Genomic DNA, 121,896 nt, shown 5'->3' with positions numbered 1-121,896 from the left:
GGGGACAGGGAGATGGCATTTCCACCTCTCAACCTCTCTGGCCTGGGCAGGCTGCCAGGGAAGCACCGGGCAGGAGAGATCACTATCAAGAGGAAGGAAGCTCTGGCAGCTCCCACCAACCTGTTTGTGACAGGCAGGCTCTGGACCATGGAAGTCCCTTGAGGTCAAGGGAAATATGATCCTGGAGCAGGGAGATGAAGTAGGGACACTCCCCTGTACCTATCCCTTCAGGCCAAGGGAATCTAGCCAGAGCCAGGTCCAGGGTCCAAGTCAAAGAACAGTGGACTGGCGGGGGAGGCATCAGTTAAGTGGCAGAGAGAGAGAGAGAGGGAATTAAGATCCCTGGAGCAGCTTATAAACAAGGCCATGGCCGGAGTGTAATGACCTTTATTGCAGCCAGCACAGGCTCACTGACTCTGCAGAGGCTTGGGGTACATTTCTTCATGAGTGAACTCTTACCCACTTCTCCTGCCCCTTCAAAGCTCTCTCCTTTTCTGTGCCCAGTGGTAAAGGGGCACAGCTGTCTTCTGAGTACGGAGATCGGAGATCTAGGTTCAAGTTCAGGTTCTGTTACTAAACCTATTTGACCAAGCTTTGTGAAATCTCAGTTTCCTTATCTCTAAAGAAAGCTAATATTACTGTTGAGTTTGTTTCACAAGATGTTCTTCTATATGGCTCCACTAAGAAAAACAAGAATAAATCTAAAGTTATATAACTGTAAAATGGTATTTCTCTCCCTTCTCCTCTTCTTTGTGTTACCAGGGATAAAAACAGACAGACATACTGTGTGTGTGTGTGTGTGTGTGTGTCAGAGACACTACAACATGGAGCTTCCCCTAGTGCTATAGCGCTCCCACAGGGTATACTAGGGCTCGAATGTGGGCCAAATACATGGCAAGGGAGAGGCTGTGCCAGCTGAGCCATCTTGCTGGCTCCAGAGAGTTCTTGTCTTCATCCTTCCTTCCAGCCATCTCTCTCTGTCTACAGGCCATCTTCCCATCTCATCAGAGCTAGAGAAGGCTTCTAGTCACTTCCAGTTTAGGATAATAGTAGCTATATCCATAAACCCTGCATGCCCTTTCTCATTTTTCCCCCCTATTTTCCTGCCATGGTGAGATGGGGCAGAGGACAGGTGCCCAAAGGTACGAACTAGGGAACCCACACCCCTGAACTTGGCCAGACTCTCTCGTGGGATATGCAACAAAAAGGATGAGAGGCCATTTCTTTGTTGTTAAGCCCACCAAAATATCAATCCCATCTCCCCCTCAGTCTTTCAGAAGAGCCTGAGCTAGGAAGGGCTCCATGAAAGGAGATGAGGGGAATCTTTTGAGTGGGAGAGAGAGAGCTGTAGAGGGAATGAGAACTCAGCTTGACAGAATGGACCCAGGAGGAGTGTCATGGCTACAGTGCTTGAAGCACGAGGTCTTGAGTTCTATCCTTGGTACCACATACGGCAGGGTGATGCTCCTGTCCTCTCTCTCTCACACACATCCATAAGTCATTTTTTGAAGAAGAAGAAAGAAAACTGAAAACCTGAAAGACTTTGTCCAAGTGCACAGGAACCAGCTTGAACTTCCCAGAGTCCCCATGCTCCGGAGGGTCACAGGCCACGATGAAGTACGCATCCATTTGCTTCTCCTTGTACCTGCAGTCTGGGTACTTCCCTGAGGTGTGGCGGCAGTCAGTCAAGGGCACTCGCTTTGGGCTCTGGTGGCAGTTCTTGTGGCCATTCTTGCAGGCTACACTGGGGCTCTGACAGGCGGTGGCCACACTGGAGAAGGGCTCATGCAGGAAGGAGTTGCGGTCCTTGCAGTGTCTGGTGTACTTGTTGATGGCGCGCATGGCAGCGTTGCAGCTCTGGCGGCGCAGTTGGATGTGCTGAGTTTTGAACCACTGAGCAGAGGTCATGTTTCTGGGCTTGGCACTGACAGAGGCCACGGCCAGCCACAGTCCCAGCAGCAGGAGTGGCAGCAGGTGGAAGCCTACTCCGGCTGGTGCCATTTCTTTTAGGGGAGACAGTCAGAAGGGAGGAGTCTCAGGGGTTGAAAGCAAGAGGTCAGAAGTTGGGACTTGCTTGAGCACACTTGTTACGATGCCCAAGGTCCCAGATTTGAGCCCCCAGTCCCCACCTGTAGGGGGAAAGCTTTGTGAGTGGTGAAGCAGTGCTGCAGGTGTTTCTTTGTCTCTCTTGCCCTCTCTCTCTCCCTTCCCTCTCTATTTCTGACTGTCTCTATCAAATAAATAAAGATGATAAAATTTTTTTTAAATGCAAATAAATGAATAAGAGGTCAGAAGTCAGCTTTCCTATGTCTACTCCTTTTCGGTCATCACCCACCATCTTCCTCCCCACTGTGTGCCCACACAGTTTGACCTCACCTTCTAACCCACCCTATAGGCCCAGTCCCATCCTTAAAAAAAAAAAAAAAAGAATTGTCCTCCCATTCTTTGCTCTAACACCTTTCCCTCTCTCAACATCTGCTCCCTTTCATGTTTCTGAGCCCCTCTCCCCTTCTGCGTGTCTGACCCTCTCCCTATCCCCACCCCATCTCCTCCAGATCCCCATTTGGTGTTTCCCTCCCCCAGCGTCTCTCTCCCCTCCACACCCTGTGTGACTTCATCCTCTCCACATTAAGTCCCTACCTCTGTCTAGCAGAGGTATCTCTTCTGGTCAGACCCCACCTCTTCTCTGCCCCTCTCCTTAACCCCCCAGTGTCCCTCTGCAGGCCTCATCTCCTCACCAAATCCTTGTGCTCCAGCTCCGGTGGGCTGATGATGTTTCTACCCACCTCAGGACCTCAGCATGGCCTCTTTGAACCGCCCAGCTCCTTTGGTTGGACAGGGCTGTGTTGCTTCTGTTTGGGGGCGGGCTGGGCAGAGCCCTGGGTCAGGAAATGAATCAGGCTCATGGATGCCTATGGATGGAATGTACCTGCCCAATCATGTTCAGAAATGGGGAAGTTTAAATCCTTACATTTTCAGGATGTGGTCCCTGGTCACAGGGTTTAGATGACTTTAATAATGCACCTGACCCAGGTGTCAACCCCAATCTGAAGTTCATGGAGAGCTGTCATTCACCATTCCCCCTACCCCCAGCCCCAGTTATGCTTCTAGTTCATGATTCAGGGAGGAGCCAGTCTTTGGGATGACGAGGATTGCTTTGTTTCTGACTTGAAGTTCAGAAAGAATAGTTGCTTAGATTATTATTATTATTATTATTATTATTATTATTATTATTATTTTCCCAGTGCTATTGCTGGGGCTTGGTGCCAGCACTGCGAATCCACTGCTCCTGGTGGCCATCTTTTCTTTTTCTTTTTTCATTCTTTATTTTAATTGGCAGGACAGAGAAATTGAGAGAGGAGAGGGAGAGAGAGGGAGAGAGATAGACAGACAGCTATAGACCTGCCTCACTGCTTGTGAAGCAACCCCCTTGCAGGTGGGGGGCCTGGGCTCGAATCATTGTGCATGGTACTATGTGCACTTAACCAGGCGCACCACCATCCGGCCCCCGCTTTGTTTGCTTTATCTCTCAGAGGAAATAGGAGAGATGGGGAAGGAGATGAATCATCACAGCCAATATGTCCAGCTCCACCCAAACTCAGCTGCTCCACAGTGATTCACACCTGTGGGCACCTCCCCTCGGTAACAGTTGCTGACTAAGGCCATCTGGCTTACCTGGGAGGTGCACCCAATACCTCTTACCCTTCACCCATCCCTTCCCCATTTTGTTGATGTTTTCAAAACTTAAACATTGCTCAAGTGGCCCACGAAGTAGCAAGGTGTTGGAACACAAGCCTTGCGTGTGTGAAGTCCTGAGTTTGAACCAACACCACCTACCCTAGAGTGATGTTTTGGTTCTCTCTGATTAGTAAATAAATCTTTTAAAAAATACTTATTCCCTTTTGTTGCCCTTGTTGTTTTATTGTTGTAGTTATTATTGTTGTTGTTATTGATGTCATCATTGAATAGGACAGAGAGAAATGTAGAGAGGAAGGGGAAGACAGAGAAGGAGAGAGAAAGATAGACACCTGCAGACCTGCTTCACCGCCTGTGAAGCAACCCCCCTGCAGGTGGGGAGCCGGGGCCTTGAACCGGGATTCTTACTCCGGTCCTTGCGCTTTGCGCATGTGTGCTTAACCCACTGCACTACTGCCCGACTCCCTACTAAATAAATCTTAAAAAAAAAAAACTTAAATGTCATTCAATAATTTGAGGATTGTGTTGCTGTGGGTGATTGTGTGGCTGACAATCCTCCAGTCTCTCTTTTCTATGTCTACCCCAATGTTTGTGGTAGCTCCAGCTGTGTGGACAGTTCAGGTTAGCCTTCTCTGGGGATGGCAGAGAGCTTGGCATGGGGCACATGGAAGCACTGAGACACTGAGACAGAGAAACGTCATTGTCTGTAGTTGGGGAGGCTTTGAAACCAAGATGAATAGTACTTTTCTCCCCCATAAATATTTATCTTTGTTATTGTCACCAGGGTTATCACTGAGGTTCAGTGCATGCACAGTGAATCCACTGCTCGTGGCAGCCCTCCTCCTCCCCATTTAGTTTTCTTTTACTTTGATAGCACAGAGGGAAATTGAGAGGGCTGCGGAGATAGAGAGGGAGAAAGAGACACACCTGCAGGTCGGCTTCAGCAGTAATAATGCTTCCCCCTTACAGGTGGGGGACTGAGGGTTTGACCCCAAGTCCTTGCACGTGGTAATTGATGGGTGCACTCAACTGGATGTGACATCACTTGGCCCCATAAAAGACTTATCTTATTGGGAGTTGGGCGGTAGCGCAGCGGGATAAGTGCACATGGCGCAAAGTACAAGGACCCCCCTCCCCGCCCCCGCTGCAGGGGAGTTGCTTCACAGGTGGTGAAGCAGGTCTGCAGGTATCTATTTTTCTCTCCCCCTCTCTGTCTTCCCTTCCTCTCTCCATTTCTCTCTGTCCTATCCAACAACAATGACATCAATAATTACAACAATAAAACAACAAGGGCTACAAAAGGAATAAATAAATAAATAAAACACTTATTTGTTACATGTGAGAGAGTTTCACAGGTGACAGAGAAAAAGAGACAGACAATCCAGAGCACCACTCTGCTGTATGTGGTGCTGGGAACTCAACCATTCAAGCCTGAGGCTCTACCAGTATTTTTGCTTTCAGGATCTCACAGTGTCTTATGCTCAGGATTGCTCACGCACCAAAAAATATTTATGGGCCAAGATGCTTGAGATGCATCAGTGAAGAGGAGGGGCAGAAATGCTTACCTATATGGAATTTATATCCCATCGGGGAAGACAGTAAAAAAGAAATATATCAGAGAGCAGGGGAGATAACATAATGGTTATACAAAAACACTTTTATGCCTGAGGTTCCAAACTTTCAGGTTCAAGCCCCCACAGCACCATACACCAGAGCTGAGCAATGTTCTGATGAAAAACTAAACAAAACAGAACAAAACAAAACTCAAGGGCCAGGCGGTGGTGTACCTGGTTAGGTGTACATGCTACAGTGCGCGAGGTTCAAGGCCCTGGTCCCCTTCTGCAGGGGGAAATCTTCATGAGTGGTGAAGTAGGGCTGCAGGTGTGTCTCTGTCTCTTTCCTTCTCTATCTTGCCTTCCCCTCTCAATTTCTCTATCCAATAAGAAATAAAATCAATAATTAAAAACAATTAAAAATAACCAAAAATGATATATATTTATATATTCCTGACACCAGGGTTATCACCAGGGGAATAAGTCCACACCACTGCCACCACCAGAGTTCCGTGTCCCCATTCCCTCCATTGGAAAATGCAGTGGTTACAGATATAGGTTGACTATTATTTGTATAACAATATACCTATCTTTTTGCCCACTTCTTTTTTTATATGCTGCTTTCTCTTCCCAAGTCACACCTACACCTATTACTATTCCCTAATGTCTTTCCTTTTTTTCCTGATGGAATCGTATTTCAGAGCCCTCTGGTCAATGTTAGGGGAAGATGACCAGAGGGCTGTGAACTCCAATTCCATCAAGACTCCAAGACTCCAAGAGAGGAGAGGAAAAGAAAAAGAACATTCACAAGTAGCAATAGGTGTAGATGTGACTTAGGAAGGGGAGGCAGGACCACAGGAAAAAAAGGGCAAGTATATGTAAATATAGTTACAGAAATAAGAGTCAACCGATATCTGTGACCTTGGGAGAACTACTGCAGTTTCCAATAGAGGGAATGGGGACACAGAAATCTGGTGGTGGGAAAGGTGTGTCATAATTTTGTAAATCAATATTAAATCACTTCTTCTTCTAGCGTTTGCCATTAAATCACTCATTTAAAGCCAGTTCTTAGCAACATCGCCCCGCCAGATATTCGTCGGGATGCGGCATCATCTAAGTTCATTTCCCACGTCTACGCTCGACCGGACCTGCCAATATACGCGGATACCTTCGCCCACCCTGTCCAACGCTTGACGTCTCGTCACCCAATCTGGTCCCCTACGCCCACACTGAACTTCTCTGTTCCAGTCTCTTGGAAACAGAGTTGGCAGTCAGCTGAGGTAAAGAACAAACACCTCATCACAGACCCCTGCGAGCATCAACCCGGCTTTGACCTAGCACGTTATGACTGGGCCCTCCTCAATCGCTATGGAACAGGCCATGGCCGGTGCACCGCTATGTTCCATCGCTGGGGAGCCAGAGACGACCCGAACTGCCCCTGCGGCTCCAGACAGACTATGACCCACATAGTCAACGACTGCCACCTCTCCAGATTCAAAGGAGGTCTCGAAACTTGACATCAGGCTCAACCTGACGCTGTTGACTGGCTGTGGAAGAAGGGCAAACGCTAGAAGAAGAACTAATTTAAAAAAAATGAAAAAAAAAATAGTAGTGCTGGAGACAGGAAAGACCACTAGATGGCAACAGAGAGCCAAGCACAGGTCCACACAGATCTCTGTTTTTCCCTGGGCTATGGAAGCAGCCTTCCCTACTAGTTAAGGTACTTGAATCTTTGCAGCGTGAATTTATGGTGGAAAATGATGCCCCCACTGCTGTAGAAATGCAAACGAATGGCGATAAAATCCGTAGTTTAAAGCAGGCTGTGGTTAGAATGCAGATCATTGAACACCAGCCCAGCACTGACTTGGAGGCTGGGGTTGCGGAAGCCCACGGGAAGCCAAGAGCTCACTGGAATTCCCAGCTTAGGCTCTTCACTTCTCATTCTTCTGGAGTGAGATGTCTCCAGACCACAGCTTGCTCTGCTCTCTGTGCTTGTGTTTTGCTGTCACTATAATTATTCTACTTTGCTTGTCAACTATATTATGCTGAGTTCTCCAGAAGTCTGCCTTGGTGCTATGTGAATGTAAAATAAACATGGCTTGTGGTCTCGGGTCAAAGCGAAGAAAAAGCAGAGTTTGAAATCTGCACTAGATTTAGACTGAAGTGGAAAAGCTGACCCAACCACCTGAATAATTCAAGCCGAAATCCTTTTCTTTTGCCTCAATTATTTGAAGACAGGTGATTTATTCACTTGCCTACACCATCCATCTTCCAAAAATCTGCTCCACTTTACACTTGGTAGACTGTGCAATTTTTCTTTCACTGTCTTCATGGGGCAAAAAGGAGAGATGGATCAAGGTGGACAACATTAGGGACTAGGCACAGACACCAGAGAGTTGGGCAGAGGGAAACAGGGGAAAGATTAGAAAGAGGGGTTGGGTGGCAGGGAGGGCAGAAGACAAAATGGTGCAAAAACTGACAGGAAGAAAGCCCTTCACACAGACAAGACACTGTTTACGGAAGTGAGGTTGCTCCCCACTCCCTTCCTCAGTCACTGCCCAATCTCACCCCAGGCTCTCTCTCTCTCTCTCTCCCTCTCCCTCTCCCTCTCCCTCTCTCTCTCTCTCTCTCTCTCTCTCTCTCTGTGTGTGTTTAAAGTCAGTAGGGAGGGTGTTGCGAAAGTCCCAACGGTGCCAGGTGGACTTCTGCCGGTCTCCCCCCACTGGACAACAGCTGCTGCTTCCTCTAGCTGGTACCGGGAGGGGGTTCTGGATACTGATGGGAAGCCCATGAGACTTTTTTTTTTTCCAAGTAAGAATAGATGCAAGATCTGTTACCTTAATTATGTTTCTGTAAGACAAATAAAGGGAATGGGCTTAGTTTTGAAGCCAGGGCAAGTGAAACAGTCTGTCATTTGGGGTCAGATGCGGGACTCGCTTAGAGAGTGTCTACATTCTCATGACCTTTCCTGAAACAGCTGTGAGTCTGGAAGACTGAGCACTGACAGAAGGCTGGAATCTTCTGCTCTGAAATGAATGTCACTAGAGCAGCCAGGACAGAGGATAGGGGCCTGATGTGGGGTTACAAGGCTTCAGCAGGCTACTCTGTCTCCAATGCCATTGCTGACAGGATAAAATAGAATTTATTTTTTCCTTTTTTAACTATTTATATTTTCCAAGTCTGCCACAGCAGGGCATACCTGTCTGTTCAACTGTATTTCTGGATTTTTCTCCCACTCAGTGTTACTGCCCCAGCTAGGCTAATGTCCTTTTCTCAAACCTACCTTTCATAATCCTCTTTCCTCACTTTTTCTTCTTCTTTTTGGTGCTGGGGATTGAACCTGGAACATCATGCATATAAAACATGAGTTCTGGGAGTCGGGCTGTAGCGCAGCGGGTTAAGCGCAGGTGGCGCAAAGCACAAGGACCGGCATAAGGATCCCGGTTCGAACCCCGGCTCCCCACCTGCAGGGGAGTCGCTTCACAGGCGGTGAAGCAGGTCTGCAGGTGTCTATCTTTCTCTCCTCCTCTCTGTCTTCCCCTCCTCTCTCCATTTCTCTCTGTCCTATCCAACAATGACGACAACAATAATAACTACAACAATAAAACAACAAGGGCAACAAAAGGGAATAAATAAATATTAAAAAAAATTTAAAAAAACACATGAGTTCTGCACTTAAGTTCTTAGCAGTTCCTTGAGACCCATCTCAAGGTCCCAAAAAGACCCTAATGCCTTTTCCCCCAAGGGAAACTCTCTCTGACTCAATTAAAGGGAGTTAAAAAAGTTATTTACTGGGAGTCGGGCAGTAGCGCAGTGGGTTAAGCGCATATGGCGTGAAGTGCAAGGACCCCAGTAAGGATCCTGGTTTGAGCCCCTGACTCCTCACCTGCAGGGGGGTCGCTTCACAAGCGGTGAAGCAGGTCTGCAGGTGTCTATCTTTCTCTCCCCCCTCTGCCTCCTCCTCTCTCAATTTCTCTCTGTCCTATCCAATAACAATGACATCAATAATAACAATAATAATAACCACCACAACAATAAGACAACAAGGGCAACAAAAGGGGAAAAAAAAAGCCTCCAGGAGCAGTGGATTCGTGGTGCAGGCACCAAGCCCCAGCAATAACCCTGGAGGCAAAAAAAAAAAAGGTTATTTACTGGAGGCCGAGCTATGGCACACTCGATTGACAGCATACGTTTCCATTACAAGGACCCAGGTTCAAGCCCCTGGTCCCCACCTGCATGGGGAAGCTTCACAAATAGGCAGGGCAGCAGAGCAGGTATCTTTCTCTTCCTCTCTCTCCTCTCTCAATTCCTCTCTGTCCTATCAAGTAAAAAAAGAAAGTTATTATTAATGAGAGAGAGAGAGAGAGAGAACAAACAGAGCATCAGTCTGGCACATGTGATGCTGGGGATAAATGTTGGGACCTCATGCTTGAGAGTTCAATGCTTAGCCTGCTGTGCCACCTCTCTCCCACAAAGCAATTCAGGGGTTCCTTCTCACCTCTCAAGTCTACATTTACTGTCTTCAATGTATATAAATTGACTTTCTTGAGTCAATGGTTATTTCCTCGTATCTTTCCCCTTCTATTTAGATTGCTAATGCCCAGATGATAAGGGCCACCTATTACATTTCTCATGCCCCTCCCACAGGTGTAACATATTAATTAATGAATTTCTCACCAGAATACTGCTTAGCTCTAGCTTACGGTGGTGGGAACCTGGGGCCTGGGACTTCGGAGCCTCAAGCACAAAAGTTATTTGCATAACCATTATGCTATTTTCCCAGCCCCATAGTTTTTTTTTTTTTTAATAAATCATTTTTATTTTATTTTAAATCTTTTATTTATTTACTGGGTAGAGGCAGAAATTGAAGGGGAAGAAGAGAGGGAGACACACACACAGAGAGAGACAGACACACTCATACACACACACAGACACCCCCACACACACACACATACATCAGCAGCATGGATTCACCACTTATGAAGCATTCCCCCTGCAGGTAGAGACCCGGGGCTTGAACCCAGGTCCTTGAACATTGTAACATGTGAACTCAACCAGGTGTACCACGGCTTGACCCGCCACAGGTGTAACATATAGATGTCTTCCATATGTGTGACCCTAGCTGACTCAGTTTCGGAGTTAGGCCTTTTCTCTAACCCTGAATCCTGGTCCCAGGTGGGGTCACCATAGACTCTCACTGTTGGTTAAGCAACTGATTGAGAGACTGACAGTGTAGCTCCCGGACTTCAGCCCTGGGGTGGGGGTGAATCAGTGACAAGACAGTTGAAACGGCTGAAGCAATCCTTTGAGTTCAAGGACAATCCAGTAAACTGTCCATGGCTCAGTAATGCTATTTGAACAATTGGAGCTGGACAATGCCACCGAAATTGTGGTAAGTGTCCTTGACTCCAAATCTGGGGGTCCCTCTCTATAATAGGAAATCACCCCGGCACCTAGTCAGCGTTCCACAAATGCTAATAGTTTGAGGAGAGGAAGGGAGAGAATAGATGACTGTATGCAGTGGTCACCTGGACGGGAAAAGTAGCTCCAAGTTGTTTCAGTCATGAACTACCAGTCCCCATTTTGTTGGGACAACCATCACTATTACAAGTAAAATCTAATTTATTTATTTATGTGGCCCAGGAGGTGGCATGACGGATAAAGCACTGGGCTCTCAAACCTGAGGTTTGGAGTAACGTTCTGGCTTCCTAGCTCTCCCTCTGCCACTTTCATAGATGTTTTAAGGAAGATTTATTTATTTATGAAGGAGAGAGGGAACAGAGCATCACTTTGGAACATGCACTGCTGGTGATTGAACTTGGGACTTCATGCTTGAGTAGCCAACACTTTATCTACTACATGACCTCCAGAGCTACAAGTCTGGCCATATTCATTAAGTCCCAGATAATTTTTTAAAAAAAACTTTCAATATTTATGGTGCAAGTATAAGAATATTCTTATAAGGATTATAGTAATCCGATTCTCTCACTAGACCAGCGTTTCCCAACCTCAGCACTATTTGCATTCTGATCTGGATAACTCTTTGTTTGCCAGCTGTCTTTTGCAATGCCGGATGTTGGGGGGGGGTATCCTGGGCCTCTGCCCAAGAGATACCAGTAACACATCCTAGTGGGACAATCATAATGTCTTCACACATGGCCAAATTGCCAGATTAGTGTGGTATCTCTTCTGCTTCTGTCTCTCTTGGAACCTCAAGCATAAAAGTGTTTTGCATAACTATAATGCTGTCTTCCTTGCCTTGCTCTCTTTGTCTCTCTCTGTTTCTAGCCCTTTATGAGAGAGAGAGAGAGAGAGAGGGAGAGAGGATCAAGATTACTGAATGCTGTGGAGTCATGGAGGGACAGAGGCTTAGTGATAACCCTGGTAGCAAAAAATAAACAATAACAAGTTAATCAACACAGGACATGGGTAATAATAGACGGTTTCATTAAGATGAATTTTAAATCAAATTTAAGTATAAGGGCCCTAGTTGGTAGAACAGGAATGGGGGAGGTCACTTGGATTAGTTGGGAATAAAAATTTTGCCATAAGGTCACTCAAAATGGGGGGGGGGCAGATGGTGGTACACCAGGTCAAGTGCACATAGTGCTAGGTACAAGGGCCTGTGCAAGGATCTGAGTTCGAGCTCCCAGCACCCACCTGCAGGGGAGATGCTTCACAAGTGATGAAGCAGGTGTCTATCTTTCTCTCTTCTCTGTCTCCTTTCTCCTCTCAATTTCTTTCTTTTTTAATTTTTAAAAATTTATTTATTCCCTTTTGTTGCCCTCATTTTATTGTTGTAGTTATTATTGTTGTTATTGATGTCGTTGTTGGATAAGACAGAGAGAAATGGAGAGAGAAGGGGAAGACAGAGAGGGGGAGAGAAAGACAGACACCTGCAGACCTGCTTCACCACCTGTGAAGCGACTTCCCTGCAGGTGAGGAGCTGGGGGCTCGAACTGGGACCCTTACGCAGTCCTTGTGCTTTGTGCCACGTGCGCTTAACCCACTGTGCTACCGTCCAACTCCCCCCTCTCAATTTCTGTCCTGTCAAATAAAATGGAAAAAAATGGCCACCAGGAGCATTGGATTCATAGTGCTGGCACCAAGCCCCAACAATAAAATTTTTTTTATTCCTGGAGGAAAAAAAAATCCAACAGCAAACAAACAAAAAACCCAAATTCAAAATATCTGAGTTGGAAAAAACAAAAAACTTGATGCAGAACCTAGGCGATAACATCCAGCTATTCACCTAGACGTCGTTCAAAGGTAGGAAATTGCATGATGGCTTTATGAGGCTCTGAGAGCCCAGGTTCAATCCCCAGCACCACTGAAAGTCAGAGTTGAACAGAGTTCTGCTTAAATAAACACACAATCACAAAATAACACACAGCACTTTCCTTTTGGGTATCTCATTTTATTCTTGGCTCTTCATAAGATATAAAGTACTAGTAGTATGTTGAAAAAGAAACTGAGAGGCTGGGCAGTGGCACTTAACCTGGTTAAGGGCACATAGCACGAAGCACAAGGATCTGGCCTCACTCAAGGATCCCTGTTGGAGCCCCAGGCTCCCCACCTGCAGGGAAGTCGCTTCACAGGCGGTGAAGCAGGTCTGCAGGTGTCTATCTTTCTCTCCCCCTCTCTATCTTCCCCTCTCCTCTGAATTTCTCTGTCCTATCTAATAATAATAATAATAATAATAATAGATAAAAGAAAAGAAAAAGACACCAAAGCTCAACATGGTATTCAGAGGCAAGTGCTGAGCTCGTCCATGTACTGTGCACGGAGAGGTCAGTGGTGGTGAAAAGTGAGAGGAGGAGGAGGAAGAGGAGGAAGACCTAGAGGCAAGAAGTTTCCCTTCTCAGGAATGCTGCAGCAGAGAAGAGGTGGCAGGCTTTGGGGTGAGGACGATACTCAAGGCAGATTTGAATCAGCCAGGCTTGGGCACCGGCTCCCACACACTCCCACCCCATGTTGACTTCTGGCTCTGTGAGCCATCTGCCTGTGTGGGCTTCCCCTCACACGCTTGGCTGTGCACGTGCCCTTGGGAAGGACTTCCAAGCAGAGGCTTCGACACATGATCTCTGGCTGAACCTCTGTGTGAGACATCTCCGTGGAATTGATGTGGGAGAAAGGCAGAGGAGGAGAGTAGCAATCCAGGAAGAAGAGACAGTATGAACAAGGACATGAAGGTGGGTGGGGGCACTGAGGGATGGAGAAACAGTTGGAGGGGGGCCAGGCAGTGGTGCACATGGTTAAGTGCACATAGTACTAAGTGCAAGGATCTGCCCAAGGATCCAGGTTCCAGCCCCCAGCTCCCCACCTGCAAGGGGAATGCTTCACAAACATTCCTGGAAGCCATTTTCTTCTTTTTAATAAGGGGTGAGAAACAGAGATAAGACACCTGCAACATTGCTCTGCCGCTTGTGAGGGTTCCTACCATTACAGGTGAGGACCAGGGGCCTGAACATGGAAATGTGTGTGATCGAAAAGGTGTGCCACCACCTAGTCACTCGGTTTTTCTTTTCTTTTTTATTTTATTTGTAAAAAGGAAACACTGACAAAACCATAGGATTAGAGGGGTACAACTCCATAAAATTCCCACCACCACCTCTCCATCTCCCATCCCCTCCCCTGATAGCTTTCCTATTCTTTATCCCTCTGGGAGCATGGACCCAGGGTCATTGTGGGTTGCAGAAGGTGGAAGGTCTGGCTTCTGTAATTGCTTCCCCGCTGAACATGAGTGCTGACAGGTCGATCCATACTCCCAGCCTGCCTCTCTCTTTCCCTAGTGAGGTGGGGTTCTGGGGAATTGGAGCTCCAGGACACATTGGTGGGGTTGTCTGCCCAGGGAAGTGTGGTTGGCATCATGGTAGCATCTGGAAGCTGGTGGCTGAAAAGAGAGTTAACATACAAAGCCAAACAAATCGTTGATTAATCATGAACCTAAAGACTGGAATAGTGTAGATGAAGAGTTGGGGTGTCTCTGTTTTGTAGAGAGCTAATAAGTATATTTTAGTTATATTCAAAGGGCCTGTGGCTAGACTAGTTTTTTTCCCCCTGAGCCTGAAATCTGATATGCAGGTGGATCCTAGTTATTGTCTGGGGAGATGATGTCATGGCTGGAGAAAGGACCAGAAAGCTGGATCAGGGAAGAGAGTAGCTCCCAAATGTGGGAACGGTGTATAAATATTGTTGAATATTGTAAACCCCATCGATTTGATGTGATCTGGGGCCCATATTCAGCTTAGGAGCCTATGTGACCTCTGCATCCCTGTAGATCTGAGCTCACATTCTGTGGTCATGAGTAGGAACGTTCCAAGCTATCCCAATGTCAGGAGGCTTTTCTTTTTAAGATTTGCTTATTAATAAGGAGAGAAAGGGAGAGAGAGAGAGAGAGAGACAGAGAAAGAGACAACAGAAAGGGAGTGAGAGAACTAGAGCATAACTCTGACTTAGGAAGTATTGGGAATTAAACTCAGGACTTCTTGCTTCTGAGTCCAGTGATCTAACCACTGCACCACCTCCTGAGCTGCACTGCCCCCCCCCCCAACACACTGTTAAGCTCTGGTTTATGGTGGTGGCAGTGGGAGAAATAGAACATGGAGATTTGAAACTTCAGACATAAGTCTGTGCATAGCCATTATACTCTCTCCCACACCTAGCTCTTTGGTTCTTTCTTTTTAAAATTATTTTTATTTCCTTTTGTTGCCTTTGTTTCATTGTAGTTACTATTGTTGTTATTGATGTCGTCGTTGGATAGGACAGAGAGAAATGGAGAGAAGAGGGGAAGACAGAGGGGGAGAGAAAGAGAGACACCTGCAGACCTGCTTCACCGCCTGTGAAGCGACTCCCCTGCAGGTGGGGAGCCGGGGGCTCAAACTGGGATCCTTGCGCTGGTCCTTGCGCTTTGTGCCCTGTGCACTTAACCCATTGCGTTACCGTCTGACTCCCTGCTCTTTGGTTCTTACGAAGGAGCAGGTGTGGATGAAGCTCTGCCCTCCCGCAAACATGCCAAAGGGCAGTGAGAGATTGATCTGACTGACTTCCGGTAGCCCACAGCCCCCTCAAGTCTGGGCCACACTGTTTAATCCAACCTGGTAAGGTTGAGTCTTCTGGCTGTCTGTAGCTTTCAGGAGTCTTCTGACTTTGATAGGGTCTGAGGTCACAGGTGAGGGGTCAGCCTGACGGTGGCTGAAGTGGTGCTGGGGGGCAGTGAGGTTCCACAGAGGGTCCTTCTCAGTCAGTGCTCCCGTAGGAGGCCCTGGCATGTGTGGTGTCCTAGGCTGCTGTGCGTGGGATGAGGACAGACCCTCTGTATTCTCTGAAGGTCAGGAGACAAGCAGCACTTTGTTCCTCAGAGACAGGACAGTGCTTTCCTTCTCACCTGTTCATGAGAGCACAGCCTGCAGACCAGAAAAAACATCAAAGGAAACCCAGGAACTTCCGGCATGGGAGATGGGACTGAGTGTTCCAATGACACCAAAAAGCAGGAGAGCAGATGGCCCTGTCTTTCTTCCCTCCCACTCTGCCAGCACAGGGAACGCATCCTTCTTCCAGCCTTGTCTTTGTCCGGGAACTTCTAGCCTCTTAGACCACTGGGCCATCCTTAGCACAGGGAAGAAGCACCTCCAACTCAGCCTAACTTGTCTTCTAGCTCCTGTCCATCCTCCAGAGCAGACAGAGAATTGTGGCTTCCCTGGTTCCCTCCCCTCTGTACTGTTTGTTTGTTATACCAGAAGTGGCCAGAGGTTATTAGCATCTCACTTAAAGACTGGCTGGACATCTGTAAGTGTTATATGTAAGTTCATGGGTTGGGTGAAGCTGAGACCTCAGGGTGGGCCAAGGGAGGGAGGAATGACTGGCCACAGCTGGCCTGCTGGGAGTCCCAGGGTCAGTGGCTTCTCTTTCTAAGGCACAGACTTGGGCTGGATGATGCTGGAGGGACAGCCCGATGCTCAAGGGGATAGGGGAAGGAGGGCTGAGGAGATAGAGCAGACTTTTATGCCTGAGGCTGTGGAAGGCCCAGGTTCAGTATCTGACACTTCCATAAGCCAAAACTGAGCAAGGCTTCAGTGGAAACAGGGTTCAAAATGTGTTTTTATTATTTATTTTATTTAAAAAAGTTTTATTACCTTTATTTATTTATTGGCTAGAGACACCAGAAATTGAGAGGGAAGCGGGGGATAGAGAGGAAGAGAGACAGAGAGACACCTGCAGCACTGCTTCACCACTCACAAAGCTTTCCCCCTGCAGGTGGGGACTGGGGACTTGAACCTGGGTCCTTGCATATTGTAACATGTATGCTTAACCAGATGTGCCACCACCTGGCCCCAGAAACAGGGTTTTTTTAAATAGCAAAAACTGGGGCCAGGCAGTGATGCACCTGGTTAAGCACATACATTACAGTGCACAAGACCTTGGTCCCACCTGCAGAGGGAAGCTTCATGACTGGTGGGGCAGGGTTGCAGGCGTCTCTCTGCCTCTCTCCCGATCACTCCTTCCCCTCTCAATTTCTCTCTATATCTATCCAATAATAAATAAATAAATGAAATGAAAAAAACTCTTTAAAAAACTTTAAGAATTAGCAAAAATACACTAAGAAAGAAAATAGAGAGAGAGGGAGGGATAACAAGAGTATGGGAGCAGGACGGGGAGCACCGGGCACTCATAGAAATGACAGCCCCTCCTCTAGTCCATGTCGAACTCCAGTCATTTTAACTCTACCAGCAGGAAGGATGAAGTCTGCTGTGATCTGGCTCCCATTCCTTCAGCTAGTGCTGAAGCCAACTCTTGTCATGGACTATGGTATGAATGAAGCCACGAAGAAATTCCGCCTCATAAACGTCGACTACCCCAAGGTGAGATTCTCAGAGGGGTTTGGGGACTACTGTAATGGCCTGATGGCCCACGTGCGGGGCATCAAGAAAAGTTGGTTTTGCCCAAGAATCCACTATGTGGTCCACGCACCTTGGAATGCCCTCAGGGCAACCTGCAAGCATAGCGATAGCTTCTGTGAGAATTTTAATGAATATTGCTCCTTCACCAAGGACGCCTTTCCCATCACCATCTGTACCTTGAACAAAGAAGAGCCTCCCACCAGCTGCCAATACCAGTCCACCATAACCAACCAGAAGATCTATCTGCTCTGTTCCAGGAAGTATGATGCTGACCCAATAGGTATCATTGGCCTCTACTAGAATAAGGCTTTCCCACCTCCTGCATTTACAGACCCACCCGTCCCCACTGCTAGAACTACATCCCTGGTGATTTCCCCCAAGAGACCAGGGAGGCAGGAGAAACTTCCAGAGCTCTGGTTACCATGCAGGCAGGCTGTCTTCTAAGCTCTTTCCAACTTGTTTATAACTCCTTCCACCCTCCCTCTCCCACAGACAGTTTTACCCACCCAAGAAGTTGACTGTGTCCAGTTGGCAGTGACTGTCCTTTCACCGGGCCAGATCCTGAAGCCTGGATGGGAGCCCAGAGCCTCAGCTCATGCCATGGCAACAGGCACCCAGTTCTGTGTCTCAGCTTCCTCCCCTGCCCTCTCCCATTTTCTCGGCTCCATCTCTCCTATTTCCCTCATGCTTCCCTCTACTCACCCATCTGCATGGTGACATCTCTATCAAGAGGAACCTTCTGACACTGTGCAGCCTCTTCCCCACAATGTCCTCAGTTCCCAATCTGTTCCTTTCTACAAAACGATAGGTTTTCTCTTTGGGTGAGCTACCTTGGCCTCCCTCCTTCTCCCAAGGAGCCCACAGAAGTTTCTTCCCGATACTTTATTCTCCTTTAGTGACCTTGTCCTCCTCCCTACCTTCCCACTCATCTTGGCCCACCAGAATGCCAAGATATCTTCTCTGACCCAGTCCCCCAAAGGCGCCTGTGTTCCTTTCCTTCTCCGAGGCAATTCCTGGCATTCCTTAATTGCAGAATATGCTGCTACTGAGGCATACCTGAGGTGTGACTATAGTAACAGAAAGCCTAAAACCATTTCTGATTGGGCTGGAGATACGGCTCTGCTGTAGAATGTCTGCCTCAGGCCCTTGGTTTGATTGCCGACACCAGAAAAGTTCAATAAAAGCAAAGCTGATAGATTTCTGTGGGTGGTGGGACAGTGCTTTGTGTCCCCTACCAAGAAAAAAAAAAAAGTCAGGACATGGCTCAGCAGTGGTCCGGGAAGTGGCATACTGGATTCTCAAGCATGAGGTCCCCAGTTCAAAACCCCAGCAGCACATGTAACAGAGTGATGTCTGGTTCTTTCTTTCTCTCTGCCTGTCTTCTTTATGAACAAGCAAATAAAATATTTAAAAAAAAAAAAAGGAGATGGCTCAGCAGGTAAAGTGTTTACCATGTGTGAGGCCCTGGGTTTAATCTTTGGCACAACATGGGAGGAGCAGACAGGACCAAGGAAACTCCATGAATGGTGGGTGTTGCTTTGGTGTTTCTCCCTCTCTTGTCTTCCTGCCCTTCCTTTCTCCTCACTCTTTCTTTCTCCTTCTTAAAAAGAAAACAGATCAAACTAGGGTTGGGGATATGATATAGTTATGGTATTGCTACATGCCTGAGGTCCTGGGTTCATCCACTAGATTTTTTTTTGTCACTGCATGATGAATCCACTGCTCTTGGTGGCCATTTTTTACTATATATATATTTTTTTTTTACTTGACATTACAGAGAGAAGTTCAGAGGGCTGGGGAGATAGAGAGGGAGAACGAAAGACAGCTGTAGACCAGCTTCACCTCTTGTAAAGTGAACCTCCCGCAGATAGGGAGCTGGGGCCTGAACTTGGGTCTTTTTTTTTTTTAATATTTATTTATTTATTCCCTTTTGTTGCCCTTTTTTTTTTTTTTATTGTTGTCAGTATTGGATAGGACAGAGAGAAATGGAGAGAGGAAGGGAAGACAGAGAGGGGGAGAGAAAGATAGACAACTGCAGACCTGCTTCACCACTTGTGAAGCGGCTCCCCTGCAGGTGGGGAGCCGGGGGCTCAAACCAGGATCCTTATACTGGTCCTTGCACTTTGCACCACGTGCACTTCATCTGCTGCACTACCACCTGACTCCTAGAACTTCAGTTTTTATGGGTGTGATATGTGTGCTTAACTAGGTGCATCGCCACCTGCCCCCAATCCACTGGCTCTTCATATAAAGCCAAAACACACGGCTGGTGAGGTAGGTCACTTGGATAATACAGTGTTCTTCCATGTGCACAGCCTAGGTTTAAGGCTGGGCCCCACCATACTAAAGGAAGTTTGGGTGCTGTGGTATCTCTCTTTCACACACTTACACACACTCCCCATCTCCATCTAAAAATCCCCAAACATCCACATCTAAGTAACATAAGACATAATTATTGGATAAAATTAGGTGAAAGATACACAGGATCTTTTTGTACTATTTCTGACTCTCCCTGTGACTCTATAACCATTTCAAAAACAAAAGATCAAGAACACATCTGACTCCATCCTGGTTTCATTTCTTTCTCTTCACTGCACCAAAACTACTACTCTCAGAGTCCTGGAGGTCAGCACTTAGCTCATTTTCCTGGGATACACTTAACAATCAACAGAATCTTCTGTTCCTTGCATTCTACCATGGAGCTGGCAACCAGTCAGACACAGTTCTGGGCTGAGTATTGAATATGGATTCTTCCTTTCCACACAGCCTAGATATGTACTGAAAACAAGAGTCAGATTAAACAGATCCTGGGGGCCCAGCTTAGCTAGCTTCTGTCTCACCCCCCACAAAACATGAACTGCAGCAGATAAGAAAGGTGGAGCGCCAGGGAAGGCTCTAGTTCTGTGGTATCTGGGTTGCACTGTTGTCGTCAGGAATTGCTGCTCCCTTTTTGAGTTGGGGATGGGTGGATATCGGCAATGTGTAAAAGCAAATGCTTTTGCCTCCACAACGGGTTCATCTCTCATCTCCAGATACATTCTGTAGTCTAGTTTGTAGAAGCATTTGGGGTGTGTGTGTGTGTGTGTGTGTGTGTGTGTGGAGGGGGAAGGCACAGACTAGCTTACTTATGTCTCTGAGGCTAAGCAGTGTAAAGGATGAAAACCTGGGAACCTGCATCTTTGCAGGGAGTCTCTTCCTCTTCCTCTTCCTCTTCCTCTTCCTCTACCCCTTCATCTCCCTCCCTTGCTCTCCCCTTCCGCCATGGATGGACTCATCTCAGAGCTCAACGGCTGCTGCACACACAGATGTTTATTCCCCCCCAGGCTCCCAGGGTTGAAGACTCAGGGTCAAGGGCTGGAAGGCTAAGATGAGGCTTCTCTCTATTTGCTGACCTTCTTGTCATAGGTGCCAGCACCCTTGTAGCCACTCACGTAGCCTGAGTTTTCTGTCATCTCTTCCCGGCCTGCAATTCCTTTGCCTTTGCCACTCTCATCAAAGCGTTCCTTATGGCTGCCGGTGTACTTGCTGGTGTCCGTCAGCCGGTCCACCGCGCCCACGTTGGTAGCTTTCTGCAAGCCAGAAGACAAGGGGGCTGAGTCCTCTTCCTTCCCTAATGTTTGAGTTGACCTTTGACCCTGCTAGTGTTTGGAGCAGAGTCCTAGCTTGGGCCTGGTACTATTTCCTGAGGGCCCAGACACAGCTGAAGTGGGGAACTGTGGTCAAAGCTACAAGGAGGCTAGTATATGGAAATGAGTGTGTGTGTATGTGGATGTTTGCTTCCTGAGGTGGTGTTATTCGAATGGGGCTGCAATTGGAGAACTTCAACCCCAGACCCAATATTGCAGGGTCTATCCTGCCCGGAAGGTTCTATTTGAAAGCTAGAATAGAAAGAACTTTTACTAGTGGGACACACAAGAACCAGAGGGTGAGTGAAAGTCAAATATTAGACCTTCTATCAGGGGAAGGTGAGGAGTGGGGCTCAGTACCCTTATATGTCACCAGCCCCTAACTGATTCATGAGACAGAAATATGGGAAAGTCAATACTACTAACTTGGGTATGACTCTGAATTTGACTATGAAAGTATCTGAGGATCTCCTTCAGGTCACTTCTCCCTCTCTAGATCATGGCTTTTTTTTTTTCCCAGAGAGTGAGAGAGGAGATGAAAGGAGAAGAGGCTTGAGGAAAGAGCGTCAAGGGTTGGAGATGAAATAACCCCAACTCACAGTAACCCCACTGGTCGCTGGGTCCTTGCCCTCCATCAGCTTGTAAACATCCTCCAGTGCTTCCTCTGGTTTCTTCCCCTTGAAGCGTTTCTGGCCCAGCTCCTTCATGGCCTCTTGGAACTGCTGAAATGTGATTGTCCTGGCATTCTTGGCTCTGAGCCATGAGACAGAAATATGGGAACTCAGAAGCATGAACTCATCACCTTCTGAGGTCCAGCCTTCCCCTTATACTTGACCTTCTGACACTGAGTGTCTGGAGGACAAGCAGTGGCACAGTGCCCTGTACCCAGCGGATTCATTACAAATGTCCTGCCACAGGAGCCCTTCCATTCCTCATGACCTTATCCATGCTCCTTACCACACCTGTCCCCTCTTTCCGTTCCTTACTTGACTTTGCTGAAGACAATGTCCACATCAGTAGAGGTGACCGCCTTGCCGTCCATGATGCCACAGTCTTTGCACAGCTTGGAGAAGTTCTTGTTGTTAATTTCACTGTTGCTGCTGGATGAATCCCCAAAAACAGCAAACCGCTGGAAAGTTTTCTCTGCTTCTGATGCCATGGTCAACTGGAGGTGGGGGAGGGTAGTAGGGGGGGAGAGCCGGGGGGGAGGGAGGAGGGGAAGGGAGGACTGAGGGACAAGGATAGGGATGAGATAAGACCAGGATTAGTAACAGGTAAAAAACAACCCCCCTCCTCCCTATTATTCTCTTTCGTCTCACTCCCATCCCATCAATGTTCCCACACCAGAGAGGCTTGTGTGGATCCTACATAATGAATAATCACCACCAGCCTCTTCCCTACCACTGATGTCTACCTAAGAGAGCCCGGATGGTGTCTGACCCTTCCTGGCCTTTGTGTGTGCAGCTATGTGAGAGTCAGTTGGCTGGGAGACCCTGTGACAGCAGGGAGAGAGGGGGAAACTTCTATGACCTCAGCAGTGCTTATGTGACATCACTTCAACAGCCATAGACTTGGGGTGAGGGATGCTTTGAGCTTCTTTACCTTGCACACTACATAGAGAGAGCTACCAACCATCTGACTGCACTATCTGATCAGACTTCCCTCAGCAACCCAGCCCAGCTTGACAAAGTCCCCGAGGTCCTGGTCATCCTAGGCTTTGCCCCACAACAGAAGCCGAGGAAAGCCCAGGGAGGGAGGTATATTGAAACAGATTGACTCAGCCCAACACTACCTTCCTTTCTGGTCTCCAGACCCTGATGTGGTGACCCATTTGGAAAATCCCACTGGCTCTGGTAGACTAACTTCAGGAAAATTTTAAAGGGCTATCAATACTGGACTCAAAACAGAAGAGTATGGGTTCTGCAGTATGAACATCTGGTTGGGTCGAAGTGCAATAGGTCAGAATGAGGTGACGCCTTAGATTCTGACAATCTTCCAGATACATTTCTGTGCTGGTCAAGAATTTTCCTAGGGGATTTTTTCTTTGGCCAGAAGCCATATTCATACAATGAACTCCAGGGATCCTAAAACTAGTCAGTTGCTCCCTCTCCTTCCCACCAAATCCTATTCATGTTTTCCCCTTATAAGTCTTTTATTTCTGTTACTATTACTCCAATGCTTATTCAAGTCTTTGTCACACTGAGATGATAACCCCGAATGCTGAATGATCTAATTAGAATGCTTTATTCAAACTTACCCCACAATCATTTCTATTACCTCCCAATAAGATCACCATTTTCGGGAGTTGGTAGCACAGTGGGTTAAACACACGTGGCGCAAAGCACAAGGACCTCTGTAAGGATCCCAGTTTGAGCCCCCAGTTCCCCACCTGTAGGGGAGTCGCTTCACAGGTGGTGAAGCAGGTCTGCAGGTGTCTGTCTTCCCCTCCTCTCTACATTTCTCTGTCCTATCCAACGACGACAACATCAACAACAATAACTACAACAATAAAAAAACAAGGGCAACAAAAGGGAATAAATATTTTTTAAAAATCACCATTTTCCCTGTACCAGGTTTATCTTTGGGGCTTGGTGCCTGCTTATTTATGAACCCATTGCTCCTGGTGATCATATATATTTTTTATGTTTATTATAGAGAGAAAGAGAAAGAGAAAGAGAAAGGGAGAAGATAGATATCTGCAGCGCTGCTCTGCTGTTTATGAAGCCTCTCACATGTAGGTGGGAATCAGGGGCTTGAACCTAGGTCCTTATGCATGGTAATGTATATGCTCTACCAGGTGCACCACCACTGCTTCCCCCCCATAAAATTAATTTCCTTTTTAAAATTTTAAAAAAATATTTATTTATTCCCTTTTGTTGTCCTTGTTGCTTTTTATTGTTGTAGTTATTGTTGATGTTGTTGGATAGGACAGAGAGAAATGGAGAGAGGAGAGGAAAACAGAGAGAGGGAGAGAAAGACAGACACCTGCAGACCTGCTTCACTGCTTGTGAAGCGACTCCCCTACAGGTGGGGAGCCGGGGGCTCGAACTGGGATCCTTATGCCAGTCCCTATGCTTTGCACCACATGCGCTTAACCTGCTGTGCTACCGCCCGACTCCCTTTAAAAATCTTTTTAAGGAGGTAGGGAGACAGAGACAAAGTAGCACAGCTCAGCTTTGGTTTATAATGGTGCGGGGGATTGAATCTCGGACCTCAGGGCCTCAGGCATGAGAGTCTTTTGCATGACCATCATGCTGTCTCCCCAGCTCCTAAGATTCATTCTCCAGACTGGATGGTGACACACACATTACAATGTGCAAGAGTCCAGGTTCAAGCCCCTTGTCCCTACCTGTAGGGGGAACTGCAAGTGGTGAAGCAATGCTACAGGTCTGTCTCTCCCCATTCCTCTATCTCCCTTTCCTTCTCTCTGTCTCTATCCCAAATAAATAAATCAATAAATATTAATTTTCATGTGGCCCGACAGTGGCATAGTGAATAAAGAGCTGGACTCTTTAACACAGAGCCTTGAGTCTGATCACTTGTGTCACACATGCTAGAATGATGCTCTAGTTCTCCCTCAGGCTTTCCCATCAATAAATAAATACTTTAAAAATTAATTTTTTGAGAGTCGGGCGGTAGTGCAGTGTTAAACGCAGGTAGTGCCAAGCACAAGGACCGGCACTACCCCCCCCCCCGGCTCCCCACCTGCAGAGGAGTTGCTTCACAAGCAGTGAAGCAGGTCTGCAGGTGTCTGTCTTTCTCTCCTCCTCTGTCTCCCCCTCCTCTCTCCATTTCTCTCTGTCCTATCCAACAACGAAGACATCAATAACAACAACAATAATAACCACAACAATAAAACAACAAGGGCAACAAAAAGGGAAAATGAATAAATACTAAAAAATTTTTTTTAAAAAATTAATTTTTCACAAAGCAGTATTTTTTTTAATTCCTTTCTCCTGCTGAAGAAAACTCTGTGGATCTTCAGTGCCACCTTTTTGCCTGTCATGCACATTTGTTCAGACAAACATCACCCATTTCTCATCAACCCTGTTCTTCAGTGGGGGCCACAGTGACTTAGTCATGCTACACTTACGAGCCTACTTGCATGTCTAGGAGGTGACACAATGAATAGAGCCTTGAACTCTCCTCAGACATGAGGTCTTGAATTCAATCCCTGATATAACATATGCCAGAGTGATACCCTGGATCTCTCTCCCTCTCTCGTATAAACACATACAACTTAAAAACATCACCAATAGGGGGTCGAGTGGTAGTGCAGTGGGCTAGGTGCACATGGTGCAAAGTGCAAGGAACAGAGTAAGGATCCTGTAAGAGCCCCGGCTCCCCACCTGTAGGGCAGTTGCTTCACAAGCAGTGAAGCAGGTTTGCAGGTGTCTGTCTTTCTTTCCCCCTCTCTGTCTTCCCCTCCACTCTCCCTTTCTCTCTGTCCTATCCAACAACGATGACATCAACAACAACAATAATAACTACAACAACAATAAAACAACAAGGGCAACAAAAGGGAAAATAAATAATAAAAAAATAAATAAAAGATTTTTTAAAAATCACCAATAAATCTGAGAGGGGTTGGAATGAGCACAGACTTGAAGTGGAATTGTGGATATGATAGTCCTGGGGGATCCTGTGTGAGAAAACCTTGCACACAGTAGCTATGACTTAACTCCTCAAAACAACCTGTGCATTTTTTTTTGCCCCCAAACTTTCCCTCCTCCTTTGGTAGAATGTCCCTTTCTCTAATTGAACTACTCCATGTTTGCACTCCTCATGGGGTGTTTCACTCTAAAACAAAACCCTCTCTTCCTCTGACTTACACTAAAATTGTGGTTCCTATCTTGTGGGCTATACCTTCTTAGAATGAAAATTTCTGATTTATTTAAGCCCCCCCCCACCTATTTATATGAATAAAATTGCCAATGGAGAAAATATAACACACACACACATCATTTTTATTAGAATGCTATGTAAACTTTCCTGACCTGAGCACTGTTTAGCTCTGGCTGTTGGTGTTATCAGGAATTGAACTTGAGATCTCTCTCACAGGCATGTCCTATGGTAACCACTGAGTTTTCAGCCCAGCCTGGTATACTTTCTCTCAATTCTTACAAGCTTCTTACTAGATTTTTTTTTAAATTTATTTTCCCTTTTGTTGTCCTTGTTGTTTTATTGTTGTTGTAGTTATTATTGTTGTTGTTAATGTCGTGTTGGATAGGACAGAGAGAAATGGAGAGAGGAGAAGAAAGAGACGGAGAGAGAAAGATAGACACCTACAGTTGTAGTCCTTATGCAGGTCCTTGCGCTTCATGCCACGTGCGCTTAACCAGCTTAGCTATTGCCAGACTCCCACAGGCTTATAGATTCTTACAAGCTCCTAGAGAGGGTCTGCCTAGGCTTCACACTTCCCTGAACTCCAGCTATACAGTGGTCTGCACAAAGCAGGTACTTCAGACTCCTACAGAATTAAAGGCAGCATTGGAAATTGCTTCTTGCCAGAGAGAAGGAAGTCATAGGGATTATTCTTGTTGGACTACTTACTTACTCCAGGGTTTGGTGAAGACCTGCCCTGCCTGCGGGGAACTTAAGCTGAGGACAACAAGCTGCCATTTCTACCTGTGACAGGCCAAGACCCCTTTGCCTAAGAAGCAAGCAGCTCTCAGTGGAAATTTCCCCTCTGCTGCCTGGCCCAGGCCCCTGCGCAGGCCCCTTATCAGGTTCCCCCTGAGTCATCCTGACCCAGAGACGAATTTAGATGCTGGAACCTCCAGGCCCGTTCCTTCCCCCACTCCAAGTAAAACAACTTAGGCACATAAGGAAGGCTGCAGGAGACACTTTTCACTCAAGGTTCCCTTCACTCTGCCTTTCATACGCCTGATAAGATCACTCTCCTGTTTCTTTTTTTCTTTTTTTATCTCTCTCTCTCTGATCTTAATTTCTTCAGGCTTTTCCTTGTCCAAAAAAGGCGCTAAACTGGCATCCAGAGGGGAGAGGAGCCAAGGTGCCCAGCTTCTGCGCCTGGTTTCTAGGGAAATCTTTACAAAGAGGGTGGGAAAGGGAACAGTGGTAGACCTGTGCTCCAGATTGGGGGCTTTACGAGCTGGGCTCGACGCTGACCAGTGCTCCTCCCCTGGGCCACCTCCTCCCTCTTGGCCCCTCCTTCTTTCCAGTGGCCCTTGCCAAGTGGGGATGAAAGGGGCATTGATGGTCTTTGGATGGGAGGGGGTGCTGTGGGTGGTGAGGGTGGTGGTTCCCAGGGAAAAGGGGGAGGGCAATTTGGGGGTCTTGGGGAGGAGAGTCTGTCCTGGTGCAGCAAGTTGGCAGCTCCAGTTCCATTGGCCATTGTTCCCCACTGGCCTAGCGCCCAGCCCCGGACGGGGCAACTCAGGAATCATGCTGGGAGGAAGGTGGGGTGGAGACCCTGGGAGGAGGGGAGCTGGGAGGGGTGTAGGTGGGGAGAGATTCAGTCTGATTCCCCTGTGCCCAAGACAACTTCCACTGCCCTTAGCCACATTACTACCCCATTCCAGGTGGCCTCTTAAGGGGATGGGGGTGAGGGTGGTAAGTGGGGCGACTGAGGAGTCTGAACCAGGCCCCGAGAGAAAGCAGCAGTCGGCCCCTACCCCCCCCCCCCCCCGGCCACCCCCAGCTTCCCAGCCCCCAGCGACCATCCGCCTGGGCAACGCAATTCTGCCGGACGGAGCTGGTCTCCCCTTCTTTCTCCGAGCCGGACTAGGAGGGGTTAGCGGCGAAAACACAGGGTCTCTTGGGTCCCAGCCCGGGACACAGCGTCCTCCCCAAGCCCCCACTCCCCCTCCCGCTGAGCTAACTCCGCCCCCGCTCCTGTTTACCCAAATGTCACAGCCTGTGGGGGTCCCTGGCCCCTCCCTCCTTCCCCCCCTTGCCTGGGGCCTTGACCCGGGAGTCCCCCTGGCCGCCCTCTCCCCCCTCCCGCCATCTCTCTCTATTTATAGCGGCCCCCCGGCACTCCCCGGCCGCCCCCCCTCCCCGCCCCCCGCCTTGTTTTCCAACTTCTCTGGGAGCTGCCTGAGAGCCGGCGTCGGGCCGCAGCCCGCGGAGGAGGTACCGAGACCCGGGGACCCCCAGCTCTGCTGGCTCACCCAGCCGGCGCACAAGGGGGACCCGCGCCTCCTGGGGCGCCGCCCGCCCGCCTGGACCCTCCCGAGCTCCCCAGCCTCTTCTTTCCGGGCGGGCGGAGTCGAGATCGTGGAGTGCCACCACTCTGGACTCGGTCCCCTCTTTTCTCTTCCCACCATTGAGTGTGGGGGCTACGGGCAGATGCAGGTCGCGGGTGGGGGGGGCGGCGTTGCGAGCGGGCGTGGAGACCCCGCCTGCACCCCACGACCGCCAGGCGGCGGGGAGATGCACCCCCCGCCCAGCTCGCTCCCCCGAGTCCCCTCAGGCCCCCCGGGAGCCCTCCCGGGGTGCTGACAGCCCGGGGCGGGTGAGGGGCGTGCTTCTCGGGGGTCCGGGGCGGGTCCGCGGGGCGGGCGGGGGCGGGCAGGGGCGGGTCTCGGGAGTCGAGCTGGGAGGGCTGAGAGTCAAAGGCAAGTGAAGGTGGCGGCGGCCGCGGCGGCAGCAGGTAGGGGGAGGGGCGGCCAGGGGTCAGGGCCCTTGGGGGCTCGGGTCGGTGGGGGGGCGCCGGGGTTCCCGCCCCGCGAGCCGCCGCAGCCGGGAGGGCTTCCTAGGAGGGACGCGGGCGGCCTCGCGCAAAGGCGGAACTGGGGGTGCGGAGCGTGCGCGGGGCTGTGCCCGGGATCCCGGGCTCCCCTTGGAGGGGGCGTGAGGGTCAGTCCCTGTGCGGACCCCGCCGGGTTGGGCCGGAGCGCTGGGCCGCTCAGCCTCTGCCCCTCCCAGCTGGCACTCGGCCACTATGGGGAGGCTGGGGGCAGCTTGTGGCACCGCCCTGCTCTCCACAACACGCTCGGTCCCTACATGGAGGCCGGGTGGAGGAGAGAAGTTATTTATTTATTTTCTCAAATGGTGGAGGGAAATAGTCATGTTTCAGTCTGCTATGCTCATCTCACTCGGCTGTCAAAAAATCCCAGGAAGCCTTCTAGTCTCCACTTGTAGTCTGCAAATAGAAAACTGAAGCTGAGAGAATGGTAACTGATTGGGGGACAAGGTCACACTGGTAGCAGCAGAGCCCGGACTGGAATCCAGAGGTTCTGACCCCAGCGTCTCTTCCTTCACATCAGCGCTTTTCCTTCTCTCCTGCTCCCAGTCTGGACACACACCTGCTGTCTGTGTTGCTTCATAGGCTCTTAACATCTGTATTCTCCTCCAAGCCTGTAGAAGATGTGTTCACTGGACTTGGGTCCAGGTTGGGGAGGGTTAGCGACCTGGGGAGGGCTGGTGACACAGGCAGGCTCGGTCTTGGCTGATCTCTTTTGTCCCTCAGGGACCCCGGATCTGTGTCCCATGTCATTCACCTTTTCACCTTGTTTTCTCAGACCCCAGAGCCAGAAGGAGTGAGAACCCTGACCTCTAACCCCACTGCATCCAGCCAATAGGAGCCCAGTAAGTGACCCACCCCCTGAGCTGCAAGCTTTTGGGAGCACAGGTGTCTAGTACCTTTTGGCGCCCTGAACTCCTGAGTGTCTTCTGGTTCACCTGCACTTGGGAGAGAAAGTCATGGGAGGAAGGGCGGTATGGAGGCAGTGGGACACAGATGGCCCTAGTTCCTCTTTACTTGTCTCCTCCCTCCTCCTGTGGGTCATGCCCTTGGTCATTTTTAGCCCCTTTTCATTTTTGCTGCTGACCTTGGGGCGCTAGCTGAAGGTCGCAGTCAACCGAGAGCTCTCCTCGCACTGCCCCAGAGTCTTTGGAGCACCCAGTCCTCCTGCTACAATTTTTCACTCTACCTAAACGGAAGTATGGGGTGGCCCCTAAATATAGCTGGGAAACCCGAGATGCACTGCCATCCTGCCCTACCCTGGTATTTCCATCCTGGACTGGACAGGGCAGAGGTGTGGGTAAGGAGGGGCTACCATGGGGATGACCAGTCTCCAGAGAAAGAATGAGTGACCCGATTCCTCCCCTACTCCCCACTGGCCTGGACAGGGAGCAGGGGCCAGGAGAGGCTATTTCTGTGTCCTGGAGGGAGTCTCTTGCACCTGGGTTCCTCTGTACCCTGTGCTGGCCTGTGCCAAGAGAAGAGGCCAGGCATTTGAGGAGACATAGGGGTGTGGAGGCCACTTCCTCAGCCTTGTGTTTCCACCCCCTGCCAGGCTGCCATGGCGGAGCTGCAGGAGGTGCAGATCACAGAGGAGAAGCCGCTGCTGCCCGGACAGACCCCCGAGGTGGCCAAGGTTATTAAGAGACCCTCTGACTCCTGGACTGGATTCCAGACCTCCACACAGCCCCTCCACCTCTTGTCTCCCCAGATCCAGGAGTTCATTCTAACCCACACCCCTTCTCTCTCCACCTCTACCTGCGTCTTTTTTCCCAGACACCACAAGTGAGAGTCAGGGCTTTTGTCCTTCACTACACTAACCTCACCCTCTTCATGGTCTCTTGTCATCTCTCTCTGTCATTGGTCTCTGTTGGTCTCTCCTTACCTACCTCTGTGTCTGTCTCTCTGTCTTTGACTTTCTGTGAATGTGTGTCTCTGTGTGTGTATCTCTCTGTGTGTCTCTCTCCAGGAGGCTGAGTTAGCGGCCCGAATCCTCCTGGACCAGGGACAGGTAACCATTTGGGGGTAGTCCCAGGGTGGGTTGGAGGGGAGGAGGGGGAATCCCCTCTCTCCCCTGGTAAAAAGGTGCTTGGCTATTTCTCCTCTTCGCTCCCCGCCCTCCCCCGTCTTCCATTCCAGTCCTTTCTCCTCCCCTTCCCCCCACCTTCTCAGAGTTCCTTGCTGTTCTCTAATCTTTCCTCATCTTCTCCTACCCCCAACTCATCTTCTGCTGTTGTACTTTCCTACATTATAAATTTGTGACTTATCCTACTTCTTCTTTGTCCCCTTTCTGTCTCCACCCTTCTCTACCTGCCCATCAGCCCTCAACAACTTTTCTTCTCAGTCTAACTCCTATCTGACAGGGACCTGTTTTTCTACAGACTCATTCTGTGGAGACACCTTATGGATCTGTCACTTTCACCGTCTATGGCACACCCAAACCCAAACGCCCGGCCATTCTCACCTACCATGATGTGGGACTCAACTGTAAGGACCCTTGCTTGCACCCCTCATCCTTTCTGGGAAGATGCTAGAGGGGAGGGGGACACCCTAGGTTGTAGGGGGGGAGGAGGAGTCAGGGAGGAGGGGGAATGAGACATGCCAGGGAGAAGCCTGTGGTATGCAAAGCAGAGTCCGGGGGGGGGGGGGGGACCCTCTCCTGCCTGATTCTACTGTTGGGGTTGTGGGGGCTCTCCCTAGATAAGTCCTGCTTCCAGCCGCTGTTTCGATTTGGGGATATGCAGGAAATCATTCAGAACTTCGTGCGTGTTCATGTGGATGCCCCTGGAATGGAAGAGGGGGCGCCTGTGTTCCCTTTGGGGTGAGCATTCACTCCTTTCTGTTTGACCAGACCATGAGGCCCAGGACAGGTGTGGGAAAGACTTGGGCAGGGGAGGAGGAGGGAGTGTGGTGGTTATTCTGGGACATGCAGGGATGCCCTGAAGATGCACAGTGAGAACATAGGTGACGCTTTTCTTCATGTTCCTCCCCAGATATCAGTACCCGTCTCTGGACCAGCTTGCTGACATGATCCCTTGCATTCTGCAGTACTTAAAGTGAGAGGCCTGGGGATCCCTCCAAAACAGAGTTCTCTGTCCTGTACCAGGTGGCCCTTACAATGCCTGTGTGTGTCATGTTCCTGGGGCGAGTTTTGATCTCTTTTCTTTTTCTCTCTCTCTTTCTTTCTTCCTTTCTTTCTTTCTTTCTTTCTTTTTGCCTCCAGGATTATTGCTGGGGCTCAGTGCCTGCACTGTGAATCCACTGCTCCTGGAGGCTATTTTTTTCCCCTTTTGTTGCTCTTGTTGTTTTAGCCTTGTTGTGGTTATTATTGTTGTTGTTGATGCCGTTGTTGGATAGGACAGAGAGAAATGAATAGAGGAGGGGAAGACAGAGAGGGGGAGCGAAAGATAGACACCTGCAGACCTGCTTCAATGCTTATGAAGCGACTTGCCTGCAGGTGGGGAGCCGGGGAATTGAACTGGGATCCTTACGCCAGTCCTTGTACTTTGTGCCACGTGCGCTTAACCCGCTGTGCTACCGCCTGACTCCCTTGATCTCTTTTCTTTCACAGACTTCCTCTTCCACCCTAGAGGGTGGGTTTGGAATAGGGACTGGAATCCCTTGAGTAGCCCTATGGATGAAGGGTGGAGGAAAGGAAAGGGGGCCCCAAAGATGCCAGAACTTATAGGACAAGTAAAATAAAAATTCAGATTTTTTTTTAAAATTAAAAAGCACATGTATAAGTGCTTCAGGCTGAGGAGGATTTTCTCTGGTTTGGGGTGAGGAAGAGGAAAGGGTGACTGAATCCTAGAGGATCTAGACAGGCCTCTTTAGTCCTCTCCCACCTCCCTGTGAGGAGCCTGTGAAGAAGACAGAGCAAAGAGAGGCCATCTGGCCTTGAGCACAGACCCCCATGGGGCTCTGCCCTTGTTGTGGCTTTTCCAGGCCACCAGGCTGTTGGGAAGCGCTGTATCACTTTTTTGACTCATTCTCCTCCTTGTTTTTTTTAACCAGAGCACTGCTCAGCTCTGGTTTGTGGTGGTGCAGGGGATTGAACCTGGGACTTTGGAGCCTCAGGCATGACAGTCTCTTTGCATAACCATTATGCTATCTACCCTGCCATTCTCTTCCTTGTGCTTTTTCCCTGCGTTTTGCTTCAAGTTCCTTCTTCCTTGTTTCTCTAGAGGAACTGAGAAACAATAACTTGAACTGGCTCCTGAAACTTGAGAAAGTGTTGCCGTGGAGAGCAGTGGTTGGGGTGATTAGTTAGTTGTAGGTTGGGGGTTTCTTTGCAACATACCAGCTCTTCAAGTGGGAGCTGCACAGAGATATTTGGGAGTTGCAGTGACTAGATCAAACATCAGCTGTTAGCTCCTTGATCCCCCATTCTGTCCGTCATTTCCCAAAGGAAACTCTGTACATGAATGTGCCCCACGGTTTTGGGAAAGAGGCTGAGGAATTTGGCGAGCAAAGATTTGGGACCCCAGCACCCACTGAACATGTGTTCCCCTTTCAGTTTCTCCACAATCATTGGAGTTGGTGTTGGAGCTGGTGCCTATATCCTGTCAAGATATGCTGTAAGAAATAAAAACTTCCATGAGAGGGAAGGGTGGTGGTGATGGTAAGGCCCATAGCAGACTGAAATGGAGAGTATAGAGACTGTTTCCTGGGCTGGAGAGACAGCATAATGGTTATGCAAATGACTTTTAAGTCTGAAGTTTTGAGCTCTTGGGTTCAGTTCCCAGCACGACTAAAAGCCAGAGCTGAGCAGTGCTCTGGTAAATGAACAAACATTGTTTCCCAGTGTGCACTTGGGGGGAGGAAATGGTTATGAGTGCAGACCCCTGGGAGTCTTAACGTGGGATAACATCCTACTTTATCTCTGATTTTCTTTCCTTCTGTTGCTCTGTAGCTTAATCACCCAGATACAGTCGAGGGTCTTGTCCTGATCAACATTGACCCCAATGCCAAGGGTTGGATGGACTGGGCAGCCCACAAGGTTTGGCGTGGCATGTGTGCTGAAGGCTCTGTTCTCCTGCTTTCTTCACTTAATGGGGGTCGGGGTATGGTTGTGTGGAGCAGGAGAGAACTGTGTCACTTGGCCTGGGTCTCTTCAGAACGACCTGAGCTGTCTCACCTTTCCATTTCTCACAGCTAACGGGCCTCACCTCATCCATTTCTGAGATGATCCTTGGCCATCTTTTCAGCCAGGTAAATATGGGTGGAAGATAACTTGGAGGGCACTGGCTAGGAGGACTTTCTTCACTGGGGCAGCATCTGGGGAGAGGTCTCACCTTTTCTCATTCAGTAATTTCTTGGGCCAGCAGAATAGCATTTGGATGCTGTGCTGCTTTGTCTTGTATGTGACCCAGGTTCGAGCCTGGCATTCACTGTGTTGGAGGAAGTTTCTGTGCTATGATGTGGCTTTCTGTCTCCCTCTCTCTCTCTCTCTCTCTGCCTCTATTTGGAAAAATTAACCCAGAACAGTGAAGCCTAGAAGATGGGGGGAGGGGAGAAAAGAGGAGGGGGGGGTGAGAGGTTGTACCTGGTAGAGTGCACATGTTACCATGTACAAGGACCCAGGTTCAATCCCACAGTCCCCACCTGCAGGGATAAAGCTTCACAAATTAGGGAGCAGTGCTGCAGGTCTCTCTCTCTCTCTATCTATCTATCTCTCCCTCTCCCACTGTCTTCTTATTCTTTCTTGATTTCTCTGTCTCTGTCAAATTCATAAATAAATATTTTAAAAAATTCATGTAGTGATTGTATTCTAAAATCCCAAAACCCCACCTTTTTTTTTCCTTCCTCTCTCCTTCAGGAAGAGATGTCTGGCAATTCTGAGTTGATACAGAAATATAGAAATATCATCACACATGCACCCAACCTGGAGAACATTGAACTGTACTGGAACAGCTATAACAAGTGGGTGTGGTGTGTGTGTGTGTGGGGTGTGTGGCAGTGGGAGGGGCCAGGTGGTGATGCATCTGGCTAAGCACACACATAACAGTGTGCAAGGACTGGGGTTCAAGCCCCTGGTCCCCATCTGCAGGGGGAAAGCTTCATGTCTGGTGAAGCAGGGCTGCAGGTGTCTCTCTGTGCCTTTCCCTGTCTATCTCTCCCCCTCATTTCTCTCTATCTCTGTCCAATAATAGAATAAAAATATTAAAAGTTAATTAATTAACTAATTAATTAATTGAAAAGGGAAAGAGAGAGAGGGAAGAGAGAGATAGGCAGTAACTAGAGGTCTTGGAAAGGCTAGAGGAGATGGGAATTCTGACAAAAGGAGTGTAGGGTTTGCTGTGTGGTTGGCGCAGCTTCAGGACAGATTCTGTGGGAAGAATTGTAGGGAGCTATCTCTCCCCCTTCTTAATTAATGTCTACTACCCTTGGATTTTTTTTATTTGTTATTGGATAGAGAAAGAAAGAAATTGAGAGAGAAAGGGGAGATAGAGATGAAGAGAGATAGAGAGACGCCTGCAGACCTGCTTTACCACTTATGAAGTGATTCCCCTGCAGGTGGGGAGCCGGGGGCTCGAACTGGGATCCTTGTGCTTTGTGCCACGTGCACCCAACCCGCTGCACTATCGCCCGACTCCCTACCCTTGGATTTTAAGAAATATATCTTATGCATTTATTGGATAGAGATGGCAAGAAATCAGAGGGGCGGGGGAGAAAAAATAGAGAGAAAGAGAGAGAGATACCTGCAGCCCTGCTTCATGGCTTGAAGCTTTCCCCCTGCAAGTGGGGACTGAAGTTTTGAACCTGGGTCCTTGTGTAATGGTAACATGTGCACTCAACTGGGTGTGCCACCACCCAACCCCTGTATCTGTTGAATTTTTTTAACTCCCCAGAAGTCAAGATGATCTGCTACCCTCTTCCTATCACTGACCTCTGACCAGAGACCTGGGGGCCAAGTAGGAATTGAGTTGGTGGCCTGCCTGCCACCTTCTTCTTCAGTCCCCATTTGTGATCACTAATATGTGACTGTAATTGTGAGAAGGAAGATCGTTTTGTTTTCCATGGGGATCCAGCTGACATCTGGAAGGTTCCCATTCCCTGCCTAAAATTCCTACTCTTCTTTTAATCCCTCTCCAGCCGCCGAGACCTGAACTTTGAGCGTGGAGGTGATGTCACCCTCAAGTAAGACTCTGAAGAGATAAAGCTTTGCTTCCCTCCGTGGGTTTCCCTTATTGCTTTCATTGCTTCAGAAGGAGAGTTTGTCTTTTTGTGTGTGCATATTTTTATGTCCCCACCCATCCTACCCTGTGTGGCAAACCACTGCCTTCTAGGCCTTCCCCCTCCACCCATCCCATCACCCTCCCCTTCTACTTTCTGCCTACATGACTCCACGGAGCTGTTCCAGGTGACCACTCCCTGCTTCTCCCTACCACACTTTTTCCCTTTTAATTCCGGACAAAGAGAGACAGAGAGGAAGGAGGTAATAATGGGCAGAGGGAAGGAGAGAGACAGCTCAGCATTGCCCCACAATTCATAGACTGTCCCTTGGTGCTATACACGGTGCTGCCACGCCACGCTGATGGGGCTCACACCTGGGTCCTTGAGCATGCTACAGCGTGTGCTCCACCAGTGTAGCTATTTCCTGACCCTTGGGCCTTCCCCCTGTGAGTTCTCTTTGCTAGTGGGGCCCGCAAGGCTGTTTCCTCTTTGGGCCAGACAGACAGTTTCCCAGCTGTAGTTTGGAGGCTCACTGACTCTTCCATCTCACCTCTAGGTGCCCTGTGATGCTGGTAGTAGGAGACCAAGCACCCCATGAAGATGCAGTGGTCAGTAGGGGTAGGGAATTGGGCAGTGCAGGGGGAAGGGCTGGAGTCCTGGGGTGGTGTTCAGAGCACTTTCTTTGCCAAGAAGCAAGCTCCATGTAGGACCCGAAGGACACTTTGGGGCAGAAGCGCTTGAGTCCTAATGGGAAGGAAATGGTAGTGGGAGCTGATGGGAAAGGACCTGGGCCCCTGAGCCCCTTGATCAGGAGGGGCCACAGGGGGCGACCTCATTCACTGAGCCTCTTACTTGTACCAGGTGGAATGTAACTCAAAACTGGACCCCACCCAGACCTCTTTTCTCAAGGTCAGTAAAACTGTGCTCCACATCCAGCCTGACTCCTGGCCCTATGTCCAGAACCCTAGATCCAATGTGTAAGCTGCTCGGGGGTCTGCATAGGAGCAAAGAAGTAAATGAAGTATAACACAAAAAACAAGGACCAACAAGATAGCTCCGCTCACCTGGATGGGGCTCTTGCTTTGTCATATGCTTGTTCTGCATTGGAGGTGATAGATATTAATGAGGGAGAGAGAGACAGAGCAAAAGATACACACACACACACACACACACACACACACACACACACTGAGAGAGAGAGAGAGAGAGAGAGAGAGAATGAGCAGAGCACTGCTCAGCTCTGGCTTGTGGTGGTACAGGTGGTTGAACCTAGGGCCTCAGATCCTCCAACAAGAAAGCCTTCTGCATAACCGTTATGCTGTCTGCCCTGCCCACTATGGGTGTCTTTTCCTTTCTCCCTTTCTATCTCTGTCTATCTGGAAAAAGTCAGCTTGAAGTGGTGAAACTGCAAGTCACTACAAAAAGCAAACCAAATCAAGCAAACCTACAGCACATAAAAACTAACCCGGGAAGTTGGGCAGCAGCGCAGCGTGTTAAGCGCATGTGGCGCAAAGCACAAGGACCGGCGGAAGGATCCTGGTTCGAGCCCCCGGCTCCTCACCTGCAGGGGAGTCCCTTCACAGGTGGTGAAGCAGGTCTGCAGGTTTCTATCTTTCTCTCCCCCTCTCTGTCTTCCCCTCCTCTCTCCATTTCTCTCTGTCCTATCCAACAACGACGACATCAATAACAACAACAGTAATAACTGCAACAAGGGCAACAAAAAGGGGATAAATAAATAAATATTAAAAAAAAAGAAAACTAACCCTAATTGCTTAGAGTAAGGAAGCTGGGGAAGAGTCTCTGTAGGACTTGTTTGACTGATGTATTTGTTACTATTTTTTTCCCCCTGGGTGGTTCTTACCTAAACAGATGGCCGACTCTGGAGGTCAGCCCCAGCTGACTCAGGTGAGTACCGGTGTTGTCTGTGGGCTGGTGTGTTAGCAGTGGTTTTGAACTGCCCTGTACCACACAGCCATGACCTTGGGCTTTAGCTTAGCATTTAACCTTACGTCCTCATTGTCTGTGGGCTGGTGTGTTAGCAGTGGTTTTGAACTGCCCTGTACCACACAGCCATGACCTTGGGCTCTAGCTTAGCATTTAACCTTACGTCCTCTTTGTCTGTGGGCTGGTGTGTTAGCAGTGGTTTTGAACTGCCCTGTACCACACAGCCATGACCTTGGGCTCTAGCTTAGCATTTAACCTTATGTCCTCATTGTCTGTGGGCTGGTGTGTTAGCAGTGGTTTTGAACTGCCCTGTACCACACAGCCATGACCTTGGGCTCTAGCTTAGCATTTAACCTTACGTCCTCATTGTCTGTGGGCTGGTGTGTTAGCAGTGGTTTTGAACTGCCCTGTACCACACAGCCATGACCTTGGGCTCTAGCTTAGCATTTAACCTTACGTCCTCATTGTCTTCCACAGCCAGGCAAACTGACTGAGGCCTTCAAGTACTTTCTGCAAGGCATGGGCTACAGTGAGTATGGGATCTGAGGCCACCATGAGAACAGGCGGAGGGATGTGTGTGAGGGGTGGTGTTTTCGGCTAATTCCTGGACTTTTTGCCAGATCAAACTCATTGATCCCCTGCACTCATTTATAACTCACCCTCACCTAAGCACCCCACTCTGGGTCACCCCCTTCCTTTCCCTTCACCTCGCTGACCACCTGTGTGTTCTCCTGCTTCCCTAGTGGCCTCATCCTGCATGACTCGCCTGTCCCGGTCCCGCACCGCCTCCCTGACCAGCGCAGCGTCCATCGATGGCAACCGGTCCCGCTCTCGCACCCTGTCACAGAGCAGCGAGTCTGGGACTCTGCCTTCAGCGCCCCCGGGGCACACCATGGAGGTCTCTTGTTGAGTGGCCCTTGCTGCCCTGGTGTGGGACCTGGCCCTCACCTCCCCCAGCACTAACCTGGGAGGTGCACAGGGCATCAGGCCAGAGTGAGCAAGGGAGGACAGGAGGATCGCGTGGGAGATGACCTTGATCTTTGATTGCTACCCTAACCTTGACCTCTAACCTGTGATTCCCCTCAGCTCCTGGGAGAGATGTCCTAATATCTCTTAGGGACCCAGACCCCTAAATTACCCTTTCCTCTCATTTTGGTACTAAGGTGGTGAGGGCGTGTGTCCCTCTCTCTAATGTAGACATCCGTAGAGGAGGGAGAAGAGGTAGTTGTAGCTGTCCACATGCCTCCACCAGACTCATCCCTGGGGAGAGGGACTTGGGGCTGGGGCTCCATTCACCAAAGCGGATGTGATTGCTGATTAATCCTTCGGGTCTCTGAAGGGTGTGGGTCTAAATGAATGTGTGTGTTAGAGGAGGCTTGCTGGTGGGTCAGTGGCCCTCAAAAGGTACGTGAAATGGAAGTTGCAATGGGAGGTGGTGGACAGCATAGGAGGGGAGGATTGAAGTTGGGCCAATAGGAGGGGCCTGGGGCCATCGGCTGCACTAACTTTGGTAGCTGTCTAGACGGTGTGTGTCTAGAGTGGGAGGGGGGAGGGAGCCAAGCTGGGGCAGGGCTGCTTGGGGTTTGGCTTAGGGATGGGATGGGCTATCTTGGGCCTCTTACCACGGTGTGTTATATGTGGAGGGTGCCTCTCCCTCTCACAACTGCTGTAACAATAAACTGTAGCAGAATCTGAGCTATTCTTTTTTTAGATTTGTTTGTTTATGAGAGAGAGGAACCAGTGCGTCACTCTGGTCCATGTGGTGCCAGGGATTAAACTCTGAACTTCATGCATGCACTCCACCCGCTGTGCCACCTCCCATGTAAATGTGCCTACATCATGGCCCTCTTCCTGCCTTCTCCCTCATCTTCTTCTCCAAGCGACATAAACCACAGGGGAGGGCTGACACACCACAGATCTGGAAGTAATCCCAGATCTCTACCCCAACAGAGTGTTTTGTTCTTGATATTAATAGTATTTCCAAGTTTGGGAGAGAGGGACTACTTAGTTCACATGCTTGCTGAGCAGTTATGGGTAATTGAGAGATGCCAGAGGATTTCAGAGAGATCACCAGCACAGGGAAGGAAGTTGATTGAAGTGTCCAAGGACATCTTGTGATGAATCCACCTTTCTATAGGATCCACTCCAGGGGCCATGCAGACTCCTGTTAGAGGGTTCGGTACCATCTGTAGAGTGCTGCAGGTATATACAGAAGTTGGGGTCCTCATAGTTGATTGCAACCTGAAGACTCCTTCAGGAGGGTTACAGTGAAATGGAGGGTTTTCGCAGGAATTTCTCCTTAATTCCAAACCCAAGAATTCAGGGAGTTGATTAGACCATGTTCATGGCTCACCAAGATTTTCAAATATGAACAATAACCAAACTATTGAAAGTTGCCTTTTTAGCTCACAAAGCACAGGAACTAAAAACAAGGTGGTGTAGCATTAATGGTTAAGATTTCTGTATAGGGGCTGGGTGGTGGCACACCTGGTTGTGTGTTAAGTGCACCTATTACAATGCACAAGGTCCTGGGCTCAAGCCCCCCCCCCCAGCTCCCCACCTGCAGGGGTGTCACTTCACAAGCGGTGAAGCAGGTCTGCATGTGCCTATCTTTCTTGTCTCCCTCTCTGTCTTCCCCTCCTCTCTCTCGATTTCTTTCTGCCCTATGCAACAACAACGGTCCTTGCGTTTTGCAGCATGTGCGCTCAACCCACTGCGCTACTGCCCGGGCTCCCCCTCCCCTCCCTCTCCATTTCTTTCTGTTCTGTTAAATAAAATAAATAAAGTTAAAAGAGATTTCTTAAAAAAAAAACATGACTGAGCCATTCAGCAAGTTTCATCGGAGCCCACTGTTCCGCACTTTTCTCAAAGGAGCAAAGCTGGGGACTAGTGCCACCTAATGCCTCGTGCAGACACACCAACCTGGAAGAATAGACCTTCTGGGACATTTTCTCTCTCATGAACATGTCTGTTTGAAATGTAGTAGAGCAGAAGGGAAGTGGGATTATTTGGTGGTAAGCAGAGCATGACAGTCACTGGGGAGGTTTGCTGATTCTGTCTGAAGCAGACACGAATACCTTGCCGCACTGGAAACCGTGGGGACATTGGCACAGCTGGTCAACAGGAAAAGGTAGAGTGCATCAATCAGTGTCCAACTGACTGGCGGTAGCTGCTACTATACATTGTAAGAGGGAGAAGCAGGTTGGTAGCACACTTGCCCACACAGATACCTTTATCATCAGGGCAGTTTTCAATTGTGGGAGAAAAACGAAATTGATGTATATGCAAGTCTATGTGTGTGTGTGTAGCACCCTCTGTGGGATGGGTGTGGGAAATGGGTGGTAAGAGTATGTGTATCTCTCCTGTGGTTGTCTCTGCATAAGAAGCCCAGGGTTGAGGGCTGGGCAGTGGCACACCCAGATAAGGGCACATACTACTATGCTCAAGGACCCAGGTTCAAGCCCCTGCTCCTCAAATGCAGCAGGAATGCTTCACAAACAGTGAAGGAGGTCTGCAGGTGTCTATCTTTCTCTAGCCCTCTCTCCCCAACCCCTCTCAATTTCTCTCTATCCTATCAAATAAAGTGGAAAAAAAGGGGAAATGGCCGCTGGTAGTAGTGTTGTAGTGTTGGCACTGAGCTCCAGTGATAACCCTGGAGAGAAGGAGGAGGAGAGGGGGAAGGAAGAGAGGAGAGGAGGAGAAGGAGAAGAGGGGGAGGAGGAGAAGGAGAAGCAGCAGCAGCAGTAGTGGCAATCCAGGGGCTAGGTAGAGAGATACCTTCTCTTGGCAGCAGGCAGAGGGGCTTGCTGTCCTTGACTGACTTCTCTGTTGGTGCTGACATTCCAGTCTAGTCCACAGGGACACAGTGCCCCCTGTGGTTGGCATGGTGCGTCCTAATTTGGATCACTCCCCCCTGCCCTACCTGAGTCTCTCATTGTACTTTGTGGTTCCTTCCAGAGTTACAGGAGTATTTGATCCCATGGGCACTGCCTCTTGCTCCCTGTCAGGACCGGAGCTCAAGGCTCAGAGGAGAGGTGGGTGACAGCATCAAGCTTCTTTGGGTCTGAGACTCCTGTTTCTCTCTTGCCCTCACTCTCAGGGTTGTGTTTGTTTGCCTGACTTTTTGGCTCAGATTTAAGTCCAAGACCCCGAAGGGAGGCTCTCACTAGGAAGGAGAATGAAGCTAGGAGAGTGCAGTGACCAGAGCCTCGTAGTTTCAGTTTGAAAATTCTGGAACTCATGAAGAGCTTTTAAAGGGCGATTCTGTGAACGATCCCCTCTGAAACAGTGAAGTTGCTACAGCAGAGACAGATATTAGACTTCAGTGAGCTCTGCTTTAGCAGTTAGAAAAAAGTATCAGAGCAGTAGACTCACTCTTCTTGCTTCCATCCAGTCCTGCCATATTCATTTACGATAGATAGATAGATAGATAGATAGATAGATGGATAAATAGATTGGGGAAGAGACCATAGCACCGAAACATCCTTCAATGCGGTGGGGACCGGGCTTCAACCCGAGTCTTGTACATGGCAAAGCAACACACTATTCAAGTAAACTAGTTGGCCTGCCCCCACCTTTCTTGAGAGGTTTTCAGACTAACTGGAAATCAAGAGTCAGCTGTGGCTAGAGGCCAGGGGTGTAGTCAGGGGGAATAGTGTCCAGAGCAGTTGAAGTTGTTTGTAACCTTTTTCCACCAGTATCAAAATTTCCTCCAAACTGAATAAGTATGTGATTAAAGTAGAATGGATTATGTATTTGACATTCAACAAATCTAAGATAGTGACTCAGAATAAGACTGAAATTTAAAAAAAGGACCTAATTCATAACTGATGTCTTTAAGCACCTCATAATATTTTTTATTTATGAGAGAGAGAGAGAGAGAGAGCGAGAGAGAGAGAGAGAGACTGACTTCAAAGCAGACCACTACCCTGGCACACCAGGGATCAAATTCAGAATCCCGTGTTTCAAACACTTTACCCATGAAGTCACCTCCCGGGCTGCTCTTTAAGCACCCCTCATACTAAAATGAAGGGCCAGAAAGCCAGTCTGTAAACTCAGGTCACTGGAGCAGGAGGGGGTGTGAGGGCTTCTGCTGGTTGGTACACTCAAAGAAGTAGGGGTTATTATACAAACTATTGTATTTCCTGTTGAATATAAAACACTAACCCCCCATAAAGGAAATAAATAAATAAATACTTTAAAATGTAAAAATCCTACTAAAAGGGAATCTTTTAAAATTATTTATTTCCCTTTTGTTGCCCTTGTTTTTTTATTGTTATTGTAGTTATTGTTGTTATTGATGTTGTCGTTGTCAGATAGGACAGAGAGAAATGGAGAGAGGAGGGGAAGACAGAGAAGGGGAGAGAAAGACACCTGCAGACCTGCTTCACCACTTGTGAATTGACTCCCTTGCAGGTGGGGAGCCGGGGGCTCGAACCGGTATCCTTATGCCTGTCCTTGCTTAACCCGCTGCGCTACCACCCGACTCCCAAAGGGAATCTTAATAGGGGAATAATATTGATAAAAAAAAAAAGTAGGGATTGTCTCACAAGAGTCATCTGAACTCTTTGTCATTTGTTCCTGGGTGTGTCTTAGGTACATTTCTTGGTGTCTCATAGACTACCCAGTTGCTTAGGAACACTCCCCAAACTCTAATTACTGTTTGATGCAGTTTCTCTTGACCCTCTGCAAACCTGGACTTCACTGTTAGCAAAGGAGAGGTGGGGAAGTTGTGAAGGGTTGCTCCAGAGAACCACCAAGGGGTGCAGAATTGTAAGCTGGCTCTAGGTGGGAAGGCAGTTGGAGGTCTCACCCTCCTGTTTAACTTTTGTTAGAAATGTATTTTTAAAAAGTGTGTGCTGAAGTGGAGAATGATGAGCTTGAAGGGACACAGGGACTGAGGAGACTTGACCGCTGTCCCTTATGCATGTTGCTCTTAAGACTATCCCAACCAGTTTCCCCACTTATCTCTCCCTCCCCACGCCCGTAGTCATGCATGTCTCCCAACCTGTTTCCAATTTTTGGCTCTTACAATTCTAGTTTTCCTCAGCAATAACCACCCCCTCTTAAATCCTCCTTTCTTTTTCTTTCTTTCTCTCTCTCTCTCTTTTTCTTTCTTTATTTTGGACAGTCAGAGAGAAACTAAGAGGGGTGGGGGAGAATAAGAGGGAGAGAGAGAGAGACGGAGTTGGGTGGTAGTGCAGCTGGTTAAGCGCAAGGACTGGCAAATCCTGGTTCGAGCCCCGGGCTCCCCACCTGCAGGGGGTTTGCTTCACAAGCCATTTCTCTTTGTCCTATCCAATAACAATGACATCAGTAACAATAACAGTATAACCATAAAACAAGGGCAACAAAAGGTGATAAATAAATAAATATTATTTAAAAAAAGAGAGAGTGACAGATAGATACCTGTAGCCCTGCTTCACCACTTGTGAAGCTTTCCCCCTGCAGGTGGGGACCAGGGACTTGACCTCCAGTCCTTGGGCACTGTAACGTGTGTTTGACCTGGTAGGCCACCACCTGGCCCCCCAAACCCATTTCTTTCTTTTATTTATTTATTTCTCTTTATTGCCCTTGTTTTATTGTTGTACTTATTATTGTTGTTATTGATGTCGTTGTTGTTGAATAAGACAGAGAGAAATGGAGAGAGGAGGGGAAGACAGAGAGGGACAGAGAAAGATAGACACCTGCAGACCTGCTTCACCGCTTGTGAAGAGACTCCCCTGCAGGTGGGGAGCCGAGGGCTCGAACCAGGAGCCTTACGCAGGTCCTTGCACTTTGTGCCACCAGCACTTAGCCAGCTGAGCTACCACCTGACTCACTCCGCCCCCCCTTTTTTTTGCCTTCAGGGTTATTGCTGGGGCTCAGTGATGCAGGAATCAATCCACTGCTCCTGGAGGCTATTTCCCCCCTTTTGTTGCCCTTGTTTTACTGTTGTTGTGATTGTTATTATTGTCACTGCTGTCGTTGACAGGACAGAGAGAAACTGAGAGAGGAAGGGAAGACAGAGGGGAAAGAAAGTTGCTTTTGAAGCGACTCCTCTGCAGGTGGGGAGCCGGGGGCTTGAACCAGGATGCTTACACTGGTCCTTGCGTTTTACATCATATGCGCTTAACTGCTGCGTTACTGCTCGACCCCCAGAAATATTTTATTTATTTATTTACTTATTTATTTCCCTTTTGTTACCCTTGTCGTTTATCGTTGTTATTGTTGTTGTTATTGCTGTCGTTGTTATTGGATAACAAAGAGAAATCGAAGGAGGGGAGGACAGAGGGAAAAGAAAGATAGACACCTGCAGACCTGCTTCACTGCTTGTGAAGAGACCCCCCCTGCAGGTGGGGAGCTGGGGGCTCCAGTCAGGATCATTAAGCTGGTCCTTGTGCTTTGTGCCATGTGCACTTAACCCACTGCGCGACCGCCCAACCCCCAGCAACCCATTTCTTAAGGCCAAGTGAGTTAAGGATCTCCTCTCAATCCGGCTTTCAGTCCCAGCCGCCCGCTGTCTCACCTGGCACTCCTGTCCCGTGGTTGTCTTGGCCTTTCTCTCTCCAACCTCCTTTTAAAAGATCTCACTCCTTTTTCTCCACCCTCTATCCTGTCCTCTAGCCTCCTTGTGAGGATTCATCTTTTGCTGGTGGTGGAGATTATTTCTTTTCTTCATATTCCTGATGTTCATTCCCTCTTTCTCATCTTTTTTTTTTAATATTCATTTTTTTTTTTTTTTTTGGATATAGAGAGAAGCTGAGAGGTAAAGGAGAGGGGAGGGACCTGCAGCACTGCTGCTCAGCTTGTGAAGCTTTCTCCCTGCAGTTGGGGGACCAGGAGCTTGAACCTGGGTCCTTGTGCACTGTCATGTGTGCGCTTAACCAGGTGCGCCACCGCCTGGCCTCCTAATGTTCGGTCTGTGGAACTGTTCTCTAGCTTCACTCCAGCTCTTGATGCTATGTGGTTCAAGGTACAGGTCGTTCTGGTCCTGGTTGACAGGAATCATGAGACAGGGAAAGGAAATGTGTGAAGGAGAACAAGCATAAGTGGCTGAAAGCAGGGAAGGTTAAAAGGGAATCTAAAGACTCCTTGGAGCAGAGGAAGCAAAGTGGACATGACTCACTTGTACTTGAAGTTTCCCAACCTCTGCTCCCTTGCCTCAGACGCTGAAAACAGCAGTGACCCAGAAGCATAGTGAAGAGCCCAGCACCAATAGCACTTGCTCAAGCCTCTTCTAGTTATACACATCCCTCTACTCAAAGTATTGCTAACTCTCTAAAGCGACTGTGGGGCTTATTGTTGTGAGGGTAAGGGCACAGAACTTTGGTGGTGGGCGTCATATGTAACTATACCCGTTATCATCTTGATAATCACTATGAAACTGCTAATTAAAGTAAAAAAAAATGAGGCAGGGGACCATAATGGCGATGCAAAAGACTTTTATATCTGGGTTCAGTCTCCTGCACCACCACAGGGCAGAGCCGAGCAGTTCTCTGTTAAGAAACAAAAGGAGTGGGCGGTAGTGCAGCAGGTTAAGCGTAGGTGGCGCAAAGTGCAAGGACCGCATAAGGATCCCGGTTCGAGTCCCCCCCCCCCCCACCGGCTCCTCCCCTCCGGGCGGGGGTGGGTGTCACTTCACAAGTGGTGAAACAGGTCTGCAGGTGTCTTTCTCTCCCCCTCTCTGTCTTTCCCTCCTCTCTCCATTTCTCTCTGTCCTATCCAGTAACGATGACATCAGTAACAACAAAAACAGTAACTACACCAACAAAACAAGGACAACAAAAGGGAATAAATATTAAAAAAAAAACAAAACCAAAAAACCTCTGAAGTCTGTACAGCAATGTTCCTCCTCACTCAGCCTTCTGAAGTCCTGGTAACACCACACAAGCGGAAAGGCCCAGTGAATTGGTGGTATGCCGGAAATTCCTGTTTGCCTCCTGAGATTTCGTCTTGATCTGTGCATCAGAAGGCTCACATACCTGCAGTGCCTCCTTAAGGACGCTTTTTGTATTTCAGCTTCCACTTGGGTTTAGCCAATAAGAAATATATGCAGTAGGTCAAAGACTAGAAGGAAGATCCTTAAACTCACGGTTTTGTAAACTATTTTTGAATCACTAATCGTAAAAAAAAATATTAAATTGTTTTTAAATTAGAAAAAAATTTTATTGCCACCAGGGTTATTGCTGGTGCTTGGGTGCCTGCCTGATGAACTCACCACTCCCAGAGGTCATTTTATCTTTTTTCTTTTTTTATTTGATAGGACAGATAGAATTTGAGAAAGGAAGGGGGAGATAGAGAGGGAGAGAGATGGAGAGAGAGAAATGCCAGCAACACGGCTTCATTACTTGTGCTGTTTCCCCTCTGCAGGTGGGGACTGGGTAATAGTAAATATTTTTTAAAAGTGAAATATCAGGGGCTTCTCAACTAAAAAAAAAAAAAAGACTAACAGGAGAATCAGGTATCCTCTCATCTCCTTGTTGTCCCTATAGGCTATTTCTGTCCCACTCTTAACGGCCTTGCTCTTAATGGGTGGCCTTCTATAGTTCCTGGCACAGCTCCCTTCTCATCGGATTAGTAATACCCATTAGTCAGGCCCAACATAAGATATCATTTGTTGCTCAGCCCAAACACAGTCACACCTTCCTGTCCACTTCCTTTATTAAGCAATTATCCAGCATGCTGCTTACATCATAGACCCTGACATGTAAGATAGGGAGACAAAGGGCCAGGAAGTGGTGCACTTGGTACTGCACACATATTACCACGTGTCAAGACCTAGGTTCAAGCCTCTAGTCCCCACCTGCAGGGAGGAAGCTTCATGAGGAGTGAAATAGTGTTTCATGTGTCTATCTCCCTCCCTATTTCTATAAGGAAGAGAAAGACAGGAAGAGGTGGGGGGGGAAGAGTCACAGGGAAGTGTGGAATCATAGAGATAATGAGACCCAGCAAGAACCTTGGTGGAAAAGAAAAGAAAGGCAAAAGAAGTAAAGGAAAGGAAGTACAAAAGAGGCTAGGTGTTGGCACACCTGTTTAAGTGCATATATTACCATGCATAAGGATCTAGGTTCAAACCTCTGGTCCCCACCTGCAGGGCGAAAGCTTCACGAGTGTTGTTGCCCTTGTTGTTTTATTGTTGTAGTTATTATTGTTGTTACTGATGTTGTTGTTGTTCGATAGGAACACAGAGAGAAGGAGAGAGGAGGGGAAGACAGAGAGGGGGAGAGAAAGACAGACACCTGCAGACCTGCTTCACTGCCTGTGAAGCAATTCCCCTGCAGGTGGGGAGCTGGGGGCTCGAACCGGGATCCTTACTCCGGTCCTTGCACTTGGTGCCACCTGCACTGTTTTTTTTTTTTTTTTTTTTAAAGGAACTAGGAAAGAAACAACATATTGAGCTCTTCTTAAAGTCACAGGAAAAATAGGCTTGAAGCCAGCCAGCTATGCAACAAAATTGTTTAACAGTTCTCAGTGTGTCCTTCTGGACTTATCACAGGGACAAAAATTTAACTGGCAGACTGGGTGAAATTTGTGTATGTTAAAACAGTAGCACAGTGTCCAGCACATAGTAGGTTCTCATTACAGAGATCCTGCTATATTCTGAGCATTGTCTAAATAAATGCATTCCATGCGAGTACATTTCCTATATAAGGGAAAATTGAATAAGTTGATGCTTCAGGGGAATTATTCTTGGTGTCAGACATCTAGATGTGTTTTGCCGGAAGCTTATCTTTTTGTTGATCCATGGTATGTAGGCTAAGTTCGTGTGGTGGCTTGCACTTCTTAGCTTGTAAGGAGAGGACTGGGATTAATGAAAGACAAGGAGGAGACTTGTCCATGTTTAGGACAGTTGGACTTCCACAGCAAATGCTCAAGGTGGGCAAAGTGGTGTGAGCTCACAGGCTCACAGGGCGCACCTCTACTTTCATGATGTTTCATTAGGTCCAAAATATCCTTTCTTCCTTTGGCTCAGCCGCTCCAGATAATCAGTGACTGTACTAGCGCCGTTTTGAAGAGAAGCAACACACTGTACAAATTATGTAAGCTGAAGACAACTGGTCTAGTGGGGAGGAGTCAGAGGCATGGGGGAAAGTGGGGCCGAAGGAAGTAATCACCCTTAAGAGATTAGCTGGCGCCTTTCTCCCCTCCTTCATTTCCAAACTCACTGCTTCTTAACCCTCCGCGCGAGGCAGCAGGAAGGATTCAGGACTCAGAGAAAAGCAATAAAGGGAAACCAGAAATCAGATGGAGCCCAGAGTGCTAGATAGGTTTTAAGGAAGCTGATGAAAAGCTATTGGTAGTGCAGTGGGAGTGTGTGTCTAATACATACACACACACTCACACACTTGTTACCTGTGGTTTCTGTTTGAAAGACCCCTCCTCTAAATGCCAGAAAACCTGGTTCAAAAGTTTTGTTTTAGTTTTGTTCCCCCCAAATGTATGACTAAATTATTACAGGGTTATTGAAATTTTAGCAGTTTTATGCTGGGGTCATGATTTATAACTGACAGAATGTTTAGAGGCCCCAGTTTCAGAAGATATTCTGAAGAAATTCTCCATCTAACACTTACACTCTCTATTCCCCCACTGTCCACATCAGGAAGCTTCTAGGCAACCAGAGAAATAAGATAGAATGTGGCTGAGTGGGAGAGGTAGAAGGGGCATTTTATTACAAACAGGATCATAAAATGAGACAAGGGTCAAATCTGGAGTGATGGAATCCATTTCAGTCCACCAGTTGATAGGCACTCGACCTGAACATCCTTTTCTTAGTCCTGGATGGGAAACGGGAGCTCATGTAGATCCCAGTTCAGTTCATGGGGATGAAGCCTACTGAAAGTCACTTAATTCTCAGTGAAGAAATGTCCGAGTGATTTGGGATGTACTTCCTGGGGGTAGGAAGATGCCCTAGGGAAGCCCATCAGGGCCAGGAAGATAGCACAATGGTTATGTTTGAGGCCTCAAGGTCCCAAGTTCAATCCCTGGCACCACCACAGCCAGAGATGAGCAGCACTTTGGTAGGAAAAACAAACAAACAAACAAAAAAAGAGAGAAAAGACAAAACAACAACACACTGGAAATGTCAGGGACCGCTAGCTTAGGCCCACAAAGCAATAAAGGCCATGAAAGCAAAGCCAGTAGCTACACAGCTCCACTTGGCCAGCGGGGGCTCACAGCTAGCTAGCTCCCGAGGCAGAATTTCTAGAAAGGTGACATATAAGAAGGTACCAGCTGCCACACCCTCCAAAATGGCATGGGCTAAGCCTCTGCCCCCTTCAGCATTGCCTTGAACCACTGCTATCCCCAGAGTGAGACCCAGAGGGGACATGAGAGCTAATGACAGTATAGAGAGAACAGCCCACCGTGATCTGGTTCCTAACTGCATCAACCGCATGCCTACACCAAACACCACAAGGCCCTTGTGAGCCAGGACAGCGAGACAGAGCTGCACAGTGGCCACTACTGTGGGCTGCAGCCCTACAGCCAGCCCTTCAAACACGGAGTGAAAGGAGAGTGAGAGCAAGAGGACCAGGGCTCGAAGGGGACTCTTGTGGGTTGCGGGCAGAGGCCCGTGGCTCTGAAGCTGGAAGGCATGAGCTGCCCCACACTCCTCCTCCTGCAGCGTGGCTCCTTCAGCGGCTCCAGGACAGCACTGCAATGCCAGGGACTCCAGAAAGAAGACTAAGAAGAAGCCCAGGGAGATGATGAGCTCTCCATAAGGATATTCCACCTATGGGCAGAAAGAGAGGTGGTGAGATGGGGAAAGGTGGGAAGACAGGGAGTGGGTTGAGGTGGCATTGGGAGGTGGGACAGAATGGGAAAATGTGATGCTGGAACATGAAAAAGGGGAGGGAAAAGGACCGATAGAGCTCATCTGGGAGGACCTTGCAATGCACACTGCCCGTGTTCGAGCCCCCAGTAATCCACATGGGAGTAACAGAGCACCGGGGAAAGCTCCAGAGCTGTGGCCCCTCTCTCTCTCCCCTCCTCCCCCCTCTCTCTGTCTCTCTTTGAAAAAGTTGGGTCTAGTAAAAAAGAAAAAAGCGGGGGGAGGGGAATGCAGCTCAGAGTAGATAAGGACATGCCTTAGGAGGGGCTGGAGAGGGACTAATGTTGGCAGGGCTAGATTATGGGAAACTGGGGAGTAGGGTGGTAGCGCAGCGGGTTAAGGGCAGGTGGCGCAAAGCGCAAGGACCGGCGGAAGGATCCCGGTTCAAGTCCCCAGCTTCCCACCTGCAGGGGAGTCGCTTCACAGGCTGTGAAGCAGGTCTGCAGGTGTTTATCTTTCTCTCCCCCTCTCTGTCTTCCCCTCCTCTCTCCATTTCTCTCTGTCCTATCCAACAATGACAACAATAATAACTACAATAAAACAACAAGGGCAACAAAAGGAAATAAGTAAATATTTAAAAAAAAAGAATATGGGCAACTGGCCTGGGAAATGGCACAGTGGACAGTGTTGGGTTCTCTATTAATAGTTTCTAGTATTTTTAAAAGATGTATTTGTGAATGAGAGAGAGAGAAAGATAGAGAGATGAGAGAGGGAGGGAGGGAGAGAGAATTAGAGCATCTCTGGAATGAATTTAGGACCTCACGCTTTTGGGTGTCATACCTTACCCACTGCATCATCCCCTGGCATGTAGCTTCCCATGTTCTTTTGTTTACTTGCTTGTTTGTTTGTGTTAATATTTATATATTTATTAATGAGAGAAACAACGACAACAACAATATCCTGGAACATGTGATGATGTGGTGCTAGGAATCAAACTTGGGACATTCTTGAGAATCCAACACTCCTGGTCTAGGAGGTGGCTCAGTAGATAAAGTACAGGACTCTCAAGCATGAGGTCCTGAGTTCAGTCTCTGGCAGCACATGTACCAGAGTGATATCTGGTTCTTTCTTTCTCTGCCTATCTTCTTCATGAATAAATAAACAAAATATTAAAAAGAAAAAAGGATAAAGATGGGAAACCATCTGAGGAATCTTTTTTTTGTTGTTGTTTTTTTGCCTCCAGGGTTATCACTGGGGCTCGGTGCCAGCACTATGAATCCACTGCCCCTGGAGGCTATTTTTCCCATTTTGTTGCCCATGTTGTGGTCCATCTGAAGAATCTTAAGAGTTGAGAGAAAGGGGCCAGGTGGTGGTACACTGGGTTAAGCACACACATTACAGTGCACAAGGACCCAGGTTCAAGCCCCTGGCTTCCATCTTCAGGGGGAGAGTTTCACAAGTGGTGAAGCAGGGCTACAGGTGTCTCTCTCCCTCTCCTCTCAATTTCTCTCTGTCTCTATCCAATAATAAATAAGTAAACAAAGATTTAAAAAAAGAGTTGAGAAAAAGAATAAAAGAACAGAGTGAGAATCTTTTCTCAGCTTCCAGAAACACAAAGGTCTGGGTTGGCTCCACCTTCCCTTTATAATGGTCCCACTGAGGAGAGGAAGGGTTCCTTGTACTCTACACAGAAGGGCTTGAAGGAAGTTTTTGGTTTCCTTTATGCTCCAGATAGGGCTAGTGGGAGATACTCACATACTGAGAGCTGGCATCGTCTGAATCCCCCTCACTTGTAGTCTGGTTCTACAGAGGGAAAAAAAAAAAGATAAGAAGATAGCTGGTGGATAAGCACATTTTAGCTTCCTGTCCTGTCCCTCAGCTCCACGGCTTTCCTGAAAGCCCAGCCTGCTCTGTTTTCATCACCCCACACAGGAGCTGTCATCTACCTGGTCCTCATCCTTGCTCTATCACTTTCCTCCTTCCTGCCTTTCCTTCTGTTGACTGTGGCCTCACAGCACTGTAGCTCGGCATTTCCTTTTTTGCTCACCTGACTCACGAGCCTGATCTCTGCTTCAATGTTTTCCAGGGCTTCCGCGGTCATGTGCATAAGCGCCGCTCCCAAGAAGACCCCGGCAGAGGTGCAGCCCAGGAGGCTGAGGATCCGACGGTGGCGACCTGGAGTTACAATCCAGTTGGCAACGAGGAGACAGATAAAGGAGAGAGAGAGAGAGAGAGATAACCAGGCAGTTCCCAACACACCAAGTTTGGGGATGTCGAGAGACTCAGAGCAAGGCATCAGTGTGTGTGTGTGTGTGTGTGTGTGTGTGTGTGTGTGTGTGTGTCTATTGGGGAAGGGGAGGGTGAAGTGAGAATTAACAAGAACAAAGATGCTGTAGAGTGTACCTGTGGCTGCATCGATCTTGAACCATTTGATGCAGATGGGAATCAGACCACAGACCAGAGTGAGGATCAGCAGGGCAAACAGGCAGCCAAGCTTTGCTCCCAGCACTGGATCCATCCTTGGAGTGGCAGGATGAAGAGGCTTAGGAATGACAAATGGAGCTCCAGTTTTGGAGCAGGCGTAGTGTCTCAGGTGGTCCAAGCTGGCGTATCCACTTGTGTATCTCGTGAGACTGTTGGGATTCTCTTTCTAGTCCTGTGGCCTCCACTGGCTTGTACAGCCTTGCATAGCTGACTGGGGCCCTGCCCCTTAGCTGAGGCCCCTCCCCTGGCACCCGCCCCCTTGATCTTGAAAACCAGAAACTCCAGCCTCTCTGCCATGCACAGGTGGTGCTCTGTCTTCTCCTCCTCTTCAGCACCATGACTAATCCAAGGGCTGTGGACCATTTTAGTTCATGCCTTGAACTGGTCTAATCCAACATGGGGCTGCTGATGGTAGATTCATGACAATTCTGTACAGAACTGCCTCATTTAGGACATTTGATCTAAGCCTTCCATACCCTCTCCACCCCCCCACCCCCCTCCCCAAGCCTTATAGGTTGCTATCTGATACCTGAACCAGCATCCTTTCAGAGGGGATTTGAGGCCACCTGGGGGAAGGGAGGAGGCGGGGCTGAGAGGGAGTGTTGTCCTTCCCTGTAAGCCCCAGAAAAATAGCCTCAGGCATGGAAATGTCTAGTGGTAAACTGTGACTTATAGTGTTAGAACACTGATACTGTTACAGCCTCTGACTGGACCTGTTTCTTATATATGCTTATAGAAGTGGAACTGGATTTTTTAAAAGACAGATTAAGTAATTAGCTCTGGAACAGTCATGCCTGGGGGAAAATTGAGCCCAGTAAACTGAAGGGTCCTGCCTCTCTATATATGGGTGGAGCAGGAAGATTCTGTCCTGATGGGGATCACTTTTGAAGTAAACGTTTAAATGAGGCAAACCCGGCTGGAGCTGATTAAGATGGCCTACATAACAATCCCAAGACCAGTTGAGCCAGTTCTCAGAGAGCTGGGGGCGGCTTTCCCACCACCCCAGGTCACCGTGAAAGTGGTTGAGAACAGGCCGCTGCTTTGGTATGTAGATTATTTGAACTGAAGACATTTAAGACCCTGCAGGCTTGGGCTGGTAAGGTGTGATAACTCACCTAGAAAGGTGTCTGCTTTGTCCTCTTTACGACCCAGTGGGTGAAGTGTTGGTGCTATGGGGTCTTTCCCTCAGTCAGTCTGTCTCTCTAGCTGAAACAAGTTAGCCAGGGGCAGTAAGAAGACCCTGTAAGCTCAAGAAAAACTTGCTTAACCACCTAGAAAAAAATCAGATAGGGGCCCTTTCCCACGAAAGTTGTTTCCTGAAATAAAATTTTATGACCCCTCTGTATGGCAGGGCAGACATCTAATTATAAAACACCTTCAAAAAAACACCTTCCACCTTTGCATCAGCCTTTGAATTATCCTCCTCTTTGAAGCCCTAAACCCCTATGCCAATACAGACTTGTTTTTGCCTTGACTAGATGTGAACCTCTTTATAGGGGGTTCCTATCAATACAAAAATTAAGATTTCCCTCCGCTAACCATTGTTTACTTATTTATTATTGAATGAGTTGACCTGCTGACAGAGAAGCTTTAAGGGCAGAAGAAGATTTACCTTTCCCAATATCTCCTTGGGAAATGCTGGTCTCTTATGGAAGCAGCAATATTTTCCCAGGAAAGACTGAGTTTGAGATTTGTATGGGAAGAAAGGCAATAAAAATATAAAGATTCTCCTCATTACAAGATAGGCCAGGAGAAATATATATATTTCCCCTCCAGGGTTATTGCTGGGGCATCCATCATGCCTGCACTATGAATCCACTGCTCCTGGTGGCCATATTTTCCTTTACTCCCCCCCAATTTTATTTGATAGGACAGAGAAAAGCGGAGAGGGGTGGGAGAGAAAAATGTCTGCAGACCTGCTTCACAGCTTGTGAAATGTTCCCATTGCAGGTGGGGAGTAGGGGCTCAAACCCAGGTCCTTTGCACTGTACTATGTGCGCTTAAGCAGGTGTGCCACTGTTAAGGTCAGAAATGACAGGAAGTAATACAAAGCAGAAATTGGGCTAAAAAAGAAAAACAAACAAAGAAACAAAAAACTCTGAGGTGGAGACGTCCCCGAAGTGTTCAGGTCCTGGAACATGATGGCAGAGGAGGAGCTAGAGTCTGAATTATGAGATGGAAAACCGAGAAATGTTACACATGTGCAAACTACTGTATTTTACTGTTGACTGCACACCATTAGTCCCATAAAGAAAAAAAAACGGGGTTGGGGGGTTGGGCGTTGGTGCATTGGGCTAAGTGCACATAGCACCCAGCCCAAGGATCCCCGGTTTGAGCCCATGGCTCCCCACCTGCGGGGGGGGGGGTCACTTCACAAGCGGTGAAGCAGGTGTCTCTTTTTCTTTTTTTAAAGATTAAAATTTTTAAATATATATTTATTTTCCCTTTTGTTGCCTTTTATTGTTCTTGTAAGATAGGACAGAGAGAAATGGAGAGGGGAGGGGAAGACAGGGGGGAAAAGACACCTGCAGACCTGATTCCCCTGCAGGTGGGGAGCCCGGGGGCTCGAACCGGGGTCCTTACGCTGGTCCTTGCGCTTCATGCCACATGAGTGTAACCCGCTGCGCTACCTCCGGACCCCCTTTCTATCTTCCCCTTCTCTTTCAATTTCTCTGTCCTATCTGAAAAATTGAAAAAAAAAAAATGTTCGCAGGAAAAGTGGATCTGTAGTGAAGACACCGAGCCCCAGGATAGCCCTGGAGGCAAAAAAAAGAAAAAAAAAAGACAAGTACCTGGGGAACACAGACACTGCTGCACCGTGCCAGAAACTGTTTCACAGGAAATGGGAGTGGTAATAGGTGTGGGTGTGACTTAGGAGGGGGAAGGCGGGGCTTGAATGCTAATAAGCTAGATTTGTGGGCGTGGCTTGCTCTCTGCACAGGTGGGCCTGCCATCCATTGTGTGAATAAAGGGCTCTCAGGCTCTTTTTAAAACATATTTATTTATTACTGGACAGAGACAGGAAATTGAGAGGGGAGAGGGAGAGAGACAGCGAAACACCTGCTTCACCACTTGTGAAGCTTTCCTCCTGCAGGTGGGGGCTAGGGGATTGAACCTGCATACTTGCGCACTGTAATATGAGTACTTAACCAGGTACACCACTGCCTGGCTCCCCCCTTTTTTTAATTTTAAAAATATCTTTATTTATTTATTGGATAGAGACTGCCAGAATTTGAGAGGGAAGGGGATAATAGTGAGACAACTGCAGACCTGCTTCATCATTCACAAAGCTTTCCTCCTGGCAGGTGTGACTGGGAATTTTAGGTCCTTGTGCATTGTAACCTGTGCTCAGCCAGGTGTGCCACCACCTAGCCCCACCCCAGGCACTTGCGCTCTTCCCCCCCCCCCCCCCCCCCCCCCCCCCCGCCTCTCTCACCCAATATGCTTTCTCTTCAATTCTTTGTTGGGATTTTGTGACAAACCTTTAAACATGGTGCTCAAACTCGTAATTCCCCCCAGTACATCTGGCAAACCAGATGAATTCAGGATTCAGGATGAATTCAGGATTTTAAAACTTTTTTTAGGGAAAATTGAGAACACCCACATTGGAGTACACTTGGGCTGAGAAAAAGATTACTCACATGATTGCAGGCTCCCTAAGCAGAGAAAGCAAGCCATGCCTACAGGTCTAGCTTATAAACATCCAAGCCCTGCCTTCACCTCCTTTCTAAGCCACACCCACACCTGTTACTACTCCCATTTCTTGTGAAACAACCTCTTTTCCCATGTATTCTGGTGTGGTGTAGCAATGTTTGTGTTCCTCCAGAAACTTCCTGTCATCTCTGACCTCAGTATCACAACCCAGCCCCCTGTATGATTCTATGTAGTGAGAGCCAGAACATCATTCTTGCACACAGGATGCCGAGGACTGAATTTGGGACTTCACACTTTTAAGAATTGCATGAGCTGAAGTCAGGGAAGTTACAGTGGCTACAGTGCTAGATTTATAAGCATGAGGCCTTAGCTTCAATCCCTGGCATTACATGCACCACAGTAACACTCTGGTTCTCTATCATTGATAAATACATATTAAGAAACATACACACACAAAATCCATTTTATTACTTGAAAACTTTTTATTACTATTATTAAAACCTCAAATAAACAGACGTGTAAGGGTCCCAGCACCCCTTGTCCTGGATACCAGGTAAATTGGACCTTGGCAGGCACGACTGAAGAAAATCCTCATTATACATTCCTTGTCAGCTCTCAGGCACGTCTTCAGCAGGAAGCTCAGATGAAGTGGTCACAGGTAAAAGGTCCCCCCAGGAACTGACACGAGCACAGCGGTACAGATCCCTATGGAAAGAGAGGTCAGTGCGGGCTGCAGGTTCTTGCCACCTCCCACCAATTCTGGTCACACCCTCTGTACCTGCCATGCCGTCGGGCTGTGACGATGGCATGCTGCTTATGCCCATCTGGACAGCACAGGTGACAATGCACGTGGCGAGGCCGCTTAAGGACAGGCTGAGTGATCCGGGGCCAGCGGTTGGCCTCTTCCGGAGACCCCCGAGCAAGAATGACCATTGAGAACTTTTCTTCCTTTGGCTGCTTGCTCTAAGATAAAGACAGGACACTGACGAAAAGCAGGTACAGGAAAAAGATTTTAAGCTGCCATACCTGCAACCCTTTTTAATGTTCTCTAAGGCATGCTTTTTCTGACCCTAGAATTCTCTAGCTCCTCTCATGCTTGATTCCACCAACCCTCTTCCGGTTTCCCCTGGTTACTTTATCCCTGCTCCAACATCTGCATACATACCCAGCTGAAAGGGATGGGGTGGTAAGCCTGGGAAAAACTACAGGCCAACTGGGGACAAGGAAGCTCATGAGGGCACTGCAAACACAGAAATGACATGATGTGAGGCAAAAACCCATACACTATAAGCTGAGAAACCCATAGTGAGAGTTAAGAAGGTCTAGGGAAGGGCAGGGGGAGACAGCATAATGGTTGTGCAAAAAGACTTTCATGCCTGAGGCTCGAAAGTCCCAGACTCCCCCCTCCGCCCCCACAAACACCATCATAAACCAGAGCTGAGCAGGGCTCTGCATCTCTCTCTCTCTCTCTCACTAAAAATAATAATGTTAAGGTGGTCTAGGGAATAGGAAGCATAGGAGCATCAAGTGAGGACAATCAATAAGAGAATGGTGGGCACAAGGAGTGAAGGGCCGGCTTGGCTTTACCGCCTTACTTTTTCTGACCACAGCTGAGTTCAAATCTCTGAATGGTGGGGTAGGCAGAAGTAATACTTACTGGGGCAAAGACAAAAGCTGGTTGAGGGTTTAAAGGTGAATTCTCTTTTCCCTGGGGAAAGAACAAACAAACAAACCAACCTGGGTTTGGGGGGTTCTATTCTCCTAATTCAATCTCTGAATTTTCCTGAAGATTCCTGTACTTTTTCAGTTTTGACAATCATTGCCTGTGTTCTGAGTTAAGCTGGCTGCTCTCTAATATTCCTAACAAAAGGCAGGACTTGGCACACAGTATGATGTGCTCCTTTGTCAGCACCCTCTACTCTCCAATCCCGATTCAGAACAATTAAATTTATGATTATGCACTGGCCTTTACTGTCCAAAAGAGACTGGATTCTCTGCTACTCTAGCTAAGAGGTAGGAAAATCCTTTTTTTTTTTTTTTAAACGTTCAAAGTGTAAGTTAAAAATCTCTCCTAACTGGGAGTCGGGTGGTAGCGCAGTGGGTTAAGCGCAGGTGGCACAAAGCACAATGACTGGTGTAAGGACCCCGGTTTGAGCCCCTGGCTCCCCACCTGCAAGGGGGTTGGCTCACAAGTAGTGAAGCAGGTCTGCAGGTGTCTGTTTTCTCTCCCCCTCTCTGTCTTCCCCTCCTCTCTCCATTTCTCTCTGTCCTAACAACAACATCAATAACAACAATAATTACAACAATAAAACAACAAGAGCAACAAAAGGGAATAAATAAATATTTATAAAAAAAATCTCTCCTAACTCTTCAACCCTGCTATGTGTAGTGTTAAAGGCAGTCACAGACAGCCCAGGAGGTAGCACAGAGGCGCCCTTAAGGCAGCTTCTTCAGTTTTCAAGGGAGTAGGAGTGACTGGGGCTATTTGGGGTGATATGGATAGAATAAAAAGAGCACAAAGAAATTTACCTTCAGGATCAGGTCCCTGACATCCATGAGAAGGTGGTGACCAGCTTTTGTTCCATTCTCCACCAATACCTGTCCCCAAGTGGGGAAAATAAACAGAAGCCTTGGGTTACAGGGAAGTAGAGGTGTCAGGAGCTCTGTAAGAGCACTCGCAGGTGGAGCAGACTTTTTATATGGGATGAGGATGGAGCCCTAATAGGATCTACGCAGGAGAAATCACTACCGCAAAGAAAAAACTTTATGTGTCAACACATCAAACGGCGGTCTGATAATTCAAAATTCAAAACGAACTCACCTGTTGTATGCTTTACATTGGTTTGTTCTAGCTCTCCCCCGCCAAGAGAATTGGATCAGTCCAGTTAGTTTCACGGGCCCGCTTGGCCCCGCCCCAAGGAACCCCGAGAGGGTTCCAGAGTTACAGAGTTAGAGAGAGTTCTTGGCGCCGCCGCGGGGAAAAAGGCAGCAGAGTTCTGTTTGGTGATTAGTTTGTCTTAGTTTATAAATCGTTGTTCCTGAATAAAGAAATACAGCTTTTCTGCCCAGCTGTACATCTCTGGTCATCTCTGTTACTCGCCCGTGAAGCTAGCCCGGCCAGCTGGAGCCACCGAATTTTAACAACACTCACCCAACTCAACAGTCAAAAGACAAACAACTGCATTGAAAACTGAGGGGGAAGATATGGGGCTATATCTTCCCCACAGAAGAGATCCAAAGGGCCAACAGACATGAAAAGAAAAAAAAAAAAAAGCTCAGTCACTGATATTAGGGAAGTGTAAATAAACATAATGAGATACCACTTTATACCTGTGAGAATGTCACACATTAGAAAAGGCAGAGGGTGAGGGTAGATAGCACAATGGTTATGCAAAGAGACTCTCATGCCTAAGGATCCCTAAACCAAAGCTGAGTAGAGCTCTGGTACAAAAAAAAAAAAAAAAAGACAGGAACACCAATTGTTGGTCAGTGGAGAGGGTGTTAGGGGGAGGGGGTCATGGAGAGGGACTCTGTGGTTGGAATATAAGTTGGCCCCACCCTATGGAAAACAGTCTGGAGATTCATCAGAATGTTAGCAATCCCTCTCCTATGGGTTTACCCATGGAAAACAAAAATGCCTATCTGAAAAGACTCATGCACACAATGGTTCACAGCAGTACCACTTGCAATAGCCCAAACTTAGAAAACAACCCAGATGCCCACTGACAGATCTCATTTATAAGTGGAACTTAAGAACAAAGAACAGTAAAGGAGGGGGCTGGGTGGTAGCGTAGCAGGTTAAGTGCATATGGTGCCAAGTGCAAGGACAGGCGCCAAGATCCCGGTTGGAGCCCCTGGATCCCCTCCTGTGTGTGTGTGGGGGTTCGCTTCACAAGCGGTGAAGCAGGTCTGCAGGTGTCTATCTTTCTGTCCTCCTCTGTCTTCCCCCTCCTCTCTCAATTTCTTTCTGTCCTATTCAATAACAACAATAAATACAACAACAAGGGCAACAAAAATGGAAAAAAATGGTCTCCAGGAACAGTGGATTCACAGTGTAGGCACTGAGCCTCAGTAATAATCCTGGAGGCAAAACCAAAAACAAAATAAAAAACAAAACAAAACACACACACACACAAACCAGTAAAGGAAAACATAAGGTGAAACTTGCATTGGGTGTGGGGTATTGCACTAAAGCAAAGGACTCTGAGGAAGACGGGAGATGAGAGGTTGTGTCTACATGTTAAAAGACTAAAGTGTAAACCGTTACCTGCCCCCGCCCCCCCCCCCCCAATAAAATAAGAAGAATGGAGAGAAATAAGGAAAAGCACAAAACCTATGAATCTGTTTTAATATTTGAAGGACAAAAGGAATTGGAACTCACCAGAAAACGACCTGTCTTGCGCCATAAGGTTTGAACTGTTTCATGGCGGTCAGTCTTGCTGGGCAGCTCACTTAGGGAAAAGGCTGATACCACCACATCAAACTGTACCTGTGGGCCAGAACAAGGAAAACGTCTCTGCTTCAAGAGCACAACAAGATTCTATCCCCTACAGTTTCTTACCCGCCCATCCCTTCTTTCCTCCCTTTTAGCCAGAGCACTATTCAAATCTAGCTTATGATGGTGCCAGGAATTGAACCTGGAATCTCCAAGCCTCAGGCATAAATTTGTTATGTGAACCACTGTTATCTCCCCAGTCTCCTTCTGCTTTCTTTAATCTTCTTTTCTTTAAATTGTATTTATTTATTGGATAGAGATAGCCAGAAATTGAGAGGGAAGGGGGCTATAGTGATGGAGACAGACACCTGCAAAACTGCTTCACCACTTGCAAAGCTTTCCCTTTGCAGGTGGGGACCAGGGTCTTGAACCTGGTTCCTTGTGCATTGTTAACATGTGCACTCAACCAAGTCTGCCATTACCAGGCCCCCCTTCTTTAAGTTTTAACATTCACCATTGGATTGAAAAAAACTCAAGTTACAGCTTTCCATCTGCCAAAAACTACACTCAGTGTACTCTAAACATTGTCACTTACCTTGGGTGACACAGGCAGAAACTGTCTAAAAAAAACACCTGGAATACAAGGATCCCCAGATTCTGAGCCACCTGCAGAGGGAAATAAAGATATGGTAATTATGACTGTTTAGGTATAAACTGTGACAATCTGATAATATGGATCTGAGAATAAAGAAAAACACTGGGTGGGGGTAGACAGCACAATGGTTTTGCAAACAGACTTTCATGCCTGAGGCTCTGAAGTCCCAGGTTCAATCCCCCACGCCACCATAAGCTAGAGCTGAGCAGTGCTCTGGTGTCTCTCTGTATAAAATCTCTCAAAAATAAAATACTTAAAAATAAGCAAATTCTAAAAAGAACAGGGAGAGTATCAGATTTCCTGTCTTGTTAATTTTATCTAAACCAGAAACAATTCAGCAAAGGTCTCTACCTCACCTTTAACTTTTAACCTTACCCTCTACTCCCCAATAAAAACACCTGAAAAAATATTCCTATGCTTTCTTAACAATGTCAACTTTGGAAAAGCCTTTCATCTTTAAAAAAAAATATATTTACTTTATTAGTGATTTAATAATGATTAACAAGATTGTAGGATAAGGGGGTACAATTCCAGACAGTTCTCACCACCGGAGTTCTGTATCCCATCTCCTCCACTGGAAAGTCCCCTATTCATTTTTTTGCATCCATTGCTGGTCTTGGTGCTGGCACTACGAATCACCACTTTTAGTGGCCTTTTTTAAATTCAATAATAAGAGAAATTGAGAGGGGAAGATAGAAGAGAGAGGGAGAGAAAGACAGACACCTGCAGACCTGCTTCATGGCTTGTGAAGTGACCCCCCTGCAGGTGGGGAGCCGGGGGCTTGAACTGGGCTCCTTGCATGGGTCCTTGTGCTTTGTACTATTTGTGCTCTTAACCTACAGTGTCACCACCAATGCACAGTTCCCTATTTTTTATCCCTCTGGGACTATGGACCAAAGATCCTTATGCGGTGCAGAAGGTGGACTGTCTGGCTTCTGAAGTTGTCCTCACCTTTCAGTAGCTTTTCTGCCAAATTCAGCATGGCGGCTGATTTGTCCACACACAAATATTCTTGTAAGCTCTGGCCCCAAATATTATGAGCAGCCCTAAAATGGCAAAATATGAGTCACTTGTTCTCATGACAAAGATTCATCCCTACAAGAGATCCTCTATCCCCAATAACAAGTGATCTCTTAAAACCACTGAAAAAACCAACAATGATTCAAACAGAGGAAGGAGAAGAGAGGAGGGAAGGAGCTGACTTACAGGGCTGGTGAGATAGCTCAATGAATGACACAGGGTTCACAAGCCTAATACCCGAAGCGCCAGGTTCAATCCCAAGCACCACCATAATCCAGAGCTGAGTAGTGAGTGCTCAGGTCTGTTTTCTGTCTGGCTCTCTCATAAATAAGTAAATATGAAGAGTTATTATTTATGCGTTGGGGTGAGAGAGGGCAGGAGAGAACCAGAGCATCACTGTGACATATGTGGTGCCCAGAAATGAACTTGGGACCTCATACCTGCAAGCCCTGTGCTTCATCATTTAGCTACCTTCCGGGTCCACTATTTCTTTCCGTTCTTCCTCCCACACCTCCCTCCCTCCCGTTATTTATTTATGAATAAGAGAGAACCAGAGAATCACTCTGGCATATGCAATGCCAGGGACTGAGTTCCGAGAGTCTAATGCTTCATCTACTGTTCTACCTCCTCGGTTGCCACAACACTTTTCTTATTTCATCTACAACTCATAACACAAACAAAAAACGACTTGTAGGCAAAAATAGATTATATGTAACCTGTGTGCTAGACTTAATTTATATATACATATGCTTTTGCCTCTGTGAAATCTTACTGCTATCAGTAGATTTGTTTAAAAAGAGAGAGAGCACAGCATGTACTTAAGTATGGTGTTTCCCTGTGGTGACAGAAGTTTGAACCTGGGGAGTCGGGCGGTAGCACAGCAGGTTAAGCGCATGTGGCACAAAGCACAAGGACCGGCAGCGTAAGGATCCCGGTTCGAGCCCCCAGCTCCCCACCTGCAGGGGAGTCGCTTCACAGGTGGTGAAGCAGGTCTGCAGGTGTCTGTCTTTCTCTCCCCCTCTCTGTCTTCCCCTCCTCTCTCCATTTCTCTCTGTCCTATCCAACAACGACCAATGACAATAGTAGTAACTATAACAATAAAACCACAAGGGCAACAAAAGGGAATAAGTAAATAAATAAATATTTAAAAAAAAGTTTGAACCTGGGTCCTCATGCACAGCAAAGTGCTGTGCTTCCAAATGAACTAATCTCCCTACTCTTCTTTTAATTTTTTTTAATTTTATTTTTATGTATAGGCCTTGCAACCCAATAGGTGGCACAATGGGTAGTACTGGGACTTTCAAGATGAGGGTGAGTTCAGTCCCTGGCAATATATTGCTTGAGTGATGTTCTGGGGCTCTCATAATCCCCCCCCCATCTCCCTTTGTCCCTTAAATAAATGGGAATGATCATGGTTGTCTAGAGCAAGAATTGATAAGAGACAGAACAGAAGGAAGACGCTTACCAGGTAACAGAGCCAGTACCACAGCCAAAGTCCATTAAAGTTTGTGGTTGGAAGTCTGGAACTCGAGCCTGGATCTGAAGAAATATGAACTCACAGTAGATAAGCAGGTAGTCACATAGGCCCTAGTACACATGAATCAGGGAAGCAGGACACTGAAGACAGGTTATGAATTTTTTTTTTGAGACTAAATGTAAACACTTTATAAAGTAAAATAGGAAACTTGTAAGAAACTGATTCTAAGTGTGCAAGGACTTGGGTTCCAGCCCCTAGCCACATGGTGGGAATTGTCAAATTGGTGAAGCAGTGCTGCAAGTTGGCTGGTAGGTCTCTCTCTTTCTCTCTACCCAAAAATAAATACTACTACTCAGAACACTACTTTGAAAAAAATAATTCAGGGACCAGAGATAGCATAATGGTTATCCAAAGAGACTCACATGCCTGAGGCGTCAAAGCCCCAAGTTCAATATCCCGCACCAGAATAAACCAGAGCTGAATAGTGCTTTGGTAAAAACAAAGTAAAATAATAAAAAATAAAATTAGGGGGAGTCAGGCGGTAGCGCAATGGGTTAAGTGTAGGCGGCGCAAAGGACCAGGGTAAGGATCCTGGTTTAAGCCCCTAGCTTCCCACCTGCAGGGGAGTCGTTTCACAAGCAGTGAAGCAAGTCTGCAGGTGTCTATCTTTCTCTTCCCTGTTTTCCCTTCCTCTCTTCATTTCTCTCTGTCTTATCCAACGACGACAACAATAACTACAACAATAAAATAAAAAAAAAAACAAGGGCAACAAAAGGGAATAAATAAATATTTAAATAAATAAATAAAAGTAGGATTGGGGGATAGCATAATGGTTATGCAAATAGATTTTTCATTTCTGAAGCTACAAGGTTCCAGGTTTAATTCCCCAGCACCACCATAAGTCTGACCTGAGCAGTGGTTTAGGGGGAAGACAAAAATATGTATTTCATAACCTAAAGAGTAAGAGAGGGGCTGGGTGGTGGCACACCTGGTTGAGCGCACGTATTACAATGCGCAAAGATCTGGGCTTGAGCCCCTGGTCCCCACCTGCAGGGAGAAAGCTTTGCGAGTGGTGAAGCAGTGCTGCAGGTATCTCTCTGTCTCTCTTCTCTATCACTCTCTTGATATCTGGCTGTCTCTATCCAATAAGTAAAGATAATAATAAAAAATAAATAAATAAAAGTGAGAGAGATCTGATACTGTAATCAGGACCAGTGTTTGCAGGCCCAAAGTTCTACCAACATGCCACTCCCCAGACCACAAGAAGACTACTCCATGAGTAAGGGAACCAATGGTAAAAGGGATCATGTTGGGAGTTGAGAGATTTTTCACCTCATGGAAAGCTCTGGAGACTGCTGCAAAGCCACCATCTAGTCTTGCGGCCATGTACAACAGGCTCAGTCCCTCATTGTAGCTGCCAGAAAAAGTAAAGTCATTGGGGATGGTGAGTGTTTTGTAGAAAACTGAGAAACTTTATACATGCACCAACAACAGTATTTACTGTAAACCATTAATCCCAATTCAAAAAAAAAAAAAGGAAAGGAGACAGAGAGAGAGGCAGCTGCATCCCCTAATGTGGTGGGAACTGGGTTCAAATCTGGTCACGTATAGAAGAGCAGGCGTTCTCCCAGGTGAGGTATCTTGCAGGTTCCATATTATATTTATTTATAAATTGACTTTTTTTTTAGTGGTAGCACCACATTTTATTTCAAACCTAAATACTGAAACTCAATACTGCAAGTATTGTCACAACCCATAAATTAGTCACAACCCATTCCGGTGGCTTAATACGCATTGGGTTTGACTGACTCCCAAGGTTGTTTTCTCTAATTAAACAGTTTGGTGGGGCACGGGGATAGCATAGTGGCTATGCAAACTCTTATGCCTGAGGCTCCCATGTCCTAGGTTCACTCCCTCTACCACCAGTACTACTGAGCAGTGCACTGGTAACAAAAAAAAAAAAAAAATGTCAAGTCATAGTCACTGGAAAATAATCTTTATGTTTCCATAGCTACCTTTTAAAATTTTGGAAACTTAATCTTTGGAATGCTGGGAATTAAACCTGGAATGTATTCTTCCAGTGCGGTGCTTTCACGTGAAACGTCAGCAGTGTTCTGAGATCACTCCACACTAGTTAACTTTCTCAAATCCTAAACTGTATTACTATACTTCTCCAACTCTCCTCCTAAAGTTAAGTTTTTCCTTCTTTTGCAGCCCTTCTCATCCCCCTTACCTCACTTCTTGCCAATGGTAGGTAGTTTTGCGCAGAGTACGCAGCACCGTCCCACGAAGTTTCTCCTCAGTCAGAGATAAGTCTGAATGAGAATAAGGACTGGAAGTGAGAAGCTAGAAGGGCAGGGCTCAGATGCAATATTTGAACACACTGTGCACCCATTTCTACTCAACACCCACCCAGAGATGCCAAAGCTAGAGAAATTTCAAGGAAGACTGGCCACTACCATCACTAGTGTGTACCAGATGGTAGTTTGCTCCTAACAGTATCACGCTGCTAACATTCAGTGCAACCAGCACTATTCCACAGGCTTTGCTCTACATTAAATGGAGATGATATTGAGATTTCAAGGATAGAATGAGTATAATATTTTGTAGATTTTCTCACATCCTCAAATTTAAGGCTGCTACATCTCCAATGTTCCTGTATGGAGGAAAAGGGTTTGAAAATCTTAAAAGTCTCATGATTTCAACGAATTACTATTTTATCTACTGTAGGGATTACAAGATGGGTAAATGGTGAGCCTTTAAATTGAAGGAGGCCATATTCATGAAAACAACTTGATGAATTAAACGCACCTTTCTATGCCTCTAAAAGAGGGTTTTAGTACTGGAGAGGGAGCCATGTAGGGATTTTATTTTCATCTGAATAAAAACTGACGTGGGGGGTGGGGGGGAAAACAACAACAAAGATCTAGATTTTTATGATACTGAAGCTAAGTTGACCCTACCCAAATCTCTGAAGTAACCTATCTTCTCTTAGTAAGAAATTACTGTTAGTATATGCTCAGTCCCCAAAAATCAAGTAAGATAATTAAGGATGTAAAATTATTATCTGGGGAGTCCGGCGATAGCGCAGCGCGTTAAGTGCACGTGGCTGCAAAGCACAAGGACCAGCGAAAGGGTCCGGGTTCGAGCCCCCGGCTCCCCACCTGCAGGGGAGTCGCTTCACAGGTGGTGAAGCAGGTCTGCAGGTGTCTGTCTTTCTCTCCTCCTCTCTGTCTTCCCCTCCTCTTTCCATTTCTCTCTGTCCTATCCAACAACGACAACAACAATAACTACAACAATAAAACAACAGGGACAACACAAGGGAATAAATAAATAAATACTAAAAATTATTTTCTGTTCTTTTCCCACTGATCTGTCGATGTGGCCCATGCGTTCCTTAAATCTTACCTGGAGTTTCCAGTATTTTATTCTCAAGTTCTACGGCCCGTCGCTGTAACTCTTCTGGCTCTACAGGTAAATGCCGGCTCCAGAGATAATTGGTCAGTGCTTGTACCTGCGTCTCCACACTGGGCACCAAGCTCTCTACGCACCAAAGATGAAAAGCGGCGGAGAGGGGGTAGCATAATGGTTACGCAAACATCTCGGATGTCTGTGGCTCCGAGGTTCCAGGTTCAATCCCCCGCACCACCACATCCCAGTGTTAAACGGTGCTCTAGTTAAAAATAAATAATAAAAAGACGGAAAGCGGCATTGCACACATGCAAGTCCCGTCCCCGCTCTTCTCACCCTGCAGCAGCGACCGTGCGGCGTCCGTCAGTGCTTTCGGCAGCTGCACGCACCGCAGCTTCAGGATTCCGGGGTGTCGGCGATGCGGCTTCTTCCCCAGAAAATCGGATGTGTTATCCACCTGCGATACACCGGGCACGAGGGCGCTGAGAGCCTGCAAGTGGGGAAAGAAAGGCTGGGGTCCGTCATTACAGGCAGGTGAGCTGATCCGAGACCCAGAGTCTCCCCCAAGAGATTGGAAAACCGACACTTACTCGGGATCGAGGAGCCAGACCAAGACCGCGGCGGCACCTGCATAATGCTGGTAAATATTTCCATCCCCAGACGGTCGCCATGGCGCCGGAGGGAAACCGGAAGCGGAAATAGAGGGGTTTTGTACCTCGATCTCCGTAGCGTACAGCCCCCGGAGCAAAGTCAGCCAATGAAAGGAGCGAGTGTTTGCTAAGTAGCCAATAAAAGAACCGATATGTAAATCACTTTGGAGGACAATGGGACGTGGGCGGGACTCTAGGGCCGACTTAACCTGCCGGAAGTGAGGGGGATTCTAGACTGTGGGACCAGTTTCCGCGACCAGAGGTTCTTGGACGTGGTGTATTGGACGGAAGCAAAGGACACCGGGGAGTTAGAGAATAGGAAGAAAACTTTGGGGGCCTGTTCCATAATGAAATAGTATGCATATGTCAATGATGGCACTGTAAAGCATTAACCCCCTCAATTAAAAAACAAAAGATTTTGGAGATTTTTCTGGGGTTCCTAGACACGTGTCACTGACAGACTATTTCTGAGTGTCGCCACTACCTGCGATGCTTGTTTTACTTCTCTTGGGTCCTTTTACCCCTATGTGCGAAAAGGGGGCGACCACAGTAACGGCAAGGTAGAAAAAAAAAACAGATGTAGGCGGCCAAGGTTGAGTTTAATTAGTAGCTAATACATTAAAATATTTTTATCTTTAATTTATCCAGTTCTTAGAAAACTGAACAGCATGTGCCATATAGGATGGCAAGCACCTTCACAGAGCATTATCACTTACCTGCAGCCTTGTGGTGTAAATTCTGTTGACCGCACTTGCAGCTGAGGAAAGTGGGTCTATAGGCGGCTAAATATAGACACGACTACAAAGCTTGTAAAATGTCTACCAAATAGTTTTAAGCCTGAGCTTCACCTGTAACCATCTATTGTAGTATTCTAACTGTTATGGGGGTGTTAAATTAACACGTGGCACTAGTTAACAAATAGCTCATTGTAATCTCTTGATTACCATAGTAAACAACAATTAACTATAGTATTCCGTTAGGGATAGAATTTCAGTGACTGGAGGGGTAGAATACTTATTGCCTTTGCTATATGATGAACACGAGAGTTCAAATATAGTTATCAGATAAAATATGGGTAACCATCAACAGAGAGTTAAACATTTTCTATGCGTTTAGGTTTGTTAAAGCTTTGATTCTAATAAAGGATGCCTTTCCTTTATAATATGAATACCCTGTGAGAGTTGCTTAGGACAGCTATTGTCCATTCACTGCCCCCCCCTTATTTATATTTTCTTTTATTTGGGAGTTTTGTGGATTTAAAAAAATATTCTTTTGAGAGAGATAAATATAGATAAATAGATAAGGGTATCCCAGACCACTGCTTAACTCTGGCTAATGGTGGTGCAGGATACTGAGCCCCAAGACCCAAGAGCCTCAGCTATGAAAGTCTTTTGCATAACTATTATGCTGTCTCCCTAGTCCCCCCTCCCTTTTATTATGGGTTTACCTTATTGCCACATTAGGGGCCTGATGATGTTGCACCTGACAGAGTGTATGCATTACCATACTCAAGAACCTGGATTCAACCTCCTGGTCCCCACCTTCAGAAGGTAAGTTTCATGAGAAGTGGAGCAGTGATGCAGGAGTCCCTTTCTCCTTTCTTCCCTATTTCTTTCTATCTCTATCAGAAAAATAAGAACAAGAAAGGTGTGTGTGTGTGTGGAAGGATATTGGGAATGGTGGAGACACTGAACCCAAGAAATAAGTCTAGTGGGGGAAAAAAGAAAGAAAGAAAGCAGAAAAAAAAAAGTATGTATGAGAAAAATGCTGGCTCAAATGTTGCCAAAATTAAACTTACCTTTCACTTTAAGTTAGCTGCAGTATAAGTTTTGTTTTATTATTTTCTGGCATAGGGAGTAGCAGAACATAGGAAGTGCTTGGCATTTTGAGTCAGACAATCTGACTATGAACGTTAAAGCACCATGGCAGTTTGGCCAATGTAAATGCTTAATGTGTTTGTGATAGTCTCATGTGTTGTGCACACACACATGTGCATATATATTGGGAGGTTGAAGGAAAATATTTATGTTTTAATTTTGTATCATCTTTATTTATTGGATAGAGACAGCCAGAAATTGAGAGGATGGGGAGACAGAAAGACATAGCAGCCCTGCTTCACCACTCGTGAAGCTTTCCCCCTGCAGGTGGGGACCAGGGGCTTGAACCCAAGTCCTCGCACACTGTAATGTGCAACGTGGCTCCTAGTTATACGTTTTTTATTATGAATTCATGCATTCTCTCAAAACAGACTTGAAAGTGAGACCATTTGGGACAAAGCAAGATTTGCACTTAAAGCAGGAGAGGAACTTGGTTGTGTCTCTGAATTTCCTTCCTGTTTTTCCTATTTTGAACTGCCAATGTACTTATGACTTCCTTTATCCTGACACTCAGGATTCTTCCTTGTCTTTAATAATATAACATTCCAAAGACTGACTTAAACCTAAATGTGTGTACACTTGATCTTCATCTGGCATACTGATCGCAAAACCAAAAGGAAATCTGGCACATTGCCTCCCTTGTGGATCAAAGCTATCTTTAACATATTTAGGACAGTGGACACATTTTTTTGTACATTGAAAATACAACAGTTTTGTTGGTGATGGTTAGAAAATGACCATTTTTGTTTCCATGCTTGGAAAAATTTCAGGCTATAGGAGATCAAGGGTCTGAGTCAATTTTTTTTTACCAGACCACAATCTCACAAAACTTAGGTCAGTTCATTTCACACCTGATCCATGAATTCTGGTTGTACCTTGATCTAAGCAGTATTTCCGTCATTTTTTTATTTGTGATAAATAGTGAGTTCTATACCACACCCACCTCTACGTAGTATTTATATTAGTACCTTTATACTAAAAAAAAAAAAGGGTATAGATGCAGAGAAAGGATACAGTATTAAAGTGAAATATTCCCAATGCTAAAAGCATTAAAATAAACAAAAAAGATTATTTAAGGATGTTTTATTTGGAGATGGATAATTGCTAACTAGTACTCTTCATTGAGTTTATGTAAAGGGCAAATATCTAATAATTAGGTTTAGAGAAACTAAATAATGAAGGTGTGAAGTAACTGGAATAAGTTCCTTGGGAAGCCAGAGAATTTATGTCACTCACTAGGGAAAGTTAGAAACAGGCTAAGGGGGAGGTTCATGATTAGTCAACAATACGTAAGACAAGAACCTGGAGGAGACTGTTGCTGGCTCTGAATGTACAAGAGGTGGGAAATTTCAGGGCATCTCTTTTGAGTATAGAAAAGGAGGAGGCTTTCAGGGCAGCAGCAGTTTAGAAATGTTGACCATGCAAAAACTAAACAACAAAGCAAACAAGCAAAGATCCCACCGCCACCAACAAAAACCCTAGTTTAGAAATGTTCTTGGAACAAAACACAAACTGTCAAGTTGCCTTTGTAGGGCGGTAAGGAGGATAGCTTTTACTTGAGTCATGAGACTGACCCAGAGTTCAAACTGAGAGAAACCTGCTTCTTCAAAGACCAAAGGATAAATAGCTCTGGCTGAAAGTGGGGACTGGCTGTACATATATGCTTTGAAATGGACTGGGACAGATTTCAACACCCGAAACTGCCAAGCAGAATCTTGGGGCATGAGATAATATCTATAAATTTTTCCTAATGTTGATAAGCACTGTGAAAAGTTACTGTTACTACCTAAGCAGTACATATTCTTTTTTAAAAATATCTATTTATTCCCTTTTATTGACCTTATTGTTTTATTGTTGTAGTTATTATTGATGTCATCATTGTTAGATAGGACAGAGAGAAATGGAGAGATGAGTGGAAGACAGAGAGGGGGAGAGAAAGACAGACACCTGAAGACCTGCTTCATCACCTGTGAAGCGACTCCCCTGCAGCTGGGGAGCTGGGGGCTCGAACCAGGATCCTCACGTTGGTCCTTGCGCTTTGCGCCACGTGCGCTTAACTCGCTGTGCTACTGTCTGACTCCCATTTATTTATTTTTTAATAAATACTTTAAAATTATTTCTTTTTAAAATTTACTTATTTATTTATTGGATAGCGACAGCCAGAAATCGAGAGGGGAGGGGGTGATAGAGAGAGGGTGAGAGACAGAGACACCTGCAGCACTGCTTCACCACTCACAAAGCTTTCCCCTTGCAGATGGGGACTGGGGCCTCGAACCCTGGTCCTTGAAAGTTGCAACATGTGCACTCAACTAGATGTGCCATCACTTGGCCCCTAAACTTAAGATTTATGCTACAGCCACAACTTCAACATTCCACTTCAAAGCTGATGAGGACATCCCCTGTGTGGGCTGACCTTGAGTTATGCCAGTAGTGTTCCTCTCCTGCCCTGCAGTTCTGGAAGTTCAAGGGGAGAAGTTCTGGAGAACAGGCCTGGTAAATTTGAAAGAAGAGGGAGGGATCCTTTTTATAAACTTGCACTTTTCTCGAAATTCTATGCATCTGCAGAAACTTATCAGAAGAATGTATATTCAACTTTGTATATATATATGTAACTTTGTATATGTATATGTAACTTTGTATATGTATATGTATATGTATATGTATATGTATATGTATATGTATATGTAACTTCTTTTATGCCTATGTCTGTCTATGTCTATGTCTATGTCTATGTCTATATAACTTCTTTCAAGCAAATAAAAGTCTGAGAGTCTGTGTCATGGGGAATCTTAGCTGTCTCAGGTATCACAGCACACTTGGACTGCAAGCTACCCTTTCGGTTCCCCTTGCTCTAGACGCTACAGCTCATGGGAAAAAGTCCTTTATTCAGCTGTAAGTTTGGCCTGTGGCTCTTAGAATTTTTTTTATACTCTAGCTCATGTATAAAAGATTTAAAAAAAAATCTGGGGGTCAGGTGGTGTACATCTGGCAAAACACATGCGCTGCCAAGTGCAAGGACCCAGGTTCAAGCCCCAGGTCTCCACCGGCATGAAGGAAACTTCAGGAGTGCTTTTTTTTGTTTGTTTGTGGTGGCACAGTGCTGCAGATATCTTTACTCCTCCTCCTCCTTCTCCTGTTTTCTTTATTGGGGGGATTAGTGGTTTACACTCTACAGTAAAATACAGTAGTTGGTAGTGTATAACATTGGGAGAAAGAAATTTGGCTGAAGCCTTGGAAAGCTAAGAGAAAGTGATCATTGAACTGTAAAGGAACAGTTAACAATAGAGGACTATAGTTAGTGACATGACCATGGGGGAAGTGATTAAGCCTCACTAGTAGAGAAATACATGTTAAAAGGGGCCAGGCAGTGCCTACCCTCTAGAGCACACGTTACAGTGTGCAAGGGCACAGATTCAAGCCCCAATCCCCATCTCCAGGGGGGAAGCTTCACAAGTGGTGAAGCAGTGTTGGAGGTCTCTCTCTTTCCCTTTCTCTCTCCCTCTGTCACCCCTTCTTTCTTCTTCTTTTTTTTAATGGTTATTTAAAACTTTTAAAATTATATTTATTTATTTATTGGATAAAGACAGCTAGAAATCAAAACGGAAGGGGGTGATAGAGGAGGAGAGAGATAAAGAGATACCTGCAATACTGTTTTACCACTCCCAAAGCTTTTCCCCTGCGGGAGGGACCAGGTGCGAATCCCGCCCTGTGCATTGTAACATGTGCACTCAGCCAGGTGTGCCACCACCCAGCTCCCTCCCTCCTTTTCAGAAAGTTTCTCTCTGCCTCCATCCAAAAGTAAGTGAATAAAGGAATAAATAAAAGAAATGTAAGGTAAAACACCAAGACACAATTTCTCATGAAGAAGCAAGTTTGCTGTGAAACTTAGAACCTTTGCATGCGAGGTGGTGGTGTACAATAGGTGTAAAGTTTTTGGACGGCAGTTTGCAATATGTCATGAGCCAAAAGGATGTTTGTGTCCTCTGAGCGGTGGATTTTAATTTTGTTATAGACATTTATAGATCCCCTTTCACCTAACAGAGAGTGTTCTAGGCAGAGACATCAGAGGCTGATGTAGACCGAGCCCTTCAGGATCTGACGTTCTGTTGGAGATCATATCTTTAAGTGGATAATACCAAGATGAGCAGAGAAGATGGGGCGTAACTATAGACCTGGGGGGGGGAGCTAATGGTTTCTTGAGTCATTTATCTTCCTTCTTTCTATTTAAACTTTTAAAAATATTTCATTGATTTATTGATGAGAGGGATTGAGAACCAGATATCCTTCTGGTACATGGGCTGCTGGGGAGCAAACTCAGGACCTCATGCTTGAGAGCACATCCCTTTACCCACTGCACTGCCTCCCAGACCACTCTTGACTTGTTTCTTGACTAGCAGTATGTGTGTGTGTGGGGGGAGGCACTATCTCAGGCAAGGACTGACCTTCAATTTGTATCTCTCACAGAAAAAGTGGTTCTGAAGTGAACCCTCCTCCTGCTTCTACACCTAGACTGGACTGTTTTCTTCCAGAATGAGGTTTTTTTTTTTTGCTTCCAGGATTATTGCTGAAGCTCGGCGCCTGCACCACAAATCCACTGCTTCCAGAGGCCATTTTTTTCCCTTTTGTTGCCCTTGTTGTTTTATTGCTGTTGTGGTTATTATTATTGCTGTCGTTGTTGTTGGACAGGGCAGAGTGTAATCGAGGGAAGACGGGAAGACAGACAGGGAGAGAGAAAGATAGACACCTACAGACCTACTTCACCCTACAGGTGAGGAGCTCGTGGGCTCGAACCGGAACCCTTGTGCAGTCCTTGTGCTTTGCATCATGTGCACTTAACCAGTTGCACTACCGCCCGACACCCCCCAGAATGAGAATTTCTATAGGTGTTATCGTGATTCCCCAGATCCTGGATCCTGGGCAGGTCAAGTCAGTACTGCCACCAGATGCCACACAGGGAAATGTTCTCCAGCACCTACAAGTCTGTCATGTTTGTTCACCAAAGCTCGAAAAGGGGAAATGACACAGTGGTACCACATCTACCATGCATCAGGATCCTGCAGTGGGCGACAGCTTGTGGACAAGCCTTAGAGACTCCATCTTGCTCTCTACATGTATGCTTCTCCCAGTGCTAGACAACGTTCGCACCTGAAGCTTATCCGTGTGTGCTCATGGTGAGGGGAGAGAGGAGGAAGTAGGGTGAGGGTATAAATTTAAAGATCTTTGATTATTGTTATTTATTTATTTTACAGAACACTGGTCAGCTCTGGCTTATCTGTCTTATCATTGGTGTGGGGAATTGAACCTGGGGACTTTGGAGCCTCAGGCATGAGAATCTTTTTCTCTCTCTCTTTAATATTTTATTTATTAATGAGAGGGATAAGAAGAGAGGGAGAAAGAACCAGACATCATCACTCTGGTACATGTACTGCTGGGGATTGAACTCTGGACCTCATAGCTTGAGAATTCAACACTTTATCCACTGTGCCACCTCCCAGACCACTTGAGAGTCTTTTTGAATAACCATTATGCTATCTATCCCCCTATGCAGATCTTTGATTCTTTTCTGGGTTCTATCCACCTTTCACCAACAGGTCATGGAAACTCTACACAATATAGTATTTTTTTTTTTGCCTCCAGGGTTATTGCTGGGGCTCAGTGCCTGCACCACGAATCCACTGCTCCTGGAGACTATTTTTTTTCCCTTTTTGTTGCCCTTGTTGTGGTTATTATTATTGTTGTTATTGATGTCGTTGTTGTTAGGACAGAGAGAAATGGAGAAAGGAGGGGAAGACACGGGGAGAGCAAGACAGACACCTGCAGACCTGTGAAGTGACCCGCCCCTGCAGGTGGGGAGCCGGGGGCTCAAACTGGGATCCTTACTCCGGTCCTTACGCTTCTTGACATGTGCGCTTAACCCGCTGCGCTACCGCCCGACACCCACAGTATGGTACTTTTATGATATATAATTTCAGAGGAATTCACTTAATTTGAGGAGACACAGAATTTCACACGATGCAGAGAGAAAGAGAAGCTGGAGCATTACTGCGGCAGCTGGAGCTTGAGGAGGTCAGGTATAGATAGGAAACCTCAGACAACCAAGCACTATGCTTCACCAGCGAGCTATTTCACCAGTGCGCTGCTTCACCTGGCTCTGGAGTGATGGACAATTCCCGCAAGAATGTCAGAGTCAACAGGTTCCTTAGATCATGGTAAAATGAACAAGGCAGGAAGACAGAGAGGGCCCAATCAGTGGAAAGACTTGCAAACCACATGTATCGCGCTGTTATGTCGCCACCTTGTGGGCACAGGGTAGAATGCACATTAGGAGGGGCTATTTCGTCGTTTCAATGAGCTCCTTAGAGATGCCTTAAGTAGATATGTACATTCGCTGAATAGAAACACAGTTGCCCAGCAGGGGAGGTGGCTTTGTGGTGGAGAGCAAGGCTGGCATGTGTGAGGTTCTCAGATTGATCCCAGTCCCGTCTGTGTAGGGCCTTTTGGAAAGAAAACCTTTTTGAGAAAAAAACAACATATGCTCAAATAAGGTAAGCCACTCAGAAATACAGACCCACTTAAAAAATTTAAAAAAATTTATTTTTATTATCATTTTTATTATTACCAGAGTACACCTCAGTTCTGGTTTATGCTGGTATGGGTAATTGAACCTGAGACCTCAGAGCCTCAGGCCTTAGAGTCTGTTTCTCTAACCATTATAAATATCTCCCCCAGCCTCTTTTATTTACTTATTTTTATTATAATCAGAGAGAGAAAGAGAGAGAGGTGCACAGAGAGGAGACACTGCTCAGCTCTGGCTTTTGGTGGTGCTGGGGATTGAACCTGACACCTCGATGCCTCGGGCATAGTAATCTTCTTGCACAACCCTGATGCTGTCTCCCCAACTCTCAAGTATACAAATCTCCACTCGGATTTTTGTTTGCTTGTTTGTTTGTTTTTACCCTTGCGCACTGTAATGTGTGCGCTTAGCTGGGTGCATCACTGTCTGGCTCCGAACTTTAAACCTATTTTATCCATGTTCTGTCAAAGCTTGGCCATTATTATTATTAACATTTATTTATTTATTTATTCATTCATTCACCAAAGCATGGCTCATCTCTGGCTTATGGTGGTACAGGGAATTGAACCTGGGGCTCTGGAGCCTCAGGCATGAAAGTCTCTTTGCATAACCATTATGCTATCTAGCCCTGTCCAGATTTGCCATTAACTCTCTCCTGTAAGACTTAAAAAAAAACAAAAATAAACAGGCAGTAAGTCTTTCCACCCAATGTCATGTTATCCTTTTTGTGTCTAAAGATTTGCTCATTTTAATCAAACATAAAGTCAAATTCTCTCTCTCTCTCTCTCTCAAGCACTGCTCAGACTGAACCTGGGAGTCCTGAGCCTCAGGCATTAAAGTCTGTTGTACAATCTTTGTGTCTCCCTAACACTTTGTTATTCTTTTTTTCTTTCTTTTCTTTTCTTTTTTTTTTTTTTAAAGTGAACTAAGTAGCAGTTGTGACTTGTTAGTTTTAAGTATTTTCATTACAGGAAAGCAGTGGTGGTTGGGCTTTTTGTCCCCCAGTGTTCCTGCTGGTGCTCGGGTGCCTGCAGTAAGAACCCACTGCTCCCGGAGGCACTTTTCCATTGTTGTTGGACAGGACAGAGGGAATTGGAGAGAGGACAAGAAGACGGAGACGGGGAGAGAAAGGTAGACACCTGCAGACCTGCTTCACGGCTTGTGAAGTGATCCCCCTGCGAGTGTGTGGGGGGGTTCGAACTGGGATCCTTGAGCCAGTCCTGGTGCTTTGCACCATGTGCGCCTAACCCGATGTATTACTTGCTTGGCCCTGGTGGTTGGGTTTTTAAAAGTTGGCCACATTACTTTTCTGGTTGCAGACATGGATGTCCTCCCACCTTTCTCTACCTTCAGAGAGTGCAGAGGACTGAAGCTCCCACACTAATTTCTTGGGAAACTCTTGAGCACTCAATAGGTCTGACTGCCAGGGGATGGGGTGGTTTTTCTGCTGCTGCAAAGATGTGATGTTGAGTTCTGCATGTTTGGAAGCCTGGTTTGGTCAGGTCTCTCTAGACTGATTGAGCTTCGGGAGACTCTTTCAATCCCCGAGAGAATGACTTGTAAACTGATGTGCTGATTTACAGAGGAAATTCTCATTCCCATGACTGAAATGGTGCAACCATTATCTATGGCAAGTTACTAATATCAAGGTGTCTGGGGTCAAATATTAACCATGCATATGTATGGATTTTAAATCAGAACCAAGGGAACTTGATGGAACACAGTTCTGTCAGTAATAGGTCTCACTAAATGGCACCTGCTAAGTCACTTGGTTCCTTGATCTAATTCACTCTTTCTTTCAGATACAATATCTTTTTTTTCTTTTAAATTTAAAAAATATATTTATTTTCCCTTTTGTTGCCCTTGTTTTTTAACATTGTTGTGGTTATTGATGTTGTTATCGGTGGATAGGACAGAGAGAAATAGAGAGAGGAGGGGAAGACAGAGAGGGGGAGAGAAAGATAGACACCTGCAGACCTGCTTCACCGCTTGTGAAGTGACTCCCCTGCAGGTGGGGAGCCGGGGGCTTGAACCAGGATCCTTATGCTGGCCCTTGCACTGTTGTGCCACGTGCACTTAACCTGCTGCGCCACTGCCTGGCTCCCTCAATATCTTTTATTTTCCTCTGGAAAGTAGTGGATGTATTGATTGAGTTTTACTCTTTTCCTTCTTAAGTTTCTCTTTGAGACTGCTTCTGTTATTTCCATGACTCTTCTTTTTTTTTTTTTTTCTTTTTTTTTCCTCCTCCAGGGTTATTGCTGGGCTCGGTGCCTGCACCATGAATCCACCGCTCCTGGAGGCCATTTGTTCTCCCTTTTTGTTGCCCTAGTTGTTGCAGCCTCGTTGCGGTTATTAGTTGCTTTGTTGTTGGATAGAACAGAGAGAAATGGAGAGAGGAGGGGAAGAGAGGAAATGGAGAGAGGAGGGGAAGACAGAGAGAGGGGGAGAGAAAGATAGACACCTGCAGACCTGCTTCACCGCCCGTGAAGCGACTCCCCTGCAGGTGGGGAGCCGGGGGCTCGAACCGGGATCCTTACGCTGGTCCCTGCGCTTTGCGCCACGTGCGCTTAACCCACTGCGCCACCGCCCGACCCCCGACTCTTCTTTTTTAACGTATTTCCCTAACGTGCATGAGTTTCCTAGTAATTCTTTTTTTAAATTTATTTTTATTATCTCAATTTATTTATTGGATAGAGAGAACCAGAATTTAAGAGGCAAGAAGATGACAGAGAAACACCTACAGCACTGCTTCACCACTCGCAAAGCTTTCCCCCCTCAGGTGGGTACCCAGGGCTCGAACCCAGGTCCTTGTGCATTGTAACATGTGTGCTCAACCAGGTGTGTCACCACCCAGGCCCCTAACAATTCTTTTCTCATTGTTATAATACTATTTCTATGTTTGTATTAGGGAACCATCTTTGTTCTCAGAATTACTCTCTGGGAACTGTTAGCTCTTTGGGGAATTTTCCTGCCGATAGGGAATTCTCCTTGCCGAGTATGTTGATTCTTGGTTTTTGTCCCCAGAGCTGTGGGGTCCAGGGGCTTGAGTGCATAGCAAAATTCTGCCTAGGTGGACTCTCTTGTCTGCTCACAGAATGTTACTTTAAGAAAATGTAGACCATTGCATGAGGGCTTAGCAATATTTTCAATTTACAGAGGCTGAGACTGTGAAGGTATTGACCCTTTTTAAAATTATGACTCAGTGCTGAATATTAAACATGTCTGCAAAAGCCGTGAGAATCATTAGGGATCATACACTGACTACGATCTTATAATGTTGAGCACTGCAAAAAGCTGGCAGTGGCTGATGTTCCTAGGCAATTAGGCACCATCTTTAATATAATACCATTCACTTTATAAAATGAAATTCAAGGAGCTGGGTGGTGGCGCACCTGGTTAAGCGCACATATTACCAAGCACAAGAACCCAGGTCTGAAGCCCCCCCCACCACAGGGGAAATGCTTCATGAGTGGTGAAGCAGGTCTGCAGATGTCTATCTCACTTTCACCCCATCTTCCCTTTTCTCTCAGTTTCTTTCTGTCCTGTCAAAAATAGGAAGGAAGGAAAAAGGAAAAAATGGCTGTCAGGAGTGCTGGACTCAGTGCGCGAACCGAGCCACAACGATAACCCTGGTGGCAAAAACAAACAAAAAAACAAACAAACAAAAAAAGAATTTTGCTTCATTCTGGTCCCAAATTGCATACCTAATTCATTAAGTCTCAAATGGACATAAAGAAAGCTTAAAGTCTGTATTTTTTGAAAATCCACTAAAGCGCACATTTTTTTGTATTTTTAGAATATATCTCAAATACTTAGAAAACATGTAATCTAGTGCTATCTTCCAAATTATGTGGTAAGGCATATAAAATAGCCTAAAAACAAACAAACAAACAAACAAAAAACAAGAGAGCCTGAAGAGATAATGGTCAAATGAATATCTATGTAAACACACTCAGCGAGAAGAAAATCTGAGCTGCTTAGCTTGAAAAATTAGACCGAAAGTTCCCCTTAACGTATGTGACAGATACATGGATCAGTTCTTATGAGGACGATACAAAAAAGCTGCTTATTTGAACAACATATGTCACGAATCCTTACAAATTGCAGAAAACTCTTGCTGGTTCATCTTTCGTTATCACTCTTCATTCAAGAGTTCCCAAGAAAGCATGGTGTACAGCAACATCAGGGTAATAAGTAGGTGCAGGAAGGGAGTCAGGCGGTAGTGCTGTGGGTTAAGGTGGTGCAAAGCGCAAGGATTGGCAAGGATCCCGGTTCGAGCCCCCGGCTCCCCACCTGCAGGGGAGTCGCTTCACAGGTCGTGAAGCAGGTCAGCAGGTGTCTCTCTTTCTCTCCCCCTCTCTGTTTTCCCCTCCCCTCTTCATTTCTCTCTGTTCTATCCAACAATGACGACATCAGTAACAACAACATAATAACTACAACAACAATGAAAAACAACAAGGGCAACAAAAAGGAAAATAAATAAATAATAAAAAAAAAAGGTGCAGGAGCCTTGGCAGTCCAGGAGAGAGGCTCCAAGGGCGGACTGAGTGTGCAGCAGTGAGAGCCCAAGTCAGGGGGAGAGAGCCCAAGTAAAGGAGGAGGCCCCTTGACAGTGTCAGAAAGGAAACCTTGGCATGGACCTTGTGCTGGCTTCCCCTGTGATGGGAAACCCTTTGATGGGAGCCCTTTGTAGGTTATCACTCTTTTGTTTGGCTAAAAACAACCACCAGAGGGGGGAGATAGCATAATGGTTATGCAAAGAGACTCTCATACCTGAAGCTCCAAACTCCCAGGTTCAGTCCCCCACACCACCATAAGCCAGAGCTGAGCAGTGCTCTGGTAAATCAATCAATCAATCAATCAAACAAACAAAAAAACCATCAGATTCCAGCATTTTGACCTCTCTCTGGCATGTCTACACTGAGATGGGATTTGTATAGCGCACCTTTGAACCGGGGCTTTCTTTTTTTTTTTTTTAACCTTATTGGAGACTTTTTAATGAATGACAGATGAGATTGGGCGTGTTCAGGGTGTTATGGCTGCAGATGTCACAAATCACAGCACATCTGCCTGTACATGCGGATGGTCTCCAGGCATCTGCTACATACTCTTGTCCCTCCCCATCAAGGAACCCAGGCGCTTGTTCCCCTAAACCCCTATTCCATTCTCTCCCCAGCAAATACATTTCAGAGAGAGAGAGAGGGAGAGGGAGAGGGAGAGGGAGAGGGAGAGGGAGAGGGAGAGGGAGAGGGAGAGGAAGTGCAAGAGCGTGACAAGAGACAGGGTGGCATTTTGCATTTATATTCTCTTTCAGACTCTCTGATGTAATGATCAAAGAAGTTGACTCATTCTTGGACAAACACTGGGCGACCTCCCTTCTTGGTGGGATATAGAGAAACAAAGTCAAAGGGAACAAGTTTGTGGATCCCACCTGCAGAACCGAGGTCGCCAAAGCAGAGTTGTAAGGTTGCAGGGATGCAGTTGACTGTAGAGGAAGGTGCTGGTACCGAGATGGTGGGGATGAGGTGGTCACGCAGCTGGGGAGAGGCGTGAGAGTGTACCCATGGAACAGATACAGCCTTGTAGACCAGTATTCCCTGAGAACAAACTTAATAGTGTGAACAAAGAAGTGGGTGCATTCCCCTCCTACTCCACCTTTGATAAAGCCTTTTAAAAATTTTATTTTATTTTTTTATAAATATATTTTTAATATTTATTTATTTATTTATTTATTTTCCCTTTTGTTGCCCTTGTAGCTTTTTTTTTTTAATTGTTGTTGTGGTTATTATTGTTGTTGTTATTGCTGTCATTGTTGTTGGATAGGACAGTGAGAAATGGAGAGAGGAGGGAAGACAGAGAGGGGGAGAGAAAGATAGACACCTACAGACATGCTTCACTGCTTGTTACGTGACGCCCCTGCAGGTGGGGAGATGGGGGCTCGAACCAGGATCCTTATGCCGGTCCTTGAGCTTTGCGCCATGTGCGCTTGACCTGCTGCGCTACTGCCTGACTCTTTGATAAGGCCTTTTATTACCTCACAACGTAGTCTGACTACGTTGTGGAAGCAATGTATCCATTTATTTCCAAACAAGTGGTGCAAGACAACTTTAGCCAATTTAATGAGATGGAAAGATTATGGAATCAAAGAAATTTCTTCCAAATTGAGGCCAATTTAGTTTAGTTTAATTGCTAACACTTTATTGTATCTTTGCCACATGTACCAACAACAGAAAAGAATGATAGCAATGGTGAGGGAGACAGCCCGTGAGCCTTTAGTCACTTGTGGCTCCTCTCCCCATGGTTATTCTCTTCAGGGCTGACTTCACATCCTGATTCCTCAGAGTGTAGATGATGGGGTTCAGCAGTGGAGTGACAACAGTGTAAAACACAGCCACGGCCCCATCCAGGGGACTCTTGGAGCCAGCACGAAGGTAGATGAAGATGCAGGGGACATAGTAGACTGTGACCACAGTCAGGTGGGAGCCACAGGTGGAGAAGGCCCGGCGCCTGCCATCAGCCGTGCTCATCTTCAGGACGGCGTGCACAATGTTGGCATAGGAGAGCAGAATTAACATGAAGCAGCTGGCAGCCACCACCCCAATGTCCACAAAGGTCACCAGCTCGTTGACAGTCGTGTCAGCACAGGCCAGTCTAAGTACAGCAGGGATGTCACAGATAAAGTAGTCCACCTCATTGGGTCCACAGTAGGGCAGGCGGAAGGTCAGGATGACCTGGATAGACCCGTGGATGGAGCCGGCCACCCAAGCTCCAGTTACAAGGATGGTGCATAACCTCCCATTCATGAGCACTGGGTAGTGCAGGGGCCGGCAGATGGCCAGGTACCTGTCATAGGCCATCAAGGTGTACAGGAAGCACTGCGTGCTGCCCAGGAAGTGAAAGAAATACAGCTGAGCCACACAGCCACCAAATGGCATTGCCTTGCTGGCGGGAGTGAAGCTTAGAATAATTTTAGGGACAATGACGGAGGAGAGCCACATGTCCAGGAAGGAGAGCACGGCCAGGAGAATGTACATGGGGCGGGCGTGGAGCTTGGGGTCGGCCCACACAGTGAGCAGGATGAGCAGGTTCCCCAGCTGAGTCAGGATGTAGATGGTGAAGAAGACCAGGGAGAGGAGGACCCTCAGATTCCGGGGGTGAGCTAAGCCCAGGAGGATGAACTCTGTCACCACGGTGTCCAGGGATACATTTCTGGTCTTTCCCATGTCTGTCTGTCTCCTGTTAGGATGACGGGTAATTAGACAAAGGAATACCACACAGGGAGGTGGGAAGAAAAAGCTTTTATCTGGGGCCCGGCGGTGGTGCACTGAGTTAAGAGCATAGTGCGAAGTTCGAGGACTAGTGCAAGGACCAGCGCAAGGATATCGGTTTGAGACCCGGGCTCCTCACATACAGGGGGGCTGCCTCACAAGTGGTGAAGCAGGTCTGCAGGTGTCTATCTATCTCTCTCTCTCCCTCTCTATCTTCCCCACCTCTCTCAATTTATCCCTGTTCTATCCAAAAAAGTAGAAAAAATAATGCCCTGCAGAAGCAGTGGATTAATAGCGTAGGCACTGAGCTCCAGCGATTAATGCCTGGGCATTGAGAGGTCAACAGTGCTATTACTGGGAGTCAGGCGGTGGCACAGCGGGTTAAGTGCAGGTGGCGCAAAGTGCAAGAGCCGGCATAAGGATCCTGGTTTGAGCCCCGGGTCCCCACCTGCAGGGGGGTCACTTCATCCGTGGTGAAGCAGGTCTACAGGTGTCTATTTTTCTCTCCCCCTCTCTGTCTTCCCCTCTTCTCTCCATTTCTCTCTGTCCTATCCAACAATGATTACATCATCAACAACAACAATAACTACAACAATAAAACAACAAAGGCAACAAAAGGGAAAATTAATAATAATAATAATAAAAGAACTCACTATAAAAAACAATGCTATGACTGTCTTTCTTCAAGAAGAGTTCACATTGTCATTGATTTGGCTTATTTGTCAAAGCAATTGTCACTAGCTGGTATGTTTCTTAGATGGAAATGGTTACATACTGGGAGGTACTGAGAAGCAGAATTTGGCTCAGCTAGAACATGTGAGTAATAGGGGAGGATCAGTAATTTTAAGTAAAAAGCCTGCTTTTTACTTCAAGAGGGGTGGAGATGGAGGTAAAGCAACATGGGGTATATATCTTCCAATTAATCACATCTAGGGGCCGGGTGGTGGTGCACTCGGTTGAGCGCACAGGTCACAATGGGCAAGAGCCTGGGTTTGAGCCCCTGGTTCCACCGGCAGGGGGAAAGCTTTGCAACTAGTGAAGCAGGGCTGCAGGTGTCTCTTGCCCTCTCTATAATCCCCTTTCCCTCTCAATTTATGGCTCTCTATTTTAATAACTTGATTACAAAATTAATAAAATTAAATCTTTATTAATAAATTAATGAAGATTGTACAAAGAAAAGTTTAAAAAACCCCACATCTATTTTTCCCTCCACTTACCATCATTGGGATGTCTCTCTGTCGCTCTCAGCTATAGTCCTGTCTCCTCTACTGTAGCATGTTAGAATATTCCCTGGCCTTCATATTCTGACCCAGCCCACCCCCTGGTGATTCCATTTTAATGTGCCAGGGGCTGCCGAAGGCTCCCACGAGTGGCTGCTTTAGCTTGAGACTCATGAACTCACCACCTTCTTTACTTCTTGAACTTGGGAAACACCTACTTTTTCTATAGGACTCAGTCTGGAGGTCAGCTTCATGTTCCTTGTTTTACACTAACTATGAGGTTGCTAAAATCATCATGTAGGGGTAGTGGCTCCCTTGGTTGAGTGCACATGTTACAGTGCACAAGGAACTGGGTTTGAGCCCCCAGTCCCCACCTGCAGGGGGAAAGCTGTCTCTCTCCCTCTCTACCACCCCCATCCCTCTTGATTTCTGACTGTCCCTATTCAATAAATAAATAAAGATAATAAAAAATTAAAGAAATCATCATGCAAAGTGGCTGGAATTTAAATAATGAAAGCACATAAAATAGCAAAAGGTTAAATGTCAATATAAGAAAAAACTGAAAACAAGGTCCCAGTGACATCAGAGGCTAATGAGACTAAGTTAACAGCAGCTACCCCAGGGGCTGGGTGGTACCTCAGCAGGTAAAGTGTATGCCTTACCTTGCACGAGGCATGCTTGATCCCTGGCATCACATGGCACTAGGGGCACATCATGGATGTTCTAAGGGATCTCTTTCTCTCTCTCTCTCTCTCTCTCTCTCCCCCTAGAAGGCAGTTGTCCTGGAAAGTCTAGGGAGAGACAAGGGAATGGGGTGAATAGGTGGCACTGAAAAGATAAGGGCAGAGTGGTCAAGAACAGGTTCTCTGACCTGGAGTTGGCATATTGCACCAAAGTAAAAGACTCTGGGGTGGGTGGGTGGGGGGAGAGTCCAGGTCCTGGAAAAGGATGACAGAGGACCTAGTGGGGGTTGTATTGCTATGTGGAAAAATGAGAAATGTTATGCATGTGCAAACGAGTGTATTTACTGTCGAATGTAAAACATTAATCCCCCAATAAAGAAATTAAAAAAAAAAGAGCAGATTCTGAAGGATTGTCTTTGAGTCTTGTGACATGGGTTAGGTGACCGAGCCCTTGGCTTCCTGTGTGATTTGAGCATGTCTCCTGCAGAGCTCTTCTTCCTAGAGAGACTCAGATGAGGGGAGCGTCTCTCCTGTCATTGAAACTTTGGAGTTTGACAGTGAGCTTTGGGGTTGAGCTGTTACGGAGCGATTATGAAACCTTGAAGGTGAGAAGTAAAGACTGCTCCAGTGTTGGGTTAGACATCACTGGATCAAAGGATTCTGCTTAGCACTGAGCTGAGACTCAGTCCCAGAATGTTTCTGGAAAGAAAACCTCCTTTGCTCACATTGCTCCACAGTTAGTCATTTTGGTAGAGGAAGGGTAGGAAGTGCATTGTTTGGGGGTGATTCAGAGCAGAAAATTTCCTTTATACCAAAATGAAATGAACTTACTTCTGGATCTGTACTTTGTGTCTTCTTTACTGGAGAAAGGAAAGGTTATGAATGTGGCCTCTGTGATTGTGCAAGTAGAAAATAATCTTCGTGACCTCTTATGACCTGCCCTTTATCAGCATCCTAATTGAGAGAGAGAAAACAATTAAAAGAGAATAGTGTTAACATTCATTTAAATTTCTTTCAACACACACAAAATATTCCATGTTTGGAAAGAAACTTAATTTTAGAGTTAAGAAGATGGAGTAAAGGGATTGATTAAGGGAAAATTGGGACAATATAAAACCACAATTGTTAAAGTTTCCTTTATTTGAAAGGACAGAAAAATTGAGAGGGGAGGGAAGGTAGAGAAAGTGAGAGGAAGAGCGATACCTGCAGCCCTAGTTCACTGCTCTTAAAGCTTATCTCCTGCAGGTGGGGACTGGGGGCTTGAACTCTGGTCCTAGTGTATGGTAACCTGTGTGCTAAACCCAGTGTACTACCACCTGGGCATATCTATATCTACACACACACACACACACACACACACACACACACACACACACACACACACACACACACACCCCATCACATCAGATACTGCTCTTCCCTGGTTTATGGTTGTGCAAGTGTTTGAACATGGAATCTTGGAGTCTCAGGCATGAAAATCTCTGTACATAACCATACTTTTAGCTTCCTGACCCTCTAACAGAAAATCTGCTGCAAAAGGAGCTTGTGTGTGGCCTTCCTCCAGGTGGACCTTGTTTTAGGATGGCTCCCCAGGCTCTTAGACTCACACAGGTGGAGCTGCAAAATGTAGAGGAGACTGGCTGCCCTTGGTGGAAAGGTCCGGCCGAGAGAAGCCATCTGTGCTCCAGAGATTCCGCTCATGTGAATATCAAAGCTTCCCACCTCTGCTTTGCAAAGGCTGGAGAATTATTTCAGGAGTTTCACGTGGCAAATGAAAGTTCAGAATCTCTGAGAGCTTTCAGAGCTCTGGAACAAGCGTGGCTGTGGTATCTCCCGAGTCACATTCCACACTGGGTTTCATCAGCTGTTGCCTCTGTAGCTCTGATTAAGGAAGAGAAAAACACTGTCAAGAGATTTGAAGACAAATTCTAACCTTAGGGACACGATCCAACTCTAAAGTAGTTCCCTAATGAGCTTGTTTTTTTATCCCTCTGTAGATTCTCATTATTTTGTTTTGAGAGTGGGGAATGTTTCTAGATTGGTGGGAAAGGGGGAGCTCTGGGGAATAACCTTATCAGTGTAGTTTTGGATGACCCGTTGCTGAGAGGTGCTTTGAGGGCTCAGTCTCGTCTCTCTCCAAAGTTCCACCAGGGATACTGTCACCTGACTGGTTTCTGTGCAGATGCAGCCTAGTCAGGTCTTTTTCAGCTTTCCAATCCCCTCATTCTCTTTAATGTTTTATTTGTTATTAGTGATTTAATATTTATTTACAAGATTGTAAGGGGCATACTTGTAATATAGAATGTAATTCCATACAGTTCCCACTACCAGAGTTCTGTGTCCCATCCCCTCCACTGGAAACTTTCCTATTGTTTATGCCTCTGGCAGTATGAATCAAAATTCTTTTTGAGGTGCAGAAGGTGGAGTTATGACTCCTGTAATATGACGCCTCTCCATTGGACATATTAATGTTTCAGGTTGATCTTTATCCCCAGACTGTTTCTGTCTTTCCCTAGTAGGGTAGGGCTCTGGAGAGATGAGGTTCCAGGAAGAATTGGTGAGGTCCAGGGAAGTCAGGCTGTAATCATAGTAGCATCTGGAACATGGTGGCTGAAAGACAGTTTGATGGAAAATAGGGCAAAATGTTTAATAAACAGGAACCACACAGTAGGAAAAGAGTAGATGGAAGTAGGAACCTTAGAGTCAAAGGAAGCTAGGAAGTCTACTTTAGGAATATTCCTGGGAGTCTATGTCTCCCCCCCCTCACTTTTTAATTTGTTACTAATAGTTTGTTACAAGATTGTAAAATCACAATTTATAGCTCCACACCACACCCACCACCATGGTGCTGTCTCTCCACCCTTCTACCTCCCGAAGATAAACCACCATGGTTCTCATAAGTCTTAAAAACAGTTTGCTTGTTTCTATTTTGTTTGGATTTTTTTTTTTGGCAAGTTCATGTAAATAAGATCTCTAGATTCTCCATATGAGTGAAACCATATGTTAGTCATCTTTTATCTCTTTACTTATTTCACTAAGCATAAACATTACCAGTGTCCCAAAGGACATAATATCATATATTTTTTTATTGCAAAGTAGTACTCCATGGGGTCTTGCTTTTTTAATCCATTCAGTCACTCTGAGTGTTTTGATTGGTAAATTTAAGGTATTCCCACTTAGAGTGATTATTGATCAATGAAGTTCGCTGTTCTGTGTTTTTGGTTTGAGGTTGCTTTATGTTCTTGACTCTTTTCCTGTTTGTTGTTTTATGTGTATGGTTTTCTATAATGGCCTTGTCTACTGTATATATGTTTCCTATTTGTCTTTGTGCTATATTTTGTTCTGTGATTCTCTTGAATATTGTGTCTAACTTACAATATCTATAAAATTCTTTCTCAAGTTGGCCTTGCTTCATCAGTATTGGACTGTATCATTCTGTTTTGCTCTTCTCTTTCCTGTGTCTGGTTTTTCCTGTTGTGTTCCTGGTTCTATTCTAATACTGATCATCATATTAAAAGTTGTGATTACTTATACCTAAAATAGACTTCCTAGCTTTTTCTCATATGAAGATCCCTAGTTCCATCTGCTCTGTTCTTACCTTTAGGTTCCTGACTACTAAACAATCTTGCTTTATATTTTACCACTTTTTAGCCACCAAATTGCAGATGCTACTATGATACCATCCTGAACTCCCTGGGGAAATGATCATCAATGTGTCCTGAAAGTCCATCTTCCCAGAGCCCTATCCCACAAGAGAGAGATAGTAACAGACTGGGGGTATCAATCAACCTGCCAATGTCTATGCTCAGCAGAGAAACAATTATAAAAGTTAGACTTTTCACCTTCTGCACCCCATAAAGACTTTTGGTCCATATTCCCAGAGGGATAAAGAATAGGGAAATTCTCAGTGGAGGGGATGGGATGTGGAATTGGTGGTGGGAATTATATGGAATTGTACACCTCTTATCCTACATTCTTGTTAGTCATTATAAAATCACTAATAAAAATAAAAAAGAAAAACAAGCTGGGATAACCTTTGCTTCTTTTCAAGTTGGGCTCCTTATAGCAATTCTTGCAAGGCAAGGTTGGTAGTAGCAAATTCCTTCTGTTTCTGAATGTTTGAAAAGATCTTTATTTCTCCCCCATATCTGAAGGATATTTTAGGAGGACATAGAATTTGTGGCTGGAAATTCTTATCTGTTAGTACTTTGAATATGCCACTCCACTTCCTCCTGCCTCTAGGGTTTGTGATGAGAAATCTGATGAAAGCCTGATGGTCGACCTTTGTATGATTCTCTTCCTTTCTCTGGGAGCTTGCATTATTTTATCCTTGTCTCTGGCTTTGGATAGTTTTAAAATAATGAGTCTTGGTGTGTGTCATTTTGGATTCAAGAATTTAGGTGTGTGTTCACATTCTTGGATTTCTATATTTTGAGCATTGTTTAGGTATGGAAGATTCTCTGTTAAATTTTCTTTGAATATGTTCTCTACTCCTCTCTAGCTCTCTTTACTCAGGGATCCTAATAACTCTTATGTTTGTCTTTCTGATGGTGTCTGCTATTTCACTGAGAAGTGCTTCATTTTTCCTAAACCTTTCCTTTCCAAGAGTTTTAAGAGTATGGTGGTTGTGTCTTCTAGTGTTGATATTCTTGCCTCCACCTGGTTAAGTCTACTTCCAAGGCCTCTTACCTCATCTTGAACTGCATTCAAAGTGTTCTTTAGGCCCTGCAGTTCTGTTGGGAGTTTTTTCTTCTTCTGTACTTTGTAATTCTTTTGTAAAATGATTGCTTAGTTGTTAAGTTTTAACATGTTTGCTCAATGAGGTGCACCACCACCCGGCCCCTAGTTGTTAAAATTTTAACTTTAATTTCCTGAATTGATTTCATAATTTCATCATTTTTCTAGATCTTAGTTTCTATGGTCATTTGGGAATTCTGTCTGTATATTTCTCATCTTCCACATTTAGTGTTCTTTTGTTGTGCCAGCAAGAGGCACTGTGTCCAAGGTGTTGGATTCCCCTGTTTGTCTATCTTGGTGGTGGTGGTGGTGATGGTAGGGGGGGAGACTTTATCTTGAGTCACCAGGCTGGCTCTCTGACCTTGATGTCAATACAGGGCTTCCCTACTGCTGTTCCTGTCTCTGAGGGGTATGGATACGATGCCTGTCTTGCCATGTTCCCATTACCTTGGAGAAAACTTCAGTGCCAAGAAATCTTTCATTCTCAAGAAGTCACAATTGTAAAATGGTGACTTTTAAGGTGATTTTCTTTCTTTTTAACAGTCATTTTGTTGCTTAAACTGAGACCCAGAAGTGGTGTGTCTCAGCCACAGATCTAGTTTGGTGCCTGCCATCTTCGAGCACTGGTTTTAAGTACTGTGAATTGCTCACTCACACCTTTCCAACCAACAGCCACATGTGTCTGTACTCACCTGTGCTTAGGTGGTCTCCTTCTTCTCCTTCTTCTTCTTCTTCTTCTTCTTCTTCTTCTTCTTCTTCTTCTTCTTCTCCTTCTCCTTCTTCTTCTTCTCCTCCTCCTCCTTTGTTTTTTGTGTTATTTATTTATTTATTTTCCCTTTTGTTGGATAGGACTGAGAAAAGTGGAGAGAGGAGGGGAAGACAGAGGGGGGAGAGAAAGACAGACACCTGCAGACCTGCTTCACTGCCTGTGAATTGATGCTCCTGCAGGTGGGGAGCTGGGGGCTCGAACTGGGATCCTTACTCGGGTCCTTGCACTTAGCGCCACCTGCGCCTAACCCGATGTGCTACCGCCCAACTCCCCTTCTTCTTCTTCTTCTTCTTCTTTTTTTTTTTATAGCCATTTCTTAACTCAGACCTGTGAGTGGTGATCCTCAGCTGCCAAACTCCCAGTCTGGTGCCAGCTCTCCATGTGTGTGGTCTTTTAGTCCCAGGACTCTCTCCTTCATTCATTTTTCTGCCATAAGTCACTCATTTCTGTACTCACCTGTGGTTTGGTGAGTTTTTGAAGAGATCCTGGTCATATTTCATTGAGTTTTCAGATGACTTTTGCTGCTTCTTCTAGTTCATTTGGGAGAGCAAAAAGCAGCTGCAGCTACTCTGTAGCCACTGCTCTGGAAGCCCCTGCAATGTCTTAATAATCTTTGCTGGAGCTTGATAACTAACATGGGAGTAGAGCAGAAATATTGTCTGGGAAAATGGTGTCAGAGTTGAGGGAGAACTAGGGAGCAAGATTAGGGCAGAGTTGCTTGCAAATTTGAAGAAGATATATAAATGCAATTAACTGTTTACCACAATGATCTAGCTGAAGACCCATATCCATTCATATTGAGCAAAGGAGCTTGTACAACCTCTGAGTCCCTGTCGGACTATCTCACAGTCCATAATCACAGCTAGGAACATCCTAGGCTGCTCTCATTTCAGAGCTAGTCTTCCTCAAGTGGCAGTGTAAGATGACCCAGCCTCTCTTTGGAGAGAGGGAAGTCCCTTTTGCTGCAGTTTATAGTGAGGGTACAGTCCTGAAGAAGCCTTCAAAAGGGGCTTATAATGGGGTTCCCAATGGGTGTGACCAGTGACAGTAGAGAGAGAGAGAGATCTATCAGAGGTCTAGGCTCATAGCCAGTCCCTTCTCTGGCCAAGTTTTCTCAGGAGCACCTGACATACTGTTGGCTCCTGTCCTGTCTCCCTCCATGAACTGAAAATTCTAGGAGACAAGGGAGTGCTGCTGCCAGGCACCTACCAGGCCATCACAATCCACACACATTGAATGCCATGTGCTGAACAAAAATCATGCTTTCCAGTATGAGCCTCAGATGTAAAGTTATCAGTAATGGCTGACAGGAGATAGCACCCCTGGTAGCGCACACACTTCACCTCACAGGAGGACCCAGATTTGAGCCTCCCAGTCACCACACTTGCATGGGGAAAGCATCATGAGCTGTGGAGCAGTGCTGTGGTATCTCTCCTGCCTCTCTTCTGTATCTCTCAGTTCCTCTCTCTCACACTCTGTCATGAACAAACAAGCAAGCAAACAAAGCTTGCCTGATGCAAGGGAACAGCACAGGTGTGGAGCCTACTCTACGACATTGCTCATATCAGAATACTTTCTTAAAAAATTTTTTTTATTTACAAAAAGGAAACATTGACAAAACCATAGGATCAGAGGGGTACAGCTTCGCACATTTCCTACCACCAGACCTTCATATCTCATCCCCTCCACTGATAGCTTTCCTATTCTTTAACCCTCTGGGAGTATGGACCCAAGATCATTGTGGGATGTAGAAGGTTGAAGGTCTGGCTTCTGTAATTGCTTCCCCGCTGAACATGGGCATTGACAGGTTGATCCATACTCCCAGCCTGTCTCTCTCTTTCCCTAGTGGAGAAGGGCTGTGGGGAAGAGGAGCTCCAATTCACATTGGTGGGGTTGTCTGTCCAGGGGATGTAGAGTTCACACAGGCTCCTAAGCTAATTTTGGCCCCCAGATAACATCAAATCAATGGGGTTTACAGTAATATTTATACTCCTTTCCCATATTAGGGAGCTGCTCTCTTCCCTGATTTAGCTTTCTGGTCCTTTTTCCAGCCATGACATCATCTCCCCAGACAATAATTAGGATCCACCTGCATATCAGATTTCAGGCTCAGGCAAAAAAAAAAAAATCCAAACAAACAAAAAACAGTAGTATAGCTACAGGCCCTTTGGAATATAACTAAAATATGCCTACTAGCTATCTGCAAAATGGAGGACCCCCCCCCCCCCAACACTTTGTCTGCACTATTCCAGCCTTTAGGTTCATGATTGTTCAATAATTTGCTTGGCTTTGTATATTAACTCTCTATTAAGCCACCGGGTTCCAGATGCCATCAGGATGCGACCAGAATATTCTCTTTACACACATATGCAGGGCAGGTTGTCTTGGCTACTCATTTATAATAGTTAATCTGAATGATAATAGGGAACTGGCTGGGAATGACATGAAATCAGCAGTGTGGTAGAAGTTTCAAGAATGTGCACTGTGAAATGATGGAGCTGGACAAGGACTGGATCATTACAATACTTTTTTTCTTTTCTTTTTCTTTCTTTCTTTCTTTCTTTCTTTCTTTCTTTCTTTCTCCTCCTCCTCCTTCTCCTTCTCCTCCTCCTCCTCCTCCTCCTCCTCCTCCTCCTCCTCCTCCTCCTCCTCCTCCTTCTTCTTCATCTTCTTTTACCTCCAGGGTTACTGCTGGGGTTTGATGCCAGCACTATGAATCCACTGCTTCTGGTGTCCATTACCCTCCCCCCATTTTATTGGATAGGACAGAGAGAAATTGAAAGGGGGGGAAGATAGAGAGAGATAGAGAGAAAGATAGAAAGAGAGACTCCTGAAGACCTGCTTCACTGCTTGTGAAGCCACCTCCCATGCAGGTGGGGAACTGGGGGCTTGAACCTGGATTTTTATATGGGTCCTTGTGCTGGATAGTATGTGTGCTTAACCCAGTGCACCACTGCCTGGCCATCTCAACATTATTTTTTTAAAGATTGAAACAAACAAACAAAATATTTATGTGTTGGGACATGAATATAGTGAGCATATGGCTGATGTCAGCCTGATGAGCATAGAAGGTACTTAACACAAACCCACAAGGGATGGTGGGTGTGTTGAAAGTTATTTAAGTGAGTGTCTGCCAGACTGTCCACTCAGTTCCAGCTAGTGGTTCCTGCTGCTCCTTCCTGGGACCTGCCATTCCACTTTCCCTGACACCTGAACACCTGTAGCCAAGTGCTGGTAAGTGGCTTAAAGATTCATGGCTCCCAGCACCATGACTAGCTGATCTTTGCCCCTTTGCTATTGCTGTGCCTAAATAACTGTGATGTAACAAACCTCCTGTCTGTTTAAAACCCCCAGACAAAACCCGCCTAGAGTCTTTATTTTTGTAATTACTATATTTATGTATTTAGAGAAAACAGAGCACTGCTTCAACATATGGAGTGTCGGGGGTCATACTCAGGGCCTCATGCAAACAGGTTTTGAGCTTTACTTCTGGGCCATGTCCAAGGTGACACATTTTCTTTTTCTTTTCTTTTCTTTTCTTTTCTTTTCTTTTCTTTTCTTTCTTTCTTTCTTTTTTTTTAAACCCTTCTTTTAAAAATATTTTATTTATTTATTCCCTTTTGTTGCCCTTGTTGTTTTATTGTTGTAGTTATTATTGATGTTGTTGTTGGATAGGACAGAGAGAAATGGAGAGAGGAGGGGAAGACAGAAAGGGGGAGAGAAAGACACCTGCAGACCTGCTTCACCTCCTGTGAAGTGACTCCCGGGCAGGTGGGGAGCCAGGGGCCCGAACCAGGATCTTTACACCTGTCCTTGTGCCTCGTGCCACGTGCACTTAACTCACTGTGCTACCGCCCAACTCCCAAAATTTCTTTAAATTTTAAATTGCTAAGAAGGAAGAAAATAGTGTAATGGCAAGAGAGGAGAGAAAAGGTGCAATTCTATATATAGCCACAAGATGGAAGTATTATCCTTGATAAAACGAAGTACTTTGGTCGGTTGGAGGGATAATTAGAAATTAAGTCTTGGGAGTCGGGCTGTAGCACAACGGGTTAAACGCAGGTGGCCCTAAGCTCAAGGAACGGCGTCAGGATCCCAGTTCGAGCCCCCGGCTCCCCACCTGCAGGCAGGTCCCTTCACAGGCGGTGAAGCAGGTCTGCAGGTGTCTGTCTTTCTCTCCTCCTCTCTGTCTTCCCCTCCTCTCTCCATTTCTCTCTGTCCTATCCAACAACAACGACATCAATAATAACTACAACAATAAAACAACAAGGGCAACAAAAGGGAATAAATAAAATAAAATATAAAAAAAATTAAATCTTTTGGGTTCACTAGGGATCTGAATTGCATTAACAAAGACACTGTTTGTGAGGAGACTAATAGCTTAGGAAAACTGTCTTAAAAAGAGATAATTTCCTTTTGTAATAATTGGAACATGGTTTGATGATGATGATATGTACTTTTAACCAGGTGTGCCACTGCCCAGCCACTGGGACATAGTTTGGAATATGACTCCCTCTTTCCCTCATCTTAGCCCTATTCTTTTTTCTCATTTCCTTTTTCAAGTTCTCACTTTATGTCTTTTTTTACTTACCCTTTATTTATTTATTCAGGAGAGAGAGAGGGAGAGAGAGAGAGAGAGAAAGACAAAGACAGAGAGAGAGAGAGAGGCTGGAGCACCACTCTGCCATTATATATGATCCTGGGAGTCCTGGGAAAGGAAACCAGGGCCTCATGCATGTAAGGCATGCAGTTTACTGCTAAGACACCTTTTTGGATCCCTGAGCTCTTATTCTGTTACATTAAAATGGCAAGTCATGGGGGTTGGGCGGTAGCACAGTGGGTTAAGCGCAGGTGGTGCAAAGCGCAAGGACCAGAGTAAGGATCCTGGTTCGAGCCACAGGCTCCCCACCTGCAGGGGAGTCGCTTCACAGGCAGTGAAGCAGGTCTGCAGGTGTCTGTCTTTCTCTCCTGCTCTCTGTCTTCCCCTCCTCTCTTCATTTTTCTCTGTCCTATCCAACAACGATGCCATCAACAACAATAATAACTACTACAACAACAAAAAAGTACAACAAAGGCAGTAAAGGGAATATATATATATATATATATATATATATATATATATATATTGCAAGTCACAGGAAACAGAACTATATGAGAAGGTGAATATTCCCAATATTCCTTTAATTCCAGCATTCTAAAGAAGCTTTAAGTTTCCTTTTCTTTTTTTCTCCATTTCTTCTTCTGATTCATACATATATACTAGAGTGATGCGTTACAGGTCTTTAGGTCTCGTAATAATATCTGCTTGTCTGTCAGAAGAGAAATACAAGTGGTAGAAAGCCTCCCATCTCTTTTGTACCCACCACCCCTTCACACACTCTGTGGAAACCTTCCCCAACCCTGTTTCCCTTTTACCTATTTGAGAAAGAGAAACTACTAGTAGAAATTAGGGACTTCTGCCTTTGCCTTGTGTTATGCTCCTGTTGCTCTTCTTGGTCCTCACACACAAGTCTGCTGTTCATTGTTCGCAGACTTACTGTGGAATTTTAAAAGATATTTATTTAATTTGATAGGACAGAGAGAAATTTAAAGGGGAAGAGGAGTCAGAGAGGGTGAGATACAGAGAGACAGTAGTAGAAAGCTTCACTGTTCATGAAGCTTCCCCCCCACCCATACAGGTGGAGATTGAGATTTGAACCTGGGTCCTAGTGCATGGTACCCTGTGTGCTTAACCGGTTGTACCACGACCCAGCCCCTATACAGAGATTCATTGTGACTAACCCCCGTGGAGGCATCACTTTGTTCCCAGGAAGACTCCGCCTTAAAGGACTCCTTCTGTGAAGCTTCCGGTCACTCCTCCCAGAAAGGAGCTCCTCCCCTTGGGTTTCCTCATGGCTTTGCGTTCAGACTGGCTTCCTCCCTCACCATCAGGGCAGTCAACCTGCAGGCTCCAGGGGCTGAGGAACTGGGGATGTGGTGCCTGGTTGGGGTGTGGTCGTTGTTCCTCCTTTTTGTGTCCTTGACATTGGGAGGTAAATCTCAGCGAATAACAAACACCTTGTAGGTTCTTAAAATGAACTTCTAGCTAAATGCTGTCAGCTTCTGACATTTGTAATGAAAGGGTCTTTCCTGGCACATCAGTCTTTATCTGGTGCTGAATTCCTTCCTATTATTCCAGCTGCTGCTGTTGCTCCTTTCACCACCTTCTATTTCTTTTTATTTTTAATTTTTTATTTCTTTACCACCTTCTATTTCTACCCTAGAGAGTCCCCATGATTAACAGTTTTTTTTTTAATATTTATTTTCTCTTTTGTTGCCCTTTTGTTTTATTGTTGTAGTTATTATTGTTGTTGTTATTGATGTCGTTGTTGTTGGATAGGACAGAGAGAAATGGAAAGAGGAGGGGAAGACAGAGGTGGAGAGAAAGACACCTGCAGACCTGCTTCACCGCCTGTGAAGTGACTCCCCTGCAGGTGGGAAGCCGGGAGCTCAAACCCGGATCCTTATGCCGGTCCCTGCCCTTTGTGCCACGGGCGTTTAACCCGCTGAGCAACCACCCGGCTCCCTGTGGTTATCTTTTAAAATAATGTTTTGACTTTCTGGAGTGTTGCTCTGGTCATGGTCATTTGTCTCCTCACAGGTGCAGATGGACAAAGTGTTGAGCAACCCTCCGAGCTGATGGCCCTGGAAGGAAGTTTTGTCCAGGTCAACTGCACCTACCAGACCTCTGGGTTCAACGGGCTGGCGTGGTACCGGCAACATAAGGGCGGAGCACCTGTATTTCTCACTTTCAATGTTCTGGATGGTTTGGATACAAGAGGTCATTTTCCCTCATTTCTCAGTCGCTCTGATGCATATAGTTACCTCCTTCTGCAGGGGCTCCAGATGAAAGACTCAGCCTCTTACTTCTGTGCTGTGAGAGACACAGTGGCTGTGATGCTTCCTCAGCTGCACTGAAACTCACCCCTCTCCCCACAATGGCACTGAGAAGTTTCATTTCCTGAGTGTGTATCTATTGTGTTAAAGGATGAGGAACATCAGAATCAGACTGCCTGCATTTGTCCCTTTTTAGTTGGGTGTTCTTGACTGGTCCTTGTTGAGATATGGAGAGAGAGATAGAGAGACAGAGACAGAGACCACCCAGAGCACTGCTCAGCTCTGGTTTATGGTGTTGGGAATTGGACAAGGGGGTCTCAGAGCCTCAGGCATAGATTCTTTTGCATAACCATTATGCTATCTCTCCAGCCCTGTAGGATGATCTTGAACTGAATTAGATAAGTTATTGTAGATTCAGTTGCTTTATCTAGAAAACAAGAACAATAATAGTAACTGTCTCAGGGGGCTGCTATGACAGACATATACATATATATGTAGAAATGTATATATATTAAATTTTTATTGATTTATTTTCCCTTTTGTTGCCCTTGTTGTTTTTTATTGTTGTTGTCATTGATATCATTGTTGTTAAATAGAACAGAGAGAAATGGAGAGAGGAGGGGAAGGTAGAAAGGGGGAAAGAAAGACAGACACCTGCAGACCTGCTTCACCACCTGAGAAGTGACTCCCTTGCAGGTGAGGAGCCGGGAGCTCGAACCAGGCTCCTTACACCGGTCCTTGTGCTTTGTACCACCTGTGCTTAACCAGCTGCGCTACCGCCTGACTCCCAGAAATATTTTGGAAAGACAAAGAGGGTGGGAAGGAGAGACACCAAAACACTGCTCCACCATCCACAGAGTTACACCATTTCTCTCTCTTTTTAAAAATTTCTTTATTGGGGGATTGATGGTTTACAGTTGACAGTAAAATACAATAGTTTGTACATGCACAACATTTCCCAATTTTCCACATAACAATTCAACCCCCACTGGGTCCTCCTCTGCCATCATGTTCCAGGACCTGAACCCTCCCCCAACCCCACTTCCACCCCAGAGTCTTTTACTTTGGTGCAGTACACCAGCTCCAGTCCAAGTTCTGCTTAGTGTTTTCCCTTCTGATTGTTTTTCAACTTCTGTCTATGAGTGAGATCATCCCATATTCATCCTTTTGTTTCTGACTTATCTCACTTAACATGATTTCTTCAAGCTCCATCCAAGATGGGGTGAATGGATGGAGGGTAGATAGCATGATGGTTATGCAAACAGACTGTCATGCTTGAGGCTTCAAAGTCCCAGGTTCAGTCCCTTGTACTACCATAAGCCAGAGCTGAATAGTACTCTTGTAACAACAACAACAACAACAAAAAGCAAACAAACAAAAAACCCAAGATGAGGTGAATAAGGTAAATTCACCATTTTTAATAGCTGAGTAGTATGCCACTGTGTATTTATACCACAACTTGCTCAGTCACTCATCCGTTGTTGGACACCTGGGTTGCTTCCAAGTTTTGGCTATTACAAATTGTGCTGCTATAAACATAGGTATACACAGACATTTTTGGACGGGAGTGTTGGGTTCCTTAGGATATATCCCCAGGAGAGCAATTGCATAGGGCTATAGGGTCATAGGGTAGGCCCACTTTTAGCCTTCTGAGAGTTCTCCAGACTGCTCTCCACAGAGGTTGGACCAATTGACATTCCCACCAGCAGTGCAGGAGGGTTCTTTTGTCCCCACAACCTCTCCAACATTTGTTGCTCCTATCTTTTCTGATGTTTGACATTCTCACAGGAGTGAAGTTGTATGTCATCGTTGTCTTTATTTGCATTTCTCTGACCATCAGTGACTTGGAGCATTTTTTTCATGTATGTTGGCCTTTTGGATCTCTTCTGTGAGTTACACTCTTTTTCATCATCAGTGCTGTCCATGGTGCTCTCATGCAGTGCTCGGGGTGGAAACCAGGATCCACACATGGGAGCCATGTGCTCTAGCCTGGAGCCACCACTTGGCTTGATACCTTCCTTTTTAATTTGATTTTTAAAACATTTTACTTTAAGAAGAGAGATACAGGAGGGGGGCGGAGATAGATAGATAGATAGATAGATAGAATATGACTAGAGCATAGTTTACCATAGTGGTGGTGACTGAATCTGGGAGAGATCCAAAAGGCCAACACACATGAAAAAAGCAGGCCTCAAGGTCACCTCGCTCATGTAGTAAAAGGCACATTTCTTTCACTATGTAGGAGATTGTATGAGCTTCAGGAACTCTCTACGAGAGAAGGCGTGGAAGGGCACACACATATTTCTCAATATAGATTGCTATCTTCCAAATTGACTTTAAAAGAAATCCAATGAAAAGCTTTTAGTCATAAATTAAGTTTTGTTTATTTTCATTTTTTAAGTTTTATTGAGAGAGAGAAAGAGAGAGAGAGAGAGGGAGACTCTCAGTTTATGGTGGTGTAGAGGATTGAACCCAGGGCTTTGGAGCCTCAGGCTTGAAGTTTTTCACATAACCACTATGCTATCTTCCCAGACCCTAATCATAAGTTACAAATGAAGCACTTAATGGTAGAGGAGGACCTAGGTGGGTTAGAGTGTTATGTAGAAAACTGAGAAATATTACACATGTACCAACTACTATGTTTTACTGTCGACTGTAAACCATTAATTCCCCCAATAAAGAAAAAAAACAACTATAAAGGAAATTGTATAAGGCTATGAACTATTTCTCAATATGAAGTTAGAGATAACTGACAGAATTTGGTTCTGAATGAAAAGGTCTACAAAAGGTCTACATCCAGAAATACTTTATCCTGCTAAGCTATCAATCAGTTCTGAAGGATTCATGAAGTGCTTCTCTGATAGGCAACAGTTGAAGGAATTCATCACCACTAAGTCAGACCTACAGGAGATACTAAAAGGACTCACAGTAACTGAAAACAGACAAACAAACAAACAACAAATGGGCTTATCCACAGAAGGAAAAATAATAAAAAGCAAGGTGAATGAGCACAACCCAGTGAAGACCATCCATGGACTTAACAGCAGAAGTGAGATTAGCAAAGAATTGGGGGTGGCAAATGGACTGCAGGGAGAGAGGTAATCCAGTGGACTTTGTTGAGGGAATATTGGTGCTTTGGGAGGAGATGATGGTGGGGTGACATATCTCCTACCTCAAAAACAGAGACTTGTAAACCAAGAATAACTCAAAACAAACAAAACAAGACAGAAAAAAAAAGGAAAAAAAAGCACTTAAAAATTCAAATCGACCCTTTGTGGAACAATTAAAACAAATTCTAGAGGTTGATGGGGCGGGGGGAATAAGGCTTAGAAATAAACCATAGGCTGGCGAGAACTTTCACCTGGATAGGGTGCCTGTCTTGCCATATTCCCATTACCTTGGAGGAAACTTCAGTGCTGAGAAATCTTTCATTCTCAAAATGTCTGTTTTGCTCTATCTGAAAGAACAAACAAATGTCAGACTGGAGTGGTGAAATCTTAGTAATGAGAGAAACAAACCTACCTTTGTCATTACCCAAAGAAGGTGTCTTTAGATAAAAATATTACACCTCAACCCAGCTGCATAGATATTGCAGGTACTTCTAGTTTAACAAGCAAAAATCAAGCATAAAGAGAGAATCTCTTGCTCCAATATTTTATTCTTTCACCAAAGGAAGAAGCTTCTTCTTTTTGATTTTTAATATTTATTTATTGATTCCCTTTTGTTGCCCTTGCTGTTTTATTGTTGTTGTTATTGATGTGGTTGTTGGAAAGAACAGAGAGAAATGGAGAGAGGAGGGGAAGACAGAGAGGGAGAGAGAAAGATAGACACCTGCAGACCTGCTTCACTGCTTGTGAAGCGACTCCCCTGCAGGTGTGGGGGTGTGGGGGGTGGGGGGGTTTGAACCGGGATCCTTGAGCTGGTCCTTGTGATTTGCGCCACCTATGCTCAACCCGCTGCGCTACTGCCCGACTCCCAGGAAGAAGCTTCTATGCTATGGTCTTTTTCATTCTATTGGCATCTTTATCTCTATCTTAAAAAATGTAGGATGAATATTAGATGATTTAATTTGTAGGCAGAACTCAAGAAATGAGCAGAAAGGGGAAACGGAAAGTAAATCTCTTTTCTTTTAAAAAATATATTATGAATTTAAGGTGATTACTGATTATTAACCCGCAGTTTTGCTTTGTGTTTTATAACCTCGTTTTTTCTCTGTGTTCTCTTTCTTTTATCATTTGGATTGAGGGTGAAATTTTTTATTTCGGGAGTCCGGAGGTAGCGCAGCGGGTTAAGCGCACGTGGAGCAAAGTGCAAGACTGGACATAAGGATCCCGGTTCGAGCCCCCGGCTCCCCACCTGCAAGGAGCGTCGCTTCACAGGCGTTGAAGCAGGTCTGCAGGTGTCTATCTTTCTCTCCCCCTCTCTGTCTTCCCCTCCTTTCTCCATTTCTCTCTGTTCTATTCAACAGCGATGACATCAACAATAACTACAACAATAAAACAAGGGCAACAAAAGGGAATAAACAAATATTTAAAAAATATTAAAAAAAAGAAAGAAATTTTTTATTTCCTTTCACTGCTGCTTTGTTAGCTATACACTTTATTTAGTACTTGTACATTTAATTTGGCAATTAGCATATATACTTTAAACACAGCATGTCTTCAAATAATATTACATCACTGACTTCTTACTATAGGAATTACATTTTTCCATTTTCCAAGTCTTTTTTTTATTAATTTCATATATCTTATGATTGCATGTTATAATTTTTATAATACTTTATTATTTAAAAAATATTTATAAAATGGAAATATTGACAAGACCATAGGATAAGAAGGACACAATTCCACATGGTTCCCACCACCAGAATTCCATATCCCATCCCCTCCCTTGAAAGCTTTCTTATTCTTTATATCTCTGGGAGTATGGACCCAGGATCATTATGGGGTGCAGAAGGTGGGAGGCCTGGCTTTATTATTTTATTATAATACTTTATTATTTTTTATTTAAGTAGTTAAACTCTTTAAAAACAATTTTATTGTGAGACTAATGGTCTACAATACAGCTTTGGACACATGGCTACAATGTCCCATCTTTCCATGACAGGTATCTGCAAAACACTCTTAACCCCCAACTTTGGTCCTTTTCCACCTCCATGGACTCCAGTGCCTTCTTCACCCCTTTATCTCCCCTCCTTACTCTTTACTTTGGTCCATTACTCCATATCCAGTCCAAGTTTTCTGTTCTTGTTTCTTTCTTTTAAAAAAAAATTTTATATTCATTTATTTATTTTCTCTTTTGTTGCCCTTGTTGTTAACATTATTGTGGCTATTGATGTCGTTGTTGTTGGATAGGACAGAGAGAAATGGAAAGAGGAGGGGAAGACAGAGAGGGGGAGAGAAAGAAAGACACCTGCAGACCTGCTTCACGGCTTGTGAAGCCACTCCCCTACAGGTGGGGAGCCAGGGGGCTGGAACCCGGATCCTCATGCTGGTCCTTGCGTTTTGCGCCACGTGTGCTTAACCCACCATGCCACCGCCTGACTCCCCTTTTCTTGTTTCTTAAGTTCTACCTGTAAATGAAATCACATGACCCTTCTCTTTTTGGCTTATCTCACTTAACATGGTTCCGTCAAGTTCCATGTAAAACGAGGCAAAGGAGATGACTTTAATTTTTAATAGCTGAGTAATATTTCATTGTGTATGCATACCACAACTTCTTAGTCATATGCCCTTGGATATCTGGGTTGCTTTCATTAAAACTCTTTTAAAGAAGATTTATAAACTATCTGGTTGGACTGTGGAGACAGCATAGCGTCTATACATTGGATATGCCTGCCTGACACGCTAGAGGTCCTAGGCTCAATCCCCTGCACCTCTCAGCTGGGACATGGTGTGGGGACTGAGCCTGGGACTTTAGGGCCTCAGGCATGAGAGTATCTTTGCATAACCATTAAGCAATCTCCTGCCCACTTTTGTGTAGTACTCTTGTGCCTATCTTTTTCTCTCTCAAATAAATACACAAATCTGAAAAAAGTAATTAAAAGAAGAAAAAAAATCTAATTGGCTAAAGTAAATTTTCTTTTTTTTTTTTCCTTTCAACTTTAATCAAGCAGCAGGAGAGACAAATGAGTTGTTGAATCATATTTCTGGAAACCAAAGTATTTCTAGCCTTCATATTAAGCATTTGGGAAGTCTATGGATTGATACCAATTTCTTTACCATTCACAGGTGAACTCCAAATCCCTGGTGTGTGCTGCTGTGGTTAGAACAGTGGCTAAACCAATCTATGCCATGCTAATTGCAAAAGGTTTGGACCGCTTCCATATTTGGAGGCTGTAGGTTTTATTGTCCACTTGTTTATTTGCTAAATGAATGAGACTAGTGATAGGAAATTTATGGCAGGGAAGAGATTTTAATAATACCCCTGAGTGTTCATGGATGGGAAGCTTAGTTGCAATCATGCAATGACCAAAATCCTATGCCAGATAAAAACCCCGAAGCTTTCAAGCTTGGCGTTTGCTCTCTGCAAAGTCTGGGCTCTCTGATGTAATATCCTAGGCTTTTGTTACAGTGTATAAAATTAGAAGAGAGTTGAATCATTAAAGGAGGAGCAAGAGTCAATGGTAAGTGTTTGATAAGAAGGGAAAACTCTTTCAAGTAAGTGGGATAAGTTGGTCCTACCTATTAACAAATGTTACCTACTACAGATGGAAAAGTATTGTTGGTTTAAAAAAGTGAGTCAGAGTTTAAAGAGTTACTGCATTCACTGATTTGATGACAAAGTTTTCTATTTTCTTTTTTGCCTAGACTTTATGAAGTGATAATGAGATCCATTGTTATTTATTTAAAGTCAATGTGGAGGGAGTCAGGGAGGTCCTAATCTTCAAGAGAAATTTATCTCTTATAAAACCTGTAGGTCTTCTTACATACTTAAACTTTCTTTATTTCTTAAAGATTTTATTTATTTATTCATGAGAAATGATAGGAGAGAGAGAAAGAACTACATATCACTCTGGTACATGTGCTGCCGGGGATTGAACTCTGGACCTCATGCTTGAGAGTCCAAAGACTTATCCACTGTGCCACCTCCTGGACCACCATACTTAAACTTTCTTAAGCTTAAGATAAGCTTAAGACACGTCCCCTCCTTTAGGATCATGGTGAGAAGGTGTCTATATTAGGGTTCTTCAGAGATAATAGGATCTCTGTCTGTCATCTGATCTGTCAGTCATGCATCTGTTCATCTATTATCTATCTCATATACTCCATCATCATTTATCTATATAAAAATTTAAAAAAAAACTACACAGAACTTTGGTGGTGGGTGTGATGTAGAACAATACCCTGTAATCTTACAATCCTGTAAGCTATTATTAATCACAAATAAAAAAATGGAAAATATTTATACATGGGAGGGAGGGAGGTAGATTCAGAGAGATTAAAGCATTTTTATTACTGATTTAATAATGATTAACAAGAGTGTAAGGTAACAGGGGTACAATTCCACACAGTTCCTACCACCAGAGTTCTGTGTCTTCTCCCTTCCATTGGAAGCATCCCTATTCTTTATCCCTCTGGGAGTGAGAGAGAGAACGAGAACATCACTCTAGCAATGTGATGTGCAGATGAAACTCCAGGCCTCAAGCTTGAGAATTCAACACTCTCCAACCATGCCACTTCCCAGGTTAATTATATATTTTTAAATATTTAAATATTTAATTTAAAATTATCTAGGTAAGATGAGGGGTGGGGAAGTTGAGAGAAAGATTGTGACCAGAACACTGCTCAGTTCTGACTTTCGGTGATACTGTGGATTGCACCGGGGAATTCAAAGCTTCAAGCATGAAAGTCTTGCTGAACCATTATGCTGTCTCCCTTGCCCCTCAACACAAATTATTTTTATCTACTGAAATGAAAAAACTTTATGTGCACAACTCTAAGAAAGGTCTGAAGGATCCAGTCATCATAAGAAATCAGACCTTAGGGGTCAGGGGGTAGTGCAAAGGATTAAGCACACATAGTGAGAAGTGCTAGGACTCATGCAAGGAGCTGGGTTCGAGCCCCCAGCTCCCTACCTGTGTGTGGGGGGAGGGTTTGCTTCACAAGTTGTGAAGCAAGTCTGTAGGTTATCTGTCTTTCTCCCCTGCTCTGTCTTCCCCTCCTCTGTCAATTTCTCTCTGTCCTATTGAGCAACAATAACAATGGAAAAATAAAAAAAGAAATTAAACCTTTCCGAAATTCCATTTTGGGTGGCAAAGTTCCTAACAAAGTTACAGAACCTAGATATAGAACAGGGCCTGTGAGAGAGGGCACATATATACATATATCCGTAAGTTAGGGGGAAATAGATACCTTAAAGTAAAAATGCACAATAGTTAAAAACATTTTTCTGTCTTTGTTTTATTTCAGAAAGAATTATGAAAACAGTGGCTGAAAGAACATTGTACCAATTAGCTAGAGCACTTGTGCATAATTAGAATAAATTGGTAAGTTTAGCTACATGTTAAAAGGATTTCTTTATTAATTTTTTATGAGTGCTAGAGAAGAAGAGGAAAAAAGATTGGAACAGCCCTGATAGATGCAGTGCCGGGGTCACACATGGGGTCTTAGGCATACAATCCTTATTCTCTGATTCTAAATTATCTTCTCTGCTCTTGCTACGTTTTTTTTTTTTTTTTAATTTGGACTTGTGGGTAAGCACATTTTACATATAAACACATGACAACATGCAAAATCCCTGTACCAATCTCTTGTATAATATGTTTCACCAGTGTTAAAAAATATTACATGAAACTTATAGGATTATTTTTCCTTTTTCTCTGAGAACTCTGTATATATTTTCAGTAGATTGGTTTCTTTTTCTTTTTCTTTTTTTGTTTCCAGGGTTATTTTTGGAGCTTGGTGCCTGCACCACGAATCCACTGCTCCTGGAGGCTATTTTTTTCCTTTTTGTTTTATCATTGTTGTGGTTATTATTGTTGTTGTTATTGATGTCATTGTTGTTGGATAGGACAGAGAGAAATGGAGAGAGGAGGGGAAGACAGAGAGGTGGAAAGACAGACACCTGCAGACCTGCTTCACCATCTGTGAACCAACTCCCCTGCAGGTGGGAAGCCGGATACTCGAACAGGGATCCTTACACCGGTCCTTGAAACACACACACACACACACACACACACACACACACACACACACACACACACAGACATACACACACGGTGATTGATTAAGCACTCAAATATTTAAAGACTGAAAGTTGAACCTGATACAACCTTACAGAAAAGGAATGACTTTCTTCTATTGGTGGATAGTTGTTCAGTCTTTATTTGTCTAAGTAAAGGAATCATTATTTTAAAAAAGATTTTATTTCATAAGAGATAGAGTCTCATCCATTCTGAGCATTTTGTCGGCTGTTCTCCACGAAGTTGCAGTGTTGTTTGGTAAGATTATATGCTTAACGGTACAATGCCACAACTCTTCTTGGTGTGTGTTACCACACCACACCACACCCACCACTAAAGTACTAATATCTTTTTTTTTTTTTTTTTTGCCTCCAAGGTTATAGCTTGGGGTTGGTGCTGGTACTATGAATCCACTGCTTCTGGTGGCCATTTCCCCCTTCCCATTTTATTGGCTAGGACAGAGAAATTGAGAGAGGAGGAGGAGACAGGCAAAGGAGAGAGAAAGACAGCTGCAGACCTGCTTTGCAGCTTATGAAGCATTCCTCTTTCAAGTCCTTGCACGTAATACTCTGTGCGTTGCCACCCCACCCACCAATCTCCTTTCACTAAAGTCTAATGGGTTCCTTCACCTTTATAGCCCCAAGAGCTTTGACAACCTTGGTTCTGAGACCAAAACGTAAAGGCTTGCTTTCAATTTGATTTGTCTGTCCCCTTGCTTTGTGTCTGTATGGCTCACATATGAGATTACCTGATATTTATCCTTCTTTGACCACCATCTAATATTTAGCTTAAATAATTCTCACCTTTAAAGCCTCACAGCAGTTTTCTTTCTCAGACACTATCTTTCCTTTTGGCAACCAAGTAGATACTCTTGTCATGTGCTATGAAGATTTAACTCTTTTAAAAAAGAAGCAATACAACAGGTTATGAAAAAAAAAAAAGCTAAACATCAACCCTCACCCTCCGCCCACGGTTTTTACTTTGGTGCCCTACTCCAATTTCAATCAACTCCTGCTTTGAATTTCCTTTGAATTTATGCTCTTCTTTCCCAACTTCTCTTGATGAGTGGAATCATCCCATACTCGTCTTTATCTTTCTGACTTAGCTCACTTAACATAATTTCTTCTAGCTCCATCCAAGATGGGTCAGAGAAGGTGGGTTCCTTGTTCTTAGTAGCTGCGTAGTATTCCATCGTGTATATGTACCCCAGCTTTCTCTGCCACTCCTCTTTATTTCTGCCCTCTTTCACCATACGCGCTTAACCCGCTGCGCTATTGCCCGACTCCCTCTGCCCTCTTTCTATCAGAAATAAAGCTAATGAAAAAACTGGCTTGGAAACAGTGGGATCATGCATGCATGAAGCCCTACCACTGAATGAATTTTTTTTTTTTTTTTGCTGTTGTTAATGGTTTGTGATAATTATTTTCTAAACTCTGTCTACTGTTTCTGGCCAGTCAATCAGCAGGAAGTTAGGGGTAATATAGCTTTAGTGTTTAGACAATAATATCTCCTCGGGGACAAATCATCTTATAGTATTTGGATGATTAAGTTTCATAAGGAATTCACTAGATCTCTTTTAAAGGAGACCCTGATTGGCTTTCCCACCCCCCCCAGGTTGTCTAAAAAGGTAGGGTCAGGGGTTCTGGAGGTGGCGCAGTGGGTTAAACGCATGTGGCGCAAGGTGCAGGGACCGGCATAAGGATCCCGGTTGGAGCCCCCGGCTCCCCACCTGCGGGGAAGTCGCTTCGCAGGCGTTGAAGCAGGTCTGCAGGTGTCTATCTTTCTCTCCCCCTCTCTGTCTTCCCCTCCTCTCTCTATTTCTCTCTGTCCTATCCATCAACGAACAACATCAACAATGGCAATAATAATAACCACAACGAGGCTACAACAACAAGGGCAACAAAAGGGGGAAAAATGGACTCCAGGAGCGGTGGATTCATGGTGCACCGAGCCCAGCATATATACAAATTTTTTATATACTTATTGTGTTCAAGAAATGATATAATTTCCTGCAAAGGATGTCATCTATGGTGTTTATTTTTTAATATTTGTGATTAATGGTGGGTTATAAGATAGTAAGTCTGCACACAGGGTGTAGTTCCACATCATAGCCACCATCTAAGTTCTCTGTTTCCACCCTCCCACTTCCCAAAGATACAAAGATAGTTCTCATAGTCTTAGAAACAGTTTAGTTTGCTTCTGGTGTTTTTTTTTTTTTTTTTTTTTTTGGCAAGTTCATGATGTGTACCAGTTCTCTGATTTCTCAGATTTGTGGTTATTTCTTGTAAAGAACATTTCAATTTAACAAGGTGCAAAACCAAATATATTGTTATGTTCACTTACAGTTAAGTGCCAGGAAATCAATGTTATGTTTCATGAAAAAGGAGAGCTAGGATTTGGTTGCAACAGGAAGATTTTGCTAAAATACTGCTCATATCACAGGGAGATGAGAAATTGTGCCCATGTGTTAACAACTGTGCAATAACCTATAAAACTCCCCTCTGCCTCCACAAGAAAAAAAATGCTGTCCTTTGAGACGAACAGAATTTCAATAGTCAGTCACTAAGTAAGAAGAATACATTTGATTAGAGAGTGTGTTTTGGGAGTAGAAGGAATAGACTGAAAGGCAAGCAAATGTAGAAAGAGCTGTGAAGTACAGTTGTCAAAGGAAGTGGTCTGTCCTGGGGTTGGGTGGTGCACACAGTTAAGCACACACAGTACTATGCTCAAGGACACACATGAGGGTCCGAGTTCGAGCCCCCACTCCCCACCTGCAACGGGAATGCTTCACGAGTAGTGAAGCAGGTCTACAGGTGTCTATCTTTTTCTCCCTCTTTCTGTCTCCTCCATCCCTTTCAATTTTTCTCTGTCTTAGTGAATAAAAAAGAAAGAAACACAAACAAATAAACAAACAAACAAAGAGAGCCCCAGTGACTGGAAGAAAAAAAAAAGGAAGTAATCTTTCCAGAAGAAAACCCTCCAATATCTTGGGATGGATTTGAGCTGGGGGGAGTATGTAGACAGAGATGGCATGCTGTAAGTTGCTTGGCAGGAGAGAAGGATATGTGGGTTATGTGGGGTGGGGTGAGGGCATTAGAATGGAAAAGCCAATGTGCATCAGACAGTTGTAGATTTTTTTTTCGCCTCCAGGGTTATTGCTGGGGCTCAGTGCCTGCACCATGAATCCACTGCTCCTGGAAGTCATGCCCCCCCTTTTGTTGCCCTCTTTGTTGTAGCCTCGTTGTGGTTATTATTATTGTTGTTGATGTTATTTGTTGTTGGATAGGACAGAGAGAAACGGAGAGAGGAGGGGAAGACAGAGTGGGGGAGAGAAAGATAGACACCTGCAGACCTGCTTCACCACCTGTGAAGCGACTCCCCTGAAGGTGGGGAGCCGGGGGTCCAACCGGGATCCTTGCGCCTGTCCTTGTGCCACGTGCGCTTAACCTACTGCGCTGCTCCCCAGTTGCAGGCTTTATGGTACATTTAATTTGATGGGAAGATTGCTATACTCTTGGATTTTAGGTGTGAATTATATTTTGGAATATTAACCTGATGTTGTTAGACTGAAATGAAAACAAAACAAAACAAAACAAAACAAAAAACCCCAACAAATGGTTAAGGGTTTGGGGAAACTTAGCAATTCTTATCAAGGCTCACGAATTTCATCAGCAAAATAGGAACAATAATGCCTCTGCCATATTGTGGTTGTGGCCCAACAGAAAAATGTGTATAAAGTGCTTGGCATGGTTTTTGATCCACAGGGGGCTTGTTATAACATGTATTATAGAATTAGTGATATGCTCTTTATGTCCTGACAGTAAGTAAGAAACTCAGATCACAACAAAGGTTCTGTTCAATTAGTTCCAGTGAAAATTAGCTTTTGTTTCCCCACCCCATCCCATCAGGTTCTTTGGAAAATTCATTGGATGGATGCTGTAAACCAAACAAGAGTAACTGAATTTGTCTTCTTGGGACTCACAGACAACTGGGTGCTTGAGCTTCTGTTTTTCGTTACCTTCTCAATTACTTACACACTAACGCTTCTGGGGAACATTCTTATTGTGGTTACCATAGTTTTTACCCCACGCCTCCACACGCCCATGTATTTCTTCCTGAGCAACCTCTCCTTGATTGACATCTGCCACTCATCTGTCACTGTGCCCAAGATGCTGGAGGGTTTCCTTTTGGAGAGAAAGACCATTTCCTTCGACAACTGCATTGCACAGCTCTTCTTCCTGCACCTGTTTGCCTGTGCCGAGATCTTTCTGCTGACTATCATGGCCTATGACCGCTACGTCGCCATCTGTACCCCGTTACACTATGCCATTGTGATGAACATGAAGATTTGCGTCCGGCTTGTCTTTGCTCTCTGGCTGGGCGGGACCATCCACTCACTGGCACAGACCTTCTTGACCATTCGCCTGCCTTATTGTGGCCCCAATGTCATCGATAGTTACTTCTGCGATGTGCCTCCTGTCATCAAGCTGGCCTGCACAGACACATACCTCACAGGAATGCTGATCGTATCTAACAGTGGTACCATCTCTCTCACCTGTTTCCTGGCTTTGGTCACCTCCTACACAATCATCCTAGTTTCTCTTCGAAAACAGTCTGCTGAAGGCCGCCGGAAAGCCTGGGCTACCTGCTCAGCCCACTTCATGGTGGTGGCTTTCTTCTTCGGACCCTGTATCTTCCTCTACTCTCGGCCAGACACCAGCTTCTCCATCGACAAGGTGGTCTCTGTCTTCTACACGGTGGTCACCCCTTTGCTGAACCCCCTTATTTACACTTTGAGGAATGAGGAGGTAAAAAGTGCTATGAAGCAGCTCAGAGAGAGACAAGTTGTTTTCGTAAAATCATGTACTTAAGGAAATTGCGATTGCAGACATAATTATGGGGCCATATCTTTTTTTTTTTAAATGTTTTATCTATTTATTTTCCTTTTCGTTGCCCTTGTTGTTGTGGTTATTATTACTATTGTTATTGCCAGATAGGACAGAGAGAAATGGAGAGAGGAGGGGAAGACAGAGACGGGAAAGACACCTGCAGACCTGTTTCATTGCTTGTGAAGTGACCTCCCCTGCAGGTGGTGAGCCGGGGGCTCGAACAGGGATCCTTGTGGTTTGTGCCATGTGCGCTTAACCCGCTGTGCTACCAGCACCCCCAGACATATCTTTAATGAGAAAGTCAAACTAATCATTCAAAATCATTAGGTGATAGTGGTCTCCAAGATGGCACAGTAGGTGAGAGCACTGGCCTCGCAAACACGAGCTCCCGAGTTTGATGCCCAGCACAGCATATGCCAATATATAAAGATCATTACTGGTTCACTCTCCCCCTACTTTCTTCCTCACTCCCATCCTACTTCTCTTCTTCCTTCCTTATTATCTGTCTTGTGAAATAAAATAAAAATCATTAAAGGAAATGGCACAATGAGCCAAGTATACTTTTTCATTAAGAAGAGGGACTTATTAATCAACTGTTACTTAATTAAAGGAAATGGTACTGGTGGGACATGTTCGGAAGAAGAACCTGGAAAAGTTTAAGATTCTGGCTTCACCAAAGGCACACCGTGAGGCACAGACTCATTTTCAGACACAGGTATAGCTGTAGAGAATCTACTTGCTTGATTTTTTTTCTTTTTAAAGTTTATTTATTTAAAAAAGGAGACAATAACAAAACTATAGGATAAGAGGGGTACAACTCCACACAATTCCCACCACCATATCTCCATATCCCATCCCCTCCCCTGATAGCTTTTCTATTCTTTATCCCTCTGGGAGTATGAATTCAGGGTCATTGTGGGATGCAGAAGGTAGAAGGTCTGGCTTCTGTAATTGCTTCCCCGCTGAACATGGGCATTGACTGGTCAATCCATACTCCCAGCCTGTCTCTCTCTTTCCCTAGTGGGGAAGGGCTCTGGGGAAGTGGAGCTCCAGGACACGTTGGTGGGGTTGTCTGTCCAGGGAAGTCAGGTCGGCATCATGCTGGCATCTGGAACCTGGTGGCTGAAAAGAGAATTAATATACAAAGCCAAACAAATTGTTGAACAATCATGGACCTAAAGGCTGGCATAGTGCAGATGAAGTATTAGGGAGGGGGGTCCTCCATTTTGTAGATAGCTGGTAGGCATATTTTAGTTATATTTCAAAGGGCCTGTAGCTATACTAGTTTTTTTTTCTTTCTCTGAGCCTGAAATCTGATATGCAGGTGGATCCAAGTTATTGTCTGGGGAGGCGATGTCAAGGCTGGAAAAAGAACCAGAAAGCTGCATCAGGGAAGAGAGTAGCTCCCTAATATGAGGAAGGGGTATAAATATTATTGACTGTAAATCCCATTGATTTGATTTGGTCTGGGGTCCATATTCAGCTTAGGAGCCTATGTGACCTCTGCATCCCTGTAGATCTGAGCTCACATTCTGTGGTCATGAGAAGGAACATTCCAAGCTGCCCCAATATCGACCCATCTTCCTCAGGTGTAGCACAGTTTATGTTTTCCCTCCTCCCTTTGGAGAATAGAACATTCTCTACCATTGTTGATCCATGTTGAGGACAAGGTCCTATGGGGGCCCACAAAGGCATCTTTCTTGTTGTTCCTGATAGAGATGACCAGTAACAATGGAGAGAGGGATTTATTTGAGGTCTAGGCCCATCATGTCTGTTTGGGAATCTGAGGACTCCCTGAATAGGACATTGCCTCTAGGAAGTTTATCTTCAAGTTACTTAAGCATTTATTTATTTATTTATTTATTTATTTATTTATTTATTCCCTTTTGTTGCCCTTGTTTTATTGTTGTAGTTATTATTGATGTACTTGTTGTTGGATAGGACAGAGAGAAATGGAGAGAGGAGGGGAAGACAGAGAGGGGGAGAGAAAGACAGACACCTGCAGGAAAGAAAAAGGATCCAGGGGCCAGGTGGTGGTGCACCTGGTTGAGCGCACATATGACAGTGCACAAGGACACAGGTTCAAGCCCCTGGTCCTCACCTTCAGGGGAAAAGCTTCACAAGTGGTAAAGCAAGGCTGCAGGTGTCTCTCTGCTTCTCCCCCTCTCTATCTCCCTCTCTTTTCTCTATTTCTTCCTGTCCCTATCCAATAAAGAAAAAAAGAAAAAAGCAAAAAGCATCCAAACTGTAAACTGTCTCTAAGACTTTATGAGTGGGCTCTGGGTGTCTGTGTACCTGGTTTAGCAAACATATTCCCATACAAAAGGACCCAGTTAGAGACCCTGCTCCCCACCTGCAAGGGGGAGATTTCATGAATAGTGAAACAGGTATCTTCCTCTTTCCTTGTCTTCATCTCCCTTCATAATTTCTTTCTGTCCTATCAAATAAAGTAGAAATAAAGGGGAGAAAGGGGCAAGAACGGCTCCCAGGAGCAGCTGATTCATAGTTCCAGTACTGAGCCACAGAGATAATTCTGGTGGCAGGAAAAAAAAAAAAGACTTTATGAGAACTATGGTGCTTATTGGTGGGGGGTGGGGGATGGGAGTGGGGACATAGACTTTGCTGGTGAGTATGGTTGGAGCTACAGCCAGCAGCAGTTCATCTTAGCCTGCGTGCTGGTGGTGTGAAGTGAGCTGCTGGGTTCCAATAGACTTGATTGTATGTATGGTATTGGTATGGGAGACACTGTTGCCTGGAATATCCTCCCTACATGCCCCGTTTTTTCTCCACCCTAGCTCAACCATAAAGTGTGTCAGCATGATTAGAGTCAAGATGCTACATACAGACCATATTTATATTCAGTTTGATATTTTCAGCAGTCAGTGCAATACTGAGTGATGATTGTGTTTATCAGTAAACTCTCTTTTTTTGCAATAAATATTTAATTGAAAGAATTAGCTACCCAATTACTAAATAACTTTTTATTAAAATGCAAGTAGTATCATGCCACTTCTGAGTTTAAACCTATCTGATAACATCCTGTTTAAAAGCTTTTTATTATTTTTTTAAATTTCTTTATGGGGAATTAATGTTTTACATTCAACAGTAAATACAATAGTTTGTACATGCATAACATTTCTCAGTTTTCCACATAACAATACAACCCCCACTAGGTCTTCTGTCATCCTTTTTGGATCTGTATTCTTCCCCCCACCCATCCAGAATCTTTTACTTTGGTGTAATATGCCAACTCCAGTTCAGGTTCTACTTGTGTTTCCTCTTCTGATCTTGTTTTTCAACTTCTGAGAGTGAGATCACCCCATATTCATCCTTCTGTTTCTGAATTATTTCACTCAACATGATTTCTTCAAACTCCATCCAAGGTGGGCTGAAAACAGTGAAGTCACCATTTTTAATAGCTGAGTAGTGTTCCATTGTGTATGTATACCACAACTTGCTCAGCCACTCATCTGTTGTTGGACACCTGGGTTGCTTCCAGGTGTCGGCTATTACAAATTGTGCTGCTAAGAACATATGTGTACACAAATCTTTTTGGATGGATGTATAGGGTTCCTTAGGATATACCCCCAGGAGAGGAATTGCAGGATCATAGGGTAGCTCCATTTCTAACCTTCTGAGAGTTCTCCAGACTGCTTTCCACAGAGGTTGGACCAATTTACATTCCCACAAGCAGTGAAGTAAAAGCTGTTTTTTTAACCAAAAAAAAAATTTTCCCCTTTTTGTTGCCTTTGTTGTTTATTGTCATTGTTATTATTGTTGTTGTTATCACTGTCGTTGTTGGATAGGACAGAGAGAAATGGAGAGAGAAGGGGAAGACAGAGAGGGGGAAAGAAAGACACCTACAGACCTGTTTCATCACCTGTGAAGTGACTAGCCTGAAAGTGGGGAGCCGGAGGTTTGAACCGGGATCCTGATGCCGGTAGGTGTGCTTTCTGCCATGTGAGCTTAATCCGATGCACCACCACCTGGCTTCCAACCAAAAAAACAAAGAAAAAAACCCAATCTTTTAAAATTTTCATATTATCTTTATTTATTTATTGGATAGAGACAGCCAGGAATCTAGAGGGAAGCGGTGACAGAGAGGGAGAGAGACAGAGAGACAGCAACACTGCTTCACCACTCACACAGTTTTCCTCCCTGCAAGTGGGAACTCTGGGGCTCAAACCCATGTTCTTATGCATCGTAATGTGCGCTCAACCAGGTATGCCACCACCCAGCCCCCCAAAGCTGTTTTTTTTTAAAAAAATCAATTAAATATGATTTACATTAGAATAAGATTTTAGGAGTATATTTTACTTCCTTTTCTTTACTTTTCTTCTCTTTTCTTTTCTTTCTTTCTTTTTTTTTTTTTTTGCCTCCAGGGTTATTGCCGGGCGTCGTTGCCTGTCCCACGAATCCACTGCTCCTGGAGACCATTTTTTCCCCTTTTGTTGCCCTTGTTGTTTTATCATTGTTGTGGTTATTATTATTATTGTTGTTGTTGTTGCTGCTGTGATGCGACTACCTTGCAGGTGGGGAGCCGGGGGCTTGAACCGGGATCCTTACTCTAGTCCTTGCGCTTTGTGGCACGTGCGTTTAATCCGCTGCGCTACCGCCCCACTCCCTAGGAGTATATTTTCACACACACATGCACACCCCACCCCCACACTCACCACTCACAGCAGCTATAGTGGCTTCCCATTGTAATGAACAGATTAAAAAAATCATTTTAACGGGGGCTAATGGTTCAAAGTATAGTTGTTGACACATGGGCACAATTTCTCATCTCACCATGATAAGTGTCTGCAAAACACTCTTAGCTGAAAAGATTTTAGACTTTTTTTTGGTTTATTTTGATTTTTAGACTTTTTTCTTTTAAAAAAACAAACACATGGAAGTAGTCTTACTTTCTTCAGTATCCTTCACACCACTTTCTGCCCCAGTATAAGCTGTAACCACAGCAGTCTCCCTCCTTGCCTCCCCTCCTTCTCTCTCAGTGCAGTGCTGAGGATTGAACCTTGGATCACACATGTGGGTCAGGTGCTGTGCCACTCACCTACCTCCTTGTCTCACACTGATTTTCCTTTCTTTCTTGGAACACACTAGGGCATGAGGAGATAGAATATAAAAAGGCATGATGTATAAAGGGCGATCATAACATAGATCTTTGCACCTACTATTTCCTCAGTCTTAGAATGTCCATCACCTGTCTTTTCTTCTTGATTGGTTTCTTTTAACCTTCTAGATCTTTGCTTTGAATGTTACTTCCTCAGAGAGGCCTCCATGACTACCCAACCTATAGATGATCTCTTCTCCAGATCCTGACAGAATCTTGCTGTGTTGTTTCACAGCACTCACTACAGTCTATAAGTACAGATTGTTTATATTCTTCTTTTTCTACTTTACTTTTTTTAAAGTTTTTACTTAATTTTTTTTCTTTATTTGAAAGAGGTAGATGGAAGCTGAGAGGAAGGAGGAGATAGAGAGTGAGAGAGACAGAGAGATACTTGCAGCACTGCTTCACCACTTGTGAAACTTTCCTCCCTTCAGGTGGAAACCCAGGAGGGAGGCTTGAATCCAGGTCATTGTAACACATCCCCTCAACCAGGTGCGCTACCACCTGGCCCCCTTTTCTATTTTTACTAGACTCTAAATTACATAAGAGAGGAACAATATGTATGCTTTCTTTCAGGCTATACACCTAGTACTCAGCATATACTAAGCGTTCAGGAAATTGTCAAATGAGTGAATGAAAAGAATTCCCCCCCCCAACACTTGAGGATATAAATAACCTCAATAGTTTGAAGCCTTCATTTTTTTTTTTTTAAAGAATTTATTTATTCATGAGAAAGATAGGAGGAGAGAAAGACCCAGCCATCACTCTGGTACATGTGCTGCCAGGGATCAAACTCAGGACCTCAAGCTTGAGAGTCTAGTGCCTTAGTCACTGCGCCACCTCCCGGACCACGAAGCCTTCATTTTAAAGAGGCAATTGTAATGACTTTGTCTGACTTAGCAGTGTTTGCTTAGCTATTTAGACAAGTTACCCAGAGAATGATATTGGTAAATGCTGCCCTCAAATCTGAAGGGCTGTTGAAATCTTGATTGTCATCCTAAAACAGGAGCAATGAAAGTTATTGAGGTGTTGAAAATAGCTTGGATGTGAGTTGACATACTTGCGGTAACATTCTGCCTCCATCACTTTATAGCGGAGTGACCTCAACCATACTATTTTCACTCTTTAAACTTTAGTTTCTTCATGTGTAAATAAGTATAATACACAGCTCAGGGCTGTTGTGAAAATTAAATAAACGCGATTAACTTAGAACAGTTTCTAGTTTATAGATGACAATAAAATCATACTTGTTGCCATGAATGTCAGATATTAAACCAAGAGATAATTAAAAAAATATATATATTTTTAATTTATTTTCCCTTTTGTTGCCATTGTTGTTTTATTGTTGTTGGATAGGACAGAGAGAAATGGAGAGAGGAAGGGAAGACAGAGAGGGGGAGAGAAAGAGAGACACCTGCAGACCTACTTCACCGCCTGTGAAGCGACTCCCCTGCAGGTGGGGAAAAATATTTTTATTTATTTATTATTGGATAGAGACAGAAAGGAATTGAGAGGGGAGGGGGAGACATAGAGGGAGAGAGACAGAGAGACACCTGCAACCCTGCTTCACTGCACATGAAGCTTTCCCCTGCAGGTGGGGACCAGGGACTTGAGCCTGCAACCTTGCATAGTGCAATGTGTGTGCTTAACCAGGTGCGCCACCACCTGGCCCCCAAAAGATAATTTTATAAATCACTATAGACTGATACGTATGGTAAATACCAGGTTTTGTTGGTACTTATTTTTCTTTAATTTTTTTCCTTTCTTTATTGGTAGGATAGGGAGAAACTTAAAGGGGAGGAAGAGCTGGAGATGATGAAATAGAGACGCCCGCAGTGCTGCTTCACCACTTGTGAAGCTTCCCTCCTACAGGTAGGGATAAGGGGCTTGAACCTGGGTCCTTGCACAGGGTAATATGTGCTCAACAGGATGAATCACCATCTGACCTCTTTCCCTCTCTCTCTCTCTCTCTCTCTCTCTCTTCCTTATCACCTCCTCTCTCTTTCTTTCTGTATTATTATTATTATTTCTAAAGAAGGTGAGGACTGGAAGATAGTGTAATCGTGTAATCAGACTTTCATGCTTGAGGCACTGAAGGTCCAAGTTTAATCCCCAATATCACTATAAGCCAGAACTGAGCAGCAATTAAAGTGAGGGGCTGAAAATGGCACATCCTGTTGAACACACACATTATCAAGTGCAAGGACTCAGGTTCAAGTCCTGCAGCAGGGAGGCTTCACAAGTGATGAAGCTGTTATGCAGGTCTCTCCCTCTCTTGTCTTCCCTTTCTATCTCTCCTTTCTCAATTTTTCTCTGTCCTACCAAATAAATACATAGTAAAAGATTTAAAACTATTTAAAATAAGTGAGAGACAGAGATAGATGGAGCAAGACAGAGAGGCAAGAGACACCTGCAGTACTGCCACTCTGAACACGAAGCTTCACAAGGCACTGCTTTTTATTCAAAGCACCAGACATCCAATTGGCTTAGATATTTTCATTTTTTCCCCTTCTCTTCCCTCCTTCCCATTAACTTGTTCAAGGCACTCTTCATGTCTTCATTCCTAAGGGTATAGATGATGGGGTTCAACAGGGGGGTGACAGCCGTGAAGAACACCGACACTACCTTGTCCTCTGGGAGGCTAGTGGATGGGCGAGAATAGATGAAGATACAGTGTCCCAGGAAGAGCGTGACGACGGTGAGGTGGGCTGCACATGTGGACAGAGCTTTTCGCCTCCCCTCTGAGATCCTTTGTCTCAGACTCACCAGAATGACTGCGTAGGACACCACAAGGACCACAAAGCAGACCACAGAGATGAGCCCACTGTTGGAGACGATGAGGATCTCGATGATGTGGGTATCTGTGCAGGCCAGTTTGATCACCTGAGGTACATCACAGAAGAAGTTGTCAATCTCGTCAGGACCACAGTAGGGCAACTTGATGGTGAGGGAGGTCAGGGCTATAGAGTGAATGGTCCCCCCTGCCCACAGGGCCACAGCCAACAGCACACAGACTTTCCAGCTTATGATTGTCATGTACTGCAGGGGTTTGCAAATTGCCACGTACCGATCATAGGCCATGACAGTGAGGAGGAAGATCTCAGTGCAGGCGAAGAGGTGAAGGAAAAACATTTGAGTCACACAGGCATCAAAGGAGATGAGCTTCACCTCAGACCAGGTGTCTATCAGCATCTTGGGGACAGTGACAGTGGAGTGGCAGACATCAATAAAGGACAGGTTGCTGAGAAAGAAGTACATAGGGGTGTGGAGCCGGCGATCATAGATGATGGTTATGACAATGAGGATGTTCCCAACCAGTGTCAGGACATAGACGATGAGGAACATGGCAAACACAGCCATCTGCACCTTCTGATTTTCTGACAAACCTCTAAGTCGAAAATGTGTCACTAAAGTTGTTTGGTTGAGTAGCCCAGCCTCTTCCATTTTTGCAGTAGGACACACCTGTCAAGAGTTAGAAAAATCAAACACTTCTTGATGACTATGGGATGATCTCACTCTCAGGTAGAAGTTGAATAGCAAGATCAGAAGAGAAAGGTTCTACATGTGTAGAGCCTGAACTGGAATTGGCGTATTGCACCAAAGTGAAAGACTCTAGGGCGGGTGGGGGGAGGGGTGGAGAAGACAGATTCAAAAAGGATGACAGAGGACACAGTGGGGGTTGTATTGTTATATGGAAACTAGGAAATGTTACGCATGTACAAACTATTGTATTTACTGTCAAATATAAAACGTTAATTCCCCAATAAAGAAATTAGAAAAAAAGAAAAATTAAACACTTCTTATCTGCATTAACCACTGGGTCATTTATGACTTTTCAATTTTAAAAATCCTCACTTTCCTCTTAAGTCATGCTATATATATGTAATAGGTGCTTAACAGATACTTTTTGGAGTAATAGTCTTAAAAAAAACTTTTTACTTATTTACTGGATAGAGACAGAGAGAAATTGAGAGATAGAGAGGCAAAGAGATAGAGACACCTGCAGCTCTGCCTCACCTCTCTTGCAGCTTCTCTCCTGCAGGTGGAAACCAGGGGCTTGAACCTAGGTCCTTGTGCACTGTAATGTGTTCCCTTCACCAGGTGCACCACTGCCTGGCCCCCATATCAGCAAATCTTAATTCACTAAAAGATATAAAATTACTTTGGACAGGAAGGCATCAAACAAGTTATTTCTACCTTATTGAAATGCAAGATTAGTTCCTCGGTTTAGGCTCTAGTTTCTTTCAGGAGGAGCAACCCCTCATCTTCTTATTGTCTCTAGGTTATTTGTCCAAAGCCACACAAACTGGACTCTACACACATTTTTCCTTATTATCCCCACTACCTCTGCTCCCCAGGGACTCTGCTGTCATACACCCTAGGACCACTACTTTCAATGCTCTAGTTTTCAGAAGGCAGAGCTTTTCTCTAAGTTGCCCAAAGACCAGCAGTATGGTTGTGATTTTTTAAAATTTTATATTTATTTATTTTTTCCCTTTTGTTGTCCTTGTTGTTTTATTGTTGTAGTTATTATTGATGTGTCACTACAGTTGTTTGGTTGAG

At 45.4% G+C, this 121,896-nt stretch overlaps 9 protein-coding genes across 20 annotated transcripts; 3 read left to right on the top strand and 6 right to left on the bottom strand.

Annotated features, from left to right (window-relative positions):
- Positions 1 to 372: 372 nt before the first annotated feature.
- Positions 373 to 2,845, bottom strand: LOC103126924 (ribonuclease 7-like). 3 transcript variants are annotated; one of them, XM_060175358.1, is made up of 3 exons: positions 2,739 to 2,845; positions 1,534 to 2,129; positions 373 to 548 (listed from the first exon to the last, which is right to left on the bottom strand). In XM_060175358.1, the coding sequence occupies exons 2-3, from the start codon at positions 1,999 to 2,001 to the stop codon at positions 477 to 479; spliced, it is 540 nt and encodes a 179-aa protein (XP_060031341.1). In that variant the 5' UTR covers positions 2,002 to 2,129; positions 2,739 to 2,845; the 3' UTR covers positions 373 to 476. The 3 variants fall into 3 exon arrangements, with proteins under 3 accessions (XP_060031341.1, XP_060031339.1, XP_060031340.1); XM_060175356.1 differs by having other exon boundaries at positions 373 to 2,129; XM_060175357.1 differs by lacking the exon at positions 2,739 to 2,845 and adding an exon at positions 2,641 to 2,688 and having other exon boundaries at positions 373 to 2,129.
- Positions 2,846 to 3,610: 765 nt separating this feature from the next.
- On the top strand, positions 3,611 to 18,609 carry RNASE13 (ribonuclease A family member 13 (inactive)). 4 transcript variants are annotated; one of them, XM_060175355.1, is made up of 3 exons: positions 3,611 to 3,868; positions 15,907 to 16,037; positions 16,983 to 18,609. In XM_060175355.1, the coding sequence occupies exon 3, from the start codon at positions 16,988 to 16,990 to the stop codon at positions 17,447 to 17,449; it is 462 nt and encodes a 153-aa protein (XP_060031338.1). In that variant the 5' UTR covers positions 3,611 to 3,868; positions 15,907 to 16,037; positions 16,983 to 16,987; the 3' UTR covers positions 17,450 to 18,609. The 4 variants fall into 4 exon arrangements, with proteins under 4 accessions (XP_060031338.1, XP_060031337.1, XP_060031335.1 ...); XM_060175354.1 differs by having other exon boundaries at positions 15,907 to 16,050; XM_060175352.1 differs by having other exon boundaries at positions 15,907 to 16,050; positions 16,980 to 18,609.
- Positions 18,610 to 20,440: 1,831 nt separating this feature from the next.
- TPPP2 (tubulin polymerization promoting protein family member 2) lies at positions 20,441 to 22,277 on the bottom strand. The gene is made up of 4 exons (XM_007537844.2): positions 22,190 to 22,277; positions 21,762 to 22,003; positions 21,375 to 21,528; positions 20,441 to 20,718 (listed from the first exon to the last, which is right to left on the bottom strand). The coding sequence occupies exons 2-4, from the start codon at positions 21,932 to 21,934 to the stop codon at positions 20,530 to 20,532; spliced, it is 516 nt and encodes a 171-aa protein (XP_007537906.1). The 5' UTR covers positions 21,935 to 22,003; positions 22,190 to 22,277; the 3' UTR covers positions 20,441 to 20,529.
- A 6,024-nt stretch (positions 22,278 to 28,301) lies between these two features.
- Positions 28,302 to 39,298, top strand: NDRG2 (NDRG family member 2). Of its 6 annotated transcripts, none has more exons than XM_007536858.3 (17): positions 28,302 to 28,390; positions 29,262 to 29,328; positions 30,039 to 30,119; positions 30,453 to 30,494; positions 30,865 to 30,970; positions 31,184 to 31,304; positions 31,477 to 31,539; positions 33,000 to 33,060; positions 33,396 to 33,482; positions 33,638 to 33,694; positions 34,302 to 34,405; positions 35,579 to 35,623; positions 36,216 to 36,267; positions 36,521 to 36,568; positions 37,529 to 37,564; positions 38,081 to 38,132; positions 38,347 to 39,298. In XM_007536858.3, exons 3-17 carry the CDS (start codon positions 30,045 to 30,047, stop codon positions 38,511 to 38,513), a joined length of 1,116 nt encoding a protein of 371 aa, XP_007536920.1. In that variant the 5' UTR covers positions 28,302 to 28,390; positions 29,262 to 29,328; positions 30,039 to 30,044; the 3' UTR covers positions 38,514 to 39,298. The 6 variants fall into 6 exon arrangements, with proteins under 6 accessions (XP_007536920.1, XP_007536943.1, XP_060031334.1 ...); XM_060175351.1 differs by lacking the exon at positions 28,302 to 28,390 and adding an exon at positions 28,769 to 28,913; XM_060175349.1 differs by lacking the exon at positions 28,302 to 28,390 and adding an exon at positions 28,976 to 29,141.
- Positions 39,299 to 49,231: 9,933 nt separating this feature from the next.
- Positions 49,232 to 52,891, bottom strand: SLC39A2 (solute carrier family 39 member 2). Of its 2 annotated transcripts, XM_007536849.2 has the most exons (4): positions 52,758 to 52,891; positions 52,402 to 52,529; positions 52,110 to 52,157; positions 49,232 to 50,315 (listed from the first exon to the last, which is right to left on the bottom strand). In XM_007536849.2, the coding sequence occupies exons 1-4, from the start codon at positions 52,870 to 52,872 to the stop codon at positions 49,683 to 49,685; spliced, it is 924 nt and encodes a 307-aa protein (XP_007536911.1). In that variant the 5' UTR covers positions 52,873 to 52,891; the 3' UTR covers positions 49,232 to 49,682. The 2 variants fall into 2 exon arrangements, with proteins under 2 accessions (XP_007536911.1, XP_060031331.1); XM_060175348.1 differs by lacking the exon at positions 52,110 to 52,157.
- Positions 52,892 to 56,950: 4,059 nt separating this feature from the next.
- METTL17 (methyltransferase like 17) lies at positions 56,951 to 68,193 on the bottom strand. Its single transcript, XM_007537833.3, has 14 exons — positions 68,081 to 68,193; positions 67,827 to 67,980; positions 67,488 to 67,622; positions 66,313 to 66,394; positions 65,412 to 65,493; positions 64,068 to 64,141; positions 62,534 to 62,628; positions 61,523 to 61,593; positions 60,874 to 60,981; positions 59,022 to 59,090; positions 58,150 to 58,200; positions 57,658 to 57,732; positions 57,271 to 57,455; positions 56,951 to 57,197 (listed from the first exon to the last, which is right to left on the bottom strand). The coding sequence occupies exons 1-14, from the start codon at positions 68,159 to 68,161 to the stop codon at positions 57,101 to 57,103; spliced, it is 1,359 nt and encodes a 452-aa protein (XP_007537895.1). The 5' UTR covers positions 68,162 to 68,193; the 3' UTR covers positions 56,951 to 57,100.
- Positions 68,194 to 82,863: 14,670 nt separating this feature from the next.
- Positions 82,864 to 83,897, bottom strand: LOC132533362 (olfactory receptor 10G2). Its single transcript, XM_060174160.1, has one exon. It carries the CDS (start codon positions 83,812 to 83,814, stop codon positions 82,864 to 82,866), a length of 951 nt encoding a protein of 316 aa, XP_060030143.1. The 5' UTR covers positions 83,815 to 83,897.
- Positions 83,898 to 111,257: 27,360 nt separating this feature from the next.
- LOC103126883 (olfactory receptor 4E2) lies at positions 111,258 to 112,199 on the top strand. Its single transcript, XM_007537812.1, has one exon. The coding sequence runs from the start codon at positions 111,258 to 111,260 to the stop codon at positions 112,197 to 112,199; it is 942 nt and encodes a 313-aa protein (XP_007537874.1).
- Positions 112,200 to 119,829: 7,630 nt separating this feature from the next.
- On the bottom strand, positions 119,830 to 120,777 carry LOC103125971 (olfactory receptor 4E1). Its single transcript, XM_007536832.1, has one exon. The coding sequence runs from the start codon at positions 120,775 to 120,777 to the stop codon at positions 119,830 to 119,832; it is 948 nt and encodes a 315-aa protein (XP_007536894.1).
- Between the last annotated feature and the right edge of the window lie 1,119 nt (positions 120,778 to 121,896).

This window comes from Erinaceus europaeus, chromosome 16 (assembly GCF_950295315.1).
Source record: "Erinaceus europaeus chromosome 16, mEriEur2.1, whole genome shotgun sequence".
Taxonomy (NCBI): Eukaryota; Metazoa; Chordata; class Mammalia; order Eulipotyphla; family Erinaceidae; genus Erinaceus; species Erinaceus europaeus.
This window is presented reverse-complemented; position numbering and strand designations above follow the sequence as displayed.

Bases quoted from the DNA above. Each gene is read 5' to 3' on its own strand.
- LOC103125971 (XM_007536832.1), bottom strand. From the start codon at position 120,777: ATGGAAGAGGCTGGGCTACTCAACCAAACAACTTTAGTGACACATTTT.
- LOC103126883 (XM_007537812.1), top strand. From the start codon at position 111,258: ATGGATGCTGTAAACCAAACAAGAGTAACTGAATTTGTCTTCTTGGGA.
- LOC132533362 (XM_060174160.1), bottom strand. From the start codon at position 83,814: ATGGGAAAGACCAGAAATGTATCCCTGGACACCGTGGTGACAGAGTTC.
- TPPP2 (XM_007537844.2), bottom strand. From the start codon at position 21,934: ATGGCATCAGAAGCAGAGAAAACTTTCCAGCGGTTTGCTGTTTTTGGG. The intron at 21,529-21,761 runs GTAAGGAACGGA...CTCATGGCTCAG, and splicing joins ATTGTCTTCAGCAAAGTCAA to AGCCAAGAATGCCAGGACAA. The intron at 20,719-21,374 runs GTGAGTTGGGGT...TCTGGCTTGCAG, and splicing joins CAGCGACCAGTGGGGTTACT to AAAGCTACCAACGTGGGCGC.
- LOC103126924 (XM_060175356.1), bottom strand. From the start codon at position 2,001: ATGGCACCAGCCGGAGTAGGCTTCCACCTGCTGCCACTCCTGCTGCTG.
- METTL17 (XM_007537833.3), bottom strand. From the start codon at position 68,161: ATGGCGACCGTCTGGGGATGGAAATATTTACCAGCATTATGCAGGTGC. The intron at 67,623-67,826 runs GTGAGAAGAGCG...TTTGGTGCGTAG, and splicing joins CGCACGGTCGCTGCTGCAGG to AGAGCTTGGTGCCCAGTGTG. The intron at 57,733-58,149 runs GTAAGTATTACT...CTGTGTTTGCAG, and splicing joins CAGCTTTTGTCTTTGCCCCA to TGCCCTCATGAGCTTCCTTG.
- SLC39A2 (XM_007536849.2), bottom strand. From the start codon at position 52,872: ATGGATCCAGTGCTGGGAGCAAAGCTTGGCTGCCTGTTTGCCCTGCTG. The intron at 52,158-52,401 runs GTGAGCAAAAAA...TTCCCTCTGTAG, and splicing joins AGATCAGGCTCGTGAGTCAG to AACCAGACTACAAGTGAGGG. The intron at 50,316-52,109 runs GTGAGTATCTCC...TTCTGCCCATAG, and splicing joins ACGATGCCAGCTCTCAGTAT to GTGGAATATCCTTATGGAGA.
- NDRG2 (XM_007536858.3), top strand. From the start codon at position 30,045: ATGGCGGAGCTGCAGGAGGTGCAGATCACAGAGGAGAAGCCGCTGCTG. The intron at 33,695-34,301 runs GTAAATATGGGT...TCTCTCCTTCAG, and splicing joins TTGGCCATCTTTTCAGCCAG to GAAGAGATGTCTGGCAATTC. The intron at 36,268-36,520 runs GTCAGTAGGGGT...TACTTGTACCAG, and splicing joins CACCCCATGAAGATGCAGTG to GTGGAATGTAACTCAAAACT.
- RNASE13 (XM_060175352.1), top strand. From the start codon at position 3,847: ATGTTTTGGTTCTCTCTGATTA. The intron at 3,869-15,906 runs GTAAATAAATCT...CTTGTCTTCTAG, and splicing joins GTTTTGGTTCTCTCTGATTA to CTCCTGTCCATCCTCCAGAG. The intron at 16,051-16,979 runs GTAAGTTCATGG...TAACTCTACCAG, and splicing joins GACATCTGTAAGTGTTATAT to CAGGAAGGATGAAGTCTGCT.